Source organism: Prionailurus viverrinus, chromosome B3 (genome assembly GCF_022837055.1).
Source record: "Prionailurus viverrinus isolate Anna chromosome B3, UM_Priviv_1.0, whole genome shotgun sequence".
NCBI classification, from domain to species: domain Eukaryota; kingdom Metazoa; phylum Chordata; class Mammalia; order Carnivora; family Felidae; genus Prionailurus; species Prionailurus viverrinus.
In genome coordinates, this window is record NC_062566.1 from 54,526,801 (window position 1) to 54,653,531 (window position 126,731).

Sequence of the window (126,731 nt, forward strand, 5' to 3'; positions counted from 1 at the left end):
TTTTTTTAGGACTTTTTAATTTAATGTTTTAAAATTTAAATTCAAGTTAGTTAACATACAGTGCAGTAAACACTTTTAATACCTGCATTAACAAATAACAATATAACAAATAACAACAGCCATCTAATTTTTTTAACTATAGATCACATTTCAAGCCTTTGTATGTCTGATAATTTTTTATTGAAAACTAGACATTGTGTATATGTTGTATAGATTCTTGATTGTTATCTTCTGAAAAGTGATGATTCTTATTTTAGCAGATTCTTCAGTTACTGAGTAGTTACCTTAAACTAATATAGGCTTGGTTTTATGCTTTGTTAGTTCATATCTATGAGAAGCCGAAGGAGTTTCATTAAGTTCTAACTTGACAGGACTCAATCTTCATACTTTAACTCCCCTTACAATCTTGTCAGAGCTTGTTAGGGCAGACCTAGGGTAGGTCTTACTCGAGAGCATGGTCTTTACGCCCAAGGTGCAACCTTTCTAATCGTTTATCTGGATGCCACAATTGTTACAGAACTCCACCTTGACAGGCCCAGAAACCTAGTGTCCTGTAGCACGGCTTTCATGCCAACACTTCTTTTAATTAATATTTTTAATGTTTTTATTTATTTTTGAGAGAGAGAGAGGGAGAAACAGAGAGACAGAGCGTGAGTGGGGGAGGGGCAGAGAGAGAGGGAGACAGAATCCGGGCTCTGAGCTGTCAGCACAGAACCCATGTGGGGCTCAAACTCACGAACCGTAAGACCATGACCTGAGCTGAAGTCGGACACTTAACCGACTGAGCCACCCAGGCGCCCTTTATGGCAACACTTCTTGACCTCTGGTATCTACGTTCCATTCTCAACTCTGTGGCAACTGCTATGGGGTAAGCATCAGGTGGTTTTGCTCTAATTATGTACAGTCCAGCCCTCAGCCATGAACTTGTGGGCACCCTTATAAGGATTTCTGGGGCTACCTCTCTGTATAGATAGCTCCCTCTTCTCTGATGTCCACCCAATTGATCTCCAACTGCTTCAGCTGCTCCCCACTATGATCTCTGTCGTCTCAGTTCAGCTTTTTTACACCCATAGGAAGCTGGGTGACTGTGGGGCTCAACTGCTTAAGTTTCCCTTATTTCAGAAGCTTAAGTTTTTTGCTGCCCCAAAACAGTCACTTACATCTTGTCCAGTTTTATAGTTACCACTAATTCAGAAAGGGCTAGTCAAATTAATCATAGTCAGAAACAAAAATCTCCCTTCCCTCATATTTTTTGGAGTGGAATTAAGGAAAGAAGAGCAGCTGTTCTCAGGTGGCAAAACTAAGAAAATGTGACCTGCTGGAAGTCTTGGTTAGAGTTTTGAGGGGAGAGCTAGTCGGAGTGAAAGAAAGTAGCAAGTAGAGAGAAGCAGAAATGGGAGTTAGTGAAACAAAGTTGGCAGCGTTTAAGTCCTTGTGTCAATACAATTATCCTCAAGTCCAGCTGACTTCTGCCCTTTTTGCAGTTTATTTACATGGACCATTAAATTTCCCCTTTTTCTTTCTGGGACAGTTGTTTGAATTTTCATTTGGAACCCTTAGTGAGGAGAGTCTTAAAAGGAATTAGATATAGCCCAATTAGAACTGAATATTTATGTGAAGACTCAATAACCTAGACTTTGGAAATGTATTAACATCACATGGTTTGATTGTCTTATTGAAGCCATGGGGTCAGACATGTGAGGGAACAGAAGTTTCCAAGGCTAGCCATTATGACAAGTGACTACCCCCCTCATAACTACACGGTTTTTGTTTTGTTTTGTTTTATACATTCTCTGTCCTCATATTCTAGCAAATTTTATGTTTACAGGTGTATACAGGACAAGTCAAAAAGGAACACAATCTTAAGATTTTTTAAAATAAAGGGACATATTTTAGAAATGATTTTGAAGTTGTATTCACATTTTCCTTAGAATCATCCCTCCATGTATATTTTGGATTTTATATTTTCTCTTTATGGGTCAGTAGCAAGTGACCTGAACTTAAAAGGTTCTACCTACCCTACCCTTTCCATACCTCTTCAGCCTCATTTCTCTCATGATATTCTAGCTTCATAATTATGTTTCAGTTAAGTTGAAAACCTTATTATTTGGAAACTTAAGAGACCTTGAAACCTTGGAACTTTGTTTTATTTTTAATAGTTCTTATCACTATTTAAAATTAGCTGGTTCTTGTGTTTACTTGTATATTGTCGGACTGGTCCAACTTGAATGTAAGCTCCATGAGAACAGAAACCTGGTCTATCTTACCCACTACAGTATTCTTATTACATAAGATAATGCTGGGCACATAGGAAGCATTCAGTATTTGTTACACTAGCACTACGGTAAACAACCCTAATATAAATTTTTCTGCAATCTAGTTTAGCTTAGCCTAAAATGAATTCTAAATTTGCTCAAATTTTAGTGTTAAAATGTAACTATTTGCATCACATGAGTGTGATGTGTGTATATGTGTCAGAATCAGAAAAATAGTAAAACAAGTTTAATTTTAATTTATTAGAACCCAGTTAAGTGATGATTTTAAAAGCAGAGTTTCCATCAAATTAACACTTAATTCCGGGCAAAAATACATTTAAAAAACCTAAATCTTAAGGCAGAAGTAAAATATTATAAAAACCAGCATGTCTAATACAGACTGTAGAATGTCAGAATTTTAAGATTCACATAGTATTTTATAGCACTAAAATGTTAATACAGTCAGAAACATTATCAATTGGTCCAAGATCTCTCAGTTTATAAAATGTCTAGACTGCTAATTGAAGAAATTTTGCTATATAAGTAATAGCTACCATATAATTAAGTGATTGTTCTTATGACAAAGGAACTAAGGCAGGAAATTTCATGGTTTTCATTTGTAAAGATTTTACAGTATTAAATATAAAGTATTACTAGAAGTATGTTTTAGATTCATCTTCCCACTCTAATGCCCAAAAGGTGTACATCAATTCCCTTTAACTCCATTTTAAAAAATTCTGTGAACTATTATACCTATTCATTATAGGCCTGATATACTCAGCAAAGGCATAAATTGCCATTTTGATTTGGTAGAAATAACAATTTTAGTAAATCACTGTATCTTTTCCTGGTCATTAAATAATTGCAAACTGAAGTCTAAGAATTTTTGCACTTCTAATAAATGAACAGCTTTTTTTACCTTTGTAAGTTTGAATTTTGACTAGAACCTGAGCACAAGGGGGAAAAAAAATTTCATGTTTATGTGCAATTAACAGTAGTCCTTCTGAAAAACAGAGTTAACAACCTTAAATGTCTCCTTGTGATCAAAACCTTTTATTTTGGGGGGGATAAGATTTAAAAGATTTAAATCTGAAAACAGGGATTAACTAGCTTAAGCATTCTCCAGAATAGTGTCAAAAAAGACAAATGCATTTAAAATAATTCTGTAAGTCTAGCAAATATGAGGCTTATGGGTTCTTAACATATTAATTACAAAGATTCTTCATCTTTATTACAAACTCTTAAGCTATTTTAATAAAACAGTTGTAGACCTCACTGCACTTCTACTTATTTGTGTGTTAATAAAAATCTGTTAAAACTCCTTATAGTACTTCTGAAAAATTCTAGTCAAATAAGATCACTAAAACTACCAGAGAAGCTTTGAAATGCTGATTGCAGATTCATTTTGAAGTTGATTTAGCTTCTTTCAGAATCTGGCATTTAAATCATGAATATTTTCACCAACTTGGACTCTGAAAATATAAAAAATTTAGCCAGTGATGGTTATCGTTAAACAGTACCAGTATTATGTGAAAAAAATAAAAATTGAAAAGATATTGTCAATCATGCATTTCACAATTTCATGAACTAAGTAAGGTATAACTCATAAATATTGTTATGTCTTTGCAGGTTACCTCAACTTCCATCAGGCCTAAGCTAAAAGTTAATCTGCCAAAACACATCAGCACTCATGTAAAATAAAAGGAGTAGGGAAATGATTTTGCACACATGCTGCCCAGTGTTTGGCTTCCAGGTTCCAACCCCTCTTTTATGTGACTAGATATAACTCCGTGAAGAGCACGAGATGAGGGGTAGATAGAACAGAACACCTGTTGGGCTAACAAGAATATATTAGTGTATAAAAAGTTTTTCAGTTGAATAACTGTTCTCACTGGGGTTATGCTATGTGCAACATATAAACCGTACAACCAATTTTTACTATTTGTCCATTTGTGGAAAGAATTAGGCTCAATAAAATGTAAAATATACATTAGTTCATTTTAAATGCAAAGATTACAGTTTTGCTTACTTTGTTTTTGGCTCAACTGTAATATAACAAAAAAATCTCTGCTTTAATAATACAATATGAAAAAGTTCACATATGTACATGGGTACATTTCTTCATTAAAATTTTTCCTTAAATCTATCTCAATGTATCTTTACAACTGATACAACTGATCTTTACAACAAAAGTCAGAAACAACAAAGTAGAAATCATTCCATTTTACAGCACTTTAGGTTTTCTGAAGTTTTCCTTTAGGGCTTAAAGAACGTCATTGAAACGTTGTTTTCCATAGTCTGCAGGATCCATTTGAAGTTCTCGTTCCTCATCATCTGTAAGGAAAATAATTATGTATCAAGGATATTATTTTTAAAATCACTTGCAGAAAACCAATAAAATCAAGCCTCAGTAGTTTTCTATTTGTTATTTTATACCTTCTAAAATAGCGCTTTATTTCTTAGTTGCTTGGATAAACAGTGAAAAGTCTGTCTTCCAGTCTTCCAATATATTGGAAGATTACTTAATTTAACAAATCTTTTGATGATAGTAGAGCTAGATATAGTTAGCCAAACTTTAGGAACCCACAAACATTGAGGAGTTGGTTCTTGTATATAAAATACATTATTTCTACTAAATGAATTAGTTCTATAAGTTAGTTTTTGGAGTGCCTAGATGGCTCAGTCCGTTATGCATCCAACTCTTGATTTCAGCTCAGGTCATGATCTCATGGTTGTGGAATTGATCCTCCCACCTCCACCCCCATCGGGCTCCATGCTGAGTGTGCAACCTGCTTGGGATTGTCTCCCTCCCTGTTCTTCTGCCCTTCCCTGCCTGCTCTCTCTCTCTCTTTCAATGAAAATAAATAAATAAATAAAATTTAAAAATAAAAGTTTTAGAAACCGTTCTGTATACATTTTCATGCCCTTAAAAACCAAGACTTTTTCTAATTACAAAATTAATCCACACTCATCACATAAAAATTGGAAAATAAAAGATAGGAAAATAAAAGCTACTCATAATCCCAATATTTAACATTATAGTGAATTTCTTTGCTCCTCTGCAAAGAGTTTAGCAGCAACTTCTTAAATGATATACTAACCAAAATTTAACTTCTTCTTTACCAAAAAGAAAAAAAATATATTACATAATATTGTTAGTAAGATCCTCAAAGTCACTTTGAGTAGCTACATTAAATGACTCTTTAGAGTTTGACTTATTTGGATATTGACAGGTTTTTCTGGGTCCTTCTTGGCTATCATCTGCCACTTCACATTACTGTTTATCTCACAGTAGCAATCCTTTTCTAATTTTGTTACAAACTACAGGTTTTGAAATAAGACCGCTCAGAATATTAAAATTATGTTAGAACAAGAATGAAAAGTAATTTAATCAAAGTAAAGAGACTTTCTTTCTAGTGTATGGCTTTTAGTGACATCTGTTAGCTCCTCCAGAGCCTTGTTTTTTTTTCTTTTTTTCTTTGTTTGGTTTTCTTATTTTTTTCTTCTTTTATTCTTCCACAGCCTTGAAAAATGATTTTTCATACTTTATAGTTCACAGTTACAATTACCCATCAGCTTAGTTTTTGATAGATTGAGATGTTACTATCATAATTGTCCAGAAATACAATTTTATATAATTTAAAGAGTTATATGAGTTATATATAAATATAATTTTATATATTTCAAGAGTCAGAATCCCAATTCACATATATACTATAGTTTTCTGAAATTTGTCTTTTAGATTTGATAGGTTTGCTACTCTTAACTTCTCTAGTATATCCTATGGTAATCCACTCTTAACTTCTCTAGTATATCCTATGGTAAAATTTTGTTCAAGAAAAATGCTATGTGATATATGTACTGTGTATCTTACATAATGATGTGTTCTTATTTCTTCTTTATATTTATTCATTTAAAAAAATGCCAAATAAGACAACTTTTTCTTTCCTTTCAATAACTTTCCTATTAAACTTACAGAAATTCTCATTTAGAATTGCAGGCAACAATTTTGCATCATAGGCCAACAAAATTATCTTATATCTTTAATAGTGTAATCCACTAGCTGTGATAAGATAACCCCAGATCTGTTACAGGTAGAGGCTGAAATTGTATCCATAATCACATTTGTATTTTGAAAAAATGCTAATATCTTAACATAGAACTTGTTGTACTTTAAAAAAATATCTTTGGTTTTAAACAGGAAAATGATCACTGGCACCTCTCCAGAAAGCTCTCCTTAGAATCCATGTTATGGGATATCACCTTATGGCTATAAATACATCTTTCATGACTTCAGTAATTAAATGAAGACTTAATCACCACAGAGGGGTGGGAAAAGCAGCTATACAAAAGAGAATTCCTAAAAATTTAACAGGAAAGTTATTGAAAGTAGGTATGTTGGAAGACTTTTAAATGAAAAATTATAAAGAGAAGGTAAGAGCAAAGCTCTAGGAATAAAAACACTGAATTCTAGCTCTGGCTCAGTCCCTTAACAAACCTGATCTAGTTTCTAAACCTCTTTAGACCTTTAGTTACCTTCTCAGTAGAATACAGATAGCAACTGTTTATCCTATCTCAAAATAATAATAATAGTAATAATAATAATAATAATGTATAGGAAGGAGTCTTTACTTCTAAAGTTTTCTATAAATATACAGAGGAGTTTGTTGGTTTTATTAATTCATGCTTTTAATCAAATGTTAATACTGTGCCTTCACATTATTTTTCAGAATTTCACAGGACTTTTGGAATATTGCATTTTTCTTACACTGAACTATTATTTACATTAACTAGAGTCCACTTTCAGTATAGCTATTCTAACCAGAATTCAAATTTCTACTGACAACCTATTTGCATGTACAGTATTTATAAAGTATGATGAAATTACCTAGTCAAATCTAATATAGAATAACAACCTGAAAACTAAATATATATATATATATATATATATATATATATATATATTTCATTTTACAAGGCAGCAAAATCTGTAAATAGCTCATTAACATAAAATGACTATTAAGGAAATAGAAGGACATTCATAATTTATTAAATAATTCCTAAATTCCCTCTGAAGTCAAGAAAGGATCACCTCCATAAAGCAAGCTCTACCAAACAAGAACATCTTGGAGATAATAAGGCAGTGAGGCTCCACTAAAAAGTACACGTTAATCCACAAACCAAAGTGTAATTATCCTCCAAAGCAGGCAATCCAAAGAAAAATATTCTGTATTTGCTTTAACTTCTTAAAAACTATTATTCAACAAACACTTATGTAGTGCTTACATTGTGGAAGACCTGCCCTAAGTGCTGAACAAATAGTTGAGTCATATAATCTACATAACAACAGCTTAGTTAAGTAACTATACCCCTATTTTACAGATAAGGATATTGAGGCATAGAGTTAGGTAATTCACAAGGTCACAGAGCTGGTAAGTGCTGGAGCTAGGATTCAAATCCAGGCAGTCCAGCTCCAGAATCCAGGCACTCAAGCATTAGGCTCAGCTTCCTTCCACAAGCACATAAATACAACCATAAATAAATATGCAGGTCATACTCTGTTAAAGAAACTTGGAACTTTTATGGGATTAAAGATAAGAGTAAAGAGAATTTATAAACATCCATCTCCTTATTACAATAAAGAATGAATTAAAAGATATCCATCAGATGCAGAGTATTTCCAGAGGTAATCTTTTCATTGGGTCATTTAATTTTTTTTTTAATTTTTAAAAATTTTATTTATTCATTTTTGGGAGAGAGAGAGAGCAAGAGCAAGGGAGGGGCAGAGAGGGAGACACAGAATCCGAAGCAGGCTCCAGGAACTGAGCTGTCAGCACAGAACCCAGTGGGGCTCGAACTCACAGATGTTGAGATCATGACCTGAGCTGAAGTTGGACGCTCAACTGACTGAGCCACCCAGGCGCCCCTCATTGGGTCACTTAAAAGAAGGCAGGAAAAAAATTTTTCTACACCAATGTAAATAAAATAATATTTTTTTAGGCTGCTTCAGGAAACCAAGAATTAAAAATCAAAATAAACCAGAACTGTAAACACAGGAAAAATAGGCCTCACTTAATTCTACAAGAAAACACTTTACAGATAGTAGTGTCCCAAATGATCAATACATATGAACAAGCATCAGAGATAAAGCTGGCAGATAAACTCTATTGGCAGAGTTGCTGCCCAAATCTCCATTGACCTTAGCTGAATCCAGAACCTCAGCACTATAAGTGGAATCTCTAATCCTAGGGACCCAACAGATTGAGGAAAAACAAAACAAAACAAAACAACAAAACTCCTCCTAATATTAGGAAGAGTAGAGAAGAGCCCCTAATAGTGTTTCAATTTTAATTGAAGTTGACACAATGTCATATTAGTTTCAGGTATACAACATAGTGATTCCACAAATCTATACATTATGCTATGTTCATCACAAGTACAGCAACCATCTGTTACAAGCATGTTTCAATTTTTGATATCTCTGGCTGCAGAGTCTTAATGGCAGTAAAGATTTTCTTTCCTGGGTTTGGGGGAAGATATGTTTCAGGCATGCTCAAATCTGAAACACATTCTCCCATTATACCTGTGTTGTACATAGTGATTCCACTGTGAATATGATCACAGAATTTTAGAACTGAGAAGGACCATCTATTGTAGTTCAACAGTCACATTACAGATGAAGAAACTGTGACCTAGAGAGTTAAAGTGACTTGAAAAGCAATACTCAACGGCTGGTCTCCTAACCTAATGTTTTTTCCCCCACTCTTTTCTACTGCCTGCTTTGGCTACAAGTGCAAACTTGCCTGGGAACCCAACCATTATTTCTACATTGCAACTATGAAGAAATGTTCTTAAATTCTAAATATTCTAACTTAATAATAAAATTTAGAATCCAAATTATTGATAAACTAGGGAACAACCATAATTCCCCCTTCCCACTTTCTGGACAGTTAATGCCATACCTAAAGAATCCCTGAAAGCATGTTTTAAGTTATTTGGCTTTCCAATACTCTTTTTTAGTCAGTTCACCCAAACATCCCTCTTCACTAGCTGCGCTGGTGGCTTTGTTCCCTATCATAAAGGAGTCCCCTTGGTAGCTGTCCTATCCTTCTACTGCTGTCATCTAGTGAACCCCAAAATGGGATAAAAATGTAAGTGGCAACCCCCAGCTCAAGTAAGATTGAGTTGCAAATGAGAAAACCCCAAAATCTAACAATCCCCTCCCTACTTCACTGAGGGTATCACCTTAGGTCATTTCCTTATATTCCTTAGAACTGATGCCTTTATTTCCTTGTGAAAGGAAAGGCAGAGCAGCATGAGGATACTGGTGACCTAAAGTGGAAAGTTACAATGAAAACTGGGGATGGGAGAGGGAAAGGGAAATGGGTATAGGGGAGAGAGAGAGAGAGAGAGAGAGAGAGAGAGAGAGAGAAGAGAGGGAGGAGGCACTGAAGATAAATGTACCTACCATGGATAAAAGCCATACAAAATATCTGAAATTTTGTGATACAAGTCATTAACTTTAAGACAGCCAAAAGCATAAGAAATGTCTTTCAGTTACAGCTGAAATTATTTGCTCTAATAAAACCCTCAAAATTATCCAATGATATGATAGAAGCTCTTAGGAAGAAAACTAGAGAATGTTTAAACTATAAACTAAATTTATAAGACCAAAAGTTAAAGGGTTATTATTCTAGTCACAGTTCTAAAACTCAATGAGAAAGCATAAAATTATCAGTTAACAACATTGACCTATGTAGGCTAAGTACTATGGGGGGTGGAGGGTGGGGTGAATATGAAGACAGAAAAGGACACAAACAAAATATAAGGCAACATAAGTGAAAATTCCTGCCCTCCAGAGCTTGGTAATCTAATTGGTGATATGATATACATGCATGAAAAAGCCTCACAACAATGTTATAAATAATTGCAAATAAAAACATTCAAGGGGCGCCTGGGTGGCTCAGTCGGTTAAGCGTCCGACTTCAGCTCAGGTCACGATCTCACGGTCCGTGAGTTCGAGCCCCGCGTCGGGCTCTGGGCTGATGATGGCCCAGAGCCTGGAGCCTGCTTCCGATTCTGTGTCTCCCTCTCTCTCTGACCCTCCCCGTTCATGCTCTGCCTCTCTCTGTCTCAAAAATAAATAAACGTTAAAAAAAAAATTAAAAAAAAAACAAACATTCAAACAAACACAAAACAATGAGAAAAAATGGTAAAATTTATGAAAAATGGATGAGATTATAGAAAAGGTAGGTATAATTTATTCTAAAGCCCCAAACAGCATTTGAGAAGTTCTCATGAATGTATCCTTATAGAAGTCCTAGAATAATTATTATCTCTTTCTATTCCCAACAACCATTCTTCCAAAACTAGAATGTACTATCAAAACAATCCTGCATGGAAGTCTGAGTCTCTAAGTTTCCCCTTTTCTATTAACTACAAAGTATCTGAGGATAACTATAATTTCTTTTCAGTTTTATAAAAACAACTCTTGTCATGAACATAAGTAAGATGTGATTACTTAAAAAGAGTTAAGGAAGAAATTGAGACAGTTTACATTGGAAAATACTTCATGCATCACATTATAAAATAGAATACATCACACATTATTATGTTCATAATCAACTTTTACAGAAAAGAGAAAAAGTTCCACAAATACTACTAAATGATATAAGCAGGCAGAAAATAGGCCTAAAAACTCATAATAATGTAATATACTCTGATATGCATGCATGGGTAGGGCTGCATGCACACAGGTAGATTCTGAACTTTTAATAAGTTAAAAGCTCAGAAGTTACATAGTTAACAAGGAAAATATGTTGAATCTGTGTATTAAACATAAAACAGACAAATCTTTTCAAACTGTTAAATATAAATTTTCAGCCTCTCAGAAAAAAGTTCAAAAACAGCCTTCCTATACTCAATCAGTAGTGACATATCTTATCTTCAGTATGGAGACCATTCTCTTTGGGACTTCCTTTATAACAAAAAGGCTGTCTGGTCAAAATATGTACCTAGAATAACGAAATGTTTTCAGATAAGAAATTGGAAAAGAATTATTTTCTGGGAGTATTTGCCGTAGGTAAAGCCTGGAGACATTTAAAACAATTTAAATCTAAAATTTCTGAATACTTTTGAGTTTCAAATTATAACTATATCAATAATACATATAAGATAACTAAAATGAAAATACTTAAAATAATTAAAATCTAAAAATATGACTATCATAAAATTGTTTTCAAAATAAAATTGAAAAAATACACAGAATCTCTTTGTATTAAGATTGTAATTCTGTTAATAAGTGGGGAAAATTCTACACAAATTCAACCAAAAAATTTAGAGGTGGGTTTCACGGTCACAGCATGGAGGCCAAGCCCACGCTCACCTTGGACGTCTTCCTCTCCACCATCACCATCTTCTTCCTCATTGTAAGCCAGCTCAGCCTGCTTGTCTGCCTCGTACTCACCTACGTTACCATCATCCCCATTATAATCCGCCAGTTTAGAGCCATGCTGCGGATCAACAGGGGATTCATTCTCATCAAAGAATCGGCCTGTGAAGTAGGTAGAGGATTAATTCAAGAGTAAAGAGGAAAAAAAAAGAAGGGACCTACACTGGATGCCTCCAGAAAGTAGACAAGTGAAACCTGGCAACGTTTAGAGTATTGGTTATAAAAAAGATACATTTTTGTGAAGGTTATCCAAGACAAAAAGAAATAAGAATGAAGACTGAAAATAACTTTTTAAAAAAAGAATTTCCTTTTGGTGTTCCTTTTAGTACTTGCTACTTAAGGCTTGAATATTTTCTTAAAGAAAGGGTACCATTTTCAGGACTGCTTTCCTAATAACCAGTGACTTCTCCAAAATAAGTATTTGTCTAATTTACCACTTTAGAAGAACAAGAAATGTTTTTATTACTAGATACAATATGTATTTGAAATTTGTAGTTATTTATTTGCTTTATAAAATACCATTTTCCATAAATAATTTTGATCATTTTTTTTTTTGTAAAAATAAACAAGTACCATGCAGTCTAGTTTCTTTTTGGATGCTAAGACAAATTAACACAACTGAGGGCTATCTCAAGTTCCTTCAGTGATAGTGACTGACTATAACTGTGGATTTCCAAGGAGAGATGGCATAAAGAATAAACTATCAGAACTCCTAGTGGTATGTGTTTTGAAAAAAACATCCCAAGTAATTCTGATTTATTCTTTCCCATTTCCTAAACAGGACTTTTAAAAGCCAATGATAAAGGAAGCTTAAGAAAGTTGAACTATGCGAGGCTGTTATATTGCGCACATTCATAACAGTAAGAAATCAAAAAGAGCAAAAGACATAACATCCACTGTAGAAAGCTATTCAGCAACTAAAATTGAAAATGAAAATGTTAGGCACACTAAGATCTGACTCAGAAACACAAGTTAAACTCTACTTTGACATTAAATTTAAGTAGCATAAAAGTAAATTTTATTCCAAAATCTAAAATATAAATAATATCAACTTACTGATGATGAAAGAATTTAAGACTTTAAAAAATTATACAAACTTTCTATGGATAAGTCTAAAATTTTTTGAATTATGTTTTTAAGAAGTAAATTGAAATGAGGCATTCAGGAAAAAAATTAATGACTTCTTTGCTTGGAAAGAAAGGTTAAGTACAAATGGAAAGAATTAAGGAGGTATTGGTCAATTTTACAAACAGCTCACCACATCATCGGGCCAATATAATTTTAATTGCTGAGTAAAGAGTCAATTGGGGAAATAGTTAAAGAACAAATAACACTTACATAGGCTTTCAAGGATGGGGGCTGTTTACAATAGGAGACTTAAGTAACTGGGGCCAATAAAAAGAGCATAAAGTCATCTTAAATATATTCCAGAATAAGGTTGGGTATGTACAATAAATAAATAAATGGAAAAGTTGATAAAATAGAGTTAGAGAAAATAAATGGATATAAAAGAATTAAAAAGGAAAAACAGAAACAAGAATAATAAGCTATTTGTGAGAAAGACACCATGTCTCCTAATGATAGTAATACAAAACAAAACATTTTAGTGGCTTTTATTATTATTTCTTTTTCTAACAACAAAATTAATGATGCCAATATAAGGAAAAAGGGAGATTTACAGAAATCTATATTTTCTTTTTCTTAATATGCAATATTTACTATGGACAAATTTAACCTGGAGTTGTTAAATCATCTTTATGCAATGTAAAACTGCTGTTTTAAATATACGAACATTTAGGGGCACCTGGGTGGCTTAGTTGGTTAAGCATCAGACTCTTGATTTCGGCTCAGGTCAGGATCTAATGGTTCATGAGAGTGAGCCCTGCTTGGGCTCTGCACTGAAAGTGTGGAGCCTGCTTAGGATTCTTTCTCTCCCTGTCTCTCTGTCCCTGCCCCCTTCCAAAATAAGTAAATAAACATTAAAATAAATAAATAAACATTTTAATATGCTAGTTCCCAATGAATTTCTCAAGGTATACCATTTCCTCTAAGAAATTTTTAAAATTTTTAATCAGTTATGAAATATAGAAGACTAAAAAATTAACCTAAAAATTTATTGTAAAATATAGTTAATACTATCAGACATGGTACATTAACTAAAAAAGGGTCCACCTATACCTATTATAATATTGCAACAGAACAATTTATAGTATCTTTCTTTTATAGATGTTTGATAATCTGACTAGCCCAAATTCAGCCCTAAAATTATAATATTAAAATTAGTGATGGCACAAAAACAGACACATAGACCAATGGAATAGAATAGAAACCCCAGAACTAGACCCACAAACGTATGGCCAACTCATCTTTGACAAAGCAGGAAAGAACATCCAATGGAAAAAAGACAGCCTCTTTAACAAATGGTGCTGGGAGAACTGGACAGCAACATGCAGAAGGTTGAAACTAGACCACTTTCTCACACCATTCACAAAAATAAACTCAAAATGGATAAAGGACCTAAATGTGAGACAGGAAACCATCAAAACCTTAGAGGAGAAAGCAGGAAAAGACCTCTCTGACCTCAGCCGTAGCAATCTCTTACTCGACACATCCCCAAAGGCAAGGGAATTAAAAGCAAAAGTGAATTACTGGGACCTTATGAAGATACAAAGCTTCTGCACAGCCAAGGAAACAACCAACAAAACTAAAAGGCAACCAACGGAATGGGAAAAGATATTCGCAAATGACATATCGGACAAAGGGCTAGTATCCAAAATCTATAAAGAGCTCACCAAACTCCACACCCGAAAAACAAATAACCCCGTGAAGAAATGGGCAGAAAACATGAATAGACACTTCTCTAAAGAAGACATCCGGATGGCCAACAGACACATGAAAAGATGTTCAGCGTCGCTCCTTATCAGGGAAATACAAATCAAAACCACACTCAGGTATCACCTCACGCCAGTCAGAGTGGCCAAAATGAACAAATCAGGAGACTATAGATGCTGGAGAGGATGTGGAGAAACGGGAACCCTCTTGCACTGTTGGTGGGAATGCAAATTGGTGCAGCCGCTCTGGAAAGCAGTGTGGAGGTTCCTCAGAAAATTAAAAATAGACCTACCCTATGACCCAGCAATAGCACTGCTAGGAATTTATCCAAGGGATACAGGAGTACTGATGCATAGGGCCACTTGTACCCCAATGTTCATAGCAGCACTCTCAACAATAGCCAAATTATGGAAGGAGCCTAAATGTCCATCAACTGATGAATGGATAAAGAAATTGTGGTTTATATACACAATGGAATATTACGTGGCAATGAGAAAAAATGAAATATGGCCTTTTGTAGCAACGTGGATGGAACTGGAGAGTGTGATGCTAAGTGAAATAAGCCATACAGAGAAAGACAGATACCATATGGTTTCACTCTTATGTGGATCCTGAGAAACTGAACAGGAACCCATGGGGGAGGGGAAGGAAAAAAAAAAAAAAGAGGTTAGAATGGGAGAGAGCCAACTGTTAAAAACTGAGAACAAACTGAGGGTTGATGGGGGGTGGGAGGGAGGAGAGGGTGGGTAATGGGTATTGAGGAGGGCACCTTTTGGGATGAGCACTGGGTGTTGTATGGAAACCAATTTGTCAATAAATTTCATAAAAAAAAAAATTAGTGACACTAGACACTAGACAGAGATAACGAAAAAATCAATAACAATGCTTGACCACAGAGGCAACTGGCTGGCTCAGCCAGCAAAGTATGTGACTTGATCTTGGGGTTGTAAGTTTGAGCCCCACATTAGGTATAGAGATTACTTAAAAAAAAAAAAAATGGATGGCCACACAACTGTCCCGTGTTAAATAAGTAATTTGTGCTATCATATATGCAGAATTTTCATCTTTGGAGAAAGAGCTAACCCTTAATACAGGATTTCAACAGCATGATAGACAACAACAGAGAAAAAAAGAACCAGCTATACAAAGATGTCTGTCAAGTTGGGACATCAAACTTCACAATAAATAGTGAATGACTATGACAGCATAAATAAAAATGCATAACAATAATCAATACAACAAACTGCTCAATTATATAATTGTCAGGCAACATATTTGTAAAAAGTGTTATAGAAGGGAGGGGAGCCTGGGTAGCTCAGTCAGTTAAGTAGCTCACGTCATGATCTTGCAGTTTGTGAGTTTGAGTCCTTCAGCACAGAGCCTGCTTTGGATCTTCTGTCTCCCTCTTTCTCTGCCCCTCCCCAGCTCACACACACTCTCTGTCTCTCAAAAATAAATAAACATTAAAAAAATTAAAAGTAAATCTGTAAAAAAAAGAAAAAAGGAGTTATAAAAGGGGGAAATTTGTGTGGGTTAGAGCTAGAAGGGAAGGTTTCAAGAAAGAGGTAAATATACTGGACCATGACAGAGAGAAGGAAAGAAACACCCGAAGAATGAGTAAGAAGGTAGATAGAGTATTCAGGAGACAGTGAAGAGATTAATTTGACTGGATTTATTTAGAAAGTGGAAAGAGGAAGTTTAGACAAGCAAATTTGGAATAATTATAGAAAAACTTTAAAGTTAGATATTTTCAAGGGCATCCTATATCCACTTCACAGGGTCATTGTTAGAATGAATGACAAAGTATATGGAAGTATCTACAATACTCTTTCATCCAATAAAGACTCACTAACATATGTGAAAGGTATTGTGCTAGTACCGTCACACAAAAATAAACTTATCATCTCCATCTCTGGTAACTTATTATAGGAAGGAAGACAAACAAACAAATAATTAGAAAGTGATGCTATGTGTGCTATACCACAATGATCTAGACTTGATCTAGAATGATCTCCACATCTTAACATGGAGACTATTGCTACTGTTGGTTTCTATTTGACAGAGGAAGTCTGAACTTTGTGTAGGAGGCAATAGGCAGTTGTCATAATTTCTTTTAAGCTCTCTGAGAACAGGAATCTAATCTGATTTATGTACTACAGCATTTCCAGTGTCTTTTCAGGTAAGAAGCTATGAGGACTTAGACTAGAAAGATATAAGAGGAAATTTTAGGAACAGGTGAATCAAATACATTTAAGAATGACAAATTGAATACATGGCACAGTGGAATGGAAGCACTCAAAAAATGATTCTATAATCCTAGCCTAGAAACTAAAGATACTTGTACCCAAAATGGAACAATTGAGAAGGTATGGGAAAGCAAATGCTTTAGGTATACTGAACTAAGGGTTACAGTAAGATATCCAAATGAAAATAGTTTATAGACACATGGAAATATGGAACTAGACTCTAGGTGCAAAGTGAGGGCTAGATGTATAGGTTTAAGACTCATAAATATAAAGATGATATATTAAACTATGAGGAGCTAATTTCTATTAGGAAACAAATACAGAAAACAGCTATTAGTCAAAGGAGTGATCTTAGGTATTGACTATCTTTAAGAAGGGAAAAAGGAAGTAATGAGGGTAAAGTTATCACATGATGGTGTAAAACTGTGATGTCTCAACAAGAATTAAATATTGTACCTTATCTCTGAAGCATTTTACCTATCTATTTAAAGATTTTTAATTCAGTTCTCTCTCTCTCAGTAACCACAATGTTAAAACTGTGCTCAGCTAGGTGAGTAATATGGTAATTTTATTTTGTTTGGATCCCCCAATTTCCTTATATTTTTTATAAAATTCAACTGTGTACTTGAATTTTATTTTCATCCTAGTGGCTGCTTGAAAATAATTAACTTATAGCTTACCAGTAACAGGATACTAGCTTCATCCTAACAATTTAAACATGAGAACATGAAGAAAGAAACAACATACACTCTAGCTATTGACAGCCTTTGGGTGGCATCGCGTTGGAAAACCAAATCATAAGAGATTGTTGATACACTTTTCAGTTCACTTTAAATAATATAATAGAACTTCATACAGAATGATAGATATTCTGTAAAACACCTTAAACATCAGGCTGCAAACTCCCAAAACCAGTAGAAAATGAAACGATGATGACAAATAACTATAACATTTCTCAATGTTCCAACCACAAAAAGGCATTTCAGTCAAGAGAATTAGACTGTATGTTTTTTTTTTTAATTTTTTTTTCAATGTTTATTTATTTTTGGGACAGAGAGAGACAGAGCATGAACGGGGGAGGGGCAGAGAGAGAGGGAGACACAGAATGGGAAACGGGCTCCAGGCTCCCAGCCATCAGCCCAGAGCCCAACGCGGGGCTCGAACTCATGGACCGCGAGATCGTGACCTGGCTGAAGTCGGACGCTTAACCGACTGCGCCACCCAGGCGCCCCTAGACTGTATGTTTTAATCCCGTACTGAAAATCAAACCAAGATAAGTCACTTTTTTGCTTCATTAGCTCCAGTTTCACTTATAGGTTTCAATTTCTCAATTATTGTATGAAAAACAGGTTTATATTTTTCTAGTCATTCTTTTAATATATTGTCACTATTATAAACAAAATAAATCAATCGGAAATTTTACTCCAAAGGAGGAAACCTCTTTTTCTAGCCTTCATCTACTGGTAGTATCCACTTCGTACCGGTCATTTGGAAATTAACAAATTCAAATGACTCTTGCATCATTCAATTTAACACCTACAATGTTGACTATTTTAAGTATCCCTGAGGGTCCATGACATGTGATAACTTATAATCTGCTGAGACATGAGTTAAGAGTTGTGAATGCTGGAAGGGTGAGGCGTGCAAATTTTGACAAAAATGTTACTGCAGGCTTTCCCTACAAAGCAATATATAGGGAAGACTGCTCACTGGCATTTGAACTATTTACTTTGATTTCTTTATGAGGAACATTAAGGGGCAAAAAGACCATACTTATTTTGCATCTCAAGGTATAGGACCGGCATGTAGTAGTAGGCACAGGAAGGAATCTGTTAATTGACTGGATTTATGGAAGGTAAAGAGAAACCAGGGAAATGAAAGAAACATGGTAGCTAGAAATTACAGCTAATAGCATCTGAACAATCACCACCACCATTTCACCCCCATTCCCAATGCCAAGAGGTTCAATTGCTCTTTCCCCTTCTTCACATTATCCACAGGCTGCATTTTTGTTATTTTTTTATCCTTAAGACTAATTCTATGAGGGGAAGGGAGAAAAGAAGGGAAGCACATGATTTGATTTGCATCAGGGTCAAATACTGTTCTCCTTTACCTCTTGCTTTTCTCCTCCACCAAACCTACTGGACTACTCCTAAAACCAGCATAAAATAAAGGGGCCTGAGGTGGGAACCAATTAGCTAATCTTTGAGTAAGTAATACCAAGCACATGTCACATATTTATGACAAGTACATTAGTCTTATGTACATTAAGTGGTTAAACACTTCATTTCAACTTCAGTATTCAAATATTCTTTAACAGAATAAACAAAACTATAATGTAATTGGGTAACAAAACCTTTTTTAAGTTTTATTTACTTATTTATTTTTGAGAGAGAGAGGGATAGAGCATGTGCATGCGCGCAAGCAGAGAAGGGCCAGAGAGAAAGGAACAGAGAGGATTCCAAGCAAGCTCTGCACTCAGTGAAGAGCTCAAAGCAGGGCTTGAACCCATGAACTGTGAGATCATGACCTGAGCTGAAATCAAGAGTCGCACACTCAACTGACTAAGCCGCCATGGCACAAATTCTTCATACAGAATGATAGATATTCTGTAAAACACCTTAAACATCAGGTGTATGCCAAACTTGATTACTTTCTGAATTCACATCATAAAAAAAAAAGTCATCTCAAAACATTATTGTAGCATACTGAAGAACAGAGCAAACCATTTATTCATATATTTCACAAAATTTTTTTTTATTTTTTTGAAAAGTAAGCTCTACACCCAACATGGGGCTTGAACTCACAACTCTGAAATCAAGAGTCCCAGGTTCTACTGATTGAGCCAGCCAGGCACCCTTACAAAAATTTTTTCTTGTTTTGCTTTGTTTTAAATTTTCCTCTTTTTTTTTAATGAATTCTTTTTTTAAAGAAATGTTTATTTGTTTTGAGAGAGAGAGACAGAGAGAGAGGGAGAGAGAGAGCATGAGCAGGGGAGTGGCAGAGAGAGAGAAGGAGAGAGAGAATCCCAAGCAGGGCTTGGGCAGAGCTCAAAGCAGGACTCAATCCCACGAACCATGAGATTGTGACCTGAGCCAAAATCAAGAGCCAGACACTAAACTGAGCCACCCAGGGGTCCTCTACTTTTTATTATTAAATATTTTCAGATACAGAGAGAAGTGTCTAGAGAATATAATGTCCATGTTTCCATGATTCAGAATTTAGTCAAATTTAAACATTTTTTTGCCATATTTGTTTTAGAACTTTTAATAAAGAAAACATTACATATACAATTAAAGGTCCCTAGCACCTCTCTCTAACATGAGCCTCTTACCTCAAAGATAACCTCTATCTTAAACTGGGTGTTAAATATCCCCATGAAACTTTACACATTCATTAATAAATAGTATTGATTCATAGGTCTCTAAATATATGGCATCGGGGCAGGAAAGAGTTGACTGGGCATGCCTTGTTTGCTGAAACCCTGTACACTCTAAAGAAAGGTTTGTCTTCAGGACTGTTGCTTGGCTGGAAGCTGGAAGATAACTTCTGAGCCTATGGAATGTTCTGTCTGATATGTGTGTTTCTTGGGCCAGGCTATACCAGCATGATTAAATTAAGTTTATCCTAACAAAGAGATTTGTGGTATATATTTGTTTTTGCTAGGTGGGGCGTGGAAGGGCTAAAGTCTGAATAATTGAGCTCAGTTATGCAAGCATTGCATGACATGTGGGCACGACATGACTGATCCCTGAAAAAATCCCGGGACCCCAAAGATCAAGTGAGCCTCCCAGGTTGGAAACACTTCACACATAGTGTCACACATCTTTGCCAGGAGGATTAAGCAAATCTCCATGCCACTGTGAGGGGACACCTGGAAGCCTGCATCTGCTTTCTCCTGGATCTTGCCCCATGAGCTTTTTCCATTTGCTGATTCTAATCTCTGTCCTTTCACCGTACCAAACCATAACTGTGAATATTAATAATTCTTCTGTGTCCTGTGAGCCCTTCAAGTGAATCATCAAACCTGAAGGTGATCTTGGGACTTCCAACATAGCATAATGTATCTATTTTGCAACTTGCTTTATTCTCTCATTATGCTTTTGAGATTTATCCATGTTGATAAATGTGGCTTTGTTCATTCATTTGAACTCCTATATATAATTCCACTGTATGTGTATGGGACATATCCATTCTCATACTGATGAACATCTGTTTCTGATTTTCAACCTAATAACAAATACTCTTGTTCAGGTCTGAAATTGTTTGTAGGTACATATTAGGTGCTGAGTTGTAGGGTATGTGGATCTTCTCACACTTATGATTGACCTTTTAATTAATAAAATTCTTAATTTTAATTAAGTCCAATTTATCATTTTTTAAAATTCATGGTTACACTATTCACAAAAAATAAACTCAAAATGGATGAATGACCTGAATGTGAGACAGGAAACCATCAAAACCCTAGAGGAGAAAGCAGGAAAAAACTCTCTGAACTCAGCCACAGCAATTTCTTACTTGACACATCTCCAAAGGCAAGGGAATTAAAAGCAAAAATGAACTATTGGGACCTCATCAAGATAAAAAGCTTCTGCACTGCAAAGGAAACAATCAACAAAACTAAAAGGTAACCGACGGAATGGGAAAAGATATTTGCAAATGACATATCAGATAAAGGGCTAGTATCCAAAATCTATAAAGAACTCACCAAACTCCACATCCAAAAAACAAATAATCCAGTGAAGACATGGGCAGAAGACATGAATAGACAGTTCTCTAAAGAAGACATCCAGATGGCCAACAGGCACACGAAAAGATGCTCAACGTCACTTCTCATCAGGGAAATACAAATCAAAACCACACTGAGCTATCACCTCACGCCAGTCAGAGTGACTAAAATGAGCAAATCAGGAGACTATAGATGCTGGAGAGGATGTGGGGAAATGGGAACCCTCTTGCACTGTTGGTGGGAATGCAAACTGGTGCCACCTGTCTGGAAAACAGTGTGGAGGTTCCTCAAAAAATTAAAAATAGATCTACCCTATGACCCAGCAATAGCACTGCTAGGAATTTACCCAAGGGATATAGGAGGGCTGATGCATAGGGCACTTGTACCCCAATGTTTAGAGCGGCACTTTCAACAATAGCCAAATTACGGAAAGAGCCTAAATGCCCATCAACTGATGAAAGGATAAAGAAGTTGTGGTTTATACATACAATGGAATACTACTTGGCAATGAAAAAGAATGAAATATGGCCTTTTGTAGCAACGTGGATGGAATTGGAGAGTGTTATGCTACTTGAAATAAGTCATACAGAGGAAGACAGATACCATGTTTTCACTCTTATGTGGATCCTGAGAAACTTAACAGAAGACCATGGGGGAGGGAAGGGGAAAAAAAAGTTACAGAGAGGGAAGGAGGCAAACCATAAGAGACTCTTAAAAACTCAGAATAGGGGCACCTGGGTGGCTCAGTCGGTTAAGCGTCCGACTTCAGCTCAGGTCATGATCTCACACTCCGTGAGTTCGAGCCCGGCGTCGGGCTCTGTGCTGACAGCTCAGAGCCTGGAGCCTGCTTCAGATTCTGTGTCTCCCTCTCTCTCTGCCCCTCCCCTGCTCATGCTCTGTCTCTCTCTGTCTCAAAAATGAATAAAAACATTAAAAAAATTAAAAAAAAAACCTCAGAATAAACTGAGGGTTGGTGGGGGTGGGAGGGAGGGGAAAGTGGATGATGGGCATTGAGGAGGGCACCTGTTGGGATGAGCACTGGGTGTTGTATGGAAACCAATTTGACAATAAATGTCATATTAAAAAAAATAAATTCATGGTTAGCTTTTTGTAGTGGGGGGAGGATTAAGAAATCTTTACCTATTCCATGTCATGAAGATTTTTTTTGTTTTCTTCTAGAGGTTTTATTAGCTTTAAAGTTTAAATCTACAATCTATTTTTTTAAGGTGTATTTATTTTTGAGAGAGAGAATGAGAAAGTGTGAGCAGAGGAGGGGCAGAGAGAGGGGGACAGATGATCTGAAGCAAGCTCTTTGCTGACAGCAGAGAGCCCAATGTGGGGCTAGAACTCAGAACCATGAGATCATGACCTGAACTGAAGTTGGACGCTTAACCAATTGAGCCACCCATGTGCCCCAAATCTGCAATCTATCTTGAATTTAATTCTGTGTATTGTGTAAAGTAGGAGATCTAAGGTTAATATTTTTCCATTTTGGTATCAAACTGACCCAGTACTACTTATTGAAGACTATCCTTTTCCCCATTGCATTGCATTATCAATTTTATCATAAATTAAGTGACCATATATGTGTAGTTAGTTTTGGCATACTCCAATCTGCTCCACTGGTCCATCTGTCTATTCTTGTGCCAATACTGTATTGTCTTACTTACCTCATTAATAATAGTTTTATAATAACTCTTGATATCTGATAGAAGTCACTAAGTTTCATTCTTATAGATTGTCTTGGCTATTCTTAGTCTTTTACATTACCATACACATTTCAGAATCACTATACGAATTTCCACCAAAAAAAAAAAAAAAATATATATATATATATATATATATATATATATATATGCTACTGGGATAATGACTAGGATAGCACTGAAATTCTATATCAATCAAAGAACTGACACCTTTAAAACTTTGAGTCTAAAACTTTTGAGTAGCTCAGTCAGTTAAGCATCTGACTTCAGCTCAGGTCATGATCTCTCAGTGAGTTCAAGTCCCACGTCAGGCTCTCTGCTCTCAGCGTGGAGCCAGCTTCAGATTCTCTTGTTCCCCCTCTCTCTCCACTCCTTCCCCCTTCTCACTTTCTCTCAAAAATAAAGACATTTAAAACTTTGAGCCTTCCAGTCTGTCAACATGGATTTACTTATATATTATCTAATTTCTGTCAATAATATTTTGTAGCTTATAGAAGTTCTTGTGAATATTTTGTTAATTTTTTTCAAGAATCTGATGTATTTTATGCTATTAAAAATACTTTCCTGTGGAAGCTGGCTGGCTTAGCTGGTGGAGCATGTGACTCTTGCTCTCAGGATTGTGAGATCGGGCCCTATATTGGGTGTAGAGATTACTTAAAATCTTTTTTTTTTTTAATATTTTTATTTATTTATTTTGAGAGAGAAAGCATGAGCAGGGGAGGGGGACAGAGACAGAGGGAGAGAGAGAATCCCAACCAGGATCGGTGAGTCGGCTCAGAGCCCAATGCAAGGCTCAATCCCATGAACTGTAAGATGGTTACCTGAGTCAAAGTCAAGAGTGGGATGTTTAACCAACTGAGCCACCCAGGTGCCCCCTAAAATTAAAAAAAAAAAAGCTTCTTTTTAAAAATTTCACTTTATATGTTTGTTGCTGACATGTATAAATACAATTAACTTTATACATTAGCCTTCTAATTAGTTTGCTAAATACTTATGTAATATTTACTGGGGCATCTGGGTGGCTCAGTTGTTTGAGTGTCTAACTCTTGATTTCAACTCAGGTCATGATCCCAGTGTTGTGAGATTGAGCCCCATGTCCAGCTCTGAGCTGGGCATGGAGCCTGCTTGGAATTCTCTCTCTCCCTCTGACCCTCTCCCCGACTTGTTCTGTTTCTAAGATTAAAAAAACAAAACAAAACTTATTTACTGTATGTAATAGTTTGTAGATTGCTTTGAGTTTTCCACATTCAAAATTATGCCTGCAAATAATATCAATTTATTAGTTTTATTTCTTCTTTTAATCTCTATACTGTTTATCTTCTTTTTTGCACTTTGTATCATTGACTAGGACTTAAAGTGAAAAGTTGAATAGAAGTGATGATAGTGGTTCTTAGTTTTCATGATTTCAAAGGGAAAAGTTTTGATAGTTCATTATTGAGTGATGTTTGTTATAGGATTTTTGTAAATACTCTTTATCAATTAAGGAAATTACCTTTTAGTCCTAGTTTGCTCAGAGTTTGTTATTTATCACAAACACACGTTGAATTTCTTGAAATGCTTTCTTTGCATCTATTGAGATACACCTACTTGATTTGTCTCACATATTTTATTAATGTGGTAAATTACACAGATTGCTTTTCAAATATTAAATAAGCTTGCATTTCAAAAACAAACCCAACATGGTCATCATGTATGTCATTTTTATCTATCTCTAGATTTGATATGCTAATATTTTATTCAGTATTTTTAGATGTACTATGTTGGGAAGGATCATCTGTAATTTTCCTTTTTCATAATATACTTAGTTTTGCTACCCAACTTATTCTGGCTTCATAAAATGAGTTAAGAAGTGTTTCCTCATTTTCAATTCTCTGAAAAAGCTCATTTTAGATTGGTTTTACTTCTTTAAATGTTTGGAAGAATTCACTGGCAAAAACATTTGGGCATGAAAACCATTAAGGAAAAGTTTTAAATTACACATTCAATACCTTAAAAACATTAAAAAAAAAAATTTGAGAGATAGCATGTGCCTGAGAAGGGAAGAGCACAGAGCCTGATGTGGGGCTCAATCCCACAACCCCGGGATCATGACCTGGGCTGAAATCAAGAGTCAGATGCTCGAATGACTCAGCTACCCAGGAGTCCCCAGATTCAATATCTTAAATAAATATGGAACTATTCAGATTTTCCATATCTTCTTGTGTCAATTTTGTATATAGGTGTTTTTCTAGGATACTATTCATTTCCTCTACATTTTCAAATATTTTGGCAGTAATGCAACTCATTAAATATCCTCTAATATTGTTATTTGTAGGGCTTTATTGATGCTTTTTCAAGTCTGATTGATAATTTGTGCCATCTCTTTCTGTCCTGATCTGTGCTAGAGGTCTTATTTTCACTTTCTTTTCAAAGAACCAATTTTTAGTTTTGTTGATTTCACTACTGATTTCATGTAGTGATCCCAAATTTATTATTTAAAATTTTTTAAGTGTTTATTCATTTTTGATATAAAAAATTTTTTTTAATGTTTATTTATTTTTGAGAGAGACAGAGAGCATGAGTGGGGGAGGGGCAGAGAGAGAGGGAGACACAGAATCTGAAGCAGGCCCCAGGCACCATGCTGACAGCACAGAGCCTAATGTGGGGTTCAAACTCACAGACAGCAAGATCATGACTGAACTGAAGTCAGATGCTTAACTGACTTAGCCACCCAGGAGCCTTGTAGCTGATCCCAAATTTAGTAATCTAGCTAAACATTCTTATTACTTATATTAGTGTCTCTTTTGGGGTGTGGTTAGACTTGATTACCTATTCAATCTACTAAATGGTTATTGGTTTATTCAGGTTTTCAAATCTTCTGAGCCAATTTTGGTAAGTAATTTGCAGGAAATTTCCATTTGATCTAAGTTTTCAAATTTATTGTCAAAGTTTTATTTTTATTTAAAAAATTTTAATGTTATATTTATTTTTGAGAGACATAGAGAGGGAGAGACAGAATCCGAAGCAGGCCCTGGGCTCTGAGCTGTCAGCACAGAGCCCTACACAGGGCTCAAACCCACAAACTGTGAGATCATGACCTGAGCCGAAATCCAACACTCAATAACTCAGCCACCCAGGCGCCCCTGTCAAAGTTTTAAGTAAAATTTTCTTGTGACTTAAACTATATCTTCCGTTGTTCTGAATATTAATTAATTTTTTCTATTTTTCTTCATTAGTATTACTAGATGTTTGTTTATCTAGTTTTCTTTTTCGCCCCTAATTATTCTTTATTTTCCATTTCATTTATGATTGCTCTGGTCTATTTTTTCCTCCTTTCTTTCTTCTCCTTTCTCTGAATCCAGATTGTTTGGGTTCTAATGCTGATTCTGCTCTTTAGTAGCTAAGTAATCTTGAAAGTGTTATGAAACTTCTTTCTGTCTGCTTCCAGTCTATAATATGGAAATAATATCTACACACTGATTTGTTGTACATTTACACATACACATACCTTTAGAACAAAAACTGGCACATACTAACCACTCCAATGTTAGCTATTATTAGTATCATCATCATTAGTAGTAGTAGTAGTAGTATGACTATGTTGACCACTACTATTAATACTATTCAGGGTGGGGGCCACCTGGTGACTCTTGACCTCAGGGTTGTGAGTTCACCCCCATGCTGGGCATGGAGCCTAATTGAAATAAAGATTTAAAAAGTACTATTTTTGGGGGGGCACCTGGGTGGCTCAGTCGGTTAAGCGTCCGGCTTCAGCTCAGGTTACCATCTCACGGTCCGTGAGTTCGAGCCCCGCGTCAGGCTCTGGGCTGATGGCTCAGAGCCTAGAGCCTGCTTCTGATTCTGTGTCTCCCTCTCTCTCTGCCCCTCCCCAGTTCATGCTCTGTCTCTCTCTGTCCCAAAAATAAAAATAAAACGTTAAAAAAAAAATTTAAAAAAAAAAGTACTATTTTGAATGAAACTCATTTAATTTTTAGGGTTTTTTTTTTTCTTACTGATTTCAAGGCCATAAACTTAACTGTAAATATTACTTCAAATGTATTCATCACATCTTGATATGTGTGGTACTTATATCATTGTTCAGTTCTATAAATTTTGAAATACTCCTTATAAATACACACCTCAAAAAAAAAAGTTATTGATGACCAACATTTTTAAGTTTATAATAAAGGGATTTTAAGATACTATTCATAATACAAATAGCCTAAATTTTATCAAGACTCTCTGTGACCTAGTAGATAGTCAATTTCTGTAGTTGTTCCATGTATACTTTAAAAAGTCTCTCTTTATGAAGTATAGAGATCTGTATAGATTTATATATATTTGAATAAATTTAACAATTTTTGCTTCAAAATTCTATTTTTGATGACTTTTCAGTTTTGACAGAAGTATATTAAAATATTTCATGTTAATTATGTAATTGTCAACTATTTTTTGAAATTGCAACAGCTTTTTGTCTATTTTCTGGCTATGTTTTTAGATTATTTCTTCTCTTTGGTAGGTTGTTCCTCTTGTTATTATGGAGTAACATTCTTCTTTTTTCCTTAAAATCTATTTTGTCACTTGTTAATACTTTACATTAGATTTCTTTAGTTTTCACTAATGAATATCTTTTTTTAAATTAAGGTAAAATATACATTATGTAAAACTTACCATCTTAACCATTATTAAGTGTACAGTTCAATGGCACTAAATATAATAATATGGTTGTATAACCATCACTACCATCCATACCCAGAACTTTTTTCATCTTTCCCAACTGAAACTCTGTATTCATTAAACAATAATATCCCCTCCGCCGCCGAGGGCTTGGCAACTACCACTCTTTCTGTTTCTATGAATTTGACCACTCTAGGTACCTCATACAAGTGGAATCATAACAGTATTTGTCCTTTTGTGACTGGCTTAATTCACTGAGCATAATGTCTTTGAGGTTCATCCATATTGCAGCATGTGTCGGAATTTCCTTCCTTTTTCAGGCTGAGTAATATTCCATTGCACCTATACATCACATTTTGTTTATCCACTCATTTAACAATGAACACTTGGGTTGCTTCACCTTTTTGGTTATTGTGAATAATGCTGTTATGAATATGAGTGCACTAATATCTGTTCAAGTTATCTGTTTCTATTTCTTTGGGGAATATACTAAGGGAGAACTATCTTTTATAGTCCTTTTATTTTCACATTTTCTATGTGTATATGTTTAAGATTTAGTTGTAAACACTTTGTAGTTAGATTATGCTTTTGTATTCTTTTATGATCTCTTTTTTTTTTCAACGTTTATTTATTTTTGGGACAGAGAGAGACAGAGCATGAATGGGGGAGGGGCAGAGAGAGAGGGAGACACAGAATCGGAAACAGGCTCCAGGCTCTGAGCCATCAGCCCAGAGCCTGACACGGGGCTCGAACTCCCGGACCGCGAGATCGTGACCTGGCTGAAGTCGGACGCTTAACTGACTGTGCCACCCAGGCGCCCCTTATGATCTCTTTTAACAGATAACTCTAATCTGTTTATACTTATCATGATTTTTATAATTTTTTAAAAAGTTTATTTATTTATTTTGAGAAAGAAAGCATGTGAGTAGGGGAGGAGCAGAGAAAGAGGGAGGGAGAGAGAATCCCAAGCAGGATCCACAGTGCCAATGCAGAGCCCTGTATGGGGCTCAAACTCACAAACCATGAGATCATGACCTGAGCTGAAACCAAGAGTCAAACATTTAATCAACTAAGCCACCCAGGAGTCCTGATTTTTGTAATATTTGACCTTATTCCTTTGATTTTACTGTTTAGATTCTAAGTTTTCTTCTTCCTTTCAAAATTATTTCCTTTTCTTCTTCTACCCACTGTTAGATGGAAGTGGCACATTGTATTTCTATTCTTTTACCCTTAACTTTTTTAAGTTTTTATTTTTTATTTAGTTGCTTTCTGAAGTAGGCTCCATGTCCAACATGGGGCTCAAACTTATGAACCTGAGATAAGAATTGCATGCCCGGGGCACCTAGGTGGCTCAATCAGTTAAGTCCGACTTTGGCTCAGGTCATGACCTCGCGGTTCATGAGTTTGAGCCCTGCATTGGGGTCTGTGCTAACAGCTCAGAGCCGGGAGCATTCTTTGGGTTCTGTGTCTCCCTCTTTCTCTGCCCCTCCCCTACTCACACTCTGTCTCTCTAAAAAATAAATAAACATTTAAAAAAATTAAAAAAAAAAAAGTTGCATGCCCTACCGACTGAGCCAGCCAGGTACCCCAACCCTTAATTTTTTTCCCAACTCTTCATTTTTAAACATATATAATTTATACATTTTTTAAACAAAATTACAAAATATTCAGTATTTCTATCCTCCTTCTGAGCAGGACATGGACCCTTTCACTTTACCCTTGACTATCTTCTCTTATTATTATTTGCTGCTTTTGCTGTCATAATACAAAAATGGTTTTAAGCCAAAAATTAAATTTATCAATAGCTTTGATCAATGAGTTCCCATTTTTTGTAGCTATCAGTGTCTCTTCACTTTTCTTTTTACTAAAGAATAACCTTTACTATTCTTTCATCAAGTGTGTCTATAAGAGGTAAACTCAGTCTTGTGTAACTGAATGTCTTCATTTTATCCTCAATGTCCTCATTAGCTGATAGAACTTTCTATGTTAGTAGTTATTTTCTACTCATCACACTGAAGATATTATTCCATTATCTTTTGTCATTTGATTTGCTGATGAAAAATCTGTCAATGTAATTGTCATTCCTTAGAAATAATCTTTGTTTTCTGGTATCATTTAAGATTTTTCCCTTTATTTTTAGATACTCTGAAGTTTTCCTACAGTGCTTAAAAGCAAAGATTTTTATTATCCCACTTGACACTCAGCAGGCATATATGATCTGAGAACTCATGTATGTCTTTATTCAACTGCAGAAAATTCTGAGCTCTTCAAACCCTTCAAAATTCTTTTCAAGTATTGATTATCTACCATTTCTTCCATTCTCTACCCAAAACTCTTATCAGACATATGTATATCTTCTGTCTTAACATCTCTGTCATATATACATATTATATATATATATATATATATATATATATATATATATATATCTTTGTCAATCTCTGCTATATTCTTGGTAAATATCTCAGTACAAAATACCAAATCATTTATTTCAGTCAGTTATGTTCATGGTCTAGTATCTCAAAGACTGATTTTTATTTCAGTGACTGTATTTTCATTTCTAAATTAAATAATTGGTTTTTACATTTATCTATTTTTGCTTTTTCTCTGCCTGTTTCTTAATCACTTCTTTTTTTGAGTAAGTTATTTCTTATTTATCTCTCTGTGCATCCTTAAACATGTTTAGTTTTTAGCAGACTGCTAGATAAAATTGTTTTCACATTTCAATTGTTGATATGGTGGCTATGTCCCTTAGCATTAATATTTTTCATAAATTTTGGAGTTTTGGTTTGTTGATTGATTTTCAGTGTATGCGGGGTATTTGTTTTTCTCTTTTCCCCTCTCTGTGTAAACCCATATTATCTAGTAATTCTATTTTTTAATCTTTTTAAAAAATTATTTATCTATTTTGAGAGAGAGACTGTGTGCACATGCACACACAAACAGGGAAGGGGCAGAGAGAGAATCCCAAGCAGGTTCCATGCTCAGCACTCAGTATGGAGCGGGACGTGAGCTTGATCATGACCTGAGCCAAAATCAAGAGTTGGACACTCAACCAGCTGAGCCCCACAAGCATCCCTCTGGTAATTTTAAAGATGCTTTCACCCAGTTCCCCAGTCTAGAATGAGATTTATAATCACATTTCAGAGTTTATATTCCATGATGCTACAGAGGTAGCATAAATTCAGTATAAAACCAATGGTGATGTGTTATGACCTGCAGTATGGTCACAAGGCTGCATCTGTAAGTTCCTATCTCCATATAAGCCTTCAGGTTGCTAAACACTGTAGTCCTTGATAGCAGTCAGCAATAGCTCTATTTTATGCTTCCTCTGCCAAGGAGATGGGGCAGTAACCAGGTCCTGACTTTAAGCAATAAGCGTGGCTCCAGGCAATAAGCCTGGCTCCTACTTTATTCTTGTTGCTCTTAAGAGCCAAATTCCCAGAAACCTAGATTTCCAGACCCGAGCGTCATAAGTCCATTCAATTCCTTTCATCATTTAGTATTTTTTTTTTTTGTTTCTTGACCACAGAATGTTAACATTGTTTTGAGATTATCAGTAACTTTATAGTTCTCTTTATATATATATTTTGTCTATCATTATGTGTGTGAGCAGAATGCATATGTAACGGTGAACATGTTCAATGTTAAAGCCATCTGGATAGGAGATTGAAAATTACTTTAAAAATCCATGTATGTATAGAAAAATCATATACTCTCTGATACTCTAGCTTGTCTCTCCAGTGTTGTTTAGGAGAATCATTAACCTTGGTTAAATAAACAAACTCCTGGGGCGCCTGTGTGGCTCAGTTGGTTAAACATGCAACTCTTGATTTTGGTTCAGGTCATGATCTCGCAGTTCATGTGTTCAAGCCCCATGTCAGACTCTGTGCTGACAGTGCTGAGCCTGCCTGGGATTCTCTGACTCCCTCTCTCTGCCCCTCCCCTGCTTGTGCTCTCCTCTTTCAAAAATGAACATTGAAAAAACCCCCCAAAAACAAATGAACTCCTGCTGCTACTTACACTGAGGCATGCTACACTGGAAAAACCCATATGAGAAGCAGCTTGATCACTACCTATTGTTTGGAGTAACTGTCTTTGTGACTCTCAGCAAGAGGCTGACATTTGAAATGAACTGTTTTCTCTATTCAAAGTATCTAAATATACAGGGTATATCTAACCCATTGGCAAACAGGTGGACCTTCCATGAATTTTCAGTTTCAACTACTTTGGAGGATATCTGACTCCCTCCATGAAGTATGCCTCCAGGATACTTTGAAATATCCCCAAACTGTATTTTGTGTCACAATATAGCCTACATTCTACATTTTAAATTAAACCAACCCAAAGAGATCATCCAAATATAATGAAACATGCCACAAATTATCTAGCCATTTTTGCATGAGGTGGCAATACAAAATTAAATTTATACAAGTATATCAATAAAAATATGTTAACTTAAAAATCAAAAATACTAAATTTAAAACTGCCAAAAAATTTGTGGTGATCACTGTATAAAATCTAAGATTGTTCATCCCCTATCTAGTTAGGAAAAATTATAGCTATAAATGCATAATCTTTTGCCTAACAGGCATTCAATAAAAGTTTTTTTAAATGAATATATTACTAAGGAAAAGAGATGTGAAGATTTAAATATCTAAAACTAAAATATTAAAGTTTAAAACCTAAAAACTGAAAAAAAAGTGACAAGTCATGAGTAGCAAAGAATAAAATAAGACAGATTAGAAATTAAATAGTGGCAAAATTAGTAGTTGGGTTTTTGAAAGATATAAAAATTTAAACAATTGATAAAAAATAATTTAAAAAAGAGTGACTACAAAAGTTTTAGGACTAAGAATTTTAGAATAAATTAAAAATAATAAAATTCTCATAATTATTTATTGATATAACTTATGACCAATTTACCATTTTGACTGTGTGACTATTTACAGAAATAAAAAATTCCAAAACGGATGCAGTAAGTTTAACAACATTTAACAAATGCTTACTACATACATGGAAGCTTCGAAAATAAAAAAGAATACAACAGTTCCTGCCCTCATAATATTACCACTTTAATACAGAAGGCAGGTAAATGAACAGTTACAGGATTCAGGATACAATATCCAACATTACTGGTTCTGTAATATTTTGTTTTCTAGATTTAAGGAAACTTTTTTCCCTTTTCTCTTAAACTATAACTTAAAGCAATTTGATAAAAAAAATATCATTTTTTTGATAAAAAAAGATGAAACAATTTCTTTTTCTCCCTACCTGATCTTGCAGAATTCAGAAACTAAGTGAATAAATCTTATTTTCATGCAATACAGTTATTTGGGTAAGTTCAGTAAGAATCTGTTCTCTTGCTATTAGGACACATTTGGAAACTTTGGTTATATTACCAAGGATCTGACTGAATATCATACTTGAGAATGATGCATAAAATCCAATATGACCAGGGGCGCCTGGGTGGTTCAGTCAGTTAGGTGTCCAACTCTTAGATTCGGCTCAGATCATGATCTCACAGTTCATGAGATTAAACCCCATGTCGAGCTTTGCACTGACAGCACAGAACCTGCTTGGGATTCTCTCTTCTCTGTGTCTGCCCGCACCCCCTCAAAATAAATAAATAAACTTAAAAAAAAAAAATCCAGTATGACCAGACAGCTTTACAATTCTAAGGCTGACTATTAGGAGCCAATATTTATAAAGCATCCCCTTGGAAAAACCAGTCTATACCGGGGATACAGGGTTCCCAGCCATACAAGTGAATCACAATCCTGGCAGGCTTAGAAACCTCAGTATATCTTGGGAACTTGGAAAAGAGAGGAATTCAAATAGGTCTAATAGGTATTATGTCTAAAGTCTGACGGTGAGTCCTTGGTTTGGCTTCCTAAGCCTCCAGAGGCTTTTAAAACTTGAATCTGAGATTCTTTATGAAAACTTTTAGCAAGCAAACTCTAAAGACCCAGGTAAGCAAATACTATTCTTGTTGCACTTATGACCAAGTTTAATGAGACTAGCCTTATTTTGCCAACAAATTAGTATTACTTTATCTTTGATAGAAATAGGGGTGACTATAGTGAGAAAAAGGATGTTTCAGTAGGGAACTATAGCACACCCTCATGGGTATTAAATTCTAGTCCTGGCCATTGTCTCTAAGATTTTATTACTTACTTGTTAACTAGCCTGAATCTTGAATCCTTCTAGTTTCCTCCAGTATCGAGCTACAACTCTTCAAATTAGAGTTTCCAATTTTTCTCCCACCCTTCTGACTTTGAATTACTAAAACTTGAAACTGTCCTTTTCCCAAAGCCCTGCAAACTGAACCTCGACAATTTGATATAAACTTGGCGAGAAATCACCACAACAACTCATGTATGGACAAACTTTGTGCCTATTCCCGTGTGAGCCACTTAGAAAGTTCACCAGATCACCTGATGACATCACCAGAGACAATCAAAGTATAAACCAGGAAAATCTGTCATATTTCCAGTGCCTGTCTATATTCCATCTGAAGATGCTTCAAGTTCAGCATCTTAGAAAATCTTAACTGACTGCCTTCTGGACTACAAAACTGGTTCCAATCATTAACCTTTTTCTTATGTTTCCCTAGAAATGCTCAGGATAGAGACTGGTTCAGTGGGTTATGGGACAATCTACCAACTCAATTTATGGAATGTGAAATTTCTTGGAGAAGCTTCAGATAGAGTGGAGTGGGGGGGATGACATGGCAGGACATCCTACCCCCCAAATACAGCACCTTGGCCTTTTAAATATTTCAAGCTAAAGGAATCTAAGAAATGGTATGTGAAGGAAGGACCTTCTGACCTTCCCCTGAAGCATGTCATAAAACCCTCATTTGGAAGATACCCTCTCCTTATAATCTGGGGGGAAGGCACATCTTTATATCCAAGACAGAACAACACCAAGAAGACGAATCTGAACAAATAGGCCTTACTACATTTCCCCGAGCTTACTATACTTACCTCATACACTTTGCCCTATCATCTTTCCACAACTTTCAACTTTTCATCAGACCTAGCATAAAAACACTTAGGTTTAACCATTTCTCAGTTCTTCATTTTCCTCTTAAGGGTACTGTGTCATGAAAATTTACATGAAATACATGTGCATGCTTTCCTCCTGTTAATCTGTCTTTGTCAGTTTAATTTTCAGACCCAGTCAGAGACGCTAAGAAGGTCAAGGAAAACTTTTCCTCCCCCACAATAGTTAATTACAGAATAATGTGGAATATACACTAATGAAAGTATGTTCAATGTATTGAAGTAGAATGAGAAAGGAGTGATTGATATGGTCAAGATTGGTAAAGATATGAAGAAGGATTTTACCAAATAGGTGACAGAAGAGCATGCCTTTAAAGTATGATTAGGAATTTACTGGAAAGAGAACAAGAAAAGGAAATATTAAAGAATTTTTCCAAAACATCAAAAGTATAGAAGAGGTGGTGTGATACAATAAAAAAGCAGTGAACCTGAAGAAAAGGGACCTAGATAATAGTCCTGGTTAGTTAGTCCACTATTTACCTTAAGCAAATTAAACTCTCTGGACATAATTTTTATTTTCTGTGAAATGAGGGAATCACATTAGAGAAGACTCTCAAACTTTAATGTAAATATAAATAAGGTCTAGGTAGGGCCTGAAATCCTTCTAATAATCACAGGTAATGTGGATGCTGCTGGTCCACTGACCTACACTTTGGGTAGTAGGGCATTATATTATCTCTATTGGTTCCTTGTATCTTAAAAGTTTATTTCCAATAATTCTTCTAATATTTTGAAATTTTTCGGCCAATATGATTTTGAGAAAGATAAAACCAAAAAAGAAAGTTATAAGGCAAAAAAAGAAAATTATAAGGCGAAAGTACATTTAAAAAATAATTTCCCTTATGACTAAATAGTGTTTACTTTCTGAAAAATAAATATTTAATAAAACCACTTTCACAGTTAACATGATAATATATCTTTCAAAATCCTTATAAAAGAATTTATTAGACATATGAATAAGCAATTTAAAGGTACAAGAAATGAGAAATACCAAAAAGTCAATTATAATCTACATAAAAGTGATATACAACTTGAAAATACAATGAAAACAATCCCATTTTTAAATAATAAGAAAAAAACCAGTTAAATATTGAGACACCTATTTAACTTGGGAAGTCAGATATTCATTCAAAGAAAAGCAGAAGACTACAATGAAGTATGAATAAATGGAGTCTTAGATGTAAAGGCTAAAGATAGTAAATAATACCACCCAATTTAATATGTAGATTTAATTCAATATACACTAAGGTTTCTGAGGACTACTTATAGAACTTGGTAAACTAATAGTGAAATTCTTCTGGAAGAACAGAGAAAAAATAGATTTTTAAAGTTTTTAGGTTCAAATTATAATAAAGCAGTTTTCAAACCCACATGTGATATTGTGATTTATGATAAGAAATATATATTTGGTCTCCATCCCTTTTCTGGCAGAGAGCTCCTAAAACACTTGGAATTTCCTAAGGAAGGAGAGCCACAAGTGTGTCTTTTGTTATGTTAATGAGGCCACTATTGGAATCAGCCTCAGGTTGGAAACTGGTTGCCAAGACAACCATGTGACCTCCTAGGAGGGCAAGTGGTTGGAAGTGGATTCAATCACCAATGGCAATGACTTCATCAATCATGCCTACATAATGAAGCCTTCCAAAAAACCCCAAAAGGAGAGAGATCAGAACTTCCAAGTTGGTGAGGAGATGTGGGGAGAGTGGTACACTTGGAGAGGGCATGGAAACTGCACACTGTCTTCCCATACCTTCCTATGCATCTCTTCTGTCTGGCTGCCCCAAAGTTATACCGTTTTATAATCAACGGGTAATCTAGTAAATAAAAAGTCTCTCTGAGTTCTGTGAGCCACTCTAGCAAATTAATTGACTCAAGGAAGGGGCTGTTGGAACCTCAGATCTACCATTGTGGGACCCAAGGAATTTAACAAAAATCCCCTACCCCTGGACAGGCAGAGCAAGACTAACTCCATTTTGTGCTACACCCACCATCTCATGTATAACCCCCACATGACCTGCTTATTGCTTAAGATACTCCCCCACCCTAGTCAAGCCGCTGAGCACACCCTTACTGGAAACCGGCTCATATAGGAATGCGGAACCCCTAACCGCCAAAGAATGTAAACCCCGCCTTTTGCCCGCCAAACTTGCACGCCAATTCTGACCAGAGTGATAGGCTAGTTCAAACAGTTACTATAGGGTAAATTGTAATTCAATTGGCCACCTGCGTGTGGACTGGCATGACTATGCAACTTTCTGTGTGTGTTACAATCTCATTGGCCACTGGCCCCTATAAAACTGCTACGCCTTTTAACCTAGGGGTCCAAGTCCCTGCTCTGCTGTGTCGGGTATACTTGGGCCCAAGCTCAAGCTTGCAAATAAACCCTCATGCGTTTGCATCAGTATCGGCTCCTTGGTGGTCTCTCGGGTTCAAAATCAGGGGCATTACACCATTAGTTGCTCAGAAGCACAGATAATAACCAGGACTTTCAACTGGTGTCTGAAGTGGAGGAGAGAAGAGCAATCTTGTAGGGCTGTGCCCTTAATCTGTTTAATCTGAGGCTATCTCCTGGTAGATGGTGTCAGAATTGAGTCAAATTGTAGGTGTCTGAGAATTGCTTGGTCATGTGGGAAAAGCCCACACATATCAGAACTGGCATCAAAATTGTTACTATATGCTAGGGATAAGGACAAGAATTGGAAAAAATGGAAATTCTAGAGACAGGTTGAAAATAGTGCAATAACTTAATGTGTGTATGTGATAAACCAGAAGTAAATACCATACCACAAAGGAAAAACAAACAATAAGAGTTCTGGGACAGATGGTTATCAGGATAGAGAAAAATTAATTTGGATCATTATATATTCCAAAGAAGTCAAATAATCAAGGGGAAAAATAAATGAAAATTGAGTAGTATATTTATGCCCAGATGAAGAACAGATGATTAAAAGAAATGAAGGTTCTCATAAGAGTCAAAATGGATATACCGGAATATATACAAATAAAAATCTCTAATGCATGAAATTCAGTTAAGTTTCAGGATACAAATCAACAAACAAAAATCAGCCATAATTGGAGAAATGTGGAGAAAGGGGGGCATTTGTGTACTAGTGGTAGTAATGTAAATTGGTACAGCTACCATGGAAAACAGTATGGAGGTTCCTCAAAAAATTAAAACTAGAATGATTCAGCAATTCCACTTTGGGTATTTATAAAGAAAATGAAAACATGAACTCAAAACAATATATACACCCCCATGTTCAATAGAGCATTATTTACAATAGTCAAGAAATGGAAACAACCTAAGTGTTTATGAACAGATAAACAGATAAAGAAGATGGGACACCTGGGTGGCTTAGTCAGTTAAGCATCTGACTTTGACTCAGGTCATGATTGCATGGTTAGTGATTTCAAGCCCCCCATTGGGCTCTCTGCTGTCAGCACAAAGCCCACTTCAGATCCTCGTCTCCCTGTCACTCTGCCCCTCCCCATCATGCACGCTTGCACATTCTCTCAAAAATAAATAAACATTAAAAAAAAGTTGTGGTATATATATCCAATGGAATATTATTCAGTCATTAAAAAACAAGGGAATCTTGCCATTTGCGACGATATGGATAGAGCTTGAGGGCATTGTACTAAATGAAAGAAGCCAGACAGAGAAAGGCAAATACCCTATGATTTCTGTTAGATATGTGGAGTCTTTGAAAAAGAAAAACCCCAAGTTCATAGACACGGTGGGCAGACTGGTCATTGCAAGAGGGGGAGATAGGGGTGGGAGGAATGGGGAAAGGAAGTCAACATGTATAAAGAAAACAAAATGCACTTGATGTAAAACAGGCACAGAAATTTTGAATCATATTCAAAATACTGACATATATATATGTGTATATATATATATGTTTATGTATGCTAATGTATAAGACAAGGGTATATTTTATATAAGGCATATAAAAACAGATACATAGCCATTATTTCTAGAACAATGAAAATAAAATCCAACATTCTAAATTTTAAGGTAAGACCCAAATATTACATATTTCTAGAAATTTCAATAAAAAATTAAAACCTCAAGAGCCAAGAAAAAAAATGGTCATATTTTTGTGTACTAGCAATGAACAATCTGTAAAGGAAATTAAGAAAACAATTAAATTTACAATAACATGAGAAAGAATAAAATGCTTAAGAATAAATTTAACCAAGAAGGCACAAGACTTGTGCACTGAAAACTATAAAACACTGCTGAAAGAAAATAAAGACACTCTAAATAAATGGAAAGATACTCCGTTTTCATGACTAGAAGACTTAATATTGTTCAGATGACAATATTTCTCAAAGTAATCTATACATTCAATGCAGTGGAATCCATTTGGGGTGCCTGGCTGGCTCAGTTGGAGGAGCATGCAACTTGATCTTGGGATCATGAGTTCTACCCACATGAGGTATAGAGATTGCTTAAATAAATAAAACTTTAAAAACACTAAAAATTATGGGGCGCCTGGGTGGCGCAGTCGGTTAAGCGTCCGACTTCAGCCAGGTCACGATCTCGCGGTCCGGGAGTTCGAGCCCCGCGTCAGGCTCTGGGCTGATGGCTCAGAGCCTGGAGCCTGTTTCCAATTCTGTGTCTCCCTCTCTCTCTGCCCCTCCCCCATTCATGCTCTGTCTCTCTCTGTCCCAAAGATAAATAAACGTTAAAAAAAAAAAAAAATTAAAAAAAAAAATAAATAAAAAAAAATAAAAATAAAAACACTAAAAATTAAATCTAAAGTGCCTTGGGGCATCTAGCTGGCTCAGTCCAGAGAACATGTGACTCTTGATCTCAGGGTCATGAGTTCAAGTCCTACATAGGGCCTACGTAGAGCTTACCTATTGGGAAAAAAAAAACCAAAAAACTCCCCACTGCCTTTTTAGTGGTAATAGACAAACAGATCCTAAGACTCACATAGAATTATAAGAGATCCCAAATAGTCAAAATATCTTTAGAAAGAAGAACAAAGTTGGAGGGAGCACTCATACTTCCTGATTTCAAGACTTACCACAAATACAGTAATGAAAACAGTGAGGTAGTGGCATCTGGAGAATAGAATTGAGAGTCCAAAATAAACTCATACAATTGATTTTCAACAAGTATGCTAAGAATGTTCAATAGAAAAAGAAGAGTCTCTTCAGCAAATAGTATGGGACAACTAAATACCTGCATATAGAAGAATGAAGTTGGATCCTTACCTCATATCATATATAAAAATTAGATGTGGTGGCTGGGTAGCTTAGTTTAGTATGTGAGGGTTGATCTCAGCTCAGGTAATGCTCTCGTGGTTCATGAGATTGAGCCCCACATCAGGCTCTGTGCTGGCAGTGCAGAGACTGCTTCTCTGTCTCCTTTCTCTGCCCCTCCTACATGCATTCACACACTCTTTCTCAAAATAAATAAATAAACGTATTAAAAAATCATATAAAAACAGATGAAAACCTACACATAAGAGGCAAAACTATAAACCTTCTAGAGGAAAACATAAGGGGAAATCTTCATAACCTTTGATTTGGCAAAGGTTTCTTAGATATGACACCAAAAGCATAAACACCAAAAGAAGAGATAAATTTGGCTTCATCAAAATTTAAAACTTTGTGTATCAAAGGACACTATCAGAAAGTGAAAAGACAACCCACTGAATGGGCAAAAATAATTGCAAATCATATATCTGATGAGGGTCTAGTATCCAAATATATAGAAGAATGCTTAAAACTCAACAACAAAGACAAACAACCCAATTTAAAAATGGGCAAAGTACTTGAGTAGACATTTCTCCAAAGAGGATATGCAAATGGCCAATGAGTAGAGGAAAAGAAGTTCAATGCCATTAGTCATTAGAGAAACGCAAATGAAAATCACAATGAGGGGCGGCTGGCTGACTCAGAGCAGGTGACTCTTGACCTCAAGGTTGTAAATTCGAGCCCCACTTTGGATGTAGAGATTACTTAAAAATCTTTTTTTTCCCCAAGTTTATTTATTTATTTTTAGAGAGAAAAGGAGAGAGAGAATGAGCGGGAAGGGTCAGAGAGAGAGGGAGAGAAAGAATCCCAAGCAGGCTCCGTGCTGTCAGCACAGAGCCTGATGCAGGGCTCGAACTCATTAGCCATGAGATCATCACCTGAGCTGAAGTCAAAAGTCAGATGCTTAAGTGACTGAGCCATCCAGGTGCTCCCAAAAATAAAATCTTTAAAAAAAAAAAAAGAAAGAAAATCACAATAAGATACCACTTCACACCCACTAGGATGGCAACAGTGAAAAATAAAAAATACCCAGGAAGTATTAAGTGTTGGCAAGCACGTGGAGAAATTGGAATTGTCGTGCATTGCAGGTAGGACTGTAAAATGGTAGAGCCACTGTGGAGAATAGTTTGGCAGTTCCTTAATAAAGCTAAACACAGAATTACCATATGACACCGTGATTCCACATCTAGGTATATACTTGAAAGAATCGAAAATAGGTGTTCAACAAAAATTTGTAAATGAATGTTCATACAACACTATTCATAATAGCCAAAAAGTGGAAACAACTCAAATGTCCACCAACAGATGAATAGATAAGCAAAATGTATTCATACAACTGAATATTATTTAGCCATAAAAAATAAAGTATTGATATATGCTACAACAGAATGAACCTTGAAAACATCATGCTAAGTAAAAGTAGCCAGACATAAAACGTCACATGTTGTATGATTCCATTTATATGAAAGATTCAGAACAGATGAATCCATAGAGTCAGAAAGCAGATTAGTCTTTGCCAGGGACTGTGGGTAGGAGAGAATAGGGAGTGACTGCTTAATAGGTACAGGGGTTTTTTTGGGAGTTGATGAAAACATTCTGGAACTAGATAGTTGCGATGATCACCTAACATTATGAATGTACTAAATGCCAATGAATTGTACACTTTGGTGAATTGTATGTGCGTTTTTCCACAAAATTTAAAAATTATTTTTAATTAAAATATTTTGCATGACGATTAAAAATAATAAAATCTCATATCAGGAAAGGCAACGGAAAAGTAAAACTGTAGTAAAGATAACTGATAAGAGGTTAACATCTGATTTATTTATAAAGATTTGACACAAAGATACAGGATCAATCTCCAAAGCTATCAGGCTAAGTGGTCAAATGGATGCACAGATTATATACCAACAAATAATTATAATAAAATTCTTCATATAAAAATGGAGAGGCCACCAGAAAGTAAATGCTTATTAAAAAATATTTAAGGAATCATTATATTCTAAATGCCTCAGAGTTAAAAAGCCAATGTGGCCAGGCCATACAGAAATAAATTTAAACATCTCCAATGACACTGTGAAACTGTTCTACAGAACAGTCTGAAAATATGTAATAGGAACTATAAAACTGGTCAAGTACTTTGACCTAGTAATTTCAGTTTGGGAACTACTTTTAAAGGAATACACTTGGGGTGCCCAAGTGGGTCAGTCGTTTAAGTGTCCGACTCTTGATTTTGGCTCAGGTCATGATCTCACAGTCAGTGAGTTTGAGCCCCGCAACCAGTTCTGCACTGACATGGGGGAGCATACTTGGGATTCTGGGTCTCCCTCTTTCTGCCTCTCCCCCTCACAATCTCCCTCTCTTTTTCTCTCTTTCTCTCTCTCTCTCAAAAATAAATAAATAAACTTAAAAAAAAATAAAGGAACACAAAAGTGTAAGCAGGAAATAATTTGAAAAAAAAGGTACTCATAGTCATGACAACTAACATGAGAAAATATGAAATACTTTAAATAACCAATAAAAGAGTAGAACTAACTGAACTATTATTATTGCCTAAACACAATCGAATATATGCATGTGTCTATATATGTGTATATATGTATATGTCTATTTAAAATGACAACTGTGTAACTATTTGGTAGGTTAAAATGTATGTAAAGATAATGCCAATGTAAATCACAAAACAGTGCTCCCAATGATTTCAACTTTATATATACACTGAAAAGAATTTGGAGTAAGAGTTTAAGACTCAACAGGCTCTTTTTTTTTTTTAATTTTTTTTTTTTCAACGTTTATTTATTTTTGGGACAGAGAGAGACAGAGCATGAACGGGGGAGGGGCAGAGAGAGAGGGAGACACAGAATCCAAAACAGGCTCCAGGCTCTGAGCCATCAGCCCTGAGCCTGACGCGGGGCTCGAACTCACGGACCGCAAGATCGTGACCTGGCTGAAGTCGGACACTTAACCGACTGCGCCACCCAGGCGCCCCTCAACAGGCTCTTTTAAAGAAGTTGTAGAGAATAATAATTTCCTGGCAATTATTTCTAATAACATTCTTTATCCAAATATCATTAAAAAAATACAGGTATGGCAATGATAAAAGGTTTTATAGGGTAAACTTAAGTTTAGAAGAAAGTATTAAGTGAATTAAGATATTGAATTAAGATACTTTGTTTTGTCCTTACTATACACCTCTTTCTGGTAAGATAGAAGTTTTCAGGCCAATTCTTCAACAAGATTTTGAGAAAAAAAATTTTCAATGTATTTAAAACATTAGCCACATTTATTTAATAAAAATGTTTTTCATATGATACTTCAGTAAACATACAAGGATACACTTTAAAATATCAAGGAAGGAAAGTCAGTTAAATGGATGCAAAGTATACCTTCATATAGATGAAGAAATATGAACTGTCAGAAGACCAATTAAAAATACTCTGAAGAGATTTAAAAAATGTAACGTTGCAGTCCTCACTGTATGAGCAACCTGCGCACAAATAACCGTGCAAAACTGCTCTGAATAGTTGTTGCCATAGAAGCCATCATGGAAAGCAAACAAAGGCAAACTGCAGCTTGTAGACATTGTCTGTTCAGACCCTTCCACGTCTGAACAGACAGAATGTCTACAAGCTGCAGTTTGCCTTTGTTTTTATGAATCCTTCATTGCGGCACAGTAGAGAATATTGAAAGGAGTTAACATGTCTACTAAGAGGGGATGAATTCAATAAAATACTACAAACATGTATAATGGAACATGATACAGCCATTAGTTGAAGTTGAAGTAAATTTTTATATACAGGTATGGAATATACTCCAAAATATATTGTTAAGGAAAAATAAAAATAAACAACAACAACAACAAAAGAAGTTGAAGGGAAAAAGCTTTGTAAAGCAGAAGCAGTGAAAAGTGTAGTTTAAGGGAACTGACCTAAGAGACACTGTCTGGTCCAAACCCTCTCGACTACCAGAATTTTTCTTATATTTCCTAAGAATCTGCCAATTAGAGAGTTATACAAATTAAAATGTATTGTCCACCTATCAAAACTGATACCTCTGAGATAATTAAGAAGTGATATTTTAGTACACATTACTATGAATTTGTTCAATTTCTTTCACTTTTCTCCTAATACCTAAATGAAGCAAATTGCAATGGAAAGGAATGCAAAAGGAAGGAGCATTGAGCCTTCTATTATGGCAGTCCCTAGGTCTTTATATCTCCCAGAATCCATTTTTCAAAACTATTTATCTTCTCCTCCTAGTCAAAGTTTTAATTCATTAGCCTAACAAAATATATCTTTTCTCACTTCTCCAAAAATTTTTTAGTTATAAGAACTAATAGCATTTTTAAAATGTCAACTCACCTGAAGTTTATTATTTAATAGTGGAGAACATGAGAAGATTTTTAAAGGCTTCTTTAAAATATCTCTATCCAGGCTCAGTAGATTGAGCCTCTGACTCTTTTTTTTTTTTTTATGTTTATTTTTGAGAGAGAGAGAGAGAGAGCGCATGCATGCACGTGTGCACAAGACAGAGAGAGAGTGGGAGAGGGGCAAAAAAAGGTGGACAGAGGATCTGAAGCAGGTTCCACACCAACAGCAGAGAACCTGATGCAGGGCCTGAACTCAGGAGCCTTGAGATCATGACCTGAACCAAAGTTGAATGTTTAACCAACTGAGCCATCCAGGCACCCTAAGTCTCCAACTCTTGATTTCTGCAGTTTGTGAGATCAAGCCCTGTGTTGGGCTCTGCACTGACAGCACTGAGTGAGCCTGCCTGGGATTCTCTCTCTCCCTCTCTCTCTGCCCCTCCCCTGCTTGAGCATGCTTTCGCACTCTCTCTCTCTTAAAATAAATAAACTTAAAAAAATAAAATAAAATATCTCTATCCATTTAAAACTTGCTTTCCTTTTAATTTTTACCACCATCACACTTTCTCTTTGTATGCATATAAGTTTACTATACATTCATTAGACATTATAATAATGAAGACCTTAATTGAGCCTTATAAACATATTACATTTAAAGAAATCTTTTCAGCATAACATTCATCAACTGATTCTTACTTTGCTTCAACTTATGGAAATCACCGACTCTATCCTTGGTAGCCTGCTTTAGTATATCTGCTTGAATTCTGGGTATACTTTCCAAGTTCGGGCCTGGAATTAAACGCTGAAGAGGATTGGAAGGGTTCTGCTTTGAAGTTCCAGGATTTCCATTGTGGTGTCCATGAGAATCTATGGCATAAAAACATCAAATTAAGGTCCTATTTTGCAAAAGAATTTCACAAGACCTGCTTAGAAAACATAAGACACACTGTTTGATATTGAGTAGTCAGGTAGCTTTTTAAATTTTTTTTGGCTTTATTATAATTTCTTTAATCAAATCTTACAGCCAATGTGATTTTAGCTGTGTGAAGTTTACTAATCATTCTTAGGTAAGTATCTCTGGTATTGATTATAAATAAACCTATCAGCCAAAGTGATACATAGTAGAAACCCAAAGATTTAACTGGCATTGAGACTTGTATCTTTTTCTTCCCTAAGTTTTTCTAACTCTACATTGCTATCAGAAATCTCTAGCCTCTAAGTCATTTTCACCTACACAGTGACTCACAACTGTTAACTTTTTTTTTAGTTTATTTATTTTTAAGTAATCTCTATACCCAGTATGGGGCTTGAATTCAGGACCCGGAGATCAAGAGTTGCATGCTTGTCTGACTGAGCTGCCAGGTGCCCCATGTTAACTCTTGATTCTTTTTTTTAAGTTTATTTACTTATTTTGAAAGAGAGAGAGAGAGAGAGAGAGAGAGAGAGAGAGAGAGCACGTGCAAGCAGGGGAAGGGGCAGAGAGAGAGAATCCCAAGCAGGGTTCTCACTGTAAGCACAGAGCCCAAAGCAGGGCTCAATCTCAGGAATCATGAGATCATGACCTGAGCGGAAATCAAGAGTCAGATACTTAACTGACTGAGCCCCAACTCTTGATTCTTTCTTATTGGCAACTCCTGGATATAACTTTTCTCTTCCCCAGTCCCCTTTTTCCCTCGTCAAAGCCTTCATTTAGATCCTTATTATAATTAACTCTAATCACATCAATTCTCATTTTAGGGGAGCATTTCTATAAAATCAAATAGGTATTCAGTAGAAAACAAACATACATTCATAAGTACAGAATAGGGAGTGGAATATAGATGGATGTAGTAGTTAATAGAAGGCCTCTGTGAAATAAATTTGAACACATTTTGAAGAGAGTAAATACATATAGACTGGCAGAGATGAAAGGGAATATAGTCCAGAGTGGCAGAAAAAATAGTCCTTTTGCTCTTGAAAATGCTTCAGACAAAATGAAATTTTATTTTTAGTTTTTTAAGTTTATTTATGTATTGAGGTGGGGGGAGGGGCAGAGAGAGAAGGACCTATCAAATTCCAAGCAGGCTCAACACTGTCAGCGAAGTTTGACACTCGGCTCAATCTCACAAACTGAGAGATCATGACCTTAGCCGAAATCAAGTCAGATGCTTAGCTGACTGAACAACCTACATGCCCCCAACAAACTGCATTTTTAAATGATTATCTCTCCCTGAGTTTTGATCAATCATTGCAAAATATTTAACATTAACTAGAAGAATGAATGCTTCTTCACCATGCTGTTAAATGACATGTTTTATTCCCTATATAACAATACTTGACCAGTAAAATGGTTTTCAAAAGGAATTTTAAGGCTAAGACGTCAGGGGCACCTGGGTGGCTCAGTCCGGTGAAAGTCCAACTTTGGCTCAGGTCATGATTACACGGTTAGTAAGTTCGAGCCCCACATTGGGCTTGCTGCTGTCAGCACAGAGCCCGCTTCAGATTCTCTGTCCCCCTCTCTGCTCCTCCACTGCTTGTGCTTGCTCTCTCTTTCTCTTTCTCTCAAAAATAAATAAACATTAAAAAAAAGAAATTAAAAAGAAAGAGAATAAGACTTCACACCTGGAACCATATTTGGGGAGAGAGGTTGTCCAGTTGGAATATGGGAGATTGCTTGATGACTTTCATACTGAGCAACAGAAATAGAGGGTTTCTTTAAAGCTGAAAGAAAAAAAGATCCATATTATTTCTATCAATATTATGTTTTTTAAAAACCAACCACTATGAATAAATAAAATAAAAAAAATAAAAACCAACCACCATGAACCTATTTACACTGCACTAATCCTATGATGCTTGCTTTAATTTTGTAATCTTTACAGTTGGCATATTAACTAATGTATGGCTACTAATTGATACATTGTATTACACATCACCAGTTTTGGTGATCAGTAAATCTGACCAGAATATAAAATAGTTAGAACTCCACATTTTGTTCACCACTATATCCCCAACACCTAGAATAAATGACGCATCACAAAAGCTCACCTAAGATTTGATGAATGAATAAATAAATGAATCTGTTCACATACAGGAAGATCTTTTTCTATGGATAGTATATATTTATTTATAAATAAAAATTGACATTTACAGATTAGGTGAAGCAATGAGAATATGTTACTCTAAGATGCTCAGATTTAAAAATTTTTTTTTTCAACGTTTTTTATTTATTTTTGGGACAGAGAGAAACAGAGCATGAACGGGGGAGGGGCAGAGAGAGAGGGAGACACAGAATCGGAAACAGGCTCCAGGCTCTGAGCCATCAGCCCAGAGCCCGACGCGGGGCTCGAACTCACGGACCGCGAGATCGTGACCTGGCTGAAGTCGGACGCTTAACCGACTGCGCCACCCAGGCGCCCCAAGATGCTCAGATTTTAAATAAAAACTAAACATAACTGATGGAACAAGTTGAATTTTATTTTTGAAGAGGGAACATTTACGTTTTGTACCAAGAGCTTTACTAATAAAGTTGTACACACTTCTAGTGAGGACTTTATTCTCCTTTACGAAATGAAGACAACAGGGAAAGATCATGTTCCACTCACTACCACTAATTCCATTGCTTCCTTGGGCAGCTTAACATGATAGAAAGTCAGAGAGCAAAGAAGGAAACGGAGACAGTGGCAGAGACAATGCTGTGTTTTCCTATTTCATCAGATTTTTCCTGGGCACAGAGGAAGATCAGCCTTCTTTACACTTAGGAGCCAAAAGACTAGGTTCTGACTGTGAGGATGTAAGTGAAACTGAACATACCACTTCCATGTATGATGATAAAATCTGTGCAAATCACATAAGATCTCTCTTCCCTTTCTGCCACAACTAAAGATGCTACATATGAAGATGATGATATCATATACTGGAAAGAGACACTGCTTGGAGGAGAGCTACAAATCATCATCTGACCTGCATCAGACTGTCATATGAACAATAAATAAATCTTTCTTGTTTTAAGCCACTGCAGTCTGGGGGCTCTTTGTTAATATATCACAGCCTAATCAATTCTAACTAGTATACTTGGATTATTTTCATAATCCTGAAAGTTTATTTCAATGAGTGTATTTCATTTATTATTACATAGATTTCTAAACTTCAAGCCCCAAGGAGTTTAAAATTCACTCTAAGAAAGCAACCTATTCAAATTTACAGAAAGTTGAGATTTTCTATATCTCATGATATTCCTATTACCTTGTTCCTATTTCTAGCTTCAATGTCCAACACTCACTTCTGCACATAAGACAGCTAATAACAATCAGCTAACATCTTAAAAGAGCAATACTTTGCTGGGTTTAATTAACACAATTTTGATTTGCTAACAGACTCTGAGGACACTAAGCATCTGGTAGATATATTTGGAAAGAGAAGTCAGTCACAATCCACAAATCTGTTAATCACTGTTGGAGCCTAGCTCAGTCCAGCACTACTCAAACCAGAAGACAAAAGAGGGCATCTTCACTACTAAATAAGAAGTAATTATAAATGTCCTTAGCTTTATATAATATTGCCTCATGCTCAAGAACAAGGTGAATATTTGGAGGCAAAGCTATGATTCATATAGGTGACAAAAAATAAAAAATGCAGGATTAAAAAGAGCCTCTGTAAAATACCCAGAGGAGTTTAGAGCTGATATAGCATAAACAGAGTAGTAATATGGAGCCTTATAAGTTTGATATGAATAACACACGTTCCCAGAGAAAATTTAGAAAATCAAAAAGCATGAAGGAATTTAAAATTAGCTATAACCACTGTTATCATTTCAAGACCACCTCTCTAATGTTTTGTGGGGTTTTTTTTTTTTTGCTGTACATTATACAATACACCTTACACAAAAGTAGGATCCTATCATACAAACAACCTTATAATCTGATTTTTAATATTTTATACATATTTTTATTATCCCATTTTCTTCTATAACATTCCCAAATGGTAATGCTGAATCAAAACTTCCATTTTAATGTTACGTATACTTCAACTAAAAAAGTAATTAAAAAAAATGAAAAAACACAAACAAAAACTTCCAATGTAGCTAGAAAGATCTGGGTAAAGAACTGCCACAGGGATCTTGGAGACCCATAAACTGCATCAGCTAAGCTAGCTGGTGAACAGACTTTTACTACTTAGGAAAAAGAAATGTGTGTTCTATAAACATTTTGGTTTCTATGTTTTTACATTGACTTTTTGTTCACTTTCTTTTTTGTTTCCTTGCAAATCTCCTTTAAAAAAACCTCAAGCCTTGTTTTTGTTGAACTAAGGAGAAAGGTAATTTACTTATACCAGGGCAAGATAGTTAAAGGCTTCCCCAGGGGTCAGAATGCATACTTATATTCAGTGGTACCAAAACAGATGAAGACCTAGAAAACTACTAGTGAGCCTGGAGACAGGTAGAATGCTAATCTCACTCTCCAATTATCTATAGAAAAGTTCTACAGACTTTTTTTCTATACACATGTAAGTATCTAATGTTTATTCCACAAAAATGAAATATTATTCTTGCTTTCTTGTAACCTGCTTTTTTCATTAAAAAATCATAGATATATTTTATGTTAATAAATACAGCTCTACATTATTCTTTTTAACAACTACATATCACACTTTATGGATATAACAAATTTAATGAATTAACCCTCTCTATAATGCTTATATAGCTCTCAATTTGTCATTATAAACAATTTTGTGTTGAGCATTTTTATACCTACATGATAAATTCTCAAGGAAGTACTAAGCACTGGGCTATAGCTACAGGCACTTCTTAAATTAAGAGAAATAAAATAATAAATGTGAGCTTAAAGACAATAGAAGTGTGGGGGAAAAATTAGACACTAAAAAGACTGCAAATAATAATTGCCATTATTAAGGAAAAGTACCAAAGATAAAATGACAAAGCCTAGTTATGATAAAGACAAAACACAGGATACAAAGAAACTTGGAGCACAAAGCTTTTATCCTATGACTAAGGTCCTGGGTTTTACACTTTTTTAAAAAGGAGAGTTATCAATATGGAAATTCAATCATTCAACAATATTTATTAAATGCCTATTAGATGTGGGGCGCCTGGGTGGCTCAGTCAGTTGAGCGTCTGACTTGACGCTCAGGTCCTTAAAATTTGAGCCCAGGTTGAGCTCAGGTCCTTAAAATTGTTCAAATCTTCCAGTTTCTGTCTTACAGAAAAGCTTCACAATCCAGTGACTATGACTATGGAAAAGTAATATGGCATAAATAAGCAATGGACCTCTATTCTGGAAGCACTTTAGTAATATAGATACCACCCTAGACATACTGAACATGGGTGGTGGTACCTAGGTATCTATATTTATTAAAAGCTCCAGAAGTGGTTCTGTTGTATCACCAAAAGAGTCAAAGACAGAATAAAAAGCATGAGCTTTGGAGTCAGACAGACCAGGGTTCAAATCATGACTCTGTAATTTATCAAACGTATGATTTTGGATTAGTGACTAATTTCTCAAAGCCCCAGTCTTCATCTGAAAAACAGGGATAATGCCATTTATCCTGCATGATCGATTTGGAGACCAAGTGAGAATATTAGCTACTGCATTATGATACAAGCCTAGCAAATAGGTGTTTTATGTACACTGAAGTATTTTAGAGTCAAAGTTAAGTATTAATCCTTAGAATGAAGAAAGAATCCAAGGTTCATGTTGAAAAAACAGAAACATTTAAATGTAAAGCTACTGGCCCTAACCAATTTTTTGAGCCTCCTGATTACATAGTTTGATCACACTTAGATGAGTCCTAATGAATGTTTACTTATAGTAACATTTTGGGAAGTGATGAAACGCTATTTGGTAAGTGCCCATAGAAATATTAATCGTCCTGAAGCATGAACATTAAATACAAAACAATGATGTAACATTCTTATGTTACTTTGCTCTGCATAAATGAACAGATAGAACATGCTTATAATTATTAAAATATTGGCCAGTGGAACCATCTCAGCTTTCTGAGCAATATAGGTACATGTCAAAAGAGATTATTAAAAATGATGTTTTCGGGCACCTGGGTGGCTCAATCGGTTGAGCGTCTGACTTTGGCCCAGGTCATGATCTCACAGTTTGTGGGTTCGAGCCCTGTGTCAGACTCTGTGCTGACAGCTCAGGGCCTGGAGCCTACTTTGGATTCTGTGTCTCCTTCTCTTTCTCTGTCCCTCCCCTGCTTGCACTCTGCCTCTCAAAAATAAATAAGCATTAAAAAAAATTTTTTTTTAAATATCCCTCAAAAATGAATATGAAATAAAAGAGTTTTCAGATAAACTAAGATGGATAAATGTGTTGTTAGAAGACCAGCATTTCAAGAAGTGCTGAAGGAAGTTCTCCTGGCTGAAAGGAAAATAATAATCAAGATAGAAATTAATATCCACAGGAAGGAATGAACATCACTGGAAAAGTTAAACATGTGGTAAATATAAGACACCATAATATTCTCTTCTCCTATTTTCTTAAAAAGCTTTTTTTTCTTTCTTTCTTTTCTTTTTTTTAGACAGAGAGCATGAGTTGGGGAGAGGGGTAGAGAGAGAGAGAGAAAGAGAATCACAAGTGGGCTCCATGCACAGCATGGGGCTTGACATAGGGCTGGCTCCTGAGATCATGATCTGACCCAAAATCAAGAATCAGCCACTCAACCAACTGAGCCACCCAGATGCCCCTTAAAAGGCTTTTTAAAGCAGAAATAATGCTGAAAATATTGGGACTTATATCTAAGTAAAATATATAACAATAATAGTATAATGGATGAGGCAAGGTAAATGGAATTATATCTTTGTAAAGTTCTAACATTTCACATGAAGTACTACAAGATAATTTCTAAGTAGACCATGACATATAGCAATCCCTGGAATAACCACTAAAACACAATACTTTAGAAGTGTAGTTTTTAAAAAATGAGAGAAACAGGCAGCAATTAAACCCTCAAACCCAATGGATGCTAACTATCCGATTCTCCCTGGGTATTTTCTAATTCAAGACCCTATTTTGATTCCTTTATTCCTAATTGTGGCTACTATAAATTGTGGCTTCATAAAATATGACAATGAAAGAAAGGTCTTTCTTTTTTTAAGCTTATTTATTTATTTTGAGGGGGGTGAGGGGTAGAGAGAGAGGAAGAGGGAGACAATCCCAAGCAGGCTCCGTCAATGCAGAGCCTGATGTGGGGCTGGAACCCATGAACCATGAGATCATGATCTGAGCCAAAGTCAAGAGTTGGATACTTAACTGACTGACCACCCCAGCGCCCTGAAAGAAATGTCTTTCAATTACAAACCAAAGTACCATTAGAAGTTTATATATTCTTGGTAGCAATTTCCAGGAATAAAATTTGATAATGATTACCAGGTAATTCATAGAAGAAGGAAACCAGAATGGCTAATAAATATGTGAAAAGATGCTTAATGTCACTAGTACCATAGCACATTTAAGCTAAAATAAGATAGCATTTAATAACTGTCAGATTGGCAAAAAAATTAAAGTATTGCAAACTGAATCTTAGTGAGGATGTGGACAAACAGACACTGTCATATATTACTAGTAGAAGTATAAACTGATATTAAGAATTTGACGATATTCTATGATGCAAGAATTCTTTAAAAAATTTTTTTGAAGTTTATTTATTTTTGAGGAAGGGAGGTAGGGAGGAAGAGAGAGAGAGAGAGAGAGAAAGCGTGCATGCATGAGTAGGGGAGGGGCAGAGAGAGAGAGAGGGAAAATACACAGAATCCAAAGCAGGCTCCAGGCTCCAAGCTGTCAGCACAGAGCCCGATGTGGGGCTCGAACCCACAAACTGTGAGATCATGACCTGAGCTGAAGTCAGATGCTTAACCAACTGAGCCACCCAAGTGCCCCGATGCAAGAATTATTTTAATTTCATATCCTTGTACACAGTTTTGCAACCATTGTGCTAAGAATTGTTTACGGGTTACCAGTGTATTGAGCTATTGATCTCCTCAACTCTTAGGGCCTGGGACAGCTAGATCCCTAGTCACATTTTCTAGCCAGCAGCAGCCTCACCTTTATAGCTCAATGTACTAGTCAAATATCAGTATCTAGAGACTTTCATGTGCATAAGAAGACATAAACAAGAATGTCCACTGTGGTATTGTTTGAAATAACAAAAAACTAAAAGTGGCCTTAATGTTTATTATAGGTGAATGGATAAGTTATGGTATATTTATACAATGAAATAATTATAACTGTTAGAAAGCCACAGGAATAATATGGGTAAGTCACAAAAACATAATATTGAGGGGAAAAAAAACAAGGTATAGAATAATATACACAATAAGACACCATTTATTTAAAGTTTGAGGCAGCAAACAAAATAATACTTTATAGTTTTATAGATGCTTACAAATGGAGTAAAAGTCTAAAAACATGTATGGAAATTGATACACACCAATCTCAGCATAGTAGTTACCTCTGGGGAAGAAGAGGCAGGAATAGGATCTGGTGGGTACACAGGGAGGCTTCAACTTATCAGTAATGTTTTATTTCTTTAACAATAACATCAATAACAGAAATATCTGAAACAAATGTGGCAAAATGTTATGTTATTTTTGTGGTTTTCTTCTGGGGGGGGCAGTAGGTACTTGGCTACTATATTATCCTAGTTTCCTGTATGCTTGGAATGTTCTTTAATCTAAAAAAGTTTAAAACTAGTGATCTAAATGTGTAACTGTCTAACATCACAGGTACCTACATACCATAAAGGTAAATATCCAGGTAAAGAACAGTATGGGTTAAATGATAAGATTCCTGTAAGATCTTGGTAACCAACTCAAATCAACATTAAAAACAAACAAAGCCCACTGGGGTTTGGCTCTATGGTTTGGGGAGCTGAGAAGTTGAAACACTGTGCTAATCATAAGCACATGATATACATACTCCCTTGACTGTTTCAGAGCCACATTTTAAGATAGTTCAGCACTGCTCTGCTATGGTTTCTAGTATAGCCCTGGCTATCATAAATAAAAGTCAGTAACACATACAAATCTGTTTTAAAATGACAAGGACTTGTTTCTCCTCTACTTCTTCTGTGGGGTTACTGCCTATAAGGGACTCCACATATACACCAGAATTTGTACAGGCATTAAGAATTTTGGCATAGACTACATCACAGAGAAAAGACAACACTCAGTAAAAGGAATGACAAGAAGGTAACAAATATGTTTCTAATGATGTGCAATAATCATCATAATAACAATAGTAACTAAGATTTAGATAGCACTGGCCATGTGCCAGGCACTGTCCTACGTGCTTTACATTTAAATCTCACATTCATGCTATGAGGTTGGAACTGTTATCCTATTTCATAGATAAGGATAAGAGTAAATAAATGGTTGTCACACACTTGTTAAAAGATGGGAGTCAAGGGTTTGAATTCAGGCAGTTTAATTCCAGATACCATTGCCTCACCATTAAGGATATTCTGGTAATTCAACCATACACATTTACTGGGACCCTGTTATGTGTAAAGCACCACACTAGGAGCTCAAGGTACAAAGATATGATAGGGCTTTCCTTTGTGTAGGCATCTGACTGATTACACACCTCAAGGTTTCTTTTCACCAGTTACTATATCATAATAATCTGTATACTCAAAATACTTATCTAAATAATTAAGGATAACTGTTATGAACAATGATCTTCAAAGCAAAGTACGAACAGTTTAAAGAGGTTCAAAAATTAATCCAAAGGACTTCTGGTTTCTGGTTCTGTATACATGTAAGGAGCTTAGAAGTTGCCACTCTAACCTAACAACAAGTGAAAAGCTAATAAATTGGCTGAAAAATCAACAATTCTTTTTGGGTAAGGGAGAAGAGGACACAGGGCAAACCAACTATCCCTAAGAACGGAGACACAGAAAGGTGAATATAAGGAGTCATGACATACAAAAGAGATTCAGGAGCAGAAAGTGCCAGGGTAGGAAAACCTGAACTGTAACTGATGCTCAGTTTGGACAACTCACTGGAGGCTCAGTGTCAACAACTCAGAGAGAAAGATTTCGGGGGGACCCAGTCATAGGGAGGCTCCCTACAATATTGTGAGATTTACCTTCAGGGGCTCAACTACATTCCTATAGTAAATATTGGGGGGAAAATTTCCTCAGGCAGGAAGAGGGGAAAAGGAACCATTTAGAAATATACCAGAGCACTTGGTTCTCCTTAAAAAGGCCTGTGCTTGGGAGAAACTAGTTAAATAGAGCCTAACCTCCTGGGGCTTTATCAGAGCCTAAGCGACCTGAAGAAAAATACCAAACTTCAGCCCCCTCCAGCCTTCCTGTCCCACCTCAGGAGAAGGCAAAATACCGAGAAAAACTTGTGAAGTTCACAGTCCAGAGGCAGAGACTCACTGTAAAAGATTAGAAATCACAGGAATATAGAACACTTTCCCTTCGCCCACACCTGACTACCACATTACTAAAGGCTTACTTACAGCAGTTACTATTACCTGGTACATCATGTCTGACTATCAAGCAAAAATTACAAGGCATACCAACAACTATGATTAATGTGCTAAAGACTCTAATGGATAAAGTACAAAGGATGCAAGAACAAATAGGCAATGTAAGTAGAGAGATGGAAATCTTAGAAAGAACCAAAAAGAAATGTTATAGATAAAAAAACACTATAACAGAAATGAAGAATGCCTTTGATGGGCTCATTGTAGACTGGACACAGCTGAGGACAGAATCTCTGAGTTACAGGGTATATCAAGAAGATCCTCAAAAACTGAAAAGGAAAGAGAATAATGGAAAAAAAAATAACAATATCTAAGACAAATATAAGTGTAAACATATGCATAATGGGAATACTAGAAGGAGAAGAGAGAAAAGATCAGAAGAAATATTTAAAACAATAATGACTGAGAATCCCCCCAAATCAATGTCAGACACCAAATCATAGGTTCAGGAAGCTCAGAGAACACCAAGCAAACTACATGCCCCCAAAAAACTACATCACAGCATATTATTTCAAACTACAGAAAATCAAAGATAAAGAAAAATTAATCCAGAGGAAGCCTCTAAATGCCATGACAGTGTAGACAGTGTCTACATATACAGATAATTTTAGTATCATTGATAATTTACACAAAATGTATACATTTTTTGTGTTCTTTCCATTCTAAACTCTAGTGCTACAACCCTTATATGAATCAATACGGCTAATTCATACTGTAAAAATCAGACATGAATTTGTTGGCATCTTATCAAAAGTATTATTCATCTCTATTCATTCTAATGAAATGGTTGTGTGCTTTAAAAAAAAAATTTTTTTTAATGTTTATTTTTTAGAGAGAGAGAAAAACAGAGTGCAAGCAGGGGAGGGGCAGAGAAAGAGAAGGAGACACAGAATCCAAAGCAGGCTCCAGGCTCTGAGCTGTCAGCACAGAGCCTGATGCGGGGCGTCAACTCACGAACCATGAGATCATGACCTGGGCCAAAGTCAGACGCTTAACTGACTGAGCTACCCAGGCGCCCCTGTGTGCTTTTTTTAATCAAGCAGAAGCAGCAAGATAGGATTTTTGCCCTACTAAAGCAATTCATATGTGAAAGACATCTGAAAACCTCTGTCTGATAAGGACAATATACCTAAAAATGGTCTAGATAAGATCTCTAAGACCTCTTGCCTTCCCCTTTCATGTTCCTCTAATTCTGGAATCCTTGGTGGCCAGGTAATAAATTATGACAGTGGACCAATGAGAAAATAAATTGAGACACTACACAGTTAGAGTAGCAATGGTAACATTTTAGCTTGAAAACTAGACAAAAAGAGGTTGAAATTTATAAATTTCAACACAAACATATTTTTGTATATATTTGTGACATGAAAAATAAATGCATGCTTGCTCACATATCTGAATTGGGTATTTCTATATACTAGAAACCTGCAGTTTATCCTTGGCAAAACTTTGGGAAAGCTTAAAAAATAACTAAGGGTGGGATGCCTGGGCGGCTCACTCGGGTCATGATCTCTCTCACCGCTTATGAGTTTGATCCCTGCATCAGGCTCTGTGCTGACAGCTCAGAGCCTGGAGCCTGCTGTGGACTGCGTGTTTCCCTCTCTCTATGCACCTTCCCTGCTCACACTCAGTCTCTCTCTCTTTCAAAAATAAATAATAGAACACTTAAAAAAATTTAAAAGAGAATAACTAAGGGCAATGTAAAGAAGATTAATCAAGCTAAAACTTAGTGAGTCTAAGACTAGAGTAAGTACTACAAAATTCAGAATAATACATGGTCCTTGTTCTCAACATCAAATTAATGTTGAGCCAGTGGTTCTAAAACCTTAGCATAGATCAGATTCACCTGGAAAACTTGTTAAAACACAGAGATTGCTAGGCTTCATCCCATGAATTTCTCATTCAGTGTATCTAAAATGGGACCTAAGAATCTGCATTTCTAACAAGGTAATCTTAGGATACTGCTGCCAAGGACCACATTTTAAGAATCACTGGATAACTTCATTGCTTCACAAACAAATCATGCTCATTCTAACTCTGTATTTTTAAAAAAATATTTATTTATTTATTTATTTTGAGAGAGAGAGAGAGAACATGCACAAGCAGAGAAGGGGCAGAGAGACAGGGAAGAGAGAATCTCAAGCAGGTTCCACACTTTTAGCACAGGGCTTGAACTCAAAAGCCATGAGATCATAACCCATGCCAAAGTCGGATGCTTAAGTGACTGAGCTACCCAGGAGCCCCTGACTCTGTATTTTTAAATTCCTGGTATTGCTCTTGTCCTTGTCTTTATTTTAGGGGTATATACTATGAATTGGAAACCCAAAAGAATATGGACAGAAAAGAATCTGAGAAAACAACCATACAAATGAAAGGACTAATAGTCTTTCATTTGGACCTCAGACACACAGCAATTTCAGCCACATACAGTGAGCTATAACCACACAAGCGAACCCTAAGATTGAAAAGGAATAAAAACAGTCAGGAAAAATCAAAGACATGCTGTTATTTCCAATTTTTCAACATAATAAATTGGAGTCAGCAGGGAGAGATACCTATGGTAACAAAGAAACATAGAAATGGCAAGAAAAACAAAGAGACATGGAAAAAGAAAACAACCCAAACACTGAACAGGACTAGGATACCAGGAGTGATTCAGACCTCAAGTGGAAATGGATAAGGAGCAGATACATTAATGAAGAAAGAAACAGACACTGAACAGAAGTGACCATAAAAGAAGAAAAAGAAAAAATAGGGAAACTATTTATTTATTCATTTATTTTTTTTCAATTTTTTAAAGTTTATTTATTTTTGGGAGAGAGACAGAGAGACAGAGTGAGAGTGGGGGAGGGGCAGAGAGAGAAGGAGACACAGAATCCAAAGCAGGCTCCAGGCTCAGAGCTGTCAGCACAGAGCCTGAGGTGGGGCTCAAACTCACAAACTGCCAGATCGTGACCTGGGCCAAAGTTGAATGCTTAACCAACTGAGCCACCTAGGCACCCCTAGTTTTTATTTTTGAGAGACAGAGAGAGAGACAGAGACAGAGTGCAAGTTGGGGAGGGGCAGAGAGAGAGGAAGACACAGAATCTGAAACAGGCTCCAGGCTCTGAGCTGTCAGCACACAGCCCGACCCAGGGCTCAAACTCACTAACCACGAGATCATGACCTGAGCTGAAGTCAGATGCTTTATCTACTGAGCCACCCAGGTGCCCCAGGAATAAACTATTTAAACTGTGGGGTAAATAACTGAAAGGACAAGCAAAGTCCTAAAAACCTATATAAGGGTATTACCATGCCTTATTAAAGCACACCAACAACACAGCAATCTGGGAACATTTGGTCTCATAGAAATGAGGTAAACTTACTTTTAGTAATCACAAATGGCTCTGACATAGTTTAACTGTCTAAGCAGTAACTTTGAACCAAGAAAATGTTCAAATATGGTTCACTCTTATCAAGGCAAAAACAAGGACTTTATACATTTTAGCAAAATTTTTTAAAACAATTGCATCCTAAACAAGTCCGGGCAATTAATAGGTAGTTAATTAACAGACACATCAATCTTCCAGAGACCTAGGACTTTTCCCAAGTGATTATGATTTTTACTCAAAAAGAGAGTAGGGTAAATAGTCTGATAACTTTTACTTACCGGTAGGAAGATCTTCAACTTTTGCAAGGTCATTCTCTTCTATTCCAGGCATTCCCGCATCACCACCTCGTTTGATTTGTTCTGCCCAAGTAATGAAAGATATAATTCTTTAGTTTTCCTTATATAAATTCAAAGTGATTTGAAGGAATGTAATAATCAGTTTTTAAAGCAACAGGCTACACTGACTGCATATCTTTATATCTTGCTTTGGACATAGCTATAACTCTGAAACAATTTACTCTTTTTTTCGTCTGTCAAAATATTCAAATGTGAAACAGCACTGACACCTATTCATAACTGAACTAAAATCAAACGGTATTCTTTATGACTGAAAATGCTCACTTCAAAATGAGAATATCCAAAAAGTCAATATCCTATTAATACAAAACAAAATAATAGTAATACCTTTCCCATGTGGAATATGATTGCTTGAGGGTTCTTCATTCTTATCTGCAGCATTCTCAGGTACTTTTGGAATGTTTTTAGGTACTGCATGATTGTTTATTCCCAACTCGTTTGCATCTTTTGAATCAAACTTGTTTGTCTCCTGCTGTTAAATAAAGATTTGGTAACAGTCAATATTTTTCAGTTCAAGATTAAACAATTAACACAACTACTAATTAAATGTTCTGAAACAGTTCATTTTTTGAAACATATACTATGGGTCCAAATTCCAAACACCTGAAGATGTGGGATATATTATTTTCTGTTCATTTTTTATACCTAATAAAAAATCAAAGACTAACACTTTTTAAAGTTTCTAATTATAGTAAATGGTCTAAGATGTTAGGCAGAGGTAATTCTCTCTGGCTATGCTGAGGGAATGATTCTGCTAGAAGATAGTCTTGCTGAGCACTGGCCTACAGTTGGGCATTGTCCTAGGGGCTGTGGGCAGGGTGAGTTCTCTATAGGCCTGTGTTGTAATCGAGCAGGATGGTAGACTACAGGAGGTTGGCACATGGAAGCCCCCTTAAGTGTGATAAGATGGTTAATGACATTGCCAAGCTTTTCCAGTAGCAGAAACAGCAAGGGTAGAAAACAGGCAAATTTCTTCCTAGGTGCACTGGCCACCCAAGCAAAGGAAGTAATGGCAGAACAATACACAGGTCAGTATTCCTTTCTTTTTTTTTTTTTTTTAATGTTTATTTATTTTTGAGACAGAGAGAGACAGAGCATGAACGGGGGAGGGTCAGAGAGAGGGAGACACAGAATCTGAAACAGGCTCCAGGCTCTGAGCTGTCAGCACAGAGCCCGACTCGGGCTCTCACGGACCGTGAGATCATGACCTGAGTCGAAGTCGGCTGCTTAACCGACTGAGCCACCCAGGCGCCCCAGTCAGTATTCCTTTCAACATGCGTCTAACCCTATCATCTCCTTGGAAACTTCAATCTTTGGACCTGGTTAGGCCTGACTCAATTCTATCAGTGAACCAGTTTTGTCTTTTATACTGGTTGAGTGGCCTCAGTGAAAAAATGGGAGAGGCAAGGAGTTAAATACACATGCTAATGTTGCCACATAGGTCCTTGTACTTAATTATTTAATGTATATAGAAATGTTTTGTCAACTCTAAAACAGCATGCATTGTAACCATTAGTAATGTTATAAAAAACAGTACATTAAAAAAAATCTACAGGAAATTTGGAAAAACAAGAGCCAAACTGTAAGAATTTGTCACAATAAAGAAGAAAAAAGTGTTGACAATCAGGTACAGGTATTCCAGTGTGTCTGGCAGACAAAATTAACAATAAACATTTGCTTCACTGTTTACAAACTGCTTTCGAATCTAATGTCCTGAGGCGCCTGGGTGGCTCAGTTGGTTAAATGTCTGACTCTTGATTTTGGCTCAGGGTATGAGCTCATGGATCATGGGATTGAGCCTCACGGTGGGCTCTGCACTGATAGCATGGAGCCTACTGGGGATTTTCCCTCTCTCTCTCTTTGCCCCTTCCCTGCTCATGTGTGCTTTCTCTCTCTCTCTCAAATAAATAAATAAACTTAAATTAAAAATAAAAGAATTGATTTGTCAGTAAAGTTGTATCCACTTTACCATCTGAGAAATATATTAATAGCAAAAATTATTTTTAAAAGTCAGATAAAAACATTTAACTCAAAATCGGGGCTCCTGGGTGGCTTAGTCGGTTGAGTGTCTGACTTCGGCTCAGGTCATGAGCTCGTCATTTGTGGGTTCCAGCCCTGTGTCGGGCTCTGTGCTGACAGCTCAGAGCCTGGAGCCTGCTTCAGATTCTGTGACTCCCTCTCTCTCTGCCCTTCACATGCTCTCGCTCTGTCTCTCTCTCTCTCAAAAATAAACATTAAAAAAATTTTAAAAAAGAAAAACATTTAGCTCAAAATTGGTTTTAAGAGTTGATGTTGTCTTTTTGCAAATGTCTAATTCACTCAACAATAAAAACACTGTAAGTCATTTTTTTTAATTAGGCAGGCTAGAATACTAATGTTTTATGACAAAAGTACATATTTTTATTTTAAAAGCACATATTTAAATTACAAGATTTATAACAAGAATGTATTTTGATTTAAGTATTTTTTAAATTTACCTTTTGTTAAAAAAAATTTACCTTTTGTTCCTGCAAAAACTGGTCTGCTAGCTTTTTAATATTTTCTTCATGCTGTGCTCTTAACTCCTTGATCTGTTGGCCACACTGAAAACTAAATTACAAAGTCATTCTTTTAGGCTATATTATCTTGGATTGACTTCTCAAAGTTGTCTAGCAGTTGAAAATATACATTTATAAAGCATTCAGTTAGCAGCAGAGTGGGCACAAAAGGACAAAGCAGGCATAAAAATAGATCACAGTCAAAATTCCTAGAATATTTGAATCTTTAATAGAGTATAAAAAATACTGATAAGGCTAATTAACAGAAATTAGAAAGATAAAAACTATTTTTATAAATCTTATTTATAAAGAAATAATTATCAAAGCCAACTTCAGTCACAGAAGAGAAAAAACAGAAGAGAAAACCATGAGACCAAAATACAGTAATAATTGAGAAAACCTAGAATTATAAGAGGTGATAAGGAGTGGCAGCAGACGATTCATCCAATAGTTCTCATTTTCAACACAATAGTAAGAGTCTATGAACCATAAGAAGAGCTAGAATGGAAGAAACCAATAAATAAGACAGAATGGAGTCATCAAGAGAAAATGTGAAAGAACAAAATAGATAAAGATTGGGAATTTCCACTGGACAAGTGGTCAAAGAATACAAATATATCATTCATGCAAAAAGAAACAAGTAGTTAAAAAATTTACAGAAAAATGTTAACTTTAACCATTAAAAATGCAATTAAACTTCCTATATGTATATATGATAGTATTTTATTCCTACACTAGCAAAATTAAGTCCAAATTGTAGAAACTAATGTTGGTGGGGCTATGGGGAAACATTGACATTATAAATTAGTGCAACCATTATAGAAAGCAATCTTTCACATATGTGATAAAAGCAACAAAACAATAAAAAATTCTGTCTCAGGAATTCTGTATTTGAGAATATACACCAGTGAAATAACATAAGAGGGAAAAATCCTTTTTGTGTAAAGATTTTTATAGCTGATATTCATAACAGTAAGATAAGGAAAACTACAACAGTCCAGCAATTGGGAGAGATTAAACAAACTTTGGTACATTAACATGCTGGAATAATATATTACCTCTGAATATGCTAACTCTTTAATCCTATTGATACGCTGAAAATTATTGAATACTGTCAGGTTAATATACTGATAACCTATAAGAGTAACAAATCAGAAATGGATAAACGGTGTTCTAAAATATGGTGAATCTTTCTAATTTTTGGTATGCAGTCCTAAAAAATACCCTTTACTATAAAATGGATTAAAGACGTAACAAAGATTTTTAAAGAGTGATTGCTACAAAGAGGTTCCCTGATCTTACCACCAACTTAGTGCAGAGATGTACAAAAGGGGACTGAAATGTCAAACAGAAGAAGCAGCTGGTGCTCAGTCCCTCAGCTTATTCTGGGGACTTCTCTCAGCATTGGCTTCATCTTCTAGATGCCCCTCAAAAAGAACCACAGAATCTTCTTTCAGTCTTTGCACACTTAATGCAATGAAACTCAGGCCTTGCAAGATTTTCTGACTCACAATGTACTCCACTATATGGGCAGACTAGATACATCTTCTAAAAGGTATTCCCATGGTGTTTAACATACCAAAATAAGAGTTTGGATTTCAAAGAGGCATAGGAAGACAAGAGAAAAGGAACTTAAAAGACCTAAGAAAATTAAAGAAGAAAAGAAAAACAGAAGCCAGAGAGGAAGAAATAAATTGTCCAAATGTGGGACACATATTCCAGATTCATAACTATTTGTTGCTATATGGCATCTCACCTCTCATATTCTAACCTCTTCACAAGGTAAGTAGTGTTCTTCCTATAGTCCTGAAGCTGGTCTTCTTGTCGAAGAAACTCCTGACGAAGCTCAGCAAGTTGCTCTATCCACACGATGTAAGAATCAAAGGAATAAAATTTACTTACTCTAATGCTTCTGATTGAGAAGTTATGGGGTTTTTAAAACTTATATACACTTCTCAATTTCTTTACTCAAACTCTCAGGGAATTAAATTATATAAATTAAATATAAATTATAAATATATAAATGTATTATAAATATATATTATATAAATTTATATAAATTATATATAAATATATAAATTATAGAAATAAAATTATATAAATATATTAAATTACATAAATTATATAAATTAAATTATATAAATTATATATTAAAATATATGAATTATATAAATTATATAAATTAAATTATATAAATAAATTATATATATAATATACAAATTAAATTATATAAACAAATTATATACAAATTAAATTATATAAATTATATTTATATAAATAAATATATATTAAATTATATAAATTATATAAATCTAATTGCCTTTTATAACATATGCATAGACAATAAAATTTGTTTAAAAAAATAAGATAGCCTCAGTGGTTTCTGTATCAATCAGAAATATTAAAAAATTATACATCTTGTCATATTATGTTGATACATATTAACTTGTGGAAACAGTAACAACAACAACAAAATCCTACTTAAAAAAGTATTTTTTTTCAAGTTTATTTATTTTGAGAGAGACAGAGATAGCATGAGTAGGGGAGGGGCAGAGAGAGAGGGAGAGAGAGAGAGAGACAGAATCTTAAGCAGGCTCCGTACCATCAGTGCACAGCCCGATGTGGGGCTCGAACTCAAGAAACCGTGAGATCATGACCTGAGCTGAAACTGAGAGTTGGACACTTAACTGACTGAGCCACCCAGGCACCCAATCCTACCTAACTGTATAAACCTATCTGCTTTATAAAGTTGGGAGGGGGGTGCTCATGGGTGGCTCAGTCAGTTAAGTATTCGACTTCAGCTTAGGTCACGATCTCACGGTTCATGGGTTCGAGCCCCACATCGGGCTCTGTGCTGATGGCTCAGAACCTGGAGCCTGCTTTGGATTCTGTGTCTCCCTCTCTCTCTGCTCCTCCCTCACTCATGCTCTATCTCTCAAGAATAAATAAAAATGTTTATAAAGGTGGGGGAAAATCATGTCTTTTAGATATATTGGCTATGGATATAGAATTCAAGGTTTCTTTTTCATTCTAAATCACATTTGACTCCCAACTTAAGGTGCCAATTACTTGAGATCTCATTTCTAGTTTTGCTACTAATGCTAGGTCCCCATATACCCTTATTGCATTCTCAAAGCTCCTAATTCCTGGACAAGAGCTGAAAGTTTTAGTTGTAACGAATAACATGAAATTCTAAGCTGGACAGTAGATTAAAAGTGGGGCCAGATGCTCTTTTGTGAACATTTAACACATAACCACAGGCCCCACATTTTCTGGAGTTGGTCCCTCTTCATGTGACCCTACAAATAAAAGTAATTCAGCCAGAGAAGAGAAATATCAGTTTCTTAAATAGATGATTTAAAAATTAGCTAATAGCCTTAGAAGTAAGCTAAAGTAGAAGGAAGTCTTAATTAAAAAAAAAAAAGTAACAGTAAAGTTTCCAGTTTAAAAAAAAAAAAAGAAAGTCTTAATTTGTATAAATGGCAACAGAGGTCTTTTCGGTATAGGTAACATCTATTAAGACTAAAATGTATCTAACCATAATGTACAAATATAAAATCTACTTTTCATGGAAGACTTCTAAAATTAGTCTTATTACTTTAAAGGCACTCTAAAAATACTTGAGATTTAAGTTTTTAAAAAGCAAATGTAAACAAATATTTACAATGTAATTATATCCATGTAAAAAAACTAGATTAGAATAAAAATCCATCAAAGTACTACCAGTGATTATGTTTAGTGGTAGGATTCTGAGCGTATTTTTTTTCTCTACTTTCTAAATTTTATTGTAGAATCATAACTGTGACAATGACAACAAATAAAAATTTTAAAGTTGGGTGAATATTTGTTGAGGCAGATAAATAGTTTAACAATATGCATAATAATAGTTTTTGTATAATAATCAAATGTGAACAGTTAATGATTCACATAAAATGCTTGTAGTTGATAATTATGTTTATACATTCAAGCTACTTATTTTATTTAAAAAAAATTTTTAGATATAACATTTTATAAGTGTAAGCTATACGACATGTTGATTTAATTCGCTTGTACACTGTGAAATTACTACTGAAGTAATAGCGAGCACCTCCATCATCTCATATAATCATCATTTAAGATATACTCTCTTAGCAATCTTCAGTACATAATATAATGCTGTTAACTATAGTCACCACATTGTTTATTATATCCCCAAGACTTACTCATCTTACAACTGAGAGTTTGTATACTTCAACCAACATCTCACTTTCCCCACCCCTCGAACCCCTGGTAACCACCATTCCTTTCTCTAAGTTTAATCAAGCCACATTTTAAATTCCTTTTTACTCTATTAATTCTCCAATATGTAAACATGGCTGAGCTCCATAGTTTTTCATCCACTAACTCCACCTCAGATAAAAGTAGCAAATACGATACCAGGTATCCCTGAATAAAACATTCTGTTTGTTACTTGGTCCCTGGCCCCATCTCCTAAGATTTAGACAACTAGAGGTAGCAGAAACTATGGCCTCAGCCATGGATATCAATTCTACAGAGACAATGAGATCCCAGCAGGAGGCAGTGACAAAAGGCCTTGTAGCTTACACATAGAGTTAGCCAGTTCAGTGAACCTGTGTTCAGGCAGGAAAGGTTCTGAAACTAAAGTTACTGCAATTAAAAAAAAAAAGAAAAGAAAAAGAGCACCACCTAACAGCTACTAGAGAATGGCTCTCAATTGGTGGGCTTTAGGATCATGCAGGCTTTTTCCTACACAGTAAAATAAATGAAGTAGCTAAGTTTACCTTGAGAATGAACCTGAGGCTCACTATGATTTCAAGATTTGGGATGGTTCTCTTCTGCCCACAAAGCTTGTCACTGACAACATTTGTAATTCCTTTATCAAGAAGTAAAGTTTTATTTCTAAACTGAGATAAAAGGCTTAAAATACAATTGACAAAACAAAAACAAAAACGTCAATATAAGTGAGTCCATGTAAAACATCTAAACCTTTCCTGTTTAAACAGAGAAAAGATTATAAAGCAGGGAGCTAATAGGTCATTTGAGCCAGTCAATACAAAGACCTGAAAGGGGGAAACAAACAGATCAGAGAGCAAAACTAAAGACAAAATTTTCCTACATCACAGTTTTACTTTCAAATTGCCTTGTGTTTTCTTTATTTTGGACCCAAATATACTCTGTGTCTACTGGGGCTGCTCCAGGCCACCACAGCAGGATTCTCAAAGTGACTTAACATATGATCAGGTCCACAGTTGATTGTGCAGGATGTTCTACTTCTGACAGTAACATCAGGGTATGTTACAGAAAGGCCTGGCCATACTCCTTCAATTTAACTTCAAAAGATTAGGGATGTAGTTAAGAAAGGGGTTGCCTAGGACCAATTTTCAAAGCAAAAAAAAAGAAAAGAAATTTACTTCTAGAAAATTTTGATTTCAAATTTTCTCAGCAATAGGCATAAAAATAAGGTGAGCCACTCAAGATAAATTGGTGTATACTAGAACGTTAATTTGTTAACTCAGGGAGCAAAAACTAACTCTCATTCCTTTCATTTCCAAAAAAAATATTAACTACCATAAGGTTTAGGTCTTAGTGTGTATTAATTCCATCATATCTAGTATTAATTTCAACGAGGGTGCCTAGGTGGCTCAGTCAGTTAAGCGTCCGACTTTGGCTCAGGTCATGATCTCACTGCTCATGAGTTCAAGCTTCACATCAGGCTTTGTGCTGACAGCTCAGAGCCTGGAGCCTGCTTTAGTTTCTGTGTCTCCCTCTGTCTCTGCCCCTCCCCTGCTTATACTCTGTCTCTCTCTCAAAAATAAACAAACATTAAAAAAAATTTTTTTTTTAATTTTTCAACGAAAATAGTCCAATCTGGATTTTATAGTTGACTTGTCAAGAAGTTTGCTTCAGTCAAAAATAGTTCCTAAGGAGCAAAAGTCACATTAAAAGGAAATTCAATCTTAAGAGTGCAAGCTTGAGTAACTGCACTAAACCCAAAATTTGTAGAGTTATGAATTCAAATCAAAGCCTTTTATTCTGCTGAAGAGTATCATAAAAAAATTTTCAAAATATCTTAGGATCTACTTCAATGCACACTGTACAATAAAGACTTTTACTCAGTAACATGGGCTGTCATTTTTTATAAGGTAGACTAGGAGAAGGCACTGGACTTCTTATTCAACTGATCTATTATTATTTAATAGAAACATACTTTGATGACAAGCAGACTCATTTGTAAAAATAGCAAGCAGGAAACAGCACTGACAGAGTGGCATCTTCTGTGTCATCCTAATGTACTCTTGTGAGTCATAAAGAGTAGAACACGAACACAAATGCAACAAAAACAAATGTGGCCACCCAGGAAGTGAATTTTTAAGAGAATGTCAAAGCTGTTCTAAATCATAGTAAAAATAATCATAATTTCTATTTTCAGGTTATAACACATTCCTAATGATTTGCTAGGTGAGAAGCAAAAATTTCAGTAAATTACAAAGCCAGCTCAGGTTGGCTTCTTCAAGAGGATCATAAAAATCTATTATCAAATTCCACCTAAAGAGGGTCAAAATTGTTATAGAATAAAGATATATTTATGAAATTACAGAGCATGTATTACCCACACACAAAAACTTAGAGTCACTGCCTGCCAAGTTTTAAAATATACAGTATTGGGGCACCTGGATGGCTCAGTTGGTTGAGGATCTGACTCTTGAGTTCAGCTCAGGTCATGATCTCACAGTGAGCGTCCGCCGGGCTCTGCAATGACTGCATGGAGCCTGCTTGGGATTCTCTCTTTCCCTCTCTCTCTCTGCTCTACACACCCTGGTTGTGTGTATGTGTGTGTGTGTGTGTGTGTGTGTGTGTGTGTGTGTGCATGATGTACCCATGTGCATGCACGCACTCTCTCTCTAAAAATAAATAAAGAAACATGTAAAAACAACAAAATAAATATAGAGTTATATTTATCACAGGGGTGCCTGGGTGGCTCAGTAAGTTGAGCATCTGACAATCTTGATTTCAGCTCAGCTCATGATCTCACAGTTCACGAGTTCAAGTTCTGGCTCTGTGCTGACAGTGCGGAGTCCGCCAGAAATTCTTTCTTTCTGCCCTTTCCTCGCTCATGTGTGCACACATCTCTCATAAATAAATAAACACCATATATATACACACATACATACATACAGTGTTGTAACCAAAGGGTGTGAGGGAGAAGAGGGGTCCTCTTCAGGTCCCAAACTCCACAGGCTGGTGATGGTATGAAGTAATGTAAGCAAAGCATAGAGCTTGTTCACCGTACCTATTATTTTTTATAAAACCTTTAGTCATTTCCTATCACTTCATCTAAGTGAAAAAATACACATACACACACACACACACACACACACACACACACACAAATACACACACACAGTATATCTATCTATCTATCTATCTATCTATCTATCTATCTATCTATCTACAGGTTTCTTCCTGGTTTCTTTCCAGGTTTTCTTTCTGTTCTGAGTTTCTTTCTGTTCCCAGGGTAAACATGAAGCCTGGAGGACCCGTCTAAAGCATCCCTAGACCTGAATGGATTATCTAGCAGTTGGACACAATACAGAGGGATTACCCCTTACCTTTTCCCTAGAAATTTGATAGCTTTTGAAGCTATACCTCAATTTTCTTTGAGGCTTCTTTCAGTAACATTTCATTGTATGAAATCTGTCTATACACAAGATTAAAATACAAATTTTAACTTTTAATGTGTATAAAGCAACATTAAAATTCTTTTATGATATCTTAAGAAAAAGTAAACATTTTGCCATCAAAGGAGCTTTGTTCAAAAATTTTTATTTCATTTAGCTGTCTAGCTATTTCTTAATTGTTGAGGATATCAGACATTTAGTGACCTTTGTTTATCTTTAATCTGTAATTAATTTTCTTACCCTTTAAATGATGTATATCTGCCATCTGATATGATATGTTGCTCTGTAGTTTAATCTGAAAAAAAAAATTTCATTTTACTACAGAATATGGAGTTTTGCTCATATTTCCTCTTTTTTGCTCATATTCACTTTAAGTTTGATCATAAATACAAAAGAAAAATCCTTAAGTTATACATACCCACCTATTTCCAAAAAGAATTAGAGAGAAATTTTGATTTTGTAATACTTTAAATTTGCAAAAGAATATTCATTTTACTTAATATATAGTCTAATGACTTTCAAACATTTAAAAATTTGAGTTGAACATTGCTTAATGATATCTTTTTTCAAAGTCTTAACAGAAGAGACCTCTTACTAACTCTATATTAAAATAAGAATTAATTGTTTGAATCAGTTAATGCAAAATCAAAAGTAACTGATTCTTATCAAGCTCTCATATGATAACAGATACTACATAGGACCTGTTGTTGTGGTCATTGTCCTTCAAGATCCAGTAGACAAGAACAATAGGAACTTAAATCTGTAACAAAATATGACTCAAACTAATTTAATTTAGCACTTAATTTAAAAATTAAGACAAGGTCTTTGAAAGCCAGGATGTCATCCACAAAGAACCACTGTCCCAGATCTTGCTTAAACAGGTATCAATTGTAAAATGTAACAACAATATCACTACAAACAGGTTCTCTTGTCAACCTCAAAAGTAAATTGACTTTGAAAGTATACACAGATTCATAGTGATCAGAAGCAGGACCCTGAGTGCCAAAATGATTATGATAAATACCTTTTCAATCTCTAAAGAGAAAGTTTTAAGCTTCTTAGTTAAAAATAATTATAGATTTGTAAGAAATTGCAAAGATAGCACAGAGAAGTCCCATATACACTTCACCCAATTCCCCCAATACATACATCCTATCTAACTATAACACAACATCAAAACCAGGAATCTGACACTGGTACAATGTGTATGTATAATTCTATGTCATTTTTACACACACACACACACACACACACACACACACACACACACTCACTCATGTAACCACCACCAAAACAAAGATTCAGAACTATTCTATCATTGCAAAGATATCCCTCATACTATCCTTTATATTCAAATCTATCCTCCTTCCTCACACTATTTCTAAACCCTGGTAAATACTAATTTGTTTCCCAACTCTGCAATTTTGTCATTTCAAGAATGTTATATAAATGGAATCATATAATATGTGGCCTTTTACGATTTTTTACTCAGTAAAACATATAGTTGCTGCATATATCAATAGTTCATTCCTCTTTATTACTGAGTAGTATTCCATGATATGAATGTACTACAGTTTGTTTAAGTATTCAACTACTGTATAACATGTTGGTGGTTTCAACTTTTTGGCTATTACAAATACAGCTGCTATAAAAAACAGTATACTGGGGCGCCTGGGTGGCTCAGTCGGTTAAGCGGCTGACTTCAGCTCAGGTCACGATCTCGCGGTCCGTGAGTTCGAGCCCCGCGTCAGGCTCTGGGCTGATGGCTCAGAGCGTGGAGCCTGCTTCCGATTCTGTGTCTCCCTCTCTCTCTGCCCCTCCCCCATTCATGCTCTGTCTCTCTCTGTCTCAAAAATAAATAAAACGTTAAAAAAAGTTTAAAAAAAAACAGTATACTGATTTTTACATGAATATTAGTTTTCTAGGATATTTCTCTGGGATAAATGTGCAAGAGTGAGGTTCCTCCTTTTCCAAAGTGGTCATGCCATTTTCATTTACATTTAAAAAAATTACTGTACCAAGGTACTAGATGGGAGAGTATAAAACAATTGGAAAACATGAGAGCAGTCTCAAGGAATCAGTAGGCAAGTTTAGCACCTAAAGCAGTATAATTACTGTAGGAATTCAGAGATGGTTCTTAGCTGATCTGATCAAGGAAAGCTTCAGGGAAGGAATTTTTACCTGAATTAGTCATTGAAGGCTAGGAAAAATTGTAAATAGGTAGAAAAGGGCAGTCCAGTTAGAGAGGATGACATAAGAAAAGGTACAAAGGCAAGAAAACATGAGACATGTATGAAAATATGATCAAAATATTGTTTGGCTATAGCACATGATACAGGAGGAAAAGCAGTGTGAAAGAAGGTTGAAGAAAAAAGACCATGGAGGGGCCCTTCAGCCTTAACTAGGTCTTCCCCTAGAGTCCTGGCAGCTTTGAAGAATGAAGCTTAAAATATAATGTTGATATTCAGTCATAAAAAGGAATGAAGTACTGTTACCTGCTACAGTATGGATAAGCCTTGAAAACATATATGCTAAGTAAAAGAAGCTAGTCACAAAAGGACATGGGTTTCTTTTTGTGGTGATGAGAATGTTCTCGGGGCACCTGGCTGGCTCAAATGGTAGAGCACGTGATTCCTGGTCTTGGTGTTGTGGGTTCTAGCCCCACGCTGGGTGTAGAGATCACTTAAAAAAAAAATCTTTAAGAAAAATGTTCTTGAATTAGTGGTGATAGCTGCACAGTATTGTCAATATACTAAACACTAAACTGAAGTGTATACTTTAAAAGGGTGAGTTTTATGATATATGAATTATATCTCAATTTATTTTATTTTATTATTTTTTTTAATTTAAAATTTTTAAAATTTACATCCAAATTAGTTAGCATATAGTGCAACAATGATTTCAGGAGTAGATTCCTTAATGCCCCTTACCCATTTAGCCCATCCCCCCTCCCACAACCCCTCTAGTAACCCTCTGTTCTCCATATTTTAAGAGTCTCTTATGTTTTGTCCCCCTCCCTGTTTTTATATTATTTTTGTTTCCCTTCCCTTATGTTCATCTGTTTTGTATCTTAAAGTCCTCATGAGTGAAGTCATATGATATTTGTCTTTCTCTGACTAATTCTGCTTAGCATAATACCCTCCAGTTCCATCCACATAGTTGCAAATGGCAAGATTTCATTCTTTTTGATTGCTGAGTAATACTCCAGCATATATATATACATATATATGTATATATATGTATATATATATGTGTGTGTATATATATATGTATATATATATATATATATATACATATATATATACACACACGCACACATACACACCACATCTTTATCCGTTCATCCATCGATGGACATTTGGGCTCTGTCCATATTTTGGCTATTGTTGATAGTGCTGCTATAAACATTGAGGTACATGTGCCTCTTCGAAACAGCACACCTGTATCTCTTAGATAGATACCTAGTAATGCAGTTGCTGGGTGGTAGGGTAGTTCTACTTTTAATTTTTTGAGGAACCTCCATACTGTTTTCCAGAGTGGCTGCACCAGCGTGTATTCCCATATGTCAATTTTTTAATGCAAAAAGATAGAAATGGAAGTGCCGAGGGTATTAGAAGGCACCATACGTGAAACTGGGAATAAAATAATGGACAAATTCTAGGCACTCAAGGAGTTTATTATTTTGGAGAAGCAATCAAATAAATAGTTAATTATAATATAGTAAAATAAATGCTATTATTAGGTTCTGCAGATATGACAAGAGAACTTAGTAGAAGCACTTAAATCCTTAAGGGATAAAACACCTTAGGGGAGTGAGGAAAGGCTTCTGGAGATGATAGCTAAAATGTGTCCAGTAGGAAGAGTAGTGTTTTGCCAGGTGAAGTAGGCAGAGGGTAAGGAGGAAAGATATTCAAGGGATGTGTCAAAACTTAGAAGTGAAAAATACTACACACTACAGAAACTGCAAGCAGTTGTAAGCAGCTGAAGCTGCTAGAAACATGTGGCAAGGAAACATGGCTAGAAAGGTAAGCAAGGTCCACATTATGAAGGGTCTTGCCAAAAAATGTGGGTACATTCCAATGGCTATGGTCAACCTTTAAAGGACTTCAAGCAAGGTAGAGCAATCCAATTTGCAATTTAGAAAAGTCAACCTGGCTTCAGTAAGAGAAGTGGACCAGAGGGACAAGGCTAGAGGGAGACCAGGTAGGAGAGTAGAAGACTACTGTTTATTTCAGGTGAGAAAATGGTGGTCTAAGACAGGGGTGGGCAAACTATGGCCTGTGAGCCATATCTGGCCCGCTTCTGTTTTCATAGGGATGACAAACTAAGGATGGTTTTTACATTTTAAAATGGTTGGGGCAGGGGTGGGAAGAAAGCAAAAGAAGAAGAATATTTTGTGAATTATACACAATGTGAATTTCAGTGTCTATAAATAAAGTTTTATGGGAAACAGCTACACCAGTTCATTTACATATTGTGTCCGGCTACTTTGGAGCTACAGTGATTGTGACAAAGACCATATGGCCTGCAAAGCCTAACGTATTTACCATTCGGTCCTTTATAGAAAAAGTTTGCCAACCTCTGGTCTAAACTAATAGAATGAGAACAGGGAGATAAATATACATGGGAACTATTAAAGGGAAAGAATGAAAATCTTGCTGATTGACTAGATACAAGGGTAAAAGAAGAAACACTGAGGATGATGTTTAGATTTCTAAAGTAGGAAGCTAGATGAGTAAGGTGGCAGTACTCCACAAGAGGGAAACAGGAGAAGTAGACTTGGGGTGGGAGGGAGAGTGGGGGGATGATTTTTACAGATTTGGACCTGTTGAATATGAGGCACTTGTGACACACCTGAGAAGAGACCTTGTAATCAGCTGGATATATAGGTCTGGAGCTTGGGCACCAACGATTTGAGAGTCATTAGCATATGAATAGCAATTAAAGCCACAGGAATGAGATCACTGATGGAAAGCTGCAGAGGCAGCAGGAAAAACGGACACCAAATGCTATGTGATCAGATGATCACTAAAAACTGCTCTCCAATAATGTGCAATTAGCCTATGTTTACTTTTTTTTCCCACCTCATTTATTTTCATGATCCAATTTTTTTTTTGCCCCTCCAAAGAACATAACCATCTTTTATTCTTGCTTTCAATAAGTTTGTATTACTCTGTTTTTTATCCATTTTTATGATGTTATCCCAACGTCTCTGCACTCTTTATTTTAAACTTGCTTTTGAAATTGCTACAGATATGCTATTCTTAAATGCTAGGCTATCCCAACGTCTCTGCACTCTTTATTTTAAACTTCCTTTTGAAATTGCTACAGATATGCTATTCTTAAATGCTAGGCTATGAGTGACCTCAGCTTCCCTGCACTGTCTCCTTTGTATCCTTATATACTTTTAAAATTTTTTAATGAAGGGAGGGAAATTCAATCCACAGACCACAAAAATAGTATAGAATTATATGGGCAGTACTGCTTTATTTTTATCATTTTAATTTTCTCTTCAATCTTCCTTACTGAGAATGGAGACACTGATCCCAATGGCTCATATGTAAAGCCCTCACATTTCAAAAGCTGCTCTGGAACAATATATTTCACGTGGCACTCAAGAGAAAATCATAGCTTGTCTAAATAAAAGCCCTTTCTTAAGCCAAGCATAATGAATTTATTTCCCACCCCATTCCTTTGCCATGTAAGGATTTTTCAGTTAGCTTTTCGGACCCCCCTCATGGCATATTGTTCCCTTGGCATCTCATGTTCTCTATTATTCCTGTCAATCTTTCCAGCACAATTCTCACAATAATCTTATATTTAGTGTTTAGTATTATCAGCAAGTACCAGTTCCCAATTTCTCTCACGTCCTATTAACACTAGTGCAAGTTATTATTATGACTTGTACCTATTAACATTGTGCAAGTTATCTCACCTTCCGTATACCTTTGAACAGAAGTGCCAAGGATTTGCTCAAAGATCTCACAGAGCCCAGGTGGTAGATCATTAAACCTAGAAGTTCTCTTTCCCCTACAGCAATTTTACTATGCTCCTCACTTTTAGAATCTACATGTCTGCTACTAAACTGTTTATCTTTTTCACAGTGCAATATTATAGGCATCTGACCCCTCTTCTCCCCGTATGTATGCCTCATCCCCCAAATTCTCATCTACCTCCTGAAACAGTTTCATAAGGAATTCTTCTTACATTCAATGTTATCCTTTTAAGGAAATCTGAATGTGTTTTTAGCTACCGTGACACTCCTTTGTACTCTTGCAAAATGTAAGAATATAAAGCAATGACTTAATTTTGGCTTTAATCTTATGTTTTCTACCATCTTGAGTCTGTTTATGAAGACTTTTTCATTTTGTTTCTGATTTTTTTTTATTTGCTCTAATTTCTTCAACTTTGTTTTCCTTTCCTTTTATGCTTTTCATTAATCCTTTCTTCATATAGACAGGTCTCTTTAGTTCTTTAACTCCTTTGGTTTTAACCCTTCCTCTGAGAGCCTTCACTTGTTTTAATACTTCCAGCATCTCAACACCTTCAAAAGGAAGCTTGGCTTCCCTTTTGATCATTCTTCCTCATAGTTTTTAATTTCCTTGTGCTCTAACATGAATTTGCTTATCTTCTAAATGACTCTGCCAAAACTTCCCAGTTGTTGAGAAACTAATTTGAGTTCTCACTATTGCATGATTGGAAAAAAAAATATTTCACTCTGCCACATAAACTCAGTTGAACTGGCAATGTAATAGGTATACTTTCTTTTTTTTTCTAAGTATATTCCAGACAGCTAACAGTACATAAACTCTAAGAAGTATTATTTAATCCTTATTTTATGAAATGATTCTCATCTGGCTTCACGGGTCCCTTTTGGTCACTTTCAGACTTTTGCCAAAATATCCTTATTTACAATATATTATAATATATCAAATGATTTCTCTTTCAAATTTCTTTGGGGATGAGAGATCAGTGTGTGTAGATAGACAGAGAGACAGACACACATTCCCTTGCCTAATTTACATCTATGGTCAGACAGATTCCAATCCAGATTCCAATGTATCCTTCAAAAACCCAAAATGCTCAAAATGCCTTGCCCGACTCAACTCTACTGGGAAGAGCCTCATATTCAGTCTTGTCAAAAACAAAACATTCTTTTATCACATGCAGTTCTATTTCCAGTAAGAATGTCACCCTGTTTCTCTTCTACCCCCAAGGTTTATCAGAAATGAGAATTCCAGGGTGCCTGAGTGGCTCAGTCAATTAAGTGTCCAACTCTTGATTTTGGCTCAGGTTATGATCTCATGGAGCTCATGGAGCCTGCTTGGGGTTCGCTCTCTCTCTCTCTCTCTCACTCTGTCTGTCTCTCTCTCTCTGTCCCTCCCCCACTTGTGTGTGCGTGCTCTCTCTCTCTCTCAAAATAAATAAATAAACATTAAAAAAATGAGAATTCCATGAGAACAGGCACTGACTGCATTTCTCATTCATCCCTGTGTGTCCATCTCAATAAATGTTTGCTGAATCATTCCTTAGATTTTCAAGTTTTATACTGTGTACTACATATTCTTCTACTTAAATGGTACTTTATTCATATTTATATAATTCTTTTTCTTTTTTATAAGAGAGAGAGTGTGTGCGAGCAGGAAAGAGGGGCAGAGGGAGAATCTCAAGCAGGCTTGACACTCAGCATGGAACCCGACACAGGGCTCAATCCCACAACCCTGGGATCATGACCTGAGCTGAAATCGAGAGTCGGATGCCCAACTAACTGAGCCACCCAGGTGCCCCTCATATTTGTATAATTCTAATTATCCTTCAAGACTTCTTCTAAACTCCCTCATTTATTTCCCTTTGTTATCAACTTCATTGCCTTAGCTTTACTTCACCTTTCCCCTTCTGTAATACTGGTCTCTCTAGGATTTGCAGTCCATCTATAATTGGCTGATTATGTATGCTGTCTTTGGCCTTTTCCATGTTAATCTCTTAAAATGTTTTTACTGTCATTTCTGAGACCTTTCTTTTTCTCTCTTCCAAGACATATGTTCTTTACCTCTTTTTTTTTAGTAAGAATCATCTTCTCTTGATATTTTCCTATGGCACTTCTCACTCGTCCTCAGCTATTTCATCTATTTTCCTCTAATCTTTCTTCCTCCCTCCAATACCTAAAACATAATCTTTATATTTTTACCACCTCTTTCTGAAGTTCATTTAGTGCTTTCCCATCCCACATGGCTACTTTGAATTAATTTTGGCAGCTGTTACCAGCTCAGTGGCTCTGCTTTTCTTTTCATTCTGGGACCTTGAAAATGGCTCAGCTGTGTATGCTTCACTTTCATTATGACTTGTTCTTGGACAATCAGCACAACTTTGACCATTGATCCCAAAGGTTATATATAATTAACTTTTTAAAGATGTCATTTCTGGCTTCTTTCTCCATACCAGAAACATTTTTCCCATTTATATCTCATACTCAGATGATTTCTAGAGACAATTCTATCTTCTGTAACATAACTACCAAACCTGGATGATCCTCAGAATCACCTAGGGAGCTGTAAGAAATACATATTCTTACCTCCTCCACCCCACTCCAGTGTGATTTATAATAGTCTGGGGATCAGCCCAGAAATCTTTTTTTCTTTTTTTAGTATTTATTTATTTAAGTAATCTTTACACCCAACATGGGGCTTGAACTCACAACCTGGAGATCAAGAGATACATGTACCTCCAACTGAGCCAGCCAGGCACCACTTCCCCCTGTCCCCATTTAAATCTTTTTTTAAATGTTTATTTTTTTTTAACTTTATTTTTGAGAGAAGGAGGGACAGAGTGTAAGCAGGGGAGAGGCAGAGAGAGAGAGAGGGAGACACAGAATCTGAAACAGGCTCCAGGCTCTGAACTGTCAGCACAGAACTTGATGTGGGGCTAAAACTCACGAACTGTGAGAGCATGACCTGAGCTGAAGTCAGACACTTAACCGATTAAGCCACTCTGGCATCCCATGAAATCTTTTTTTTTTTTTTTTTTTTTTTTAAAGCTCAAGTGATTCTGATAAGCAGCCAGGTTTAGCAGTTACTCATCTATACTATGTCTTTGGCTGGGACCTATAGCAGCTGGATCAAAATGATATATTAATAATAATTGATGGGTAATAAATGTTTAAATTTTTTAATTTTTATTTTGTGCCAGATCTCTGCTAAGTGTTTTATAAGTATCACTGCATTCAATCCTCATAACCATCCTATGAGGTGGGCTTTACATTTTACAGACAAGGAAACTGTACCCTATTTCATATACCTACAGTAGATACCAGATATTCTCCCAAGCAGTCCCACATAAGAGTCTGTGTTCATGACCATTGTGCATATACTAGATCAGCTAAGTGATTAAACATCTTTTCTTACTAATATTATATTACACACATGTTATTCAGTCAACATTTCAAACACACTTGCAACTTTTACTTGATCTGTTAAAGAATCAAGAATCTCTCTCGAAGCAAGTATTAGTTTAAGCTATACCCAGTTACATTTTTAAAAAGAATAATCAAGGTGTTTGGTGTTGGTTGGCTATAATGAATCATCACAAAGTTCTTTTATTCACCCATTCATTTTTATTCAGTCATTTATAAAGCATTTACTAAGTATCCACTATGTGCTAGGCCTAGGGATATAAAGTATTCGGTCCTGGTCTATTAAGAAGAATTACAAAGAATCACCACCATGAAACAAACTATGTTTGTTTATTCATTCATTTGTCAGCCAGTCACAAGAGAAACATTTATGAAACACCTAGTAAGTGGAAGATACTGTTGAAGGCCTAGAAATATAGCAATACACAAGAAACAAGAGAGAGATCTGGGTAAAGAATACACATTTGGAGTCATCAGCATAACTGAAGTTTTCTGAATGAATATGAGCACTTACGAAGAGAGCAGAATAAGTAGAGAAGAGGATCTTAGACAGGAAACTATGAACTAGTGGTGCCTGACTGGCTCAGTCGGTGGAGTCTTGATCTTGGGGTTGTGAGTTTGAGCCCCATGTTGGGTACAGAGATTACTTCAAAAAATAAAATCTGAAGACAAAAAAGAAAACTATGAACTATAATACTTAATGATGAATAGAGGTGCATCAAAGAAGAAGCAAAGAAAACTAAGACTAAGCAAAGAAGACTAAGAAGAACTGAGAAAAGGAAAACAGGAGAGTCTGGCATCATGGAAGCCAAGAGCATAGTGCACTGGGTAAAAGATGTTGAAATATTAGTAAGAGGAAGAGAAAATCCAGATATGAACAAAGACAATTCTGTTTTCAAGAAATCTGACTGGGAGTGGCACTTAAGTGGCTCCATTGGTTGAGCATCTGACTCTTAATTTTGGCTTAGTCATGATCCCAGGGTCGTGGGATCGAGCCGTGTGTCAGGTTCTGCACTGAGTGTGGAGCCTGCTTGAGATTCTCTCTCTCCCTCTCTCTCTGCCCCTCCCCTGCTCATATATACTCTCTTACATGTGAACACACTCTCTCTAAAATAAAAAAGAAACAAACCTGACTGGGAAAGGAAGGAAAGATTCAAGCATTTACTAAATGCTGAAGAGTAAATAGAGACAGAGATTGAATATAAGGAGACTGGATTAATAATAGTACAAGATCTTTGAAAAGATAGAGGAAATTAGATTGAGAAAACAGGTACCGAGGCTGGTGCTGGAGAAAGTAGGAAACTTTTTTTAATCCAACAAGGAAGGAAGACGTATTGGTAGAAACGTAGGTATGCCTGCAGATTTGGTAATAAAAGTTTTATCAGTTCCTGTCCAATTCTGTCAAAAAGGATACAAGATCACATGTTGGGCTGGAGTTAGGGGAAGAGGAATTTAAATGGGGATAGGAAGTGGGGGAGGCTTGAGGAGAGGAGAAGTTTGAAAGATGCTGGAATGGATAGGTGTCTAGACTACTGTAATTTGTAAGGTGCTATTGAAAGCCCAGTTGGGGCAGCTGATCATAAATTTCTACAAATACCAGACTGGCTATCTTTCTCCAGCTAGGTTTAAAATAGATATGTAAAAGAAAGAATAATAGCAAGAAACTAAGCTGAAACAACAGACCATCAAATCTCAGCTGGATAGGGAGGAAAGTAAAGAGTGAACAAGGCTTCTGGAATGGAAGAAGGAAAGGATAAGTGGTCCAGGTGTACTTGTGAAAAACAAGTACAGTTCATTCAGCAGTTCTAATCTCTTTTTTGATACATTCTCCTAAGAATATGCAAGTGTGAAGTTCACAAACTTAAAAAAAAAAAGTTTTTTATTATGCAACCTATACACACAATGTGGAGCTTGAACTCACAACCCCGAGATCAAGAGTCACAAGCTCTATCAACTGAGCCAGCCAGGTGCCCCTGCAGTTCACAAACTTTGAATCTCAAGGATATGAATCCTATGTCAAATTTATGTTAGAATGAATTAAAAATCAAGGTCTTTAATTATCATTAGTGTTGGCAAATATTTCTAATTCTCATCCTAGACACTCTGTAGGACTGTCCCTCCTGATTTCTTTGAAGTTGGGATGAGGGAAAGGCAATGAATATGAGCAAAATGACATGAATCACTTCCAGACATAAGTAATGATAAGGAGCACAATTTGCCGCTCTGTCATTCTACCATAGCAACCAGTGTTTCGGAAGGGGGCTGCTTAGTCTGCCTAGACCCTAGAATGAGGAAGATACAGAGCAGTGCCTTCAGTCAACCCACAAAGGACAAGTTGAGTGATAAATTTTAAGCCACAGAAGAGGGTGCAGGTGGAGGACTATGAAAGGGAAGGAGAGAATGAGAGGTCAGTAGGGAAAGCAAGGCAGACTTGGAAGGGAAAGCAAGGCAGACTTAGAAAGTATGAGAGTCTGGGTGGCTCAGTTGGTTAAGCATCACACTCGATCTCAGCTCAGGTTTGATCTCATGGTCGTATGCTCCAGACCTGTGTTGGGCTGTGCACAGGTGTGAAGTCTACTTAAAAAAAAAAAAAAAAGTATGATAGCAAGAGTCTCCCGCCATCTGCCATACCCAGTTCATAAAGCATTTCCACTTATACATCTCACTAATCCTTAAAACTTGAAGTGTAAAAAATCAAAATAGTTTCTCCACAAATTAGAAGCCCTTCTCAGCTTCCACTACCTTCAGTGACATCATCAATCTTCTGGTTCTCCTGCCTCTTCTTTCTCCTCATCTTATTAACTACCCCACTAGTGCCTAGAACTGCATGCATTCACACTCCATACAAACTATCACCAAGTCCAGCCAATTCTTCTTTTGCAACTTCTCTCATATCTGACCCTTAACTCTTTCTCTATGTTCATGGCAACTGCCTTGATCTACAAATAAGAGCAGAGATCTTATTTGTTTGGTCACCCCTATATTTCCTGGCACACTTTAGGCACTCAACATTACTGAACAAATAAATGAAGAAATTTAATTTACCATTAGTCTTTTCCCACTTTTATCAATTTCCAAATGGTAGTGAGAAACAGCTTTGCAAAAACTTGTTTTCTATCAAATCTTTCTTTTAGTCAAAATCCACTAATAGAACACTATTACCCATAGTGTGGAATCCAAAACTCTTCTACCAAGCATTTAATGTCTTTCAGAAGGTGGGTACCATGTTAACCAATTACCAGAAATGGTCTCCTGGACAGAGTGAAGCTAGTTTTAACCATACATAATTTAAACTACTCCTTCTTATATCCAAGCATCATCAGCAAACAGAATGTCCTTTCCTTTCCTTTTTACTACAACAAATTTCATTCCCTCCTTTAAAATAAAAACCAAAACTTAAATTGACTCTACGAGAGCATGATGTTAATTTCTACAGATAAAAATTTCATTATATTCACTATCCCTCATCCCTCCAAATTTTCCCAATTTTTTATGCTATTAGGTCCTCATCACATCTTCCACTGCCAGGTCCCCTCTAATTTAGCATGTCCCAGCCACCTCCTGCCAAGACAACCCACCACTGCTGCCAAATCCCATTTTAGGTCTTGAGTGTGCATTTAATTCCTTCCTAAATTAATTTATTCAACATATATTTATTGAGTACCTATTTCATGCAAGTCACTGATCTAAGCACTGGGGAGACAGCAAATCACAAAAATAAACAAAATTCCCTTCTGTTGTTGGGGGATTACAATACTTAATATACAATATTTACTTATTATGATAAAAGAAGTCATATAATAGAATAGGAAGTGCTAAGTGCTGTGGAAAAAATACATTAGAGATGGAAAAGAGGGGAAGGCCTTAACTAAAAGGTGTAAATTTGAACGAAGACTTTCAAGAGTGAGAATTACCATGCAGCTATCTGGGAAAAGAATGTCCCAGGCAGAGGGTACAGCCAGTGTAAAAGCCCTATTGCAGGAGAATGAATGATACTTCAAGAACTGATCAAAATGGCTAGTTTGCTGTGAATGAAGTGAGCAACAAGAAGGGTAGTAGGAGATGACAGAGAACTGTGAGGGAAGCAGATGGTCTAGAGCCCGTGGACCACTGGAAAGACTTGGGACTTTTTCTGCAATTGAGATGGAAGCCAGCAGGGCATTTTGGGCAAACAAAGAACATAACCTAATTGACATTTTAATATAATGCTGTGTTGAAAACAGATTGAAGTAGGAGCAAGGACAGAAGAAAGGAGGCTAGTTAAGCTATAACCAATAATTTAGGCAAGAAATGATGATAATTTAGACCAGAGTGGTAAAGGTCGTAGAGAGACAAGTGTCTGGATTCTGGATATATTTTGAAGCTACGCCAACAAGAATTGCTGATAAATTGGACACGGGGGTGAGAAAAAGTCAAGAATGACTCCAAAGTTTCTGGCTTGAGAAGCTGACAGGAAGGAGTTGCCATTCACTGGGCTGAGAAAGACTGTGAATAGAAGTTTTGGGGTAGCAGAAAGATAAGGGAGTTGGCTCTGGACTGGTTAAGTCCAAAACCATATTTGCCATCCATGAGGAGATGATGAGTAGAGAGTTGTCTATCAAGACTGGAATTTAAGAGAACAGTCTGGGTAAAAGATATAAATTTGGAAATCATCAGTGTATAGATGATTTTTAAAGAAGTGGCAGGATGAGCTCTCTATGGAACTGAGTTTGATAAAGAAAAGGTTCAAGGACTAAGCCTTGGAGCATTCTATCTGAGGAGGAACCAGAAAAGAAAATGAGAAGGAATGGCTAGTGAGGTGGAAAGAAAGCAATATTCCCTGAAAGCCAAAATGAAGAACATGTTTCAAGGAAGAGGACGTAGTAATCAACTGTATCAAATGTTGCTCATAGGTGAAGCAAAATGATAACTAAGAATTGACTACTGGATTTTAGCCAAGTCTCAAATACTGAACCACACTTGGTCTGGTGAGAGCAAAAGCCTGATTAGAGTGGATTTAAGGGAATGTGTTTAAGCTGTCCAGAATAAGCTACAAGACTTAGACTTCCAACAATAATCTTTCTACCTAGCAGGAGGCCAAAACTGGGTTTCAGCACAAGTTCTGTGAAAGTTACCTCGGCTGATCACACTCATTACTTTCAAATAAAAAAAGTGATGGCAGAGTCAGCCCTTAGTTCTCTGATGCTAGTTCCCCAGAAGTGATTGTACTAGAAAGCTCACTTTAGTTCTCAGGGCCTTGAGTGAGTATGTGTCCTAGATTTTCTAAAGGTTCCAATTTAATATAATTTTCTTCTGTTAATGAAGGGGATTCCTTATCTGTGCAATTAAACATTTAATTTTATGCCACTGTAATAGTTTTTATATTAAAATTTTTTCTCAAATCAAGAAAATTCTTTTTCAGCCAGGGGCTAAGGAGAAGGGAAAAGGAGAGCTTTGTTCAATAGGTATAGAGCTTCTGTTTTGCAAGATGAAAAGGTTCTAGAGATCTGTTGCACAACATTATGCACAACACAGCTAACATTACAGCACACTTAAAAATGATTAAGATAGTCAATTTTCTGTTACATGGTTTTTCACCACAGTTTTTTTTTTTTAATTCTTTTTCAGACATAGTGTCCTGATTTTGGGAAATATGGACACTATGCTGTTAACTCAAACAAATCTCCAATTGAAGGCATTCCAGGCACCACAACAATATTTGAAGAGTAAATGTCTTTTGTTTTGGGGGGAAGCACCATTTAAAGAAGTAAAACTTGTTAAGAAATTTTCCCCACTAACCTGTAAAACAGTTTCTTCCTTTCTTTTAGTTAAGGTAAAAGATATCATATGGCATTAAGACACCAGCATAAGCTCTCAGAATGGGTCTTAATTAGTAGGATGTGTATAAACATAAAACCACCTTGCTGAATTTGGTATGGAAAGTATACATCCATATTTTTAGTTATATGCTTTTTCACGTCTTTTTAGATGGTTCTCTAGTAACCGCCCTTTCATCCCTTGATGTCAGTTGTTCTTTGTATCTTTGTTAAGCCTCTATCATGTAATTAATACTGAACAAAGGGTTGCACATAAGGAAAGACTGTGATTATGCAGAACCCAGTAATGTAGTGCTTGAAAGAACAGGCTCTAAGGTTAAACTGCCTGGGTCTGAATTCTGAATCCATAACTTATTATTATCTTGGACATACTGCTTATTAAACTTCTCTGTGCTTCGGTTTCCTCATCTGTAAAATGAGAATATTATCTGCTTCACAGGCCTGAGATAAAGTGATTGCAACAGTGCCTGGCACATAGTAAGTGCTTAACAAATGTTAGCTGGTAGAAGATCTTTACTGTTCCCAGTACCTAGCATGGTGGTCCCTCAAATTTAGCCTTTTTGGCTAAAATAATACACTGGGAATTTCACAGAATTTCCTAGCATATTATTTTATTCCTGATTCCTTTTTTTTTTTTTAAGTTTATTTATTTATTTACTTATTTGGAGAACAAGAGAGACAGAGAGAGGGAGGGAAAAAGAGAGGGAGAGAGAGAGAATCCCAAGCAGGCTCTGTGCTGTCAGCGCAAAGCCTGATGAAGGGCTCGATCCCAGGAACTGTGAGTGAAATCATGACCTGAGCTAAAATCAAGAGTCAAGACACTTACCGACTGAGCCATGGAGGTGCCCCGCCAATTTCTTTTTTTTGATAACTCAGAGCTACTTATCCTATAAGTAAGTACATTTTGGATTATTTTCTCTAAATGCCTCCACTAAAGCTTCAACGTTTTTCCCAATGCACAGTTGATGATTTTTCTGTTCATGACCCTTCCCCTTTAAGAATGCCATCTGTACACTGTGAACTTTTTCTAAGTCATTCATTAAAGATGTTACACATGACCAGTCCCAAAACTAACCTCTTGTTCCCCACCATTTATTATAATTCTCCATCTGAGAAAGTAACCATGGTATGGTAAGAAAACCACTGAACTATGAACCACTGAATTATAAAACCAGAATTATGAACCAGAATTATAAAACCAGGTTTTAGTTCCAACTTCAGGTACTAGAGACCAGAGGTAAATAACTTTTAAAAATTTTAATTTTCTCATCTATAAAATGGAATTGCAAGTCCTATCTACCTTGGAGTTTAGCTATAAATATCAAACTTACCAGTCTTTCGACTCTATTATTCTCTATTCTTGCTGCCATTGTAAATACAGACCCACAGTTCTTGCCTAAATGTCTGCAGTAATGTATTTCCTAACTGATCTTGGTTTCATTTTCTTTTCTCTACAATCATCCTTTACTACACTCATGACTATCTTTTCAAAAAACAAATTGAATTATATTGTTCCCTATGACCTGCAAGGTGAAATCAAAACTCCTTAGTATGGCATTTTAGACTTAAGAGTCTGGCCCTAGAGAGCCCAGAAATAACCCCCCATATATGTTCAACAGGCTTTTCAATAAGAATGCTAAGACCATTCAATGGGGAGAATAATAATTTCTTCAACAAATGGTGTCAGGACAACTATATAACCACATGCAAAAGAATGAAGTTAAAAAAATAAATAAATAAAAAGAATGAAGTTAGATGCTTACCTTCTAAGGTAAGGAGAAAATTAACCACAAAAGAAAATTAACTCAAATGGATCAAAAACCTAAATTTAAGAGCTAAAACTATAAAATTCTTAAGACGAAAACATAGGGATAAATCTTCATGATTTCTGATTTGGGAGCGGTTTTTTTTTTTAAGTGTTTTTCATTTATTTTTGAGAGAGAGAGAGAGAGAGAGAACATCAATGGGGATGTGAAGACAGAGAGGGGGACAGAAGATCCAAAGCGGGTTCCATGCTGACAGCAGCAAGCCCGATGTGGCACTCAAACTCACAAACTGTGATATCATGATTGGAGCTGAAGTCAGACACTCAAACAACTGAGCCACCCAGGTACCCCTGGGAGTGGTTTCTTAAATATGACAACAAAAGCATAGGCAACAAAAGAAAAAATAGATACAATTGAATTGCATCAAAATTAAAAACTTTGGTGGGGTGCCTAGGTGTCTCAGTTGGTTCAGTGTCAGACTCTTGACTTCAGCTCAGGTCATGATCTCATGGTTTGTGAGTTCAAGCCCTGTGTCAGGTTCTATGTGGACAATGAGGAGCCTGCATGGGATCCTCTCTCTCCCTCTCTCCCTGCCCCTCCTCTGCTCAGGTGCACACAAGGGTGCACATGCACTTGTACTTTCTTTCTCTCTTAAAATAAATAAGTGAACTTAAAAAAAAATTTTAACTGGGGTACCTGGGTGGATCAGTCAGTTGAGCATCCAACTCTTGATTTCGGCTCAGGTCATGATCTCACAGTTAATGAGATCAAGCTCCACATCAGGCTCTGTGCTGACAGCACAGGGCATGCTTGGGATTCTCTCTCTTCCTCTCTCTCTGCCCCTCCCCCACTCATGCTTTTTTTTCTCTCTCAAAAATAAATAAACTTAAAAAATAAATTTTAAAACTGTTGTGCATCAGAGGATGGTATCAACAGAATGAAAAGATAATGCACAGAAGGGAGAAAATATCTGCAAATATATATCTGATAAGGATTTAATATCTAGAACATATAAAGAACTCCTACAACTCAGCAAAAACAAATAATCTAATTAAAAATGGGCAAAGGACTTGAACAAATCCTTCTCCAAAGATAAAAATGGCCAAGAAGCACATGAAAAAATATTCAACATTGTTAGACATTAGAGAAATGCAAATCAAAAGCACAGTGGGTACCACTTCATATCCAGTACGATGGCTATTATCAAAAACAAAACAAACAAACAAAACGTGTTGATGAGGATAAATAAACTGGAACCTTTGTGCATTGCTAGTGACCATGTACACTGGTTGCAGCTACTGTGAAAAACAGTTTGGTGGTTTCTCAAAAAGTTAAACATAGAATTACCATATGACCCACCAATTCCACTCCTAGGTAAATACCCAGAAGAACTGAAAACAGAGATTCAAACAGATACTTCTGTACCAATGTTCAAAGTAGTATTATTATTCACAACAGCCAAAAGGTAGAAACAACTTAAGTGTCCATCAACAGATAATGTATAAACAGAATTATATATGGTAACATTACTCCGCCATAAAGAGGAATGAAGTTCTGATGCATGCTACAACATGGATAAACCTTGAAAACATTATGCTAAGTGAAATAAACCAGACAGAAAAGGACAAATATGGTATAATTCCAGTTACATGAAGTATCTGGAATACACAAATTTAGAGAGACAAAAAGTAGAATAGATATTACCAGTGGCTGGTATATGGGAACAGTTATTGCTCTGATGGGTGCAGAGTTTTGGTTTGGGATGGTTTAAAAGATCTAGAAATAGGGGCGCATGAGTGGCTCAGTTGGTTAAGTGTCGGACTTTGGCTCAGGTCATGATCACGCTCTCAGTTTGTGAGTTTGAGCCCTGCATCAGGCTCTCTGCTGTCACTACAGAGCCTGCTTCGGATGTCTCTCTCTCTTTCAAATAAAACATTAAAATAAAAGTTCTAGAAATAGATAGTGGTAATGGTTATACATCATTGTGAAAGTACTTAATGTCATTAAATTGTATACTTAAAAATGGTTAAAATAGTAAATTTTGTTATATATATTTTACCACAATAAAAAAAAATGTTAATAAAGGGTCTGGCCCTAAACACCTTCATCTCCAGCCACAAATTTCCTTCCTTCTCACCACCATGTACCTCACATGCCATGCTCCTATTGAACTGCCTGACCTGTGAAGGTACAATAGACTTTCAATCTTTCCTGCCTTCATTTATGTTCCTTTTGTCTTTCCCCCTTTCTAAGTTTAGTGAACTACTCTTCATCCATTAGGATTTATCTTCAGTGAATCCTTTCTTTCTTCACTTCCTGAGCAGTTAATCAATTATTCTTTTGTACTTTCAAACCCCTTTGTAAATAGTTCGATCATAGCATTAATCATGCATTATGGATTATTTCTCTATGTGCATCTCCCCCATTAGATTGAGTTCCTTAAGGACAAGTATTGAATTTTATCATCTTTCTATGCCTAGAACCTAGCACATGGAAGATACTTTCCCAAATAAATGACTTCTGCATGTAACATAATTTTGAAAAATCAGAAAGCACTATGTCAGTAAAATGACTTATTTCATTTTACCCTGTGTGAATTTATTTCAAGTTAGCTTCCAGTTTATGAAACAAGTCCCTGAAGATATGCAATATATAATAATTTTTTCACTATACTCCCACTAAATTAACCCCAAGGTTTTCTTCTATTCGTTTGAATATTAAATTGAACCAGAAAAATATTTTTGGGTTTCTACATGAACAAGATATTAATCTAAAGTACTAGCATACATTACAAAGATACATTCTATGCATGTTAGAAAGATAGGGTTCATAATGAGTAGTTTTACGTCAGAATATTTTGATCACGCCTTCCAGAAAGTAGTGTAATCAGATATGTGGATAACATCTATGGTAGCCCCAGCACATATTTATGCACACTTTAGCTAAGAGGCAGTACAAACTGCTGAATCAATCATCAAATATTTACTTATTTAAATATTACACACATAGGGCACAGTACCAAATATATACATGTGTACATGCTTTACAGATTTTTATAGTGAAGAAATTCACAATATAAAGTTGGAAAACACACACACAAAAAGAGGTGCAAAATAAAAGATGCAGTATAAATATGCAGATATGGTCATCCATTCAGTAATTATTTATTAACTGGGTATAAACCAGGTACTCTAAACATAGCAGATAAAGAGAGATGGACCCTGCCCTCAAGAATCTTAAACATGTATAGGGGTACCCAGGTGGCTCAGTTGGTTAAGTGTCTGACTTCAGCTCAGGTCATGATCTCACCATTGGTGGTTTCAAGCCCCGCACCAGGCTCTGTGCTGACAGTTCAGCTCCCTGTCTCTCAGCCCTCCCCTGCTCACACTCTGTCTCTCTTTTCTCAAAAAAAAAAAAAAAAAAAAAAAAGAATCTTAAACATTTATTAAGTAATGTTATGCCAAGAACCGTGTGAATACAAAGATGAATAAAACATATAGCCATGCCTGGCTCACAATCTAGATATGGAGAGACAATTACAAATAAATAATTATGGCAATTAATACTGACAACTTTCTCTCAAAACTCTTTCCCTTGGCCTACATATGACACCACAGTATCTGGGGCTTTTTCTTCCTTTCTGTCTGGCTACTCTTTCTCAATCATTCAAACCTGCTCCTCCTCTTCTATCCCCTTATCTGACGCAAAGCTCTGTCTTACATATGCACCATTTTATTCTACAACCTACCATTCCTATGACATCAACAACCATAACAGATTTAAATCTGTCCCTAGCCTATCCTTTCTATTGAGATCCAGAAATATATTTCCAATTACTTACTTGATATTTCACAGATTCCTCAAACTCAACTTACCAAAGTTTCTACTTTTCTGGAACTAGCTTTTTTTTTTTTTTTTTTAATGTTTTATTTATTTTGAGAGAGAGAGAGAGGGAGAGAAAGAGGGAGAGAAAATCTCCAGTAGGCTCCAAGCTGTCAGGGCAGAGTCCAACACAGGGGTCAATCCCAGGAACGGTGAGATCATGACCTGAGCCGAAAACAAAAGTTGGACATTTAACTGACTGAGCCACCCAGGCGTCCCTCTCAAACTAACATCTTTTTTTTTTTTTTTAAGTTTATTTTATTTTTTTTGAGAGACAGAGACAGTGCAATTTGGGAAGGGGCAGAGAGAGAGGTAGAGAGAGAGAATCCCAAGTAGGCTCCACACTGCCAGTGCAGAGCCCAACACAGGGCTCAAACCCATGAACTGTGAGATCATGACCTGAGCAAAAACCAAGAGCCAGACGTTTAACTGACTGAGCCACCCAGGCACCCCTCAAACTAACTTCTAATCTAAGGTTCCTACCTCAAGTCATAGCACCACCATCTGGTGGGTTGCACAAACCAATTATCAAGGGATCCATCTTTGAATGCCCATCGCACATCAAATATATTACAAAATCTTAACTCTATTTCTATGCTTTAATAACCCAGTGTTTCTCCATCAAGGTGCTACTAACATTTGAAGCAGGACAGTTCCTCATTGTTGGGACTCTCCCTCCCATTACAGAACATCTACCATTCCTAGTTCCATGTCTAAATGCCATTAATGCTCCCCCATCATTAGCACTAACAAAAATGCTCCCTGAGGCTTGTATTCTTAACCTTCTTAACCAGGTTAAGAATTGCACTTTGTTTAGTTAAAGACTCCATTATGTCTTACCTGCACTACTTAAAAAAAATTATTTTTAAGTTTATTTATTTATTTTGAGAGAGAGAGAGAAAGAGAGAGAGAGCACATATGCAGGTGAGGGGCAGAAAGAAGGAGAGATAGAATCCCAACCGTGAGTTCATGACCTGAGCTGAGATCAAGAGTCAGATGCTTCACCAACTGAGCCACCCAGGTGCCCCTAAACAAAATTTTAAATAAAAACCTTATAATTATTTCCATTACATAATTATCTTCCCTCCAATAAATTCTCTATTCTGTAGCCAGAGTAATCTTTTAAGCTCAATCTGATCAAGTACTCAAAACTCTTGATGCTTCTGGTCTTAGGAGAAAGCATTTAGTCTTTTGCCATTAAGTATATGTTAGCTGTGGGGCTTTGATAGAAACCCCTTATGAATTTGAGGAAGTTTCCTTCTATTCCAATTTTGCTTAGAGTTTTTACAACAAATGGGTATTAAACTTTGTCAAATGCATTTTCTCCAAGATTATCCAGTCTCACCAATTTTATTTAATGTACTAGAGGTCCTAGCTGGTGCAATAAGACAAGGAAAAATAAAATAAAAACCATCCAATTGGCAAGGGGGGGAAACTGTCTCTATTTGTAGATGACATGATCATGCATATAGAGAATTCTACAGAATCTACAAAAAAAGCTACTACTAATGAGTATTGCAGCCTTTTTTTTTTTTTTGGTAGATTCCTTAGAATTCCTTAGATTCCATTAATACTACAATTAATGAGTTCTAGTGCAGCAAAATTATCAATATACAAAAATTAAGAGCATTTCTACACACTTGCAAAGAACAAGTAGAAAACTGAATAAAAGATATAATTCCATTTTTGATAGCATCAAGTACATGAAATACTTAGAAATAAGTATAGTAAAATATGTAGGAGTCCTAAATACTGGGAATTTTATATAAAATGTTGCAAGAATTTAAAGAAGGCTAAAAAACAGAGAAACACCATATACATGGATTGAAATATTCAATATTGAGTTAAGATTCAATTCACTCCAAATTGATTTATAGATTTACTGTGGGTTGAACTGTGTCCCCAAAAGAGTTGAAGTCCTAACCCTCCAGTACCTTTGAATGACCCTTACTTAGAAACAGTCATTGCAGATGTAATCAAGTTAAAATGAAGTTATACTGGATTAGGATAGGCTTTAATCCATTATGACCAGTATCTTTATGAGAAGACAAAACAGATTAGGGAAGAAAACACCATGTAAAACAACAAAGACACACAGACATATTGGAAAGACAGCCATAGAAGATGGAGACAAGAGACCAGAGTTACGCTGCCACAACCCAAGGAACCCTTGATGTTATCAGAAGCTAGAAGAATCTTACCCCTAGAGGCTTCAGGGGGAGCACAACACTGCCAACACCTTAATTTTGGAATTCCATTCTCCAAAACCATAAGATAACAAGTCTCTGTTGTTTTAAGCCATCCAGTTTGTGGTACTTTGTTACAGCAGCTCTGGGCAACTAATACACATAGTAAATACTCAAAATTTATTTAATTTGTTAGAGAGATAACTTCTCTTATATAATATTATATAATTTTATTTTATATATGTAATTTTATATATTTTTAAACACATGTATAAAATACTGTGTGGCAATATAGTTTACTGGAAAGAACAAGGGTTGTTAGAATCAAACAGACCTGAATTTAAAATTCTGCCCTTCTTTTATCTCTCTTAAGCCTGTTTCTTCATTCATAAAATGAGGAGGATCAATGAAATAAAATATGTAAAAGTCTGTCCACCAGTACAGAGTTTGCCATTTTATAATGTTAGTTCCTTTCTTTTCTGGGTACAGTGGTACAGTTAGTCTTGAAGAAATTTGGTCTTGTATTGCTTTCTTCAAAAACCCAAATATATTAATTAAATTGACAAAAATGTATTGAGCACTTACTATATACTAAGATCTTAGAAAACTGTCCCTACTTTTCTTTTTTGTCTCCCTTTCTTATTTTCGTATTTCTCCTTTCAATTTGCTCCCATGTTAATTATATTGATTCTTGAAAATTGATGGCTAGGATTTAGTTATGCAGAGAAAAGGTAAAAGGACATTCAAGAGCTTCCTTCTACCCAATTCATAGAGGAAAAGAAACAATTCTTATAGTGTAGCATGTAGTATCTGTCCTCTGAGTGATAAGGAGAACTTTGTGAACTGTGACTTCATTAAGCAAGAACTATTTTTTGTGGCTGAAGACCTAAGGTTTCCCCATTTTAGCCTCTTCCTTGGAAGAAAATTAACATTTCCTTTGACTGAAAATCCAGCATTCCCTCTAGGCACAGTCTAGTTATGCAGTATATTTCAGTTTCCCACAGTGCTTCAAGGTTCTCTTTCTGACTGCTAACTAACTTTATCTAACTTTCTTGCCCTATTTTTTCCTGGTCAGGTAGCTCCTCCTTTGAACAATGTTACCTCAGTTGCCTTCCATGCCTGATTCTTTCTCTCTGGCAAACTAGGTGCTTCCCCCCAAGGATGACTTCAAAACTTATCTACAGGAAGCATTTTTGTATTTAATATAAAATGATATACTTGTACCTTATAATTTCAATCCTATATATCTAATTTAAATTCACCTTGAGGCAAAATTTTTTCCCATTTGATGATTAACTAAAGCCTCATCAACTAACATTTTTCACTTTTAAACTAGACTCTCTTTAGCAATTTTGTACTGATCTGTCCTTCCTTCTTGAAATTTTTATTCCTTAGCTTCAATAACACCCATTTTCTCTCATCCTAACCCTCTCCTATTCAATGTTTATATACTCTGTACTTCCATCTTTAACCCTAATTTCATTTATTCATCAAATGTTTGAGTTTCTTTGGGGGGGCAGTACCTATGCTACATACTGTGGATACAGCAGTGAATGAGAGACAGACACAGTATACATGATTAGAGAGCTTACAGTTGAGCAGGGACTATGAGGGGAAGACCTAACCCAAACTAAGGGTTTGGGGGAAGACATTCTTGAGAAAGACAGTTTTAGCTGAGTCCTAAAAAAAGATGAGGCTGAAATGAGGTAAAGAAAGAGACAGAGGTTTGGAGGAATAAGAAGCTTAGAACAGATGAGAAGACAGTTTTGAATAGAGGACACTGAATGTTTCAAAGCAGAATAGGAAAAGCCCTGGAGGTTTCAGGATGTAAAAGTTCAGTATGTGCACTGGAGGGAACTAAAGGGAGAATTAATAATATTTGAATGCTGGAATGCAAGGCTAGAGTCAGACTGTAAAAAGATTTGTAAGCTATGTTAAGAGCAATAGGAAGGCATTGACTGGCTTCTTGCCCTCCTTTTATGACATGTCTTATTCATTCATTCATTTACATATTTATGTATGTATTTATTTATTTTATTAATTTTTTTTGAGAGAGAGGGAGAGAGGGAGAGAGGGAGAGGGAGAGGGAGAGAGGGAGAGAGGGAGAAAGAGAGAGAGAGAGAGAGAGAGAGAGAGAGAGAGAGAATGCATGCAGGTAACAGAGAGGAGCAGAGGGAAAAAGAGAGAATCTTAAGCAGGCTCCAAGCTCAGCAAAGAGCCCAACGTGAGCCTCAATCCCATGATCCTGGGATCACAGCCTGAGCCGAAATGAAGAACTGGATGCTCACAACTGAGCCACCCAGTCATCTCCACGACATGTTTTAATTATCTTTAAACAACTTCACTGCCCTATAATTTACATACCACAGATTGCATCTATATAAAGCATATAATTTGATGACAGGTGACAGCTTTATACAACTGTGTAACCACTACTACAATCAAGATAGAAAACATTTTTACCACCCCCTCAAAGTTTCCTTTCATTCCTTTGTCATCCATTCCTCCACCTCTGACCTCAGGTGACAACTGTTCTGTTTTCTATCACTATAGATTAGTTTCCTTTTTCTATAATACTTATATAAATGGAATCATAAGTATGTACTGTTCTATGTTGGGCTTCTTTCAGCATAATGGTTTGGGGATTCATCTATATTGTTGAGTGTATCAGTAATTCATTCCTTTTTATTGCTGAGTAATATTTTACTCTCCAGATTTATCACATTTTGTTCATCCATTCACCTGCTGATTGACATTTGGGTTTTTCTAATTTAAGGCTTTTGTTAATATAGCTATTGTGGATGTTTGTGTATAATTTTTTTGTTGTGTGGTCATATGTTTTTATTTCTCTTGGGTAAATATCTAGGAGTGGAATGGGCTGGGTCATATGGTAAGTATATAATTAACTTTATAAGAAACTGCTAAGCAGTTTTCCAAAGTGGTTGTACACTTTTATACTCCCACCAGCAGATAAGAATTGTAGTTGTTCTACATCCACACTAATACTTAGTATTGTAAGTCTTTTTTACTTTTTTTTTTAATGGTGAAAAAGGTTATATTTAGATTTAGCCAGCTGGACTCAATTTAGATGATCCCAATTTTGTTGGCAACATCCAAACCTTTATAGTCAGGAGCCAGTTGAACATATGCCTTCTTTTCTCCATCGGGCCTGATTATCAGAGTGTTGACCTTGGCCACATCAATGTCACAGAGCTTCTTCACAGCCTGTCTGATCTGGTGCTTGTTGGCCTTGACATCCACAATGAACACAAGTATGTTGTTGCTTTCTATTTTCTTCATGGCTGACTTGGTAGTCAGGGGGAACTTGATGATGGCATAGTGGTCAGCTTGTTTCTCCTGGGGGCTCTCTTTCAAGGATATTTCAGCTGTTTGGAGATGCAAGGTCTTGGGCCACTGAATGTAGATGATGTGCAGATCTTTTTTGCGTGTGACTATGGATGCCTTTCAGCACTGCTATCTTGGCCTTCAAAGCCTCTGCTTTGGGTTCAGCTTTGGAAGAGGCAGGGCTTCCTTCATCACCTTTGGCACCATCCTTGAGAAAAGACTGTAAGTCTTTTTAATGTAAGTCATTTTAGGGGTGCTTGGGTGGCTTAGTCGGTTAAACATCTGATTCTTGATTTCGGCTAAGGTCATGATCTCACAATTCATGAGTTTGAGCCCCACATCAGGCTCTGCACTGATAGTGAGGAGCTTGTTTGGGATTCTCTCTCTCCCTCTCTCTCTGCCCCTCACGTGCGCACTCTCTCTTTCAAAATAAATAAATAAACTTTTAAAAAAGTGTAGGCCATTTTAATGGATATAGAGTAATGCCCCACTGTGGCTTTAATTTGCATTTTCTTGGTGACTAATGACATTGAGCACCTTTTCATACGCTTATTTGCCATCACCAGTCTTCTTTGATGAAAAATCCATTCAAATCTTTTGCTCATGTTTAAAAATTGGGTTGTCTTACTTACTTACTTATTTATTTATTTATTTATTATTGAAGTATAATTGACACATAATGTTACATTAGTTTCGAGTATATAACATAATGATCAGGACAATTATGCTGTGTTCATGACAGGTATAGCTACCATCTGTCACCAAACAATGCTATATAACACTACCATTGACTATATTCCCTATACTGTACTTTTTAATCCCTTTGACTTACTCATTCCATAACCAGAAGTGTACCTCCCACTCTTCTTCACCCATTTTCCCCATGGGTTATCTTCTTTTTATGGAGATTTAGGAAGTTTTTATATGTTCTTAAATAATTTTTCTGTCTGTTAAGTATACTGTGAATATGTCTTCCAATCTGTGTCTTGCTTTTTTTCTTTTAAAAAATAGTGCTTTTTGAGTTTTTAATTTTGATGGTCTGATTTACCAATATTTTTCCTTACGTTCATGCTTTTTGTGCCCTCAAAAATCCATTCCTATCCTAAGTCACAAATATTTTCTCTTGTGTTAACTTCTAAAAGATTCATAGTTTCACCTTTTACATTTAGGTCTGTGATTCAAGTTAATTTTGTATATGTTGTAAGGTGGCAGTTATTGTTCTTTTGTGTCCCCATTCCAACTTTGTTCTTTTTTTTTTTTTTTTGTAAACTGCTTTGGCTATTCTATGTTGTTTGCATTTTCAGATACATTTTATTTAAAAAAATTTTTTTTTAACATTTATTTATTTTTGAGACAGAGAGAGAGCATGAACAGGGGAGGGTCAGAGAAAGAAGGAGACACAGAATCTGAAACAGGCTCCAGGCTCTGAGCTGTCAGCACAGAGCCCGACGTGGGGCTCGAACCCACAGACCACGAGACCATGACCTGAGCTGAAGTCGGATGCCCAACTGACTGAGCCACCCAGGCGCCCCTTCAGATACATTTTAGAATCAGCTTGTCAGTTTCAATAACAAAAAGTCTGCTGGAGTTTTTATTGACGCTTGTATTAGTTTTTTCCTAGCGCTGTCATAACAAAGCACCACAAACTCAGTGGCACTTAAAACTTAAAACAAATGAAATTTATTTCCTCATAATTCTGGAGGCTAGAAGTCTAAAATTAAGAGGGCCACACTTTCTCTTTGAAGATTCTAGGGAAAGATCCTTTCTTTCCTTTTTCTTAGCTTCTAGTGATTGCTAGCAATCCTTGTCATTCAAGGATTATAGATTTATCACTCCAGTCAAGGCCTCCATCAATTCATGACCTTCTTTCCTGTGTGTCTTTGTGTAACCATGTCCAAATGCCCTCTTATAAGGATATAAGACATTGGATTAGGGTCCACACTAATCCAGTAACCCATAACACTATGTATCAGCACTATGGACTATTAAGAACCCACAGGAGGGGCACCTGGGTGGCTCAGTCGGTTAAGCGTCTAACTTCAACTCAGGTCATGATCTCATAGTTCATGGGTTCGAGCCCCGCACCCAGGCTCTTGCTGACAGCTTGAAGCCTGGAGCCTGCTTTGGATTCTGTGTCTCCCTCTCTTATCTGCCCCTCCCCCACTTGCACTCTGTCTCTCTCAAAAATAAATAAGCATTGAAAAAAATAAAGAGCCCATAGGAAAAAAATTTTAATCTGCTCCTTCCTCAAGGAACTTAAAATTTTGTTGAGAAGACAACGTTAACATACAAGAAACTACTAGTGAAAATGAAAAACAAAATAAATAGTGTGGCTCAGTCAGTAAGTGTAAAGAGTGTATAAGGAAGGAAAAGCATGCCCTGGGTCAGAAGTCTCGGACACAGATCAAAAGCTGGGCAAAAGATGATAGAATACATACACAGAAAAGAGGTAAGAGACTAAGAAAAGGAACAAAAGTACAAAAAACAGGAATTAACATGACACAGAAAGGCAGGTGGGAAGACAAAAGTAAGCAAAACAACATGTCTGTATCACACTTTGAGTCAGGAGATAGTGGGAGACAAGGTAGTTAAAGCCACTTCATGGAAGACATTAAAGGTTAGACATCATAATTAATGCAGTGATATAAGCCCTCTGAAAGTAAGGTTTGAGGAAGATCAGATTTGCTTAAGGGAGAGAACAGAATGAAAGAAATAGAGACCTAGGCAAGGAGACTAGTTAGGAAGCTACTGCTGCTTCCTTTTCAATCAATTCTCTATTCTGCTACCAGAGTGATGTTTTTTAGCTCAATTTGATCAAGGAACTCCTCTGTATGTTGAATCACTGAATATGAGATGCTAGGAATCAAAGACGACACCAAAATTTCTAACCTCCGTCTTTTTTTTTTTTTTCCTAACTTCATTCTCAATAATGGTTGCATGATCAAGAAAGTATAAAAGGAATATAGTTTGGAGAGGAAGTATGAATTTGTATGGTTTATGAATAATTTGAAGTAGCAATTAAATTACAGCTAGAATTTGGCAGATTATGACTGGTGAAACAGAGGCAAAGGCAGGAATTACCAGGTGCAGCATGTTAGAAGAACTGTAGAAGGCTGATCCTTAAATCACAGAGGAACAGGCAGGCCTCCAGGGAGCCTGTTAAGGAAAATATGGGAGGAGTGAACTAAGCCTAACTAAAAATGGACCAGGAAATGGGGTAGGGGAAAAAGTCAAACAACCAGGACCAAAGGGTGAGGCAGGTAGGCTGGAGGTGGGACAGGATGTTGGGCAGGAACTCTCTTCATCCTGGAGAGAAGGCAGGATGTAGCTGTGGAAAAAGGAAGTAGATATGGAATAATAGTGGCTAATACAACACTTACTAAACATTTCTTTCTTTTTCTTTCTATCTCTCTTTCTTTCTACTATATAGTAGGCATTATTCTGAGCATGTTAATGATTTATTCATTTAAACTTTTAAGAATGAGAGGTAACTATTATTGTCCTCATTTTACAGATGAGCAAAGTGAGACAGAGAGAAATTAAGTCATTTGCCCAAGGTTATACACATACTAAATGGCAGTGCCAAGAGTCGAGTCCACAGTAATAGACATCCACTGTGCCAAGGTTTTACATATACACATTTCGCATGTGTCTGAGCGTTGTATACACACACACACACACACACACACATGCTAAGGATATTTTTTGGAGGAAAAAAAAGTAATATGTTTCTCATCCTCCTTTCTGGCACATTACCTTTTCCCTATTTAAACAAAGGTATATACTGCCTCAGGGAAGATTGTGGTTGTTAAAGGGAAAAGAGACTATTTATTATTCCGCTTCAAACCTCAAAACTGACTTTTTATTTTGCATTTGTAATAATGCAACAATTTGGGGGAGGTCTGTTTCTACATTATAATGACTCCTTTTAATTATCAAGAACTTGACTTGGCTCATGTGGACCATACAGCTTTAACGTAAATAATACATTGGAAGAATTCAAGTTGAGATCAGAAAAATGCTCTTACACACAGGAAGGAGAAGGAAGGCCCTTTCTGACACAAAGAGGAAAAAAAGGCATTGTGCGTGTCACAGATTCCCCCCAAATCCATATATTGAAGCCTCAAATCCCAGAACCTCAGAATGTAACCTATTTGGAAATAAGGTCTTTAAAGAGGTGATTAAGTTAACATGAGGTCATTAGGGTGGGGCCCTAAACCCACTGTGACTGGTGTCCTTCTAAGCAGAGGAAGAGATGCCAGGGACTCGTGTGCAAAGGGGAACAAACATGTAATAACAAAACAGCAAGAGGCAGCCATCTGTAAGCCAAGGAGAGAGGGCCCAGACGAAACCAATCTCTTGTACTTCAACCTTGGACTTTCAGACTCCAGAACTGTGAGAACATAAATTTCTGTTGTTTTTACCAATCCAGTCTGTAGCATTGTATATGAGAGTCCTAGCAAACTAATACAACCCTCTAGGGGGGACTCCTTTAGGAGAAGGCAAAAAATAAGATAAAATATGGGGGAATCCCAGAGAAGTAGGGCTTGCTTCTTACTTCACTGGACAACTTAAGCTCCCTTAAGTTATTTCTGTATTCTAACAGGTTGAAAATGGCAGGATAGTATAATAAATTGGAAGAAGTCCAACATCACCTTTCTAATTCCTTTGGAGCAGGGATTCCTAGATTTCCAAAGCTAGCCTGACAGTAGCAGTGAGCACACCTAGCACCTAGATCTTAGTCTCTAATACTATTTTCCAATAAAAGGAACAAAGACTCCTTAGAGAAATTGCTGATTCTAGGACCGGGGCAGGAAATATATAAGATGACCTGGAAGCATCTTATAGTGCCAGAAAGCAAGTAGGGAGCATGTCACAGTGATGGGTATTATGTCAAAAGGGATACAGAAGGCAACTCAAAGAACTCCCAGTGGTAAAAATTATAACAATTTGAGCAAAAGAATAAATACAATGGCATTGGATTATAACTTAAAGTATAAAATAAATATCCATGAGCCCATACTAATATAAATAAATGATTGAATAAATTAATAAATGAAGGAAAAGAGACAAAGGTCCACACAGATGAATTCCAAATGATTTATGTAGATACTCTGACCTTAAGGAGGTAGAGTATAATTCCCCACTAAGTGCGGGCTGCACATAGCAACTTCCTTCCAAAGAGTACAGTATGGAAAAGGAGAAAAAAAGACTAATTTTATGGTACTTTACAGTAGAGAAACCTGACAAACAGGCAGAGAAACCTGACAAACAGATCAAGCCAGGTGATCAAGGTTAACATCAACAGTGATAAGTCATTTTGAGAGATATACCATTAATATGATGTAATTAAGAATTACACTTTACCTCTGTGGTCTTCTTCCCCAAAACCATAAAAACCACAATCCCAATCTAATCCTGAGAAAAGCATCAGACAAGTCCCAGTTGAGAAATATCTGACCAGTAATCCTTAAAACTGTCAAAGTCATCAAGAATAAACTGTCAGAACCAAAAGGAACCTACAGACACATAATGACTAAACATAATGTGGTACTCTGGATGGGATCCTGGAACAGAAAAAAGACATAAGGGAAAAAATGAAGAAACTGGAATAAAGTATAGACTGTAGTTAATAACAATGTATCAAAAGGGGTTCATTAATTATGACAAATGTACCATAGCAATGTAAGATGCTAATAACAGGAAATACTAGGTGTGGGGTATATGGGAACCCTCTTGCAATAATTCCATGTATCTAAAATTGTTCTAAAATAAATGTTTATTAAAAAAAGAAGAAGAGGGGCGCCTGGGTGGCGCAGTCGGTTGAGCATCCGACTTCGGCTCAGGTCATGATCTCACGGTTCGTGAGTTCGAGCCCCACATCAGGCTCTGTGCTGACAGCTCAGAGCCTGGCGCCTGCTTCAGATCTGTGTCCCTCTCTCTCTCTCTGCTCCTCCCCTGCTCACATTCTGTCTCTCTCTCTCAAAAATAAATAAATGTTTAAAAAAATTAAAAAAGAAGAAGAAGAAGAAGAAGAAGAAGAAGAAGAAGAAGAAGAAAGCCTGAGCAAGGGACTACCTTGCCAACACTCCCTATCCACACATCATACCTAAGGCATCTCAGCAGGGCAAAAGAACTTTTGGTGTGGAACATCTATTGGGAAGAGGGGAGTATACAGGGGGTGATGCCTCCATAGGATCATGATCTCCAAAAAGAGTAAAAGTACCTAGTGTCAGGCATCTAAACACCACTGTTGATACTTTGATAAAGACACTATTGATAAGATAAAGACCACTGAAGACCCCCAAATATGCAGAGCTGAGGTCACTACCCACATTGCCTTGGGAACATATGAAACTTAACCCACCCCTCAGACACTACCCTGACAATGAGAATGTTAACAGGACACCTTAGGATGCAATTAAGGAAATCTCAACTTGACTGAAACAATAAGGAAACATTTTGTATCTCACATAACAAGTACCAATATTCTATTGCAACATTCTACTCCATGATGTTCAGTGCCTCATTCATTCTCTAGCTAACTCTCCTGGCACTCTGGTTGTCTCCATTTCAGGTATCACATGCAGAAGGCACAACATCTGGCAGCAGAAAAGACCACCTCTTCAAGTGAGACTCTTGAAGGATTCTTGTCAGATATTTTCTAGACTGTCTCTCAGTATGAGTCTGTCTGATGCTTTCTTGTGATTAGACTAAGGATTTTAGATTTGGGGTAAGAATACCATAGAGATGCAAGTGCGATTCTTTTAAGGAATTAGGAAACTTCCCCTCACAACTCACCAGCCACACATCATAAGCTCCTTCCTAAATTAATCAGTAGGAAGAATAATGAAATTACCATAATCACTTTAGACCAATCAGGACTTACTCCTGAATCACAAAGGCAAGTATATATACCAAACAAAATAGGGCTGGTCTGCAAAAATGAAGGGGGGTGTGAATGGATACTGAGCAGGCCACCACCAGTGTCTATAGGTAAAAACCCTGAAAGGCAGAGCCTTTACTCAAGAGAATACATTAAATGAACAAATCTGTTTTAAAATAGAAGACACACTTTTCATTGTCCAATTTACTTCTTCCTCCAACACTATCACCACCCAGAGGGAATTTTAGATCTGTTATAGAAAATAAGAAAGTTTCAGGCTTTGTTTTTTCTACAATCTGATTTGTAACATGTCAAGTTTGATACTTCTACATACATGTGATCTCAGATCTGTATAATACCTAGGTGAGTACTAAGCTCTCCATCTTACAGATGAGGAAATGAATCCAAAGTAGTTAAATAACTTGCCCAACATCACAGCTAGAAACTGAATTAGATTTCTAAGCTGTATCTGCAGTCTTCAAAGCTTGAAATGTTTTTTTAAGATACCATATACTTCCCCAGATATCAAGGGAGTAGAGGCAATAAACAAAAGACCTCTAACAGATAAATTTCATCTACAGCTCATCTAGACCAACATGACCCTTTCTGTTAGCAGCTCAAAGAATAAACATGCATACACACTCCAACAAAGATGCTATCGCTAGCTCAAAATATGAAACTGACACACAAGTAAGAGATTTAGATTTGCGAGCCAGTTGCATAACATTAACTCAACAGAAGTAGTTAAGATACCTAGGGCAACATTTCTCAATGCTTTGCTGGATTCTTCTGTACCATGATAACAAGTAGGCCATGAAAATAGTAATCTGTGATCAAATAAACTGAGAGACTAGGTGAAACAAAATTAAACAGCCTTATTAACCAACAGATTTCTCAGAGCCTTTATACACCAGCAAGCATTATGAACTCTAAGAAGAGTATATTCTACTTATAGTATTTACAGTGCTTTAGGTTTATTTATTTATTTTGAGAGAGAGCGAGCGAGTGCAGAGGAGGAGGAGAGAAAGAGGGAGAGAGAGAATCCCAAGCAGACTCCTCACTGTCAGCTCTGACTCGAACCATGAGATCATGACCTGAACTGAAATCAACAGGAGGACACTTAACCAACTGAGCCCTTCAGGTGCCCCCTCTACTTACAGTATTTAACATTTATCTTGAAAAAAGCTCTTTCCTTTTTTAATCCTTACCATTTATAAACAATTCCTAGGAAAGTATTCTGTTTAACACCATTTTGAGAAATACTACTCTAAGGGGGACAAAGGCAAAGGCCCAAGAATACAATCCATTATTAGGGGGCTGGAGGCAAACAAACAAACAAACAAACAAATCCAATAAAGAATACAGTGAAGAAGGTAGGAAGCAAATATGGATAATTCAATATTATAGAAGCAAGAAAGGAGATGGTTTCTAAAGAGACAATCAACAAAACTAAACTACTGAGATATTAAATAAATTGAGAATAAAAAGTGTTTCGATTGGACTAGGAAAACTGTCACTTGTGACCTTTAGGAGAATAATAGCTTCAGAAAGGGGGAGAAAAGAAGGATGACAGGCAGAATATAAAAGGTTAGGATGGAAATGATAAAAGAAGTAGATGAAGCATTTAGAGACCACCAATAACTGTAGTTTAGCAGTGAAAGTAAAAAAAGAAATTGGTTGGTTGGGAGAAGGGAGCATATAGAGCAATAAAAAAAAAAATTTAGAATGGGGTCACATGCACCTGGTTGAAGGTAAAAGTGAAACCATACTGAAAGAAACATAATAACAGATCAGTAGATGGAAGAAATGGAATCCAGAGTATAAATGACTAGAAAAGACATCTTTCCTCTCAGCTTGGAGAGAATTTGAATAGCAATGCCTAGCCAAATCTGAAGACCTTCTTTTAATACTCAAAAATTTCATAGATTTCTTCCTACTCCACTCAAGAGAATTTTTCAGTCTTTAGAGTTCAGTGTATATAGCAAGGGAATAAATTTGCTGATCTGTTGCTCCTGTCAGAGGATGTCTGTTGTGGGGGAAAGCAGAGGGTTACAGAGCTGCAATTAACTAAGGGCCCCAATCTGCATGTAATAAGAAGGTGTAGGCAAGTGACAATAGGGAAGTTGGGAGCTCATGGGATTTTAATTTATAATGACTTACTATAAATGATTTTTATATACAAAATAAAAGCTTAGGAACACACAGAAAACAATGTGAAGATTACCAAAGAAGGGTCTAGAAAAAAAAAAAGGCATCTACTTAGCCCACCCATAAATTTCCACAACTCTGCTATACCAACAGAAGTGGCGTAAGTCATAAATTTATAATGTAACTTCAGGGGCGCCTGGGTGGCTCAGTGAGTTGAGCGTTGGACTCTTGATGTCAGCTCAGGTCATGATCTCATGGTTCCTGAGTTCGAGCCCCGCGACCAGCTCTGTGCTGACAGTGCGGAGCCTACTTGGGATTCTCTGTCTCTCTCTCTCTCTTTCTGCCTCTCCCCTGCTCATTCGTGGGCGCGCGTGGACACAGGCACACACACACACTCTCTCTCTCTCTCACTCTCTCTCAAAAAAACCAAACATTTAACATAAAAAATAATAATATAACTCCAATATGCTGGTGAGAAAAAAGACTAGTAGCAGGTCTGGTTACAGTACAGCTTTAAACTTTTTAAATTTAAACTTTGTATGGCATTCCATCTGCATAAAACACGAACCCTAAGAGCTACTTAAGCATGGAAATTTTCATTTTTATTTCTTTCAAGAATAGCAAGGACACTGGCATGAGATTCTGTTGCTTATAACATTATTATAGATTCTTCCTTTTTGGTTAATTTCATCAACAATTCAAATTGAGTACATAATTTTGCATTAACTATGCCAAAGTCACAAGTGTGGCTCATATACGGCTCCAGGGCCCATTTATCATAACGTTTTGATCACACACAAAAAAAAAAAAAAAAAAAAAAGTCTGTAGCATCTGATTCTTCAACTACTTAATATATCCACCTACAGAGGTTAATAAAAATCATACTGCTTAAAATATACATAGGTACAGGAGTCTGAGGAGGCCCATTCTTTAAACGAAGAAATTAATATTGATCAGTGTGCACGGAATAAGGATAAGGCAACAATACCTACACCAAACCTGGCAGTCTCCAGATTTGTGTATCTGTAAACCTAAGGCAGCCACATAGGCCAGATGACTGCTACTGCCAGCTCAGCAGCTGAGCTTGGAGAACAGGCGGTATCCACACACAGGCCACATTTGAGAACCAGAACTTGTGGCCAGTTTCGCCTGGTAGCGACTGGAGAACGTGGCAGTGATAAACCGGGAAAAGTCTGATAGAAAAAGGGTTACTGGCGGTAAGAGGAGCCTCCAAGGCTGCAATCCCGGAAGGCATAAAGCAGCCGCGGTAGGCTAATGCCCCTACGCCGGGTTAAAGGAAAGTAGGAGGACTGAGAGGAGAGGGCTCGTCCTTACCTTGTCATCCTCGCATCTTTTCCCCAGGCCCTCCCTGGCCTGCAGCCGGCTGCTGAGGCGGCCGTAGTCGGCCTCCTTCTGGTCGATCTGTTTCTTGTGCGAGTCCACCAAGAGCAGGAGGTCCGAATTGCGCTTCTCCAGGCGCCCACGGGCCACCTCGGTGCGCTGGACCTGGCCCTGCAGCTCCGCCACCTCCTCCTGAAGCAGGACGTGGCGGGAGGAGATACTCCAGTAGTTGAAGGCGAGGACCGCGATCACCACCAGCAGCACCACCAACACGAAGGAGGGCAGGCGGCCGGCCCGCCGGTTAGCCCCGAAACCCACCATGGGGTCGAACTAGGCTGTGCCCTGGGGCCTCGCCGCGGACACCTGCGGCCAGAATCTCAGGCCTCAGTAGCTGAGTTGCCTGGGGGACGCGGCCCCAGGGCCGGCCGAAGGAGGAGGCGGGCCAATCTGCCTGCCTGAGAGCCGGAGAAGGGGGCGGGGCCGCAAGCCGCAGGCCCCTCCCCGCCCCCCCCTCCTCAAATCAGGCCAAAGCGTGTTCCCAAAGCTTTGAAAACGACCCTGCACAATCCGGGTAGAACCAGGAGAACCCAGCCGCCTGCACCCGGGACCCAACACCTCAGGGCTGGGGGGCGGGGAAAGGTGCCGGAAGGGGGCGGATTTAACTCTGGCCCCGCCCATTGGCTGGGTCCGGGTCGCTTAGGGGGCCATTGCCTAGTTTCCGCCGACGCCCCCTCTTCTCGCGAGAAAGTGAGTTTCTCTCGCCCTTTGCAGTCTTATCTCGCGAGTGTTATCTCTGTTGGGAAGAGTGTTGTGTTAATTTTGGCGCTTTGTGTTAGCTCTTGTACCTGAATTCGAATCTCTTCAATTTTTTACCCTGATTGCCTTGACCCAAGGTCCAGGGAGTGCCTACCCTACCCTGACTCTCGTGCGAGTTTTCGTCTTTGAGGACATCTGCGGTTGCGACCGCTTTGTAGGGATAACAGTCGGTGAGATGCGGCAGAAAGGGCGACTAGAAGGGCTCTGTACTTGCTTCAGTAGATAGATTTTCTCGTCTGTGCTGACGATGTGGAGAGTAAACAACAAATACCATAAAATAGTGGTGCTCCCAATATTACAAAGACAAATCAAGAAAAACTAAGCTTTATAACTGAACGGGGTGGTGCCAGCCAGGTTTCCAAGGTTACTCCTTGCACGGAAGGGAAGAACTTCAGAATGTGTGAGTTCTTAAACTTACTGCTGCTTTTGCTTTGAGACAGGCTTCCAAATAGAAAGTCCAGAAGCTACCTCAATGAATGATAACTAATGCTATTACTGACAGCACACTCTGAATTAGAAATAGCTCTTTTACAAATTATTTTTGCATGCCTAGTCTCATGTTATCTTCTCAACAACACAGTTATACAGATGAGGAGTCTAATACAAAAAACTGTTCCAGAAACTTTCTCAAAGTCCCTTATCTTGTTTGGGACTTGTTAGACTTGGAGCCAGATCACTGTTCCCTTAACTTCATTGCTCTTTGCATTATACCAGGCTAACCGTTGCTATACGTTCAGCATTAATCACCGTGAGGAAGAAAAAGCCCCACCTCTTTTGTTTTTTCTGCAGATTTCCTTTGTCGTGGCATAAAAAAAATTTTTTAAGTTATTGGCTGTTTAAGGAGAAGATGGAGTTGCTTTATTTTTCAAACTTCAGTTTCAAGAACTTCCATAAGAATAAAATCTCAAGAATGAAAAAAACTGGTATTTTCATTCAAATCAGGGCAAAAAGACTTGTCATCTTTGAATAATTATCCTATGCATCCTGTCCATTTCAAAAATGAAGTAACTTCGGGGCGCCTGGGTGGCTCAGTCGGTTGAGCGTCCGACTTCAGCCAGGTCACGATCTCGCGGTCCATGAGTTCGAGCCCCGCGTCAGGCTCTGGGCTGACGGCTCAGAGCCTGGAGCCTGTTTCCGATTCTGTGTCTCCCTCTCTCTCTGCCCCTCCCCCGTTCATGCTCTGTCTCTCTCTGTCCCAAAAATAAATAAACGTTGAAAAAAAAATTTAAAAAAAATGAAGTAACTTGCCTAGAAGTTAGTAGCCTGAAAGAATTATTGCACCTTTAAGAGTGATGATTTCTCTCTCATAGTTACATAAAAACAAGTAATGCCAAAATTATTAATCTTTAGTTCACATCAAACTTGAATTCTTTGCTCCAGCTTCATGAGATCACATAAATCCCCTTCACTCTCAAATGACAAGCAGACTTTGGCAAAAGGGAGCAAAGCAAAAATAGAAGATCATTGACTATAATGGCCCTTCCCATGTATCCTTTTCCTCAACTTCATAATGGCCTTGCTTTGTGTAGCCAGCAGTTGAAAATTAACTATAAAATAGTATTAACTGCTTAGATATTACTCTTGCAAAAATGTTTTCATTTTTATATGGGATTCTGACATATAAAAATTTAATATTGTACAAAACACATTCACATACATTTTTTAAATAGATGCTTAAAAGAACTATTTGTTTCTTAGTCCATTATTCCATTTTACACATGCAGAAGTAATGTGCTTAAAGTGATATGTCTGGCAAGTGGCAGGGCTGATCTTAAAAACCAGCCCTATTTTGACTCTGCCCCCAGGGAAAAAATTTTTTTATTCCATTTTGATGGTTACCTCTTCAAGCTATTCTCCCTACTAAAGGAACCAAATCCACATATCATCATGACAGTGTATAAGCACTTTCCTATAGATAGTTCTGGATTAGGCATTAAACAAATGGAAGTAAAAGTCAATTCCTTAAGCCAGGTGATCAAGGTTAGCAACAACATTGATAAGTCATGTTATTAGTATGTATCCTTGATATGATGTGATGGGAGCACCACTCTGTGGTTTTCCTCCCCAAAACTCTTAACTCTAGTCTAATCGTTAGAAAAAATATCACACAAATTCCAATTGCCTCAACTGGACCAGTAATCCTACAAAGTGTCAAGGTCATCAAAAACAAGGAAAGTCTGAGAAACTTTCACAGGCAAAAGAAGCATGAGGAGACATAACTACTAAATGTAATGTGGTATCCTGGATAGGATCCTAGAACAGAAAAAGGACATTAGGAGAAGATGAAGGAAATTTGAATAAAATATGAACTTTAGTTAATAATAATGCATTAATTGATTGTTATAGATGTACCATGCTCATATAGGGTGTTAATAATGGGGGAGATTGGATGTGAGGTATATGAGAGTTCTTTAATATTTTCACTATTTTTCTGTATTTCTAAAACTGCTCTAAAATAAAATTATTTTTCAAATACCAGTTTCTATCTTTTGGAATATCTTTTAGGTTATAATGTGTAGACATAAATATGTTCATATAGCTGAAAAGGCAGTATAATCACAGAGAAATAATGTTTTAAGATTTATTTTCAGGGTAAGCATCTATTATAAAGTGGCAAGTAAGGTTGAATAACAGGAATTTTGTGTTTAAATTGAGTTTTCTTTAAGGGCAACAATCATGTCATTTATTTCTCTTGTGCAATCGAGACCCTTTTTGAGCTCAGAACACTATTTGGCATATGTCTTCAGTTTATGTTGACTCAAAAAATTTTATATGCTGCAATTGAGCAGAGGAGTAGATTATTTCATAGCTTATTCCTCAATATATCTTTTAAAGATTTTGCTTTTAAGCAATCTCTACACCCAACGTGGTGCTCAACCTCACAACCCCAAGATCAAGAGTCACATGCTCTACCAACTGAGCCAGCCAGGTACCTCATTATTCCTCAATATTTATGGCTTTGGGTAGGACTAGATTAGAGAAGGTGGCAGCTCATAGAAATACAAAATAGACAAATATGTTAGGCAAGTTCTTTCCATTGCAAATGGGAAAAAAAACAACAACCAAAACTGGTTAAAGCAAAGAGTTATATATATTTTAGAAGCATACTGGAATAGTCCATGGTAATATTGAAAGAGCAACAGGAACTGGGGTACCTATAGGGAACTCAATGCTTCCGTAATTCAGTCTTTTTGTTTCTCCCCCTGCTTGGCTTTATTCTTTATTTCTTCAGATGGTGCTTTTCTTTGCAGACAAGAAATATGGCCCCAACATCTCCAGGGTCACATCCTGCTAGTTCCATGATCTGAAAAGCAAGGGAAGTCTGTCTTCTAGCTTCCAGTACAAAAATGATGAAGGAAGGATTCTGGTTGTCCAAGCCTGATCATTACACACAACTTATACCCATCACTGTGGCCAGGGAGATAAGGTATTATGATTGGCCCGGCATAAAACGCTCTCCTATGGCCAGTAGTCAGTCTGAAAACAAGAAACAGAAAAAAAATGTTGACTCAAACAAATACAACTGAGTTTCCTTTTTCTTGAGATGTATTATCTTCCTTCCAATTAAGAACAGTTAATAAGTGAATAAAGACATTGTGTTTCAGGTTGTTTTCCCCAGGAAACAGGCTCTGAGATGGAGATTCATAATAGAAAACATAATAGGATGAAAACGGTATTGGCAGAGGGAGAGTTGGAATGCTATGCAGTCTCAGTGAAAGCTTCAGCCAATGCCAATAGAGCTCTAAACTTTTGCAGCCCTTCAGAGTTGTCCTGAGTCGGAGGGGTCCAGGCCTTTATATTCATAAATCAACCAGGTTTTGGATAGCAAGGGGAAAAGGCCACAGGCTATGTGCTAACTCCAGTCAATTAATAACAATGCCTGAATTACTGTACTAAAAATAAAAAAATTGACAAAGTGTATCTGAGCTAAGTAAGGAAGAATGCTATGATCAATTAGTAATTTGTCCACAGGCACAGGAGGGGGTATGATGTTATGCATGAGAGGTGGATGCTATGATGCACAACCCGGATCCCCTTTCAGGCATGAAGGACTTATTCCCCTAACTGCTGGGAGTGCTGCCAACAGAGAGCCTTTAGCTATCAGCCCTTTTCAGAATTGCCTCAGTTGAAGAGGACCACCTTGTGAACAGAATGCCCTGTTCCCATGGCAACCAACAATGAATACCAGTCAAGAGAACACACTTTTGTTAAGTTACTTCCTTACATCAACCTCATTTCCTATGGTTGTATAGCAAGAGACAATGTACTATAGGGGTAATGTGGGCTCTGGAGTAAGAATGTGTGAGTTAAAAGTCTCTGCCTCTTATTAATTTTGTAACACAGGCAAGATACTCAACTTCAGTGCACCAGGTTTCCCATTTCCAAAATGGCATATGAGTTAGGATTAAATTTGGCTCCATATAAGGGGGAGAAATAACTTGAACAAGATAGGATTTTTTTTTCTTTCTTACATAAAATATATTCAGACACAAGCAATCCAAGACTGGTATGTCAGGCTCCTTCAAGCTCACTGTGGTCATCTCTACAGTACAGATCTCGTCTTCACTTCCAGATGTGACTTTCTTGATCCAGGAAGCATAAAAGAAGAAGGGCACCATCCCACCTACCTTCAACTTTTAAGAAGACTTCTCTAAATGTGCATTTCCACTTCCTTCTCATTGATTTGAACCTAGTCACATAGTCACCCCCCAACCCCTAGAGACCAAAGAGGCAAGGAAATATAGTCTTATAGCAACAATGTCTTCAGTTGAAAATTAGGGTCTCTTAGTAAAGGAAAAGAAGGAAAAGTATAGGGAAGCAAAAACAAATTCTGTCACAAATGGGGAAAATAATAATGCCTATCTTATAAGGATGTTGTGTGAATTAAGTGAGTTAATATAGATACCATGCCAAGGAGAAATGAAGACGGTGGAGTAGTGGGAGGACCCTAGGCTTGGTTAGTCCCTTGAACTCAGCTAGATAAATATCAAATCATTCTGAATACTCAAATAGATCTGAGGATTGACAGATCAAACTGCACAACTAGAGAGAAAGAAGAGGCCACATCATGGAAGGTAAGAAATGCAGAGACATGATTTGATAGAGAAGTGAATCGCAGGTGCTGTGGAGGGGAAGGAGCCCTGGCCGTGGAGAGAGGTGTGAGAGAGAGAGGATTGCACAGGGGATGGCACACGGAAAACACTTGCCCAAAACCATTGACTGGGAACACAAAAGGGGCTAATTTTTGTGAATTTTTACAACAATGGGGCTCAAGGACTAGAGTTTTAGAGTTTTAGAGCACCTGTGGGTGCTTCAGTGCTCCTGTGGAGAAGGACAGATAGCCTGGGGGCAAATGTAACCCTCTGAGGATCCCCTGGATGCACTGGGAAAGATGGTTTCCCTTTCTTGGGGCACATCTGAGAGAGGTGGCATTGCCTCTCCAGGGACAAAGGAGCTGGCAGGTACCATTTCTCTACCCAACCCCTCAGCATAAACTAATTTCAGTAAGCAGCACTGCACCAACAGGGCCTGCTTAAACCACTTACACCAAGCCCCGCCCCCCTGCACTCTGTAGGTGCTGCTTCTCTGTCAGTTTTCCTGAGAACCAGCACAGCAGGCACCTCCTGCTGGAGACCAGCATATCCCCCCACCCCCCCACCCCCAGCCCAACTCCTGCATGCACCATGTCTACTGACCATAGAGTTCTGCAGAGCTTCAGCTCTAGTGGAAATAGCTTCAGGTCTTTTTTTTTCAACGTTTATTTATTTTTGGGACAGAGAGAGACAGAGCATGAACGGGGGAGGGGCAGAGAGAGAGGGAGACACAGAATCGGAAACAGGCTCCAGGCTCTGAGCCGTCAGCCCAGAGCCTGACGCGGGGCTCGAACTCATGGACCGCGAGATCGTGACCTGGCTGAAGTCGGACGCTTAACCGACTGCGCCACCCAGGCGCCCCCAGGTCTTTTTTTAACAAGCAGACCAGAGCACACCTAGTTAAAACTTGCCACACTCTGAATAAGGTCAAAACACTTCCCACCGCAAGCAAGGGGAAACTCTGCTGAGAACTGACCTGAGGGAAAGAGCTGACAAAACACAACAGTGGAGTGCACACAGCATTCACAAGAGACACCTTCTGAAGCGCCAGGCCCTGGAAAGTATATGACTGCTTCTTTATAAAGTCCTTACTCTCAGGAGCAGGAAACATAGCAGGCTTTCCTAACACACATCAGAAGACAGAGATGTAGACAAAATGCCAACACAGAGGAAACCATCCCAAAATAAAGAACAAGAAGAGGTCATGGCCAGGAATCTAATCAAAATAGATGTAAGTAATTTGCTTGATCCATAATTTCAGCAATCATAAATAAAGCAGCAGTCATAAGAATACTAGCTGGGCTTGAGAAAAGCATAGAAGAGAGCAGGGAATCCCTTACCACGGAGATAAAAGACCTAAAAAATAGTCAGGCTGAAATTTAAAAATGCTATAATCAAGATGCAAAACTAACTGGATGTAATGACCACAAGGATGGAAGAAGCAGAGGAATGAATAAGTGATATAGAAATTAAAATTATAGGGGCGCCTGGATGGCTCAGTCGGTTGAGTGTTCGACTTCAGCTCAGGTCATGGTCTCATGGTTCGTGGGTTCAAGTCCTGAGTCAGGCTCTGTGCTGACAGCTCAGAGCCTGGAGCCTGCTTCCAATTCTGTGTTTTCCTCTCTGTCCCTCCCCTACTTGTGCTCTGTCTCTCTCTGTCTCTCAAAAATAAATAAACGTTAAAAATATTTTTTTAAGAAATTAAAATTATGGAAAATAATGAAGCTGAAAAGAAGGAAAGAAAATATTGGATCATGAATGTAGACTTAGAGAACTCAGCAACTCCATAAAGTATAATAACATTCGTCTCATAGAAGTCCCAGAAGAAGAAGAGAGGGAAAGGGGGACAAAAGGCTTATTTGAGCAAATTATAGCTGAGAACTTCCTTAATCTGGGGACAGAAACAGACACCCAAATCCAGGAGGCACAGAGAACTCTCATCAAAATCAATAAAAGCAGGCCAACACCAAGAAATCCCACAATTAAATTTGCAAAATATACAGGTAAAGTAAAATGCTAAAAGCAGCAAAAGAAATCCCTATCTTACAAGGAAAAACAGGGGTGCCTGGGTGGCTCAGTCGGTTGAGTGTCCAACTTCTGCTCAGGTCATTATCTTGCAGTTTGTGAGTTTGAGCCCCCACACCAGGCTCACTATTGTCAGCATGGAGCCCACTTTGGATTCTCTGTCCCCCCACCTCTCTCTTCCCCTTCCCTAATCACTCGTTCTCTCTCAAATATAAACAAACAAACAAAAAGCAAGGGAAAAACATAAGGTTAGCAGCAGAAACTTGGCAGGCCAGAAGGGAGTGGCATTATATAGTCAATGTGTTGAATGAGAGATATATGCAGCCAAGAATACTCTGTCCAATAAAGCTGCCATTCAGAATGAAAGAAGAGATAAAGCGTTTCCCAAACAAACAGAAACTAAAGGAGTTCATGACCATTAAACCAGCCTACAAGAAATGTTAAAGGGGACTCTGAGGGGAGAGAAACACCAAAAATGATGAAGACTAGAAAGACACAGGGAAAATTTCTAGAAACAACAACTAAACAGGTAATACAGTGGAACTAAATTCATATTTATCAATAATCCTCTGAATGTAAGTGGACTAAATGCTCCAATCAAAAGACATAAGGTATCAGAATGGATACAAAAATAAAGATCCAAGTATATGTTGCCTACAAGAGATTCACTTTAGACCTAAAGACATTTGAAGATTGAAAGTGAGGGGATGGAGAACCATTTATCATGATGATGGATGTCAAAAGAAAGCCAGAGTAGACATATTTATATCAGACAAACTAGGTTTTTGTTTTGTTTTGTTTTGTTCTGTTTTAGAGCGAGAGAGAGTGTGCGAGTGGAGGAGGGGACAGAGAGAGAGAGAGAGAGAGAGAGAGAGAGAGAGATAATCCCAAGCAGGCTTCACACTCAGTGCAGAGCCTGACACTGGGCTTAACCCCAAGACCCTGGGATCATGACCTGAGCAAAACTCAAGAGTCGGGCACTCAACCAACTGAGCCACCCAGGTGACCCCAGACAAACTAGATTTTAAACCAAAGACTGTAATAAGAGATGAAGAAGGGCACTATCATAATAAAGGGGTCTATCCAATAAGAAGATCTCACAATTGTAAATATTTATGACATTAACTTGGAAGCACCCAAATATATAAAACAATGACAAACATAAATTGTCATAAATTGATACTAATACAGTAATAGTAGAGAATTTTAATACCCCACTTACAACAATGGGCAGATCATATAAGCAGACAATCAACAAAGAAACAATGGCTTTGAATGACACACCGGACCAGATGGACTTAACAGATATATTCAGAACATTTCATCCAAAAGCAGGAGAATACACATTCTCTTCAAGTGCACACAGGATATTCTCCAGAATAGATCACATACTGGATCACAAATCAGGCCTCAATAAGTACAAAAAGATTGAGATCATACCATGCATATTTTCCAAACACAATGAGATGAAACTTGAAGTCAGCTACAAAAAAAATTTGGAAAGACCACAAATACATGGAGGTTAAAGAACATCCTACTAATTAATGAATGGGTCAACCAGTAAATTAAAGAAGAAATGAAAAAAAATACATATAAATAAATGATAATGAAAACACATGACCAAAACCTTTGGGATGCAGCAAAAGTGGTCATAAGAGGGAAGTAAATAGCAATACAGGCCTACCTCAAGAAGCAAGAAAAATATCAAATACACAACCTAAACTTACAACTATAGGAGCTAGTAAAAGAACAACCAATGAAGCCTAAAGCCAGTAGAAAAAGGGAAATAATAAAGGTTAGAGCATAAATAAATGATACAGAAACAAACAAACATACAAACAAAACAACAACAACAACAACAACAACAAAAATATTGTAGAACAGATCAATGAAACCAGGAGCTAGTTATTTGAAAGAATTAATAAAATTGATAAATCCCTAGCTAGACTTATCAAAAAGAAAAGAGAAAGGTCCCAAATAAATAAAATCACAAATGAGAGAGGAGAAACCACAACTAACACCACAGAAATACAAACAATTAAAAGAGAATATTATGAAAAATTATATGCCAACAAATTGGGCAATCTGGAAAAAATAGATAAATTCCTAGAAACATATAAACTACCAAAACTGAAACAGGAAGAAATAGAAAACTTAAACAGACTGATAACCAACAAAGAAATTAAATCAATAATCAAAAATCTCCCAACAAACAAAAGCCCAGGGCCAGATAAATTCCTAGGAAAATTCTACCAAACATTTAAAGAAGAGTTAATACCTATTCTTCTAAAACTGTTCCAAAAAATAGAAAGGAAAGGAAATTTTCCAAACTCATTCTATGAGGCCAGCATTACCTTGATTCTAAAACCAGACAAGACCCCACTAAAAAGAATTACCGGCCAATATCCCTCATGAACATGGATGCAAAAATTCTCAGCAAAATACTAGCAAATCGAATATAACAGTATATTAAAAGAATCATTCACCATGATAAAGTGGGACTTATTCCTGGACTGCAGGGGTGGTTCAATATTCACAAATCAACGTCATACACCACATTAATAAAAGAAAGTATAACCAAGTAAGGATAGAGGGAACATATCTCAATATTATAAAGGCCATATATGAAAGATCCATAGCTAATATAATCCTCAATGGGGAAAAATTGAGAGCTTTTCCACTACAGTCAATAATAAGACAGGGATGTCCAATCTCACCATTGTTATTTAAAATAGTACTGGAAGTCCTAGCCTCAGCAATCAGACAACAAAAAGAAATAAAAGTCATCCAAATCAGCAAGGAAGAAGTCAACTTTCACTACTTGCAGATGACATGATACTCTATGTATAAAACCTGAATGACTCCACGAAAATATTGCTAGAACTGATACACATATTTGGTGAAGTCACAGGATACAAAATCAACATACAGAAATCTGTGGCATTTCTATACACCAATAATGAAACAGAAGAAAGAAAAATGAAGAATCGATCCCATTTACAATTGTACCAAAAACCTTAAGATACTTAGTAATAAACTTAACCAAAGAGGTAAAAGATCTGTACTCTGAAAACTATGGAATACTTAGGCAACGAATTGAAGATAACACAAAGAAGTGGAAAAACATCCCATGCTCATGGATTGGAAAGCAAATATTGTTTAAATGTCTATACTGCCAAAAGCGATCTACACATTTAACGCAATCCCTACCAAAATACCACAAGCATTTTTCACAAAGCTAGAGCAAACAATCCTAAAACTTGTATGGAACCACAAAAGACCCCAAATAGCCAAAGCAATCTTGAAAAAGAAATACAAAGCAAGAGGCATCACAATTCTGAACTTAAAGTCAAGTTATATTACAAAGCTGTATGGTATTGGCACAAAAACAGACACATAGATCAATGGAACAGAATAGAAAACCTAGAAATGAACACACAACTGTATAGTTAGCTAATCTTTGACAAAACAGGAAAGGATGTCCAATGGAAAAAAGACAATCTCTTCAACAAATGGTGCTGGAAAAACTGGACAACAACATGCAAAAGAATGAAACTGGACCACTTTCTTACACCATACACAAAAATAAATTCAAAATGGATGAAAGACCTAAATGTGAGACAGGAAACTGTCAAAATCCTGGAGAAGAACACAGGCAGCAACCTCTTTGACATCAGCCATAGTAACTTCTTACTAGACATGCTGCCAGAGGCAAGGGAAACAAAAGCAAACATGAACTATTGGGACATCATCAAGATAAAAAGCTTCTGCACAGTGAAGGAAACAATCAACAAAACTAAAAGGCGACCTATGGAATGGGAGAAGATATTTGCAAATTACATATTTGATAAATGGTTAGTGTCCAAAATCTATAAAGAACTTATCAAACACAACACTCAAAAACCAAATAATCCAGTTAAGAAATGGCAGCAGACATGAACAGATATTTTTCCAAAGAAGACATTTAAATGACTAACAGACACAGGAAAAGGGGTTCAGCATCATCCATCATCAGGGAAATGCAAATCAAAACCACAGAGACCTCACCTCACATCTGTCAGAATGGCTAAAATGAACAACACAGAAAACAATTAAGTGTAGGCAAAGATGAGGAGAAAGGGAACACTTTTGCACTGTTGGTGGAATCCAAACTGGTGCACCCACTCTGGAAAACAGTGTGGAGTTCCTCAAAAAGTACAAATTAGAACTAACCTATGACCCAGCAGTTGCACTATTATGTATTTACCAAAGGGATATAAAAATACTGATGCAAAAGGACACAGGAACCCCATTGTTTACAGCAGTGCTATTGACAATAGCCAAATTATGGAAAGAGCCCAAATGTCCATTGACTGATGAATGGATAAAGAAGATGTGTATATATACACACACAACATCTTCTTTATCCACATACATATATATATATATATATATATAGGAATATTACTCAGCCATCAGAAAACATGAAATTTTACCATTTACAATGATGTTGATGGAGTTAGAGTGTATTACACTAAATGAAATAAGTCAGAGAAAGACAAATACCATATGATTTCACTCATATGTGGAAATTAAGAAACAAAACAGATGAACACGGGGCAAAAAAAGAGACTGGCAAACCATAAAAGAGACTCTTACTATAGAAAACAAACTGAGGGTTGCTGGAGGGGAGGTGGGTGCAAGGACATGTTAAATAGGTGATGAGTATTTAGGAGGGCACTTGCTGTGATGAGCCCTGGGTGTTGTATGTAAGTAATGAATCACAAAATTCTACTATTGAAACTAATACTACACTACATGTTAGTGAAATTTAAATTAAAACTTAAAAAAGAAAAAAATAATAATATATGTACTATGTTTAGAACAGGCACTTAGCAAGTATTCAATACATGCTGCCACCATTACTATTACTGTAGTAATGGTTTTCAGCTTGTGGGGAGGGCATGAACAAACCTGTATCTTCACCAGCCTATACATTGAATGAAGAATTTCTACAAAATCTCATTACTTTTTTAAAACGTCTGAGAAGATATTGTGATGAACACAATTGAAATTTATTTAAAATTACTTTTAAATAAAAGTAATTTCATCATAACCTTCATTACACATTTTCGTAATGGACACTATAACTGCTATCACATAATTATCCACACAGTTTCTGACATTAAAAAAGAAGTTCTTATAGTCAAAAGATTGGTAATTTGGGTCCAGAGACCCATATTTTTGGTAGGAATGTAACCTAGCCTCTATCAGTCTCTCCAGACTTATTGTGTCCTTCTATTTCTTACACCCTAGCTCTAAGGATATTCTGTTTCCTGAGCTATATTATATATCTGACACTTTTTTGGTTATTTCATATTGGAATACTTCTCCAAGTTTCTTCAATCTTTCACTACCTTTTATTGATAACTTTATTTACCATTAATAAAAATGATACAAATTTTTCAGTACTTATACAATCACAATTATATTGTTAATATAATAGTTAATTGAGAAACTACTTAATTCAAAAGGTTATTACAAAGTAAGAAAATGCTTTTTTTAAAATTTTTTAAATGTTTATATATTTTTGAGAGAGACAAGAAAGCACAAGCAGGGGAGGGGCAGAGAGGGATGGAGACAGAGGATCTGAAATGGGCTCTATGTTGACAGCAGAGAGCCCCATATGGGGCTCAAACTCACTAACCATGAAATCATGACCTGAGCCAAAGTCCAATGCTTAACAGACTAAGCCACTCAGGGACCCCAAGTGAGTAATGCTTTTAAATAAAATTTTTAAAAACTCATTATTATGGCATTGGGTTATTAGAAACCTACTTTATTTAAGCCTTTATATCATGGAGTATGCATTAATTAATTGCTTGATTAATTAATCAAATACTCATTGAATGTCTGTTGTGTGCCAGATAGTGTTGTAGGTAGGAGGAGTTGCAGAGCATACTGCAGGGGCAGAGGGTTCTCCTGAAACTTCCTGTCTCTTCCTCCTTTACCAATGCGTAACAGAAATAGTCCATCTCCTTTAAAACATTTTGACACCTCCCACCCTCTGCTGCTGTCAAGTAAAAGTGACCCCCATCTTAAGTGTGCTTCATGATATTTTCTAGATTACTATCATAACAGTTTATTTGCTGTGACACATCATCCTCTTACTAGACTTAAAAAAATTTTTTTTCAACATTTATTTACTATTGAGAGACAGAGAGAGACAGAGCGTGAGCATGGGAGGGGTAGAGAGAGGGGCGAGGGTGCGGGGGGGTGGGGGGAGACACAGAATCTGAAACAGGCTCCAGGCTCTGAGCTGTCAGCACAGAGCCCAATGTGGGGCTCAAACTCACAAACCACAAGATCGTGACCTGAGCTGAAGTCAGGTACTTAACCTACTGACCCACCCAGGCACCCCTCTTACTAGACTTTTAATACATGTTATTCTGTAGGGTCACATTAACAGACAGTATCACCAATAGGCTGTGATTTTGTTTTGATCTCGTACGATTAGGCTTTCCTCCCCTTGGCCAATGACTGCTCACTTCTTTCTTCCCAGTTTCTTTGGATTTGTCTGAAACACTTTTTGAATGCTCTCTTAAACATTTCATCCTTAGGCTTTTTTCTTATATTCTTGAATTATGGGATTAGAACAGAAGGGGAATTTAGAGATTGCCTAATCTAAAACTTTGATTTTATAGATGAAGATGAAAATCCGGAGAAATAATGTGACTTGTTCACAATTGTTCTATTCTACCAGTTAATGGCAGACCTGGGATCAGGATGCAAGCTTTCCTCAAGATTCAGCACAAATCCACCCTTTCTGAGACCTTCTTCTAAGTTCCAGGTCAGCTCATATTTTGCTCTTCTGAATTACTAACATATTGTCTATAAAATGCATCACTTTGTCAATGGTCATAGAGTATAATGCTGCTTTATATCATTACTCAATTCCTTCACTGGCCACTTAGCTGTAAACCTCAGCACAGATTTTGATTAGCATGTAGCACAGTAGCTAGTAGATATTAAGAAAATAGGTATTAAGTGAATGAATGGGCACATAGTAGGGATTTAAAAATATTTTTCACTGATTAACCACTGCTTCTCATATACCCTTTTAAAACATAATTGTTCTTGTTCTTTAACATTTTGGTTGTGATTCCTTGTAATTTTTAAAAACCAGACTTAGATTCTTGGCAATCAATGAAAAGATGGTTATGTTTTTGCACAGTCTGCTGCAATGTATTTTTTTTTTTGAGACTTGGCAGAAAACCCAAGGTTTCTGCCCTATTTTTTGTTTTCTCAGTTCATCTAATCTTTTAGATCTTCATGGCTTTCTCTTCTAGACATTGTTCTGTAGAGTGACCCAATTAAATGTGGCTCCATTTAAAGTAGTGGGACTTTATGTGGGACTGGTTTCAAATGATCATCCTGTAATTTTCCAAACCTTTATTTAATACATTTATTTTGGTTCCCTAGTCCAATGTACTTGCTGCCAATGCTAGTGTGGCATCACAATAAATCCTCCCATGCTGATGTTCAGGCAGAAGACACAGTTATGAGCAGAGCAAGACATGTGTAATATATTGCCCTTTAAGCAAATCCTCATTTATCCACTGCCTGAGCTTTAAGTAGAAGCTAAAAGCCTTTTTTTAACCTACATAGTTTTTCACTAAATCTGTTAGTTCAGCATGTTGTTTGTGTTGTTTTCAGCAGTGCAATCCCCTGATCTATATCAAGTAAACATGATGATGGATTGAACTCACTTCATTGCTCCTGTTCAGGTGCTATGTTTTGATTTGTCAGTATCTTGGAGAAGTAGCACACTGCATGCCAAGACAGAACAGAAGCCAGGGTTTACAAAGGACCACATTTCCCTTTGCAAAAGACCACATGTTTAAAGCAGGGTAGTGTAGTAAATTTGAAATACTAACATGTTTTGAAATATGTCTCTCTCTCTCTCTCTTTCTATATATATATATATATATATATGTTACATTTTATATTGGTATACACAATGTTCTCTCTTTTGGCATCGGACATTCCTGGGATTATTTAAAATCCATAATAAAAATTAATGGGACTTTTGGGGTGCCCGGCTGGCTCAGTCAATAGAGCATGTGACTCTTGATCTTGAAGTGATGAGTTCGAGCCCCACGTATGGAGTAGAGTTTACTTAAAAAAATTATTGGGGGGCGCCTGGGTGGCTCAGTTGGTTAAATGTCCAACTCTTGGTTTCAGTTCAGGGTTGTGAGATCAAGCCCGACATCAGGATCTGCACTGAGCCTGCTAAGATTCTCACTCCCTCTCTCTCTCTGCCTCTCTCCTGCTCTCACCCATGTGTGCTCTCTCTCTCTCAACTTAAAAAAAATATTGGGACTTTAAAGAAAATTTATTAATTTCTGTGGCCAAGTAACTTATTTCAGTTGGTGACTAGGTCACACTGTATACACACTGTGCTATTTCATGCGTCCGTGCTTTAGTACATTCTATTCTTCTCCCCTTGAATGCACTCCCTTATCATTGTGTAAGTCCTTTACGATCCTATTTAAACGCCTTTTCCTGAACTATTCCTTCTCTGTGCCTCTATTATACCTAATGTACATGTCTGATGTTATACTTATTATACCTATATTATAGCTATTAGTTTACATATTTATCATCCTGTTAGACTGTGAAATCCTTAAGATGAGGATTTTGTCCTATTTATCTTCCCATCATCTAAACCTGCAGGTAGTATATATTATGTTTGATGAATGAATAAAAAATATTTATTCCTTCTGGATGTAGTCAACGCATCCTTAGTCTTTCCACTACATAAAAGAAAAATACTAAACGTCTGTTTTTCCCTTTTTATTCTTTTTAGAAATGGAAATAATTTAATAGTTTAAGCTTTCAAGCTTATGAAAGAAATGCATGCTCAGAACAACAACAAAATAATGAGATGGTCAAAAAAGATTTCACTTTTGGAAAAATCAAAAGTGAAAATTGCCCATAATTCTACCCATCCAAGTGTAACTACTGCTAACATTTTAGTATAGATTTTTCCAGACTTTTTTCTATCTACATATATACAAACATAAAATATAAAACAAAAATGGAATATTATACATGCCATTTACTGACCTGCTTTTTCAGTTAACAATATCTTGTAAGCAACCTTCTGTGTTAAGTTTTAGCACTACATATTCAGTTTTGGTAAATGCATAGAAAGATGCATTTATTTGTTTAACAAATCCCTGTAGATGCACACTAAGTATTTAAAGTAGCAGCTTGTGGTTGCGTGAAACAAAGACATTCCTCCCACACCCAAACGCTTAAAAAATATAAAAAAGACCCATTCAAATTGTCTCAAGAAAAAGGAGTGTGTATTGTATAGATTGGAACTGGAACTAGAAATCCACCTATCAGGAATCAAGCTCTAGGATCAGCTATTCTTTCTGATGCTGCTCTCTATCCCCTTTCTTCATGTCTCACTAATACACCCTTCTTCCTAGAGCATTTGCTTCCTTTAAACTTCCATTTGCACATGGTTTTGACTTGGCTTACTTCAGACTCTTAATTTGTGACACTCTTTCTGTTTGTGTTCCTGCTTCTCAGTCTATAAAATTTCAAACATTGTCATCCCACACCCAGAAGATAATCTTGTACACTCTACCATGTATCCCCTGGGTATAGAAACTAGAGAATAAGTGGCAAGAGATGAGGATGAAGAGATAAGTGAAAGTTAGATGACGGAGAAGCCCCTACTAAAAGGTCTGGATTTTTAACTAAGAGTAATAGAAAGCCATCAAAAAGTTTTGAGAGTGACACAGTCAGAATTATGACTTAGACTTCTCTAGCTATGTGTGATTGTGCTTACAAGTTATAGATGGCAAGAAGACCAGTTAGGAGACTGTTGCAATAATTCAGGCAAGAAATGTTAGAGGCAGGGAAACAGTTTTTAATTTGGACAACCAGATCATCAATGGGCCCATTCACTGAAATACGAAACTCTGGAGAACTGATCAGAAGTTTCTTTGTAAGTGAATTTTTAAAAAAATTTTTAAATGTTTATTTACTTTTCAGAGAGAGAGAGAGAGAGGGAGAGGGAGAGAGAGAGAGAGAGAGAGAGAGAGAGAGAGAGACCGTGAGCGGGGGAGGGGCAGAGAAAGAGAGAGACACAGAATCTGAAACATGCACCAGGCTCTGAGCTATCAGCACAGGGCCTGATGTGGGGCCAGAACCCGAACCATGAGACCATGACCCGCACTGGTCGGGCATCCAACCAACTGAGCCACCCAGGTTGCAAGTGAACTTCTAACTGTTTATATGATTGCAGAAGTTTTTCCAGTTGAGAAAAATTATACATCACTTCACTCAGCCCTTGAAGATCTTCACCTGATAATTTCGGATCTTTCTACTCTCTCAAATCTATGCAACAGCTGTGTGGGGATGTAGTTGTTTTGAGTCTTAAGCCATGCAGCTAACTTATTCCTGTGGCTTTATCCTCTATCATAACAAAATCAACTTTCTCGACTGAATACCATGTCATGCCTTTAACTTCCTCCTGCCAATGTGTAAGAAATATGTGAGAAATTATATTAAGATACATTTTGATAATCAGTTTATGATGTGCCATCCATCAATACTCCCCTTTTATCCTTTTTTTTTTTCTCCACCTCTGGGAGGTTGTTCCGGAGGAAACATCTGTCCAGACAGTTTTTCACTTCTGGAAAATATTAGGATGGCTGACTGATGCATTGGAAAATGAATTCCTTCGGAAAAGGAAACAAGATTCCTTGTTTAGTCAGCTAGCTTTGTCACAAGACACAAACCATTCCCTTGGTCGAAGAGTGAGGTGGTAGGTAAGGCCTGGAAAGTTTCATCATGCTTGGTGTTCCTCACACCCTGACCTGCCTTTTATTCCTCAAGAAGGATCTATCCAAGCAAGACAGATGTCCATCTCTCCTGAGAATGCTTGGAGCAGGAGACCTCTCTCCAGTACTTTTCTTCCTTTTCCACTAGGAGATAATTTGGGGGCGAAGGCAGATTAAGTCTAAGAATTCACTAACTTGAAATATTGCTTGTTTGGATACATGTCTTAGCTAAAGTATTATTTATCTATAACTTTGGCTTAAGTAGCAGGATCAGACCCATCTCATCTAAATCCGTTCAACTATTCCCCCAAAACGCTACCCAGGGATTAACAAGGATTTACCTCTTGCTAGGAATTAAAGATAGTTTATTTATCCTAGATAGGGGTTCTCCTAATTGGCTACATAGAAATAGCATTTCCATGGGATGCTCATAAAATAGATGGGGAGGTAGTCCAAGAAGCAAATAATTTTGGAAATCACTTCATCCTCTGCTTTCTATTTAAAGATTCACAAATTACTTTAAGATATTAAAGGCTACATAAGAAGTTCTATAATAAAGAAACCTACTGATTTTTTTGATAACTTTATTGAAATATGATTTATATGCCATAAAGTACTTATTTTAAAGTGTATAGTTCAATGATTTTGTGTGTATTTACAGAGTTTTGCAACCATCACCACTTTGTAATTCCATATCATTTTCATTATCCCATAAGCAGTCTCTCCTCATTCTCTCTTCCTCTCTTTTTTCCCCCTATGGATTGCCTGTTCTGGATATTTTATATAACTTGAATCATACAATATGTGGTCCTTTGAGATTGTCTTATTTTCATTCAGTATATTGTGTTTGAGATTCATCCATGTTTATAGCATGTATTAGTACTTCATTACTTTTATTGCCAAATATTCCAATGTATAGATATGCCACATTTTATTTATGTCATCAGTTGATGGATATTTAGTTCGTTTCCATTTTTTGACTGTTATGACTAATGCTTGTATGAGCATTCATGCACAACCTTTGTATGTGTTGGATAGCAGGCAGAGGCTGTGGACACATGTCTAGAAGCATGTGGACATCATAAACTGTCACTTGGAGAACGAAGCTTTCATTGGGAAAATGTTGTATTAGCTTATGCTTAGTTTGTTCT

The 126,731-nt window shown here is 36.6% G+C and overlaps 1 protein-coding gene and 1 pseudogene across 2 annotated transcripts; both read right to left on the reverse strand.

Moving 5' to 3' along the window:
• Window positions 1-2,790: 2,790 nt before the first annotated feature.
• Window positions 2,791-107,422, reverse strand: GOLM2 (golgi membrane protein 2). 2 transcript variants are annotated; one of them, XM_047862991.1, is made up of 10 exons: window positions 106,800-107,422; window positions 70,267-70,321; window positions 64,104-64,206; window positions 62,309-62,399; window positions 60,138-60,282; window positions 59,733-59,813; window positions 47,181-47,279; window positions 45,276-45,446; window positions 11,641-11,808; window positions 2,791-4,589 (listed from the first exon to the last, which is right to left on the reverse strand). In XM_047862991.1, the coding sequence occupies exons 1-10, from the start codon at window positions 107,124-107,126 to the stop codon at window positions 4,519-4,521; spliced, it is 1,311 nt and encodes a 436-aa protein (XP_047718947.1). In that variant the 5' UTR covers window positions 107,127-107,422; the 3' UTR covers window positions 2,791-4,518. The 2 variants fall into 2 exon arrangements, with proteins under 2 accessions (XP_047718947.1, XP_047718948.1); XM_047862992.1 differs by lacking the exon at window positions 11,641-11,808.
• LOC125168007 (60S ribosomal protein L23a-like) lies at window positions 96,170-96,637 on the reverse strand (annotated as a pseudogene).
• Window positions 107,423-126,731: the final 19,309 nt, after the last annotated feature.

Excerpts from the sequence above, each read along its gene's own strand:
- GOLM2 (XM_047862991.1), bottom strand. The coding sequence starts at position 107,126 with ATGGTGGGTTTCGGGGCTAACCGGCGGGCCGGCCGCCTGCCCTCCTTC. Across the intron at positions 62,400-64,103 it reads AAGAGGTTAGAATATGAGAG|TTTTCAGTGTGGCCAACAGA; the intron begins GTGAGATGCCAT and ends TTTGTAATTTAG. Across the intron at positions 45,447-47,180 it reads CTCCCCAAATATGGTTCCAG|ATTCTCATGGACACCACAAT; the intron begins GTGTGAAGTCTT and ends TTTATGCCATAG.